The 138417-nt window shown below is 52.8% G+C and overlaps 8 protein-coding genes across 12 annotated transcripts; 4 read left to right on the forward strand and 4 right to left on the reverse strand.

Annotated features, from left to right (window-relative positions):
• Positions 1–10082: 10082 nt before the first annotated feature.
• Positions 10083–30218, reverse strand: FKBP6 (FKBP prolyl isomerase family member 6 (inactive); the record flags this gene model as incomplete). The annotated part of the gene is made up of 8 exons (XM_084299918.1): positions 10083–10490; positions 22342–22430; positions 25097–25206; positions 25514–25708; positions 26750–26869; positions 28179–28381; positions 28939–29028; positions 30038–30218. The coding sequence occupies 7 exons, from the start codon at positions 30216–30218 to the stop codon at positions 22352–22354; spliced, it is 978 nt and encodes a 325-aa protein (XP_084156044.1). The 3' UTR covers positions 10083–10490; positions 22342–22351.
• Positions 30219–32618: 2400 nt separating this feature from the next.
• Positions 32619–36797, forward strand: TRIM50 (tripartite motif containing 50; the record flags this gene model as incomplete). The annotated part of the gene is made up of 6 exons (XM_084299919.1): positions 32619–33023; positions 33914–34009; positions 34873–35103; positions 35422–35444; positions 35737–35861; positions 36190–36797. The coding sequence occupies 6 exons, from the start codon at positions 32619–32621 to the stop codon at positions 36795–36797; spliced, it is 1488 nt and encodes a 495-aa protein (XP_084156045.1).
• Positions 36798–37182: 385 nt separating this feature from the next.
• On the forward strand, positions 37183–42341 carry NSUN5 (NOP2/Sun RNA methyltransferase 5). Of its 2 annotated transcripts, XM_084299583.1 has the most exons (11): positions 37183–37324; positions 37435–37557; positions 37631–37805; positions 37881–37989; positions 38290–38428; positions 38840–38955; positions 39339–39517; positions 39605–39809; positions 39927–40079; positions 40248–40344; positions 41791–42341. In XM_084299583.1, exons 1-11 carry the CDS (start codon positions 37232–37234, stop codon positions 41878–41880), a joined length of 1479 nt encoding a protein of 492 aa, XP_084155709.1. In that variant the 5' UTR covers positions 37183–37231; the 3' UTR covers positions 41881–42341. The 2 variants fall into 2 exon arrangements, with proteins under 2 accessions (XP_084155709.1, XP_084155708.1); XM_084299582.1 differs by having other exon boundaries at positions 37631–37989.
• Positions 41099–55662, reverse strand: POM121 (POM121 transmembrane nucleoporin; the record flags this gene model as incomplete). 2 transcript variants are annotated; one of them, XM_084299580.1, is made up of 13 exons in its annotated part: positions 41099–44050; positions 44279–44407; positions 45829–47508; positions 47813–47998; positions 48268–48370; positions 48770–48894; positions 50057–50127; positions 51038–51129; positions 52185–52356; positions 52692–52772; positions 54679–54840; positions 55121–55324; positions 55400–55662. In XM_084299580.1, the coding sequence occupies 13 exons, from the start codon at positions 55660–55662 to the stop codon at positions 43956–43958; spliced, it is 3363 nt and encodes a 1120-aa protein (XP_084155706.1). In that variant the 3' UTR covers positions 41099–43955. The 2 variants fall into 2 exon arrangements, with proteins under 2 accessions (XP_084155706.1, XP_084155707.1); XM_084299581.1 differs by having other exon boundaries at positions 47813–47995; positions 55400–55509.
• A 330-nt stretch (positions 55663–55992) lies between these two features.
• On the reverse strand, positions 55993–106198 carry HIP1 (huntingtin interacting protein 1). Of its 3 annotated transcripts, none has more exons than XM_084299712.1 (31): positions 106013–106198; positions 77556–77619; positions 76722–76864; positions 75944–76000; positions 74594–74674; positions 72112–72188; positions 71801–71862; positions 69782–69922; positions 69393–69450; positions 67110–67185; positions 66582–66713; positions 65848–65945; positions 65409–65481; positions 64830–65013; positions 64665–64753; positions 64474–64590; positions 64207–64308; positions 62408–62602; positions 61986–62133; positions 61753–61839; positions 61440–61547; positions 61214–61350; positions 60977–61087; positions 60769–60827; positions 60448–60541; positions 59971–60071; positions 59739–59844; positions 59424–59547; positions 59171–59232; positions 58562–58673; positions 55993–58121 (listed from the first exon to the last, which is right to left on the reverse strand). In XM_084299712.1, exons 1-31 carry the CDS (start codon positions 106127–106129, stop codon positions 58111–58113), a joined length of 3126 nt encoding a protein of 1041 aa, XP_084155838.1. In that variant the 5' UTR covers positions 106130–106198; the 3' UTR covers positions 55993–58110. The 3 variants fall into 3 exon arrangements, with proteins under 3 accessions (XP_084155838.1, XP_084155840.1, XP_084155839.1); XM_084299714.1 differs by lacking the exon at positions 106013–106198 and adding an exon at positions 100089–100300; XM_084299713.1 differs by lacking the exon at positions 106013–106198 and adding an exon at positions 85680–85831.
• A 10111-nt stretch (positions 106199–116309) lies between these two features.
• Positions 116310–122506, forward strand: LOC311217512 (E3 ubiquitin-protein ligase TRIM39-like). Its single transcript, XM_084299624.1, has 6 exons — positions 116310–116792; positions 117386–117481; positions 119232–119462; positions 119589–119611; positions 120198–120310; positions 121070–122506. The coding sequence occupies exons 1-6, from the start codon at positions 116367–116369 to the stop codon at positions 121639–121641; spliced, it is 1461 nt and encodes a 486-aa protein (XP_084155750.1). The 5' UTR covers positions 116310–116366; the 3' UTR covers positions 121642–122506.
• Positions 122507–127247: 4741 nt separating this feature from the next.
• On the reverse strand, positions 127248–128534 carry LOC311217552 (C-C motif chemokine 4 homolog). The gene is made up of 3 exons (XM_084299688.1): positions 128235–128534; positions 127781–127895; positions 127248–127445 (listed from the first exon to the last, which is right to left on the reverse strand). Exons 1-3 carry the CDS (start codon positions 128380–128382, stop codon positions 127358–127360), a joined length of 351 nt encoding a protein of 116 aa, XP_084155814.1. The 5' UTR covers positions 128383–128534; the 3' UTR covers positions 127248–127357.
• Positions 128535–136913: 8379 nt separating this feature from the next.
• Positions 136914–138245, forward strand: LOC311217425 (C-C motif chemokine 4-like). The gene is made up of 3 exons (XM_084299474.1): positions 136914–137031; positions 137502–137613; positions 137901–138245. Exons 1-3 carry the CDS (start codon positions 136959–136961, stop codon positions 137986–137988), a joined length of 273 nt encoding a protein of 90 aa, XP_084155600.1. The 5' UTR covers positions 136914–136958; the 3' UTR covers positions 137989–138245.
• The last annotated feature ends 172 nt before the right edge of the window (positions 138246–138417 follow it).

Consider the following 138417-nt stretch of genomic DNA (forward strand, 5'->3'; position numbering starts at 1 on the left):
GCACTGAGAGCTCAAGACAGAAACTTGGAATGGAAACCCTCAGGTATGTTAAACAAAAATATTATTTACCATTCACTTACTAACCCTGTTCTCATCTAGGGAAAAAAACACAGAACTCCAGTATTTATTTAACAGGACTCAGCAGTTTGGGGTTTTGCTGATGGTGCCTAAATATAGTTCATGAGAAACAAATAATCTTTCAAGGGACCCCCCCTCCCTCCACCTCTCAACCACCTTTCTTTAAAGGTCAGACAACAGCAGGGAAGGCTCTGACCCCACTCTGGCAACTACTGGCATCTGGGCATGATTTTTTAAGGGAAGAGAAGGCTGGTGCACCAGCAGCTCCATGAAGGTTAGTTGACACATGGGCACTGTGTGGGGCTCGCCCTACAACACTGATCCAACCCATTCGTGTGCTAGAGGAGGGCTTTGCTCTGTCCCATTCCTATTCTCTGGCTATTCCCTTTGGGCCTCTGCTGCCCTCTAATCAGCACCAGCTTAAGTGAGCTGGGAGCACTTAAGGAGACACAGAAGGGCAAAGGCCCATGTGCAGTACTGGGCAGGGGAATGCCTACAGGTCACGTCACATCCTGCAGTGGAGCCAGAGCAAGGTCCCAGCTCTCAGTGCTGGCAGATCACTCTGAGCCCTGTGAAGTACTCGCTTCTGCCAGACACAGTGGAGGCAGGAGAGCTGCTGCACAGGAAGGGACCACAGCTCCAGGGCAGGGAAGAGATGATAACAGCCATGGAGATAGGAAAAGAGGAAAAGGATTAAAGACAGGGTGAGCCCTCTCTCTGCTGAAAGGTCTTAACGAGAAGAACTCATGGAAGTATTCGCAGAGGATGGGAAGTGACCCAAGTCTTCTTCCCCTGATGTCCCACCTGTGTCTTCCCATCCTTAGCATTTCCTCAGCTACCTCCTTGGTGCTGGGAAAGGCAGGAGCTTTGCCAGCCTCTTCCCGTGCCAGCTCGCCCTTCCAGGCTGGCTTCTCCAGGTGCTCTTACAGACATTAGTAGCAAGAAAAAGGGATTTTACTTAACCTGAGTCATCCTTACCTCTTTATATCTGCCATCATCTTGCCTTGTCTAAAGGGCAAAGAACCAAGAAAAGGAACATGCCCTGAAGCTGACAATGGCAAGCAGAGCTGGACAGGAATGCAAGTGTGCCTCCAGATGTGCAGCTTAGACCAGTGAGCCACACTGTGTGAATGCTTCACTCCACTGCACTGCCGTGGCTGTGGGTGAGCCATGCCCAGTCATGCCAGGGGCTGCCCTCTCAGATGGCTGTTGCCCCAGGGTACGTCTTACTTCTGAGATACCCTTTCTTCCCACCTGAAAGCCCAGAGGATCACAGGAAGCTGCAACAGCACAGCAAACCCAAGCCCAACCCTGTGCTACAAGGCTTGGCTGGTCACTGGCCACCCTCCAAGCATCCCCAGCCTATAAAAGCCTCAAGGGCTCACAGCAAAGAATCATAGGATCTCCTGAGTTGGAAGGGACCCATAAGGATCATCAAGTCCAACTCCTGTCACCACACAGGTCTACCCAAAAGTCTAGACCATGTGACTAAGTGCACAGTCCAATCTCTTCTTGAATTCAGACAGGCTCGGTGCAGTGACTACGTCCCTGGGGAGCCTGTTCCAGTGTGCAACCACCCTCTCTGTGAAGAGCCTCTTCCTGATGTACAGCCTAAACTTCCCCTGCCTCAGCTTAACACCATTCCCGCGGGTCCTACCACTGGTGATCATGGAGAACAGGTCACCTGCCCCTCCACTCCCCCTCATGAGGAAGCTGTAGTCTGCGATGAGGTCTCCTCTCAGCCTCCTCTTTTCCAGGCTGAACAGGCCCAGTGACCTCAGCTGCTCCTCATGTCTTCTTCTCTAGGCCCTTCACCATCTTCGTAGCCCTCCTCTGGACACTCTCCAGCAGTTTAATGTCCTTCTTGTACAGCAGTGCCCAGAACTGCACACAGTGCTTGAGGTGAGGCCACACCAGTAGAGAGCAGAGCAGGATGACAATCACTTCCCTTGACCAACTAGCGATACCATGCTTGATGCATCCCAGGATATGGTTGGCCCTCCCGGCTGCTAGGGCACACTGCTGGCAGTGGGTGGGATGGAAGGGCAGAGCTCTGTCCACTGCTTCCCTCCCCCAAAATCCCAGAAATGAGAGAGGCCACTGGAGGCCCCCCATCCATCATCACGTACCCAGGGGGACAGGGAGCCCCAAGGGTGCTATGCTGCAGGAGGGGGCAGGCAGGGCCAGGAGAGGTCCCCAGAGTACAGCAGCAGGTTCCCATCCCACTGCGCTCCAGGGCAGCAGCCACTCTGCCATGGAACAGCTTCCTGATCACATCTCTTCTGCCAACCCAACCCACATCCCTTGTGGTCCACAACCGCACCCCTGCCCTACAAAGCACAGCTGGACAGGCTGGTCTGTGCCCTGGCAGGCATTTAATGTCGCAAACATCCTGGAAAAGGAAAGCCTTCCTTGCTGTCCCCACTTGTCCCCCCTCCCACCCTCTCCCCCCTTTGGGCCTCCACATTTTCCATCCTGTGAGTGCAGGAAAATGTGAAGGCATGGAAAACCAAACCACTCCCTAGCAGCCATGCCACCTTACTACTACTCATCCCCCATCACCTTGCAGTTCACACATTTCCAGTGCCTGTGTCCAGCTCTCAGGTTCTCCTTTGCCCCTAGGATGCAGGACCTGCCCTATCCCACCCAGCTCATGGCACAGAGGCACTGCCCTGTATCCAGCATCAAGCCCTCAGTGCGTGCTGCTGATGAGAGCAGCTTTCAGCACTCACTAAGGCTGTCTGGAAGGAGCCAGCTCTGCCACAGGGACCTAAGGCAGGGAAGAGAGTGAGAGCTCAGGAACGCCAGCTCAAAGCTGCCTGGAAAACCTCTGCAATTTCCCCTGCTCTCTCTGGCACTCGGTGCTTTCCCATTAGCCTTTCCAAGAATCAGCTACGCTCAGGGTGACTGCAGGCGCCTTGCAACTGCAAGCCCTTCCCTGGTGCTGTACCCAGCCCTGTCCTGCAGATACGTACATGGCTCCAGCCTCTGGTAGCTCTGCAGTCTTGGCTAAAGCCAGCATTGCACAGGAGGACTAGCCCCTCTGCCTGGCACGTGCACGTCCCCCACAGCCTGCCCCAGCTCACACAAGACTTGCTCCATGCCCCCAGGTGTGGGAAGCTCTGGCATTTCTACCCCACCCTGCTGCAGGAAGGCAGAGCTGTAAATTTCACTTTCCCCGCTGCCGGCCAAGTCGGGCAGAGTGTCAAACACTCCCCGTGCCAGGGCAGGGTCCCAGCCACAGCTTTCAGCCCTATTTTAAGTCAAATACGGATCCTCCTTTTTCCCACCCACTTCACAGATTTCTCAACTGCAACCCCAGCCTTTTCCTGGACCCTTCCTTTCTGCCCAACCGGACAAACGTGTGCTTGTGCATGCATGCGTTCACACACACAGCTGCCCGTGTTCAGGGCAGGAGCTCACCAAAAGGGATGCAATCCACCACCCAAAGCGCTCCTCCACGAGAATTTCTGCCCCAAAGTAGTCTCATCATCATCCATTCCTGATGCACAGCTCCTCACACGCCTCCTCACTGAAGAGCTTGTCTTCAGCATCCTGTTGACTCAAAGTAGGATCTTGCATGCCTTTCAACTCCCACATCCCATAACCAAATGGAGGAGAGGTTCCAAGGGTCCAGTGCAGCACAATCCAGGGCCAGCTCCAGAAGCACTTCCGTGGCTTCTCCATAGCCTGACTTGGGCTGAGCAGGGATGCCCCTGGCAGCAGCAGGTCCCCAGGGTCACAGATGTGGGGCCACTGAGTGCAAAGGCCCGGGCACTGCTCACCCGGGGCTAGCAGGGCCTGCGGGCTCACCACACCATAAGAGCATTGCCATCAAGCATCAGGACAGCAGGACCCCTTCAACACACTCATGTCTGTAATATGGATGGCCACAACAACAGATAAACAAGCAGAGCCACCTAAGGAGTTAGGGGATGCTCTATCTCCCAACCTGTGCAGATTAAACCCCTTCCAATGGCACCCTTCATCCATAGCTTGCATCAAACAGATTGACCCATGGAGAAGTTGTTCGCTGAGCTGCAGTCCCACTCAAGAGCATCTCCTGAGGTCCCCCTCAGGAAGAAGGGTGATGCCTGTGTCAGCCATAAGACAGAGCAACAGCAAACAGATGTTCACTGAAACAACTGCTAATTGTTCCCAATTTCAGCCAGGTCTTGAATACTCATCAGCACATGGCATGATCCATAATGCATTTCACAGGATGGTGAGGAATGATGGCAGCTGACCTCAGGGGAAGGAGCACTGCCACAGCTCCAGTGCTGCTGATCAAGGCAGAGGGGGATTTGTCTTCACACTCCTTTGACAGAAAAGGAAAACGTGCTCCAAGAAGGCAGCTGCTCTGTGCCACTCTGTGCTTTCACTGCAGCACCTCAAGCTCTGCCAGAGTTATGTTTTGCATGTGTTTGAGGGAAGGACTGAGGATGCCAGGGGATCTGCAAGGATGCTGCTGCCCCACTGAAAGGCTGTGGCTCAGGGCAGGGTCCTTTCCCAGGACAGGCCCTGGGACACGACAGCCACCTCACCAGGCATTCCTCCTACTTCTCACTGTAGCAAAATCTTATTCCAAGCCCTCCTAATGCTTTGAGATGTACCTAATACAGCAATTGCCTTTCAGACAGGTAGATGAAGACCTGACCTTGCTTCTCACCAAAGCCAGTGAGAAACTTCATTTGGCCAAACAAAAAAACAAAGCAAAAAAAAAAAAAAAAAAAAAAAACAGCAGGCAGACTATCTGGTTTCTTAAGCAAGAAATGCAGGTTAGTAACATCCACACTGAAGAAATGGCCTTTAACACAGGACCCCACACAATCCCAGGATGAAGGTCAACTCACGTACTTTCCTCAACAAGCTGCCTCAGCAGAGGTCCAGTGGCAAAGCAGGTGATCCTATTGCTAAAGGAGTCCCACGGATTTCCTTGGGCAAAGCAACAAGGTGGGATGCTGTTCTCTTGTGGCACTGTGTCCCTGCCCCACGTGCTCCTCCTGTCGTACAGGTTGTTGTTTCCCATCAGGCTGTGAAACAATACCCGTGCACAGCACTTCCAACATGCCCATGGCCACAGCCCCAGGGCCACTGCCCAGACCCTGCTCCAGCTCCAGCTCTCGCTCCACTCCTGATGTCCAGGACAGCTGTATGCTGCCACCCACCTTTGCTCGCTCCTATGGCTCCATCTCCCTCGGCAAGTGCTGGCCAGCCCTGGGCACCCCACAAACCTGGACCCTGGACGCAGGGGCTGTGTAAAGGCCACAAGCACAACAGTAGCACCAGCCTGACCCAGGCACGTGAACTGTCTGTCCATGAGGACACCTGAGGGAGGCCACTAGGGGTTGTATGGCCACTCACTGTTGCCTCATACACCTACATTGCCCAGAGACTGTGGCCTCAAGCTCACACAAAATAACCTAAATGTGTTAAATTCAACAAAAAGAGGAAGTCTGAGATGTGCATGCCATTTGAGGAGTGCTGAAGAGCACACACAAGGAAAGCAGAGCCATTTCATGAAGACCAAGCAAGGCCTCTGCCTGCAGTGCCCATAGGAGGGCTAAGCCAGTGCCTCTGCAGGTGCACAAGGCAGGTTGGGTGCTTGGCTATCATCCCTGAGAGCAGCTTTCTGCTGCTGCAGGTCATAGGGCTCTTCCCTGAGTCACAGAAAAAACTTGCCCCTAAGAAGAGTGGCATTGCAAGACCATGACACAGAAGCCTGGCTGTACGCAATACGTCAAAACACACCTAACAAAGAACAAGCCCCTGAAAACTTGCTTGTGCCAGAAAAGCCTTTGCTACTGAATACAGGAGCAAGGCTGAGGAACCCAGAAATGCATGCAGGATTTCCTGAGGCCAGGCCCTGACTCCACGGCCTGAGCTTGCATCAGTAAATTGCAGCTCCAGGTGCCAGCAGCCCCAGGACACATTCTCATGCCCCTGCCTTGCATAGGAGAAGTTTGATGGAGGTGCAAAGCAAGCAAATCAGTGGATCCCCAGCGGGTCTACCCAGCTCACCCTTCAGGCGAGCTCTCATCCATCACCTGCAGCCCAGTCCATGGTGGTGCCCAGCCAGCAGCAACAATGCCTGGACATCATAGCCAGCCGCCACTCTGGTGCACTGGTGTGCTGTGAAAGAAAGGAATTTCTGTATAAATCCCATTTACCATCGGGTTTCTCACTTCCCTTCCAGCAGACAATCGCAGCCCTCAGAGCACTGCTGTATGAAGGGACTGTTTAATATATTTTTGGAAGAGGAAAAAAAAAAAAAAAATCACTCAAAAGAGCCTCTTTCAGCTAATAATGAAGTGAATATTATATTAAGAATGAAAACATATTCAGGGTAACTTACAGAGGGAGACAGAAAACCTTTTCATAACACCCTGGCCACAAACACAACTGCCAATTAAACCAGCTTCGTTCTCTAGCCTGTGCCAACACAAACGAGGGGGCAGGGAACATGGAAGCACCCTGTGCCCATGCAGCTCAGCCCCGGCCAGGCAGCTGGCGCCACCAAGCAGTTTCCGCTCTGCTGACTTTCAGGCCCAGCTGCTGAAATAAAAAGGCTCAAGGCCCCATCCGGCACAGCTCAGGGCAGCCCCACATGCAGGGGCTCTCAGCCGGGCTGTGGCAATATGCCAGGGGATGCTTGGCCCACAAGCCTGTTTCTGCTTCTCCTTGGGAGTACACCACACTGTAGGGCTGCTTTGGTAAAATTTTGTTTTGCTGCTCTCTTTGCAGAGGGCAGGTTGCAGCACCTGGGTACTGCCACCGTGGGGACAGGAATCCCCATGGCACCAGACCCAAGGGACCACAAGGGCAGCAGTGTGTCCCTACAGCAAGGTGCCGAGCTGGTATAGCCAGCCTCCAATACCTGCCATGGGGTCTCAGGTAGGTGACACCTGCACCTTGATGCTCTCTGCATCTCCCACCCGCCACCCTGCAGGGCTGAGGACAGGTCTGCCACCAGGACCACAAAGCTCAGCTCGGACTGTAATAGAGGTGCCAAAACACGGAGCACCTGCAAACATCCCCTATCACCACCAGTGGCCACAGGTTCTCACATGCCCTCAGTATGTCACCCTGCCTTTGTTTCTGACATTCCATGCATTTTGGGTACCTGCTGGTGATCCCAGCTCACCCTAACCCCAGAGGTGCTGCAAGCACAGCCCACACACTTCTGTGCACAACATGGTAGGGGCACTGACACCTGCCAATGCTCTCCAGGGTCACATCAGCTGCCATCAGAACAGACAAGGGAGGCACGGGCACAGCATCCTCACTGCAGGGCTCACTGGCACAGAGCAGTGGTGCAAGGACAGGGGGGCAACAAGCAGGAGAGCTGGCTGGCAGCTGACACCCAAGAGGCAGGGGTTCTCATTTGCAGTTCATGTGCAAGCCCGAAAACCTAAAGTGATGGTGAAGGAGTGAGGGCACGCATCATGGGTTTTGGTTAAGCTCAAGCACATCCACACCAGGAAAACATCATATGATATCAGATATTTTAATTTCAAGTTCAGAAGCTGCAAGCTGACATTAGATAAACCCACACTGGAAATACAAGACCACTTTTGAGCTGTAAGTGGTAACCAACCTTTGGAACAGTTTCTTCATGGAACACCCTGAAGATGTTTGTCAAGCTATTTAATAGGGGAGAAAAAATTAGCATTTTGGCCAAAAATAAAAATTCCAGTAGTAAACTTCTCAAAAGCCCACATTTTCTGATTAACAATCAGAAACTGTGTTTCTCTGCAGAGATTTTTCTGTTTTGCCCAAGGACTTGCATTTCTGTTTTAATGCCAAGTAAAGATTCAAGCACATTTTTGATCTTGCCCAGAGGCTGAAAATTCACATTTCTTCCTTTAAAAAAATCACAACAGTAATTTTTGGCATTAATTTCATAAAGACTAAAAACAATCACTTCAGCAATCTCTACTTGATCATGCAAAGTCTTCAATATATCAGTAAACTTGTCTTCAAACTAAAGACAGACTCCAGGTCAAATACATGCCCCACACAGCCCTGGCCTTGGGCAGCAGCCTGGAGATGTGTAATTACCATTACTGGAAGTACTGCAGTGTGCACAGCCAGCAGCTGACAACAGAAGCAGATCTTTCCGAGACTTATAGGAGTCCCACCATCCCACCAACATCTACTTACATATATGTGATTTTACACCTTGAATGCCTTCCTTGAGTTTTGTCTCTACAAGTTTAGAGAGCAGCCTTTGCAAGGTTGTCTATGCACAGCTGTGCTGTTCGCACATCCATCCAAAATGGTGGTCACACTCGCTCGACCTATCACCCAAAGGCTCTCAGAAATGCTAAAATGTCCCACAACAGAGCAAAAGGCTGAGAAAGCACTGTAAAAGGCATAGCTATCTCATGCTGGAAAACACTGCCACATTTATGTCTTCAGGTGTTTTATCTGATCCTAACAGTCACAAAACAATTGTCCGCTTCACACAGCAAAAATGCATCAGCTTCCAATCAAAAGAAGCTATTGGAATAGCTTGTACAAAAACAGTATCCAGATATAAAACCCACCAGAAACAAACCCCTTAATTGCATTACCTTTGACATAAGTATTACCAAGGATGCATTGCCATCTAGTGTCGACCCAGCAAAAAAAAAAAAAAAAAAAAAAAATGCATCATGGTACTATGAACCAAACGGGGACTGGAAAAGACCAATGCAAAGCACAGGAGACTGGGCTGCCTGTGCAGTCTGTGGGACAGAACAGCTGGGAAACTCTGGCCACAACAGCTATGGAAATCCAAATACAAAAAGACAGCCACATTAAGCAAATGACAGCCCAGGCTTAAGACCTTTTAACCTGATTTGTGTCACCTGCCAGTTCTTTCAGTCTCACTGAATACCTTCCATGCAACACTTGCTTTTCTGTTGCATACTATTACCACACATCAGGACTCTTGAAGCAGGATAAAACATTACATGGTATAATTAAGACAGGTAGTATTTTATAATTTTCTGGTCATCAGGTTGATGCTTTTGAAGGCTTTTGGAAAAAGCAGGTCTGGCAAAGAGGCATATTGTTTGTCAGGGAAAAGAGGAAGAAACGAACCTCACAATCCCTTTAGACCTGTTTTCTTCAAACTAAGCAGCACAGCAGGTTGGATGTTCTCCTTCTCAGAGCCCAAGATATCCTTTCTCCAGAAGCACAAAGGACAAGAACAAGTAGACAAGCAAAAAGGCCCACAAGAGGGTTTACAAAGTGCTGCCAATCCAAAGCTTTCCTAATTTTCCTTTTTTTTTTTTTCCCCCCTTCTTCAGTATGTCCTAATGAGAGGGAATTTTATTTTAACATACCATCAGTGTGGTGATATGGAGTCCAAAAGCCATAAAGGTGCTGGCATAACTGCGGAAAGCAAGAACACTTCGTACATCTCTCTCCAGGCAAGAGGCCACCTTGGAACACATGTTGACCACAAACAACTCTCCCTGCCCTGCAAGTCAACAATGTGGTACTGAATCATGTTTGGAAGACATTACCCATTCTAGTCAAACAGACTGGACAAGTATCATTAAAACAGCATTTCATGTTACCAGGCTTCTCCTCCACAGAATCTGAGTGGCTTCTTGTCAGTTCTACATTCTCTTGCTGCTCTCTCACTAAGAGGCACTTGGTTTTGCACTTACCAACTCAGCCATGCCACAAAGGCCTATGTTCAGGAAGAATTAGAGCACATAGTGGATTTTACTCAAAAAGGAAACCAACTTGATCAAATCTAGAGAAGTCAGCGGTATTTGAAGGGGAAAAGGAAAAAGCTGGTAGTCTTAAGTCATTAGACATTTAGTATCAACACTCACTGGAATGTTTAGTCAAAAAAAAAAAAAACTGTAACATGTTGCTGCCCCAGACTGGAGCTAGCTACACTAACAAACTGGAGCCTATTTCCAAATTCCAGTTCCTTACACTGGCAGAGACATTAATCACTCTTGCACAATAAATAGGCACAAGTCCTGCCAACATAGTTCTGATTTATTTTTCAGAACAAAAACAGTATGAAATGTAACTTTTAAAGAACAATCTGTATAAACAATACAAAACTTCATGGCATTTGTATTTACAGATTCCATAAAAGCAGCCCAGAACCTGCAAAAGGTAAGGCTTCAAATTTTCTTCAAAGAGTATGCAACAGAGAAGAGAGCAATCCTTCTATACAGCAGTACTTAGTTCTAGAAACTAAGCCCCAGAACATGGGGAACAAGAACCAAATTCAGGAAAACCAGGTTGTGTATATACCAACAGAAACTCCACATTATACTCTAAACAGGACCACACTTTCCCCTTTTCCCAAAGCACAGATCCAATGCTGAAATCTTCATCTGCCCAGAGGTAGGTCATCTTCCCATCCAAGAACTGTTCTTTCATCAGCTGGTGAAGTCCTAGGACAATAAATACCAGTCAACGTTCCCACAGGGATCATTGTGTATTTTATTCCATTGTAGCATCTCCAAGCATTAAGAAGTCAATCATTACTAGCCCATGTGTACAGTAGCCTTAAAAGAATTACCAAAGAGTTCTGTTAATTAGCATAAGTGGAACTGGCATAGTAGAATTCCTATGAAATTCAACTTCCTCACCTGGGACTTGGAAGAAACTGATTATTAAGCAATAAGAATTTAATATTAGCAAGCCCACCTCAGAGTGGCCTGAAATTGCCCTTCAGACCACCTTCCTTCCTACACCAAGTCAATAATATTACACATAATCAGTGTTTTTTCCAACCCTGTTCTGGGAACCCAAGACTGGACATCTACATGTACTCTTTGCCTTTGAAAAGTTAGTCTTCTGTCTTTTAGATTCACCATGCTCCTCCTCTGAGATTCCTGTTGCTTCTCACTGCATTTGTTTGCTCCCATCTTCATCCCCTCCTCACACCCTAGTCCCATGTGGAGGTCATTTCCACCAAGAGGCTTAGCAACATACAACACCTGCAGCGCATCAAGGCACACAGTGCTCCCAGCATCTCATCCTTTGTTATCTCCCCTTGCCCCATCACTCTCACTTGGCATTTTTTTTTTTTTTTTAAAACCAGTCTTGGAGTCCTGACATATACCAAATGACAGATTCTGTACCCAGAGAAGCCTTTCTCTCACTTGCAACTCCTGCCCCATCCCACCAGCTCTTTAAGGTCAGTAGAGCTTCACTGGAAGGAAAATAGTATCTAGATATAAGGCATTTTCTCTGGATGTAATGCAGACCTGTTTCTAAGCTGTGATTTTTTTTCCCCCCCTCTCTGTGGAACCCCTTGGGTCACTGATCAAGACTCAGATCACCTGCCTCACCCTCTACATGGTGACAGTTTCACAACACTGACCTTGCTGTGAACAGCTCACCTGCTCCTCCAGTGCCTCTTCCAGCCATACTTTGCCTCCCCAACTGCAGAGAGGAGCAGCACCTCTTGCTCCTAGTTCCTCACAAGCTGTTTGAGCCCGTATTCTAGTACTGGCTCAACACCACAAGTTCTCTAGTGCAGCTGTGTTGCATGTAAGCAGAACATGGGATTCCCTGTTTTCCTCACAGCCATTAAGCACCTGTGGTAAGACATACGTGCTGCTTTCCTACGTACCTGTTATGTGTTTCAGCATCCTGCTGCTCACGATGCTTCTTCAACTGACAACCCTAAGATCACTCAGAGGAATACAGATATGGAAGGTGTTCCCCTAATTTGTCAGGGCACAAACGATCCTGAAACACTGCTGAGAAGTCAGCCTCATGCCTCCAGCATTTTGAGGCTGAACAGTGGAAGGGAAAGAAGGAAAAGAACCAAAAACCTCGCAAAAAATCCTTAAAAACCTTTCCACAAAGTAACCCGTTATCTGTCTCTTGCTCTCCTGTTCTGGGGGGTCAAAAGAAAAATGCACATTCAAAAGATGCCCTATCTTCTCTCAGCTTAAGAATACCAGGAGCCCAAGTCAATTTTTGCTACTCTTTCAGGAGCTGTAGCCACTTGAGCTTTTTCAGTTAGCTTGGCTGCAGTGATCTCTGCAAATTTAAATCAAATAACTTCACAAAATAGAGAAGCCTGCTCCTTAGAGGATATCAACTTACAGACTGCTATCCGGAAAGTTGAAGAGCAGTAATTCTAAGGAAAACAGACATTTACCAACTAAAGGATGAGAAGACAAAGCATGCTTAAGATACACACCTCATTTATTACATAACCTTGGAAGGCACATACTTTGCTCTGGCACCACAGGATCACAGGACAATTAGGGTTGCAAGGAACTGGTCTCCAGTTCAATACCCTGTTCACAGAGTTAGCTGTGAGGTTGACTGGATTACTCATCTTCCCCCCAATGACTTTGAAGAACCCAGATTTTATTCAGTCAGTACACTCAGAGCCACACAAGACAACTCAGAACCCATGACTCAAATGACACCATGCCAGAAAAAGTAGTCTGAATCAGGACAATCTGCCTCTCTGAAAAGCTGGCCCCAACTACAGTTTGGGATTTAAAAAAAAAAAACACAGAACAGTCAAGTAACTTTCAGGATTACTGGAAATTCACAAGCAGCAGATTTCTAGTCTAGCACAAAATAGGAGTCACTCTATCAAGTCAGCACTTAGTCACTGCCCTGGTTCATCCAGACTCATCTTACAGCTTCATTTATAAGGCTACCTCTTACTGCCAAGCCTTCCAAAACCAGGGGTTCACTGAGTACCTTGTGTTACATTCACGGCTTTGTGCTGACAACCTAGTACATATCCTGACCAAGAAAAAAGGGAGAAGTTTATGGAAAAAAATTACTAGAGGACACTGCAGTTGATCTCTTTTCTTTGAAACTTTGAAAGTTAATCAGAGATAGAAATGCTTAAATGCTCTGGTGTACAGCATAGAATTGTAGCAATCAGGACAAAAAATAAAAGGTTTCTAAAGTGAAAAAAAATCTGCATACTTGATGTTCTGTGCTTTATTAGAGAAAAGCATCTTTGCTCTTGTTAAAATGCAACTGACTTCTACTCTGTTGCTACTTGTCAGTCTACTACTATACCCACGCAGCACTTCCTTTTATGTGTCCCTGATAGGCATACTTAAAAGATAATCACTTTATGTTTCTACTGTTAGTTGCGGTTCGGGGTGTCTAGCTGGATATAAAACCTACAGTTACTGAGATTTCTCATGCACCACAAAAACAGGAGAACAAACAGAGTCTTCTGGTTTCATGGCTGCTATTTGAAGTAATAAAGTCTTTACATAGAGCTAATTAAAAAAAAAATATTCAAACTGAAACCCTAAAGCCATTTCAAGGAGCGTCTGATCAGTTCATCTCTTTCATTTCCACCTAATGGCTACACAATCAAAAGAGAAGTGGAAGGGAAATGAGCAGCCCTGAAGATGTTGAGTTGGAAGGCGTTCAAAGAGTTTGCTGTTCCTACAGGTAGGAGAACGGCATGCTCCAACCAGGACTCCACTCCAATGTTTGTTCCCTTCCCTTAAAAACAGGTTGGCAGCAGCTCAGCCACACAACAGCAACACTTGCTCACTTTGAAGTTCAGACAGAAGTCTGTTGTACCAGCTATTTTAATTCATGCTTCAGAAAGACAAAGCAGTTGAGCACCAATTTACAGTGAACAATAAGCCAGGTCACAGGTCGTTTATAACCACAATCGCCTTTACTCTGCATTAAAGCCATAATTAACTATTAATGTTCAACTAAAGCTTTAAAATTTAAGCTGCTTTTTCTTGCATGAAGAACTGCAGTTGCATCTTCCCTGGTTCCCCCTCTCCTGCCTCAGCCTCCAGAAGGGCTACAGGAAAGAACATGTAGGCACCAAGCATAACAGATGAAATTTTTGCTGAAGCACAAAGAAGCCACGAAGTGTGCACTTAAAGCACTGTTCCTGTCTTTTCAGCCCTCATTAAACTCATGCTTTGAATCAGCTGCTCCCAAGAGCACTGCACTAAGATAACCCACTGTGAGAAGGAACTTCTCAAGAGAAGCAATCAAATCATCAGCTTTGTGGAGAGCAGATAACCTAGGAGGCTAGCCTGGCTGTTAAATCCCAGTGAAGTGCCTTTAAGAGACAACACCTACTTTCAGAGAAATGCAGCCTACAAGTGCTTCTAACAGGAGGCAGAACACCTCATTTTCAGCACTTCAACTCAAACCTTATGGTCACTGACTATAGAGAAGAAAGGAACAGTCTTGATTTGTTAGTCACAAGGATATAGTACATCTTATACCACAGGTCCCCAAGAGCACTCCAAAAGAGCACATTTCATGCACATTTTTTAGAGCACAGATCAGCAAAGGAGCTAAAACCTTCTACAATAGCAATTGCCCGAGAAGTGCTCTTCATTCAAGACCTGACAAGTCCAAAAGAAACTGCCACTCTGAAATAACAGTCTAGAGAAAAAACACTGCCACCAGGACATGAACAAGCTCCTTCTTAAATGCATCATGTGGACTCCCTAAGAGGTTACAGACAGGCTGCAGATCTTTTGAACACAAGAAAAAAGCCCAGCTACAGCTTTATCAGCTAGCTGATAAGATGTGCTGAGTGATCCATCCTGATACAGTGAGAAGAAACAGCTATTTACAAGACCAGAGAATCATGGTTTGTCAGAACATTATTAAAGGGAATGCTACACATCCCCATGACACGTATTCCATCTCGGAGCATGCAACATTCCTTCAGAAGATAACCTAATTAGGATACCATTTATCTGCTATGAAAGCAATTTTGATGTCAGCCATACCTTCGTCTCACCTAGGTGTTTAGGGATGTCCACCTGTTATTGCCTCAAGTGAAATCATATTGCTTCAAGTGAAATTACTTATGGCCAAGATTACTGTGAAGCCTATCTTCAGGTAGTACAAGAGCATGCAGAAGCTGAGAGGCTCTGCAGGTCTGAAGGTTTCAACAGGCTGATCAACAGCTGCCAGGAGTACCCCAACACAGGTTCAAGAGATGTCAAAATTCAAAAAGCGAAGGTGCAAGGAACAGATGCTTTACTCCTTGCTTATATTGAGCTATATCAATTTTCATTGTCTTCTTAATATCTGTGCTTAAAGTGCTTTTTTTCCCCCATGATAGCTTTTCTTGCCAGTGGATCCATAATCCTCAACCCTGCAAAGGATCCACAACGAGTCCAATGCCCGTACACTAGAAAGACAGTTCAGTGGAAGGAAGAATTAAGAATTAACCGGAGATCCTTAATTAGTCTTGACAACAGAGAGCTTGAATGCTGATGACACGTACTACCACCCTTAACCTGAGGTGATGGTGAAAGGGTCTGTCAAGTCTGCTCAGGTCTTTTGTGCAACAGGGATACCTAAGGCAAAGAAGAGAAACACAGGAAGTAGAGCTCTTTCCCAGGCATTTCCAAAGGAAAATCCCTTAAAAGCAGCAACAAACCTTCATCAGAGAGCAAGAGGTCTCATAAAACAGGCAATTATGAGAAGGTGAAAGGAAAAAGATAATCTCTTCAGCACACACTTCTGACTCAGTAAGGACATCATACAGCAAGTGTGGGGTGAAATTGATCCACACAGCAGCTCCCAGTCCTTCAAGAGCTCAGATAGCTTTCATGTCAATAATGCTCCGCATTCTGTCAAATCAACAGTTCCCCAATAAAGCATCATGGGTACTGGGAAAGGCGCATGAAGGTCACGTCTTTCATGTCTTCCCTTATTGCAAATAATCCTGCAGATCTGCAGACTAACTCACAGTAGTGCCAAAACACTTAAGCAAAAACCCTTCCCTAAAGTAGTATCCCCCAAACTGGAAAGCCTTGTTAATATCTCCTGCCTCTTGGTACAGAGTACCACAAAAGTTGTCTTGTTGCTAAGTGCTATCACCAGTGTCACACATAGCAGTGAATGCCCTGGTGCTGTTCAAACAGTGATGAGCCTCAGATCTTACAATAGGCTGCACTGTGCCACTGCTGATGGCTACACCCCATTACGAGGCTGCACATCATGAACAATGCTTGGTAGCTCACAAGCAGGGGAATATTTCCCAAAACCACAGGACCCTCTTATGAGGGTCGTTAGCACTCTTTACTCTCAGCTGTCTCTGTATCATCACAGATATCATGACACCTGCTTAGAACATTTTAAACTACTCTGAAGTTTGTCTGTGTTTCACCATGTACTCCACTAGAATGGAAAGCTCACAAGAGCCCTGACCACTGCCAGCACCCCCTCATGATCAGGAGAGCACCTTGCCAGGAGCCTAGGGTGTCAGGACACTAGAAGTTTAGTTTTACTTGAACAAAGTGGTGTCTGCGAAATAAACCAAAAAAAAACATGGAAAGCCCATAAAAAATAAGCCACCAAGGCATGGTTTGCACCACCGTCATCTGAGGTTTTTCTACTGTGTTGAAATTAACTTATAGTGTGCTGCAGCTCCTCTGCACTGTGAATCCTACCAGAGGCTCTGATGTCTGGTCTCAGTGACAGAGTCCTCAGTGCAGAACCATGCTGAAGCAGTAGAAAACAGGCACACCCACACTCCATGGATCAACTGATCCCACTGGAGGCAGTACACATGGCTAAAACAGACAGGCCACCTCTGACCCAAGTCCAAGCACAGATTTAGATCACTTTGTGTTTCTGCTCAGGATAAGTTGTCACTGAAATAAGCAAGCAGCAAAGAGCATCCTTTACTCTTTGGAGGCAGTAATGTCTTTCAAACCCAAAACAATGCATGTTTCTTTATACAGGCATAGTTACAGTTCTCCACACTCAACACTCCTCCTGTCTGACTAGAAGAACAAGCACACAACAGCATATGGAAAAGGGACCTTTGTTTTGCTGTACAAGGCTGTGTGTGACATTAAAACCCTCAGATTTAAGACTAAAACAGATACAATAAAGACATTTCTTCTGCTAGCCCAGAGAGGAAGTCTGTAGCACCCCAGATCAGGAGGACTGGTGGCCAGTTCTGCCTATCTACTGTATGGGATGGCATATGCACCTGGCAGCCCAGGGAGAGGCTGCTTACCATCTGTAATACTGCAAGAACTAGAAGTACCAGTGGGGGCTTTTGTGCCTCAACAACAGTACAATTAAGCAATAATCTGATCCCAGGCACAGCCACCTGCAGTAGGCTGCCATCCAAAAACTGTTTGGTTACAACTTACTTGAGGTAATGTTTCTCCAATTTTCCCTTTTGCTTGTCAAGCTAAAACATTTCTACTTACACTTCATACAGCCTATCACAGCTGAAACACAAGAGGTAGAGAAAGGAGACTTTAAACTCTTCTATGAAATACCATTTTTAAAATAACCACACATCTCCTTGCTGCTGGAAGTGAAGGCCAGTAACTCTGAAGGCTCTGCAAAACTAAAGCTTTCTTCATAAAGATATTTACATCTTAGACACAGACCACTGCCCTTCAAATTCTACCTGCACAGTAAACCACATATTATCATAGTAATAGAAAGAACCCAGCATATTTTTCACTTTTCACTGGTTTGTAACAGCAGCATTGAAGTTAGCATGTTTTACCTTCCTGCTCCTGGCAGAAGCTCTGAGAAATAAAAGCCCATAAAAGGAATATTCACCAGGGGCTCTGCCTGTCCTTTCCAGGGCAAGAACGCTGTGCAGGCCCAGGCAGAAGCTCGAGGAGAAACACAGCCATGAACACTTTCCTATCTCAACAGGGAGGCTCAGAATTGAGCACACGAAGGGCAACACCAGGTTTTAGATATTCACAAAGTTTCAGAGCAGATGGGCTTGGGCTGGGCCCTGAGGCACCCCTCCAATGAAACTAGAGTACCAGCACTTCACTAATGCCTTGGAGGATGGGCAATGCAGGGCAACCTGAGATACTGCATGGATCTCCCTCCTAGTCTGGGCAACATCACCTCTAGTACCATAAGTGCCCTCACCAAGGATTTCTGTAAACAAGCCTTTGTGATTAAGTGTTAGGAGGATGGAGCCAGGCTCTTCTCGGTGACATCTACTGATAGGACAAGGTGCAATGGGTGCAAGCTGGAACACAGGAGGTTCCACTTAAATTAAGAAAACTTTTTCCACAGTTAGGGTAACGGAGCACTGGAACAGGCTGCCCAGGGGGGTTGTGGAGTCTCCTCCTCTGGAGACATTGAAAACCCACCTGGACATGTTCCTGTGTGACATGATTTAAGTGTTTCTGCTCTGGCATGGGGATTGGATTAAATGATCTTTCAAGGTCCCTTCCAATCCCTAATGTTCTGTGATTCTGGGATCACAAAAGAGTACATTAGAGTTCAAAGAGCCCAGGAGCTCCTGTTGGTCCCTGCCCTCAGTTCCCTCTAAACCATCTTTTAGCCCAACCTGTTGTCACAGCATAACAAACCAGGGACACATGTCCAGTACATCAGAAGGGAAGCAGGGGATCCCTATGTGGAGGCGGAGTCATTTCTCCACTCCTGGTTTCTGGAAGAGACCATGGCCTACCAACCTTCAAGAGAAGTATTACAAATACTAGTAGACATGAATTGCAGAACTCCTGTCAAAGAAAAAAAAAAAAGATGCTACAGGAAGAAATATCTAGAGTGGAAAAAAAAAAAAAAACAACCAACAAAACAACCAAAAATCTTAAAGCTTTTCTCCTTCCTCTGCTTAGTAAGGAGAATGCTTAATTAAGTCATCCTTCAAGACTACCCACTAGCTCTAATGATGCTCAGCATAAAGCAGATGCTTTATTTCCTTTGCAGCACAGGCCATCTCAGTGGTACAATAATTTGCATATTCTAAAGGAAGTGAAATTGCTGGTTCTGTTGTTAAGCTGTACACAGTAGGTAGGGACAGCAACAGCAGGAGGCACATTTTAGATCTTCAGCTTAGCAATAAAGGAGAGCAGTAGGGGAAGGAGGAAGCTGCTGTTTACTTAGAAGTCTGGAGCCTTCCCAATGCAGGCGGTTTTGATTCTACTATTCACATACTACTCAGTTTATTTGCAAGTCTCTCTTAGCTTATTAGGTCAGTTTAACTGGCACTGATACTGATTTTAAGCCTAATTACAGTCACTTCTACCAGGTGACACAACCCCAATTCTGCAGCCAATTCCCACCAATTAATGGCTTTAGAATTGCTAGACCCTGCTATTCATAGCAATCTCAAGTTTGACCTTAGTTTCCTGCCATAATTTCAGCATTACTTGTTTGCACTGGAACATTTCCCTGCATGCTCTCAGCTACCAAGACTACTTCTCCTGTGTACTGAAATTGAGATACACATTAGAGGCAAGCCTTCAGCTTTGGTTCATCTTTAATTAAAAAAAAAGAAAAAAAAAGCATAAAGATTCACCAGTCTGGGATGAAGCTACCACCAAGGACCCTTTAATAGGTTCCATACATTTCCAGACATTTCTAGGGAATTTGTCTGTGCTTCATGACTAAGTTCTCTTTATCGTGAAGGACCACAGCAATACAAAATCTTTCACCAAAACTCTTCACTTTTCAATGGAACAGAAACTCCACTAAGCCAGTGGTCCTCAGTCTACGCATTCTACGGTTAAGGGTCAAATGGGACTTACAGCTATGCATGTACCAAGTAACCTGGCTTGACACATGCTGCACAACACAAGGTGTACAGAGGCAGGCAAATAGCCCAGACTTGAAGAGACGCAAGCAAGAGGCCCCAGGTCACTGTTTGCAATGGACTGCAGCAGGACAGATTTAAAAAAGCATCTGTGCTTCTGTTTCTACCCCTGAGTATTTCTGGATTCCTCAAAGAAGCATCAGGAACAGCCTCACATTTCAACAAATAGAATGTTTACTCTGACATAAAACTCCACTAAAAAGGAAGAAAATATGTTCTGAGCAAGATGATGCTTGCGGCACTTATGGGACCTACACTATACAGTAAGAGAGACGCATACCAGGCAGAATGAGTATACTCAGGTGCATCTGTTTTTTCAGTGTCATTGTGGAAAACACAGAACAGCAGCCCTGGGTTATCCAGTAGAGACAAACTATTTGTCCCATAACAGAGCAACCACTGCACATCTCAAAGCTTACAGCAAAGCCACCTCGGTAGGAGCACCAAACCAGAGGATATGGCAGTGAGTCAGGACAGGGAGAATGCCACAACTACAGCAGAGTCACTCAGCTGGTAAGCTGGACATGGGGTCAGAACTGCCATACTCAGACCTGCCAACTGGTATGCAGAGGTTTTCCTTAACTGTTGCAATTCCACTGGATCATTCAACGTGAGCTACAGGCAGCATTCACAGGCCATCTACTCACTAAATGCTTAAGACAAATGATAAAACAGGCATGCCAGACTGACTGGGTAAGCTTGTGCCCTAAACTGAACTTGTACAAAGTTGTCAGAAAACACTAAAGAATGCTTTGCCTCAATTCTGGCTAGATAGTGGTGCATTTCAGAGAAAGGAGCTCCAGCTGGAACCTGCTGTGCTCCTCTCTGAATATTTCTTTTTTTTTTTTCTCATGCAACACACAGCAGCAAGAGATTTTTCTTACAAGGAATTCACAATGAATTGTTATGTGGGTGATGACGTAAGTTTGTCTGGAAGACTTTAAAAAACAACTTCAAGGAAGGTCAGAATCTTTGACTGACAGCTGACAATCAGCTGTTGAAGCAGGCAGAGCTCCAGGAAAGTGCTGTACACTTGCATCAGTGCAAATATACAGAGCCAGTGGAGAAGATCTTGCTGATGGATAGTTACACCTAATTTTGAAGGTTGCCTCAGACAAAGGCTTCTCCTTTGCACTTCTCAATCTCCATGAACTGAAGACTTTTTTTCCCCACTTGCAACAATAGCTACTTTCCATTGTACTGCGTAGAAATCAGTATCTTCATCAGCCTCTCTTTGGGAAAGAAGAGGTTACATTGCTTTACCACCAGATGACCTGCCTGCAGGCCCAGCAGATGACTCCGTACGCTCAGAGCTCCACTATGACACAGGGCCAGCTGATGCACAGATTGACACAAGAAGTTCCCCAGGTCAGGCACTGCTATGTACTACAGTCAAAAACAAAAGAAGTCATACAGGCTTCCCAATTGCAAGTCTATAAAATTCAGTAAACTGAGACTCAGAGCCTCCTCTGCAAGTCTGCAGCCACAGACTTCCTGCACACAGTGGTAAAACCACAGCCAGTCACAAACCCCTTTTCATAGCGATGTGTCTGGGGGTAGGTACCTGCTAACAGATCTGACCATCTCATCCTGAATCCAGAGAAGAATTTGTGCTTTGAGGCAGCTCAGCAACATGCAGCTATGATCGGGGCACAAGGGAGACAAGATGGGTAAAGACTACAGCAAAGAGGCACATACAGCCAGAAGAGGGATGTGTTGCTTTAGGAAACAGGCATGCAGTCAAACCTCTTCCTCAAATATTGGGTTAGCTTCCTCACAACCACAGGCAAGAGAAAGAGGCAACCTTAAAATACCACAGCTGAATCCTACACTCATACTTTTGATAATGGAAAGGCTGCTAATACTCATTTTCAGCAAGTAGAATGGCAACAGGCAGTATCCCTCTATCTCAACATAACCTCTGACAGACCTGAGCTGGTGATGCTTTGACAGAAGGCTGCTGTCATTTTCCACAACCCCTTCCCTAGGGCTTAGCCTGAGGCAAGAGACCAGTGAAGGTTTTCACTCCCCCTTATACCCTGGTGAAGGTTCTGACCAAAAAAAAAATAAAATAAAATAAAAAATAAATGATCAAAGAGCCGTTGTGCATTTATAAACCTGTCAATTTTGCTAGAAGATTTAAGGCTTTAAAGAGTCCAAAACATCTATTTGAAAATTTATATACAAACAGGTTTTTTAATATTTAAAAAAAGAGAGAAATTAAATATTTAGATTTTTTTCTGAAGTAAGGCATTCCAGCAGCTCCAGACAGGAATGCTGGAGGGGAGGGAGAAATCCAAATCTTAAGTTTGACCGAAACAATTTTTTTGTTTGTTTTGTTTCTTTTAATTGGCAGAGAAACAAGACTACATAGCTATTTCTCTCCCTGGCTCTAACAAGGAATAACTGGGATGAGCAGCACAGGAAACAACAAAACCAAACTTACCCAAGTGTTGCTGGTTTTAAGTTCCTGTCCCACGCCAGCCCTCCTGGCAGGAAAGATTCCCCAAGCACACAGTGCAGTAACATTTCACCCTGCTGTCCTACCCCTTCCCCTCCACACATACCCATTAACTTACCTTTTGTCACCAAAATCCTCCCAGGCAGAAGAGAAGCAGGTTTCCCCACTACCACCAGAAAACCCAACCCAGAGAAGACTTTAGGAGACCTCAGCCATTTCACAACTTGATTACCTTTTTCTGGTCATGCATGAGAAGAATTGAGACTGGCAAGCATTCGGCAGCACATTTCTTTCTCCTTTTCCATGTAGTCTTTATAGCAGCTGGAAAGCAGAGCACAAACATGGGAAGCATGGGCTGTGAACTGCCCACCCAACTGCCAGTGCCACAACCAGAAAAAATATACACACACACACTTTTAAAATAAACTAGCCTAGTATAAGAGTGTGCTGCTAGAAAAGGAGCAGCTGTTCCAGCCCCTTCTTTCTGCCATGTCCAGGAATTAATTCTGCCTCATTCCCAGACCTTGGGTCCCTTCTCTGCTGGTGCCTATTAGCTACTACAATCATTTGATTTCTGGAAGCCTGATGCTTTCTACTCTAGTTTTGCAAGTGTGAGGTGATGCAGAGGAACCCCCAGCTGTATCCTGAGGTCTAGTTTGGTGCCCCCTCATTTTCACCATTCCTCGTGCAAGCCATTACAGTGCCTAGCAGGACACGTGGTCCAGGTGCTCCACTACTTGGCAAACTGCTGCTAATGGCTATCTACCACTGACCCTTTGAATCTGGGCAGAGGATAGGTAAGAGACAGCAATGACACATGCCCAGACTGTGTAGATGCCAGGGCAAATGCTTCCACCTCCAATCTCATCTTCCTGCCAGCATCACATTCACATGTCAAAAGCTATGCAGACCACTCTATTTTAATCACCGCTTCTCCCAGCACCAGCATGGCCAAGAGGAAGCACAGCACCCTCCACTCCACCTCACCAGCAACAAGGACTCACTGATACAGAATCCCTAAGCCAGAGGGTAACTCAGTTTAGGCACTGTCCCAGGGATCAATGGCTGAAAAAAAAAAAAAAAAAAAAAAGCTGCCAAAGGCAGCAGCAGAATTTGCACCAAGACTGCTACAGCTGGTACCAGATATGTTCCACAAGATATGTGCCCAGGGTTCTGCCTGTTTTTCTCAGGTCAAAGTGAATTTTGCCAAGAACCCGGCTTAGCTGTTAAATGTGTCCTTTTTGAAGTTCAGTTTTATGCACCAAAAGGTAGTTATTGATTAACTTTGCAAAAAGGAGTGTTGTAAGCGTATTCAGAAAGGAAGTGAAAAGCTTTTAAGAAAAAGATTTTGATTCATATGCCACTTTTGAAGCCTTTGCCAGATGACATTACGGGTTTTCACAGGCTAGGCAGCTTGTTAACATTACAGAGATCCAGACTGAGGTGTGGCATGACTAACACCACCCAATATCATCATCCTCATCAATTTCATACTAATTCCACTCTTTGTCATTGTAAAGGCAACAAATACACCAGTTTTAACTGGCAGCAAAGCAGAGACTCCAAGACAGATGTTTAACACATACCCAGCTTACTGCAACACACATTAGTAGCACATGTTGCTACCTCCAGACTCAGAGCTGACAAGCCTGCCTGTTGCTTCTCTGAAGACAGAATGCCTTGTTCTTCCTGGCAGAACAAGCTCAAAATTATTAGCAAGATTTTTCTTCTACCAGCCAATATATTCTGAACGAGTTTAAGACAAAGCACAAGGCTTCTAGAATCAGGATATTTAATACTGTATCATGGGTCTTTGATACCACCTGCAAACTGATCCTCCAAGAGCAGCCACCTAGTCATCCAGAGCTATTTGATAACTGCGTTCACCTAGCATTTGGTAACAAGGTACTTAGGCCGATGAGGATGAGTGGAAGTAGCGTACTTCAGATCTCCAGACCACCAGCTATTACTACCTTTGGGTTATCCATAATCCTGAAGTAATAGAAGAAATCTGAAGCCATGTGTTGTTACGTGTGATTTGGACATAGAGGACAGATGTACAAGTACAGTGCTCTAGCAAAATGTCACCCTGGGAAGACCCACACAACTGGCTGCACCAGCCACTTCAACTATTCCTATTACAGATGTGACTGCTCCCTACAAACATTGCTGCAAATGCCTAGCAACAACAGAAAAGAGCCTTCCTATTCAGGGGAAGCTTTGGGATCTCTGAAGTTGGGTCTTCATCACATTATGTTTGAACAGTGCCAGAAGTGCAGCATACATTTTTGGGAACCAGCAACTGCTTTTACCAGTTTCAAACAAAAGAACAGAGTGAGGACAGAGACTAGTGTTAGTCATGTTTTCAGGGGGTGAGGGCATGACTAAGGCTGGCAGGATTGTGCTATACTCAGCCTGTGGGCAAAGGGAAAGTTTGCCTTTGGGATTGCTCATTTATCACCACCAAGGCAGCAAGAAATTCACTTTTAAGATCTTCCCACAGTTGAACATCAGTATTTGTAGTCTTGTACAGTGAAACTCTGAAGCACTTGCAGTGCAAAAAAAAAATTGCTGTAATCAGCCAACACATCTTAAAGAAAGTGACAATCTGTATTAATGCAGAACATTATCATCTTGGGTGCTAGGCTACTGCATTTCATTAGTTGAGGCATTTCAGCAGCTCCCTACTTCCCTGCCATCAGCCCAATCCACCTACTCAGATGGAATGTATCACACATCCCTCTGTGCAAGAAACCCTCTGGAAAGAATGGATGCTCTCAGCTTCTCACATATCACCTGTAACCACTGTGTGCAGAACCTTTGAACCAACCGTCTCCACACTAAAGGAGCTTCTGCATTTTCCCAAGTCACTTACCCAACAGTCTTTGTTTAAAAAAGTTAAATCAAACGAACACCAAAGTATTTTTGAGTGGAGGTTTCCAGCCTGTCTAAAGACTCCTTCCACAGGGATAGAAAGGAGTTCTCACCTTGCCAACTTTTTCAGCTCATTGTTAATATCGTTGTTAAACGGCTCTATTTGCTGAGCTCTGACCAGGAAGTCACGGGCTTTTTTGTATTCTGTCATGCAGAGACAAGCCTGCCATTGAAAGAAGACAGATGCACCAAAAGATAAATATAGACTCACTGCTGCTCTTCAGACAGAAATATGTATGACTACAAGCATTTCTAAGACAGACCTAGGTAGCTCAGAAATCCCTCAAGCAAAGACTTGTGACAGATTTACAGAGCCAGATTTTCTGAAAGGTCAGATGCAGAAAAATCAGACAGCTGCAGGAGCTTAGTCATTAATTTAGTGGCTCTCAGTTTATTCTAGGTACTCTCCACAGGCAGAGACTTCGGGTCATTGCTTGATGCAGTTACCAGAGAAATTTATTTTTGCCCACCTGGCCACACCTGAACAGCGCTTTGGTGTTTCTGTGGTCAATCTCCAACGCCTTTTCCCCATACATCAAAGCTCGGTCAGGATGTTCCAGCTTCAGGTAGGTAACTGAGAGATTCAAGAGCACCAACAACTTGGAAGCATCAATTTGACACTGCTCTGCCACACTGGAAGGGCTGCGACCAAGGATTGAGTATGCCTGAGAAGACAGGAAAAAGGACAAGTGCACAGCAAATCTACTATGGAAAGTGATAAATCCATCCCAATCAGCCAGCTACATCTGTTTGTATTTATCTTGGTTAGTTAAAAGATAATAATAAAAACCCTAAATATACTGCGCAGCATTACCTGCATGACTAGCCAACTCAGACACAAGACTCCAGCAAACTTACTGAGGAACTAGAGAGCAGCAGAAAAATACACCTGTTACCCAAACTACGAATAAAGGTGAAAAAGCAGTATTTTAGGAAGAAAGAATTTGTTGTTGTTGTTAAAAATACCAAGAGAAAACAATCTTAAATGGAGGGAAGAAAAACGTCTCAAAGCCTCACTGCTTCTGAAACAAAGACAAATGCATTCCAGTTTGGGAACTTGAGTATTTTCCTGCCCAGACATGCTGTGACATCCTTGGAGATGGTCAGAACCTGAATGGACACAATCCTGGGCAACCTCCTGCTCTTGACGACCTTGAGAAGGGGGTTGAACTGGATGATTTCCAGAAGTTTCTTACAACCTCAAGTATTCTGTGGTTCCCAAACGGGAGGCTAGAAGTTGAGTGTCCAGGTGCTGGTGATACCTCTATTCCTAGAACATGGAGACTCTAGATGACTTTCAGCATTAAGCAGGATTCTGCTGCAATACAAGGTTGTACTGCCTTATAACATCTCTCAGCAAGAGCTGCCATGAAAGCTGAGAAAGGCTCCACTTTAGCAGTCCATCACAAAAGCCACTCAGGGCTCACACAGACACTGAGATGCACTCTGCCTCAGCTAGGGCCCACAGGGAGCAAGTCTGAAGGAAGAAGGTTCTACGTATTTCTGCCAACCCTCCTCCTCCCTTTATTACTGCTGTTCACACAAAAGCAAGTGTTTCAGATAACTTCTTAAATAACAAACTGAATATATTGAACATGTAATTAAGTTGTGTAATCTTTGAATTGTACTCATTACTGTGAACTAGCACTAAATAATTACCACTTTCACAGCCCATAGACAGAAAACACGTTTTTCCAGTGTCATACCCTTTTGTATCTCTCTTTGGCACCCTCAAAGCACTGCTTACGGTAAAGGTAATTGCCAAACTCTCTCTCCGTATCTGCCACTTTCAACACCTTTTGTAGAGGAAAGGTATCCTGCTGCTCCTGTATAAAGAAACACAGGAATTTCAGCTCAAATAGAAGACAACAAGCAGAGATCACAGGCAGGACGCCCCTGCCCAGTCCCTTTCCCTTCACAAGGCAGGAGTCAGACCATTGCCAAGGTACCCTGCAGTGTCCAGCCAGGCCACCACAATGGTATTTCCCTTCTCCAGGCTGAAACATGCCACTGTTCTGTCAATAACTCCCACTGAGAAGTGCTACAGAACAGGTCAAGAAACTCAACAGGACAAAAAAAAAATCACAGGGTAGGAGGGTCAGAAATTTGTTCTTAAATCCTGCCCATTGCTCTCATCTGCTTAGCACAGAACAGACCATAAATACAAAAACACTATTCCTGGCACAAAAGGTGAAGCTGTTTGACAGGCTGCATTGCTCTAGTGGTGCCACATCACCCTGGGTGGCTGCCTCATGCTAACTCTATGACCAGCCTGATACCACACAGGACACCAAGCCAGCAAAGAAAAAAAAAAAGAACAGCAACAAAACAAACAAACAAAAAAAAAAAAAAAAAAAAAGGGACAGGTTTTCCCCTGGGTTTGCAACTTTGAATCAGCTCAAGGAGAGGAACAAACAAGAAAGGGTGGATAACAGGCAAAACAGGGAGTACACTGTCCCCCATGCAACAGTGGTTTGATCTCAGGGTTGCATCTGGAAGAAGTGGCCTCTGCAAGAGCAGTGAGGGAATAAAGAGGGCCTCTCTCCACCAGCATTGCTGCCTGTGCCCCAATCACTGACCCTCAACCACAGCCCAAAGCCCTTCACATGAAAAGGGGGAATTAACAATAACACCACAGCTCACCAGGGAGGAAAGTGAACAGTGAGGGAGCACTTGGGAAAGCAGCCAAGAAGTAAAGACAAAAGGTGGGGGGTGGGGGACACTTCAACACTGCAGACTTAAAAAGGGTTTTGTTTTTAAAGTGACAGTTAGTTACTATTCCTGCCACTTCAGAAAACTTCCTGGAAGCTGGTGCCCCCTAGTGAAACCATGCGTTTTTTCGTACAGCTAAAAATAAAGATAAGTTGTTCACTGGCTCCAACACAGTGGAGCAAATAAAGGCAGCACCCAGCTTCTCCCTCTACACTTGGCAGTAAGCAGGGCAAGGCATGCCAGGGGAACACTAACGGGCATACGTCTGCATCTGACTGGAGCCAGCAGCCCAGGGCCTGGATAACTTCACCTCCATTGAAGCTTAACAAACATATGTAACACATGATACACAGCAACTGAAGGGAAAGACAGCAAAGGCCGAGTCTCCAGATTTATGCCTCAAGCCTTATTAAGGCAACTCACAGCAGTCAATGCAAAGAATGCATCAGAATCAGCAGAATCTAGGAAGTCCAACATCTCCACTTCAAATAAGACTGTAGCATTTGGGGGAATCAGAGGAGGACAGCCCTGCTGGCCATAGGCATAAACCGGCGTGAAGACAAATCTTGCAACCTCTCCCTTCTTCATCGTGAGCAGGCCGATTTCCAGGCCCCTCAGTGTAATGTCTGTCACAACAAGAAATGGAAGGCCATGAGAATCCCCAACCCAGAATCTACCCTCAGACTCCACATAATTTCTCTTAAGGTCTAGGCAAAAAAGGCCCAGTGTTCACATACCACCACCTACAACAGTCAGTTCCCTACAGTTATGACAGCTCACAGCAAACACTATATCACACATCTCAAAATCACCTTGATATTTGAATAACTGAGGTTATCAAGGCATTCTGTGGAACCGAGCAATGCCTCCTCTCTGGTGATTTAAAAACATCAAAATCTGTATCTGCTATAGTAGGTCTGACAGTAAGCACCTGCACTACTACCAACAGCGTAAGTCCTGCTGCCCACTCCCATTGTGGGGAGAGGTGCATGACTATCAATTCTAGATTAACTACCACCTACCTGAAGGATGCATTTTGACCCCCTTCAGTAGTTTTAAAGGTTCCAAAAAGAAAAACAAACAAAAAAAAACAACCCAAACCTAAAGATACTAAAGTGCATTTAAATTACCATGTCTTAACAGGCAGGTCCTTATGACCCCATGAATCCCAGGACAAGCCTACCTTCTCCAAGTTTCATCAACCTAGGAAGCTTCGTAGTACAGTTTGTGCAGAAGGGCTCATCTGCATGTTCCAGGTACCCAGAGTACTTCACTGCACAGCCCAAAACACGGAGCAGGGAGAAGAGAAAAGCAAGAGTTTGATTTCATGTCCACCACCAAACACCAGCAGCAGCATGCTAGGAGTTAGTTTTGCAACCCCCCCCCCCACACTTCTGCTGAGGGGACAACCAGCCCCACATTTGTACCAAAAAATTGGCCACATACAAGAAGCCAAGTGGTGTTGAATGTGTTTTAACATCAACACCAAATAAAATCGATACTTTGCATTCTCAATTTCTATTGAAGCAGAAAATGCAATTTTGCCTCAAAAACCGGTGAGCTGTGGGCAGGAAGAGAAGGAAACCTCCAGCCGAGAAATTAAAATGCCCCAGTCATCTGGGGAAGGATGTAACAAAGTCATTCCCAAACAGAGCTTGAGCCCTGAAAAGAAAAACAATGGAGAAAGTATACCCCCTCAGAACTCTGCCACTGTCTGGGGAATGGTACGGCTAACTCCAGTTGTAATTCAAATATAGGAAAAATAAAATAAAATAAAGTACTATAATAGGCTTCCTTTGTTGCACAACTAAGCCCTCACACAGGAACCACTTTCAGCTTCAAACTTCTTTGTACTGTGAACGCAGCTGGGACCTGGAAAACCTGCTTTGCTCAAGGTCAGGATGCCCTTTCACTTAAGGTCAGCCACAAGAAGCAAAGCAGACTATCCCAAGCACTACAAAAACTGGCAAGAAAGCCTGGACGGTCTCTGAAACATGAAGCCTTACTGAGGCAAACCAGGAGCACTTTGAAGCTCCTGCCCCGACCACGTGCTACCGCCCTGAGGAGCACCCGGCTGCCGGCCCAGCCGCGCAGGGGGGCGCCGAGCGCGCAGCCGCTCCCCGCGGCGGGGCTCCGGGAGGCCTCCCCAGGGCTCAGCGCCCTGCACGGCCCCAGCCGCGCAGACCAAGGCCGAGCCCCGCACCGCGCTGCGAGCGGCACGGGGCCGCCACGGCTCCCGGGGGCTCCGCTTCGGGCTCCCCCTACGTGGCCGGGAGCGGTACCTGCCACGGTGGCGGCGGGAGGCGCGGGCTGCCCGGTGCCGGGCCGCAGCTCCTCCTTGCGCACCCCCCCGTCACCGCTGAGGTCCTGCAGGCCCCGGGCCCACGGCCCCCAGCGCCGCGGCCTCGCCCCGAGCCCTGCCCAGGCCCCGCCACCGCCGCCGCCGCCGCCGCCGCCCTGCATCGCCGCGGAGCCCCGCCCCAATCACCGCCCGCGCCGCGGCGTCGGCCAATAGCGCTCCGAGGAGCGAGCGAGTCCCAGCACGCCGCCTAAAAGCCACGCGCCGGCGCCTCTTGCCCCTGTGTGGCTGCTGGCCAATGGGGACGTCACGTGGTCTCGCGGTGCACTCTGGGGGATGCAGTCCGGACGGTCCCGCTCCCCCCCGCGTCTCGGCAAGGGGCTCGGCGAGCGGGGCCGTAAGTCAAACACAGCTGTGTAAACGCAAAATTATACTTTGTTTTGTTGTTGTTGTTGTTGTTTTTACAGTCACACACACAAAACTACATTTATTTTTTTTTACAATCACAGAAAAGCACATGCATGCCTTGTCCGAAATCGGAGCAACGACACTCGCTTTGGGTTTTCTCCTGGTCTTTTCCAAAAGAATTAAATGGTTTTAACAAAACCAAAACCAAACCAACCAACTGCCACCATCAAAACGAACAAAGAAACCTATTTTAACCAAAGAAGAGTTTTAGTTGATAAGAAAGTGTTCTGGGGAAAGTGTGTCCCCTGATCCAAGCGATGTGGGTGACCAGAACCGCAGTGGGATGCACATAACCCAGCACCTCTGCGAGGCGAACACCCCCTCCTGTGGCAAACACCCAGTCCCGAGGCCAGCACCACCCCGTCCTGCCTTATCAGAGCTCCAGTAGCTGCCCACGCAGTCACATGATGACCATGCCTGTACCAAACAAAGGGCTGGCGTGTACCAGGAGAGGACAGGGGCCAACAGCGCTGTAGAATCAGGCGGCAGGCGAGCAGCACTTGCTGCCTCGCTGCTGTGTACACTGCTGCTGGCCCTGCAGCTACCTGGCCTCACCCAGGCAAGCAGGTGCACCCCCAGCGGGGCTGATGCCACATCAGTGGAGTAGCGGGTTGGCCAGCGCAGCTCCCTTCCTGCTGAGAAGCTACCACCCCTGCTGCTTGCCAAATCTGCCCCTCCACCGGCGCTGAAATCTTCCACCAGGCCAGGAAAAGGCAAGGGACATCCATCAGGCTCCGTGTGCCAAGAAGAACCAGTGAGGAGAGGACACGGTGCGGGGCACGTGAGTGGTGTGGTGAGTGGGTGGCTGTCAGGGGGGTTCTCCCTGAGCAGAGGTAGCAGCTGAAGCTGCTTTCCCCTGCGGGTTCTTATGGGTATCTGACCATTCCTGGGCTGACATTGGAGCTTTTCTTGATTCCTCACCAAGCTCCCATATGCTATGCTTGATAAAGGCTGAGCTCAAGTCACTGCCTCTCCTTTCCCTGGAGAACTTACCGAGTCTGTCTTTGACTTCAGGTTTGTTTTCACATGAATGGGGAGACCATAAAAGTTCTACCAGCCTATATTCAGAAGCAGACATGCGCAACGCTGTCAGGCTGTCACAGTTAGAGCAGTGTCACCTCCAGGGCCTGGGCCACATATTGCTGTTGCTCGTCCAGGTGGCAATGCCCTCCCTACAGTGGGGGTGTGCTGCTAGCTGTCCTGGCCACAATGTGTAGGCAGTTGAGCCCATCTGGCTCAGGATCTTGGTGTTTACATCCCACCGTGCTGGGGAGCCACTACTGCATGAACCTTACATGAGAACGGCCATGTGTGGCCCCAGAGCCAGCGGGAGATGCAGGGTTTCAGCTTGTGTCTCTCAGGAGTGCTGGCCTGGAGCATGGAGCACTGTGGGGACCATGTTGAGTTTCAAGGGGGTGAGCTGCAGGTACAGCTCTGAAAGCTCTGGCTCAAGCTCCTAACCCTCATATCGGTCGAAATTGGCCTTACAGGTTTTATTGTGTGGCTTCTGTCCCCATCTTGCAGATGAAGATGGTCTTTATGATTTTATTCTGTTTTTGCTTAGACGTATCACTTGAGCTAATGCCAACCCTTGTGAGGACATGCAGGGGCTAAAACAACAAATCCAAAGAGATATGTAGAAATTCATACAAGCCAGGGTCACTACTGGAATTTTTCAGCAAAAAATTCCTCTCAGCTCTGTCTCCAGCTGTGCCAGCCCCTGGCACATAGACAGGTCTCCCCTAAGATGTGATGCACTCTGATACAGCTCCCAAAGGCCCCACAGGGGTCACCTTGGTGGTGACTTCTGACATCATAGGCAGAACCAATAGGGCCTAACCCCTCATGTTGTCAGACCCCAAGCCCATCTTTTATTAAAACATGCATCTTAAAATTTGTGCACAGCCTAATGATGAGTTTGTAACTGTCTGAGCTACTGCTGGGGCATGAAGGTGTTTGAGGTGTCTCTCAAACACCTTACCCAAATGCTCAGCCCTCTTTGTTCTTATGTGCTTACTTTGCTCTTTGCAATAGGAGTGATCTCCCACCTGTTTTTCCCAGGCTAGGTCTGTGCTGCCATGCTAAAAGGTGGCAGCATGGCTCGGAGGATGAGCATCGATGAGCTGGAAGACCAGCTCCTCTGTCCCATCTGCTTGGAGGTCTTCAAGGAGCCCTTGATGCTGCAGTGTGGGCATTCTTACTGCAAGTCGTGTGTGGTGTCACTGTCTGGAGAGCTGGACGGGCAGTTCCTGTGCCCCGTGTGCCGCCAAACCGTGGACTGCAGCGCCTCACCACCCAACGTCACACTGGCCCGTGTCATTGAGGCACTGCAGAGCCGGGGCGAGGCAGAGCCCACCCCAGAGTCCTGCCCAACACACCACAACCCCCTCAGCCTCTTCTGCGAGACTGACCAAGAGGTGATCTGTGGGCTGTGCGGCACCATCGGGAACCACCGCCAGCACAAGATCACCCCCATCTCTACCACGTACTGCCGGATGAAGGTTGGCAGGCAGGGACTCCCCAGGCTGGGGGTTAGGGTGTCTGTAGCAGTCCCAGCCCCAAGCACAGCAGTACTAGCTGGACAAGTGTCCCCTTTCCTTGAAGGGACAGGCTGGAAATGAGGCCAGTGTGGGCAGCATGGTCCCATAGCACAGGCAGATGTGGGGCAGGGGAACCTTGGCTGGGGGTCAGCTGTTTCTCAGGTCAAGCATGTCCCTGGCTGAGGGGGCAACATGGTTTTGGTGGCTAGAGCACCGTGGGGAGAGCTGAGGGTGAGGTAGTGCCAAAGGGACCTTTCAAGATTGCTTTCAAATACTATCAAACGGAGTCTGGAGATAAGGGCTGAGGCGAGGTGCCACAGGAGAGCAAGGAGGCAGGGAAACAGGAGCCCCAGCCAGGCAGAGTAAACAGCTGGCATCCCCTACCCAACATCACATGAAAGCCCAAGGAATGGAAAAGCACGGGGCCACTGTTCCCCTCAGCTCCTGACACTGGGGTGATAAGAGTGGGACGCACCAGAAAAAAACACCCTGCCTGAGTCAGACTCTGGGCACTAGTGCCGACAGGGTGTCACAGGCCTGGCACTGGCTTGCAGCCACTCACCAGTGCAGAGCTGCAACGGGTGCAAGGTATGGAGGGGCAGGAATGGGAGCGGAGATGTGGTGCTCCTGGCAAGAGTACTTGGCATGCTCTGAGTGTTCTCCTGCCTCTGGCAACCCCAAATCCTGTAGATCCAAGTGATCAGCAGGATGTGCAGGACCCCAGAAAGCTTGGAAGAGCATGGCTTCTCAGGGCCACAGCTTCTTGGGGGGCTGGCAAGCACAGGAGGACAGCCTTTGATCAAGTAGGCTGGCAGAGAGGACCATCCTAGAGAGAGTTACTGTCGTTTTAGGAGGAGCTGTCTGTGCTGTTAACCGATGTCCACCAGTACAAGAGGAACCTGGATGAACACTTCAGCAAGCTCATCAACAACAAAAGCCGCATTGCAGTGAGTGCCACATGCCAAGGGAGCCTGCTCTGCGTAGTGCCTTGTGTCCCACACAACTCTTGGAGCAACCTCTACTCCTGGGTCTCCTCAGCTCACCTCCTCTTTTCCTCTCCCTCTCTTCTCCCTTCCCTGGGACAGCAGACAGGGCTTATCATTCACCCCGTTCCCTGAGATTGCTGTTCTCCATGAAACTTGGGGATTAAACATAGCCCTGTTTTGGGAAAGGTGACGTAGCCCTCTCTGGTGGCTTTTGTTTTCCAAAGGGGTGATGTAACCTTCACTGAGTGTCTTGGCAGGACAAAGCTTTTTTGACCGAACGTCCTTGGAGATGATGAGATAACAGTGAAAAACACCCTACTCAGAGCAGGCTTCCCAGTCAGAACGCTGATAATTGCACATTGAGTTTATGTTTGGTTTAGAGGTGTGTCCATTTTCCACACAGTAGACATCTCAAAGAGACCTCTTGGTATCCCTTCTGAGGCTTAAGCTTCCCAGTGGGGATCCTCAGAAAGGCTGAACCCAAATTAAACTGGAGCTGCACTTCCCCCACTTAGCCCAGGACACAGGTTGTTCCCTGGCAGCAGAGGGATCTGAAGACTCTTTTCCAAGGTTCTGACGAAGCCAGCTGGGGCATCAGGAACATAAAATCTGGGCGGGGTGTAAGGGAGGGGTGCCATGGTGCTGAGGCCAGCAAGGTGGAAAGACATTTAGCCTCTGTGAAGAGATGCTCTTGATTTGGAACAGAAGTGGAGGGCAGCTTGCTGGGATGCACAGACTTTTCCGCTGGCGCCTCAGAAACCAGAAAGCAGGTGAAGGGAACATAGTAAGGCAGTCCTGCACAGCCACTTGCTGTCTCCCTGCAGAACGAGGCAGATGTCTTCAAGTGGGTGATCCGGAAGGAGTTCCAGGAGCTGCACAGATACATTGATGAGGAGAAGGCCACCTTCCTGGAGAGCGTTGAGGGGAAAGCAGCCCAGCTCATAACTTCCATCGAGTCCCAGGTCAAGCAGACATCAGATGCCCTGCAGAGGCTGAAGAAGATACATAGCTCTCTGGAGATGCTCAGCAATGAAAGTCAGCTTGATTTCATCCGTGTGAGTATGCTAACTAGTGTGTGCTTCAGGAAGGTGGTAAGGGTCAGACAGGCTCTCCTGCCTTCATCCGACTGCTCACAGCCCTGGGCCTTCCCCTGAGCAGTGAGTACCCCCACCAAGCATAGCTAGAATACCAAGAGAAGTGAGATGTCAGTGCCCTCTGTCCTGCCAGGGCCTCCCCAGATGGCAGAGGCCCAGGAGAGGAGAAGCCTGGCCTTTCTGGTGTGGGGCACGGATATGTGGAGGTGTGACCATGCAGATAAGTGCCATTTTGCGAGCCTCCCACCACTGACTCTTTCTTTCCCTTGTGTTTTCCAGAAATACAGCTCCTCCCAGTTCAGGTGAGTGATGGGATGGAACCAGTGGGGACAGCAGCACCTCTGCACTGGGGCTAAAGAGCCCAAGCCAGTGGGCACCTCAGCATTGCTGGGGTAATCTAGCATGGACACACTGCCCTGCTCACTTCCGTGGTCGTTGCTGTCGTGACGGAGAGCCACGGCCAGAGCCATGCATGCAGCCCCAGAAGAGGTCAAGAGCAGCTGTGGAGATGCCAGTGGCTCCATCATACATAGTAGAAGGTGAGAAGAGGCCACACACACATCAACTCTGTCATGGCTGCCCATGTCTTTCCAGGTCAGAGCTTCCCAGCCTGCTCCCAGGTGATGGCATCTTTAGCCCCATTTCCTTCAAGCCATGTTTCCACCAAGATGACATCAAGATGACAGTTTGGAAGCGGCTGCACCGCCATGTCCTGCCAGGTACCAACCTCCCCATGTGGCATCACACTGGGAGCCCTGGCTTACTGGCACATGCTGCTGGGACAGGCTGCCCAGCTGGCACCATGCTGCCCTGGCCTCTGACTTGCTCTCCAGTTGTGTTCTTCTCACCTCCAGGAGAGCTCCTGGAGCAGTGGCTGACCCAGTATCTCATGCTGGTAGCAGCTTGCTCTTGTGTAACACTTTGTCTGCTTAAAGTTCAGCAGCACCAGCCCCTCTGGCTGTGCCAGCTCTCAGGGCAGAGTCAGCGTCACCTGGAGCCACAGCCCTACCTGCTATTGTGGCTGGAGGCTGACTGCTTTCTTTTCAGCTCCAGAGATGCTGAAACTGGACCCGGTGACCGCGCATCCCCTCCTGGAACTCTTCAAGGGTGACACAGTGGTGCAATGTGGACTCTACCAGCGCCGGGACAGCAACCCCAAGCGTTTTGACTCCAGCAGCTGCATCCTCACCTGCAAGGGCTTCTCCTGTGGCCAACACTACTGGGAGGTGATAGTGGGCACCCGCAGCCACTGGCGCGTGGGCATCATCAAGGGCACAGTCAGCCGCAAAGGGAAGCTCAGCAAGTCTCCTGAGAACGGCGTGTGGCTCATTGGCCTAAAGGAAGGCAAAGTCTACGAGGCCTTCAGCACCCCACGGGCCATCCTTCCACTGACCGCCCGGCCGCAGCGCATCGGGATCTACCTGCACTACGAGCGGGGCGAGCTGACCTTCTACAACGCCGACAGCCCCGACGAGCTCAGCCCCATCTACACCTTCCAGGCGGAGTTCCAGGGCCAGCTCTACCCCATTGTGGACCTGTGCTGGCCCGAGCGGGGGCCCTACTCGCCCCCTATCATCCTGCCCCCCCCCGGCGCCACCCGGCGCCCCCAGGGGCCGTGCCGCCAGCCGGTCCCCGAGGCGCCCGCCGAGCCGTAGCGCGGCCGCTGGGGCGAGCCTCGGCCCCCCGCGGGAGGGCCCCTCCCGGCCCCTCGGGGAGCGCGGCCGCGGCCCCGCTCAATAAACAGCACTGCCCGAGCCGCGCCGCGACCGCTGCGAGCCGCCCGCCGGACGGGGCCTGGGGGGCGGGGCGGGGGGGAGCGGGCGGGGCCTGGGGGCGGGACCTGGGCGAGCGGGCGGGGCCTGGGGCGGGGCGGGGCGGGGCGACTGGGAGGGGGCCCGGTGGTGGGTGGGGCTTGCGGGAGGGGCGGTGCCGAGGGGCGGGGTCCGTAGGGCAGGGGCGGGGCCATGAGGGGCAGGGGCGGGGCGATGCGAGCACTCGGGGCGGGGCCATGAGGGGCAGGGGCGGGGCGAGCCGAGGCGTGCGGCGGAAGTGACGGCGGCGGCGGCGCAGGCAGCGCGCGGTGGCGGCCATGGCGCTGTACGGCGCGGCCGCCGCTGTCCTGAGCGGGCTGGAGCGCGGCGAGGGCGGCCTGAGCGGGCTGGTGTACGGCAGCCGCTTCCCGGTGCGCGGCGGGGCGGGGCGGGGCGGGGTGGAGGGCCCGGGTGGAGGGCCCGGGGGGGCTCGGGGGGGCTGCAGCGCCCGTGACCGCCCGGTGCCGCTGCCGCCCCGCAGCACACCCGGCAGCTGTACGCGCTGGTGGCCGAGACCCTGCGCTACTCCCCGGTGCTGGAGGCGCTGCTGGACGGCGCCGCGCTGCTGCGGGCCGAGAGGAGGCTGCCGCTGCCGCTGGCCAAGGTGAGGGGGGCCGCGGGGCGGGGGGGGGGGGGGTTCGGCCGCGGGGCCTCGCGGCGCTGACTGCTGCCCGCAGGTGCTGGTGTACGACCTGCTGTTCGGCAAGGGCCTCAAGTGCGGGGGCCGCTGGAAGGCGCTGGTCCGGCGGCACCGGGCGCGGCTGGAGGCCGAGCTGGCCCGGCTGAAGGTGCGGCGCGGGGTGAGCCGCAACGAGGAGCTGCTGGCGCCCGGCCCGGGAGCCGGCCCCGGAGGTGAGCGGGGCGGGGGCCGGGCTCTCCCCGCGGCGGCGGGGCCGGGTCTGACTCCCCCCTCCCTGTGCTCCCCAGCCCCGTGTGTCCCCCGCTACGTCCGGGTCAACACCCTGAAGACGCGTGTGGACGATGTGGTGGACTTCTTCAAGCGCCAGGGCTACTCCTTCCTGGGCAAGGCAGGCAGGTGAGCGATCCCCTGCCCCAACCTGTGTCTCGGAGGGGTGCTGGTGGGCAGGCAGCGAGCTCCTGCAGGATGAAGGCTGGTGAGCGATGAAGGGGCGATGGTGCTGCTCACAGTGGCTGGGTCAGGGTCTCTGCTGCCACGTTCCCCGTTCCTACCTTCTGCCTCTCTGGGTGCTGCCTGGAGCTGAAGTGGAGAGAGAGGAGGTGTGGGATGAAGGGGTTTCTGTGCCTGGGCCCTGGAGGGTTCTGATTTTGGGCATGGTGGAGCAGGATTGTGCTCAATCTCTTTCCTTGTGGACAGCATGGAAGAGCTGAGGACCCTCTCTGGGAAGAAATTCTTACTGGATCTTCATCTCCCAGAGCTGCTGGTTTTCCCTCCGCAGACTGACTTCCATGACAACCGTCTCTATACATCAGGACACATCATTCTGCAGGACAAGGTCAGAGAGCTGGGGAGCAGGAAGCTGCAGTGCAGGGGTGGGAAAACCACTGGCAGGAGTGGAGGCTGTCTTTTCCCCCCAATGTCTGGACTTGGGGCTGCTTTGCTGCAGCACTTGAACGAAACAGAAACTCTGAGCACAGCCTGAGTCTGCGGGGTTCCCCCCCAGCTTTGCTTGTTTGCTTGACAAGCAGCTGGGAGGAACATGGCACTCTGGGTTGTGCAGTGCTGTTCCCATGCTGCAGGAAGAGTTTTCTAGCAGCAGAGGTAGGTGCTGTGCAGACTTGGCCCCATGTTCCAGTGGTCACCTGTGAACCCACAGCATCTGACGTGACCTCAGGAGGGGCCAAGGGTAGCTCGTGTACAAGGTGCATGCAGCCTGAACCTTTCAGGGTGACTTGTTCTCCTGCAGGCCAGCTGCCTCCCTGCCTTCCTGCTCAGCCCTGTTGCCAGCTCCCATGTGATTGATGCCTGTGCTGCCCCTGGGAACAAGACCAGCCACCTGGCTGCCATACTGAAGAACAAGGGGTGAGTGCAGGCTGGTGTGTGGCAGGGCCCAGAGGGACTGAGAGTGGTCACAGTTGTGAGAATGTGGCAGGGCTGAGGTGGGAAGAGCTACAGCCTGTAACCTTACCTGCTGACTCAGGCTGACACTCCCTTCTCCCGAGGCAGGCTGGGGATCTGATGATGTTGGGTCATTGGGAATGCCTGAGGGGAGGTGGAATCAGAGGGTCATGCCCCAGCTGCTGACTTGGCACTCTGCCCTGTATACCTATGTGGGAAAGAAGCTTCTCAGCTCTGGCTGCCCTGCAGATAGGTGTTTAGGGCTGCTGGTGGCAGCTGTGGTGAGCATGGCCCTGGGACTGGGCAGGGTGTTCATGCTTCTCTTGGGTGTTGGGTTCTGCTTTCAGACAGATTTTTGCCTTTGATCTGGATGCTAAACGCCTGGCCACCATGAACACCATGCTGACGCGAGCCGGTGTCACCAGCTTCAAGCTGGCCCAGCAGGACTTCCTGACAGTTGATCCCCATGACCCTAAGTACAGCAAAGTGACCTATATCCTCCTGGACCCATCATGCAGTGGCTCAGGTAATGTGGGGGCTCGAGCCATCCCATCTGCCAAAGGTAGCAGGCTTAAGCTGGGCTTTTGGTGGGTGACTGCAGCACTCTCTGCAGGGATGGTGAACCGGCTGCCGGTGGAGGAAGCTGCCCCAAGTGCAGAGCGGCTGCAGGCACTGGCTGGCTTCCAGCGCAGAGTCTTGAGCCATGCACTGAGCTTCCCAGCGGTCCAGCGCCTGGCCTACTCCACCTGCTCAGTGCACCGGGAAGAGAATGAGGATGTGGTGCAGGCGGTGCTCCAGGAACAGGGCTCAGCCTTCAGGTGTGCTTGTTTTGGGAAGCGATGGGGAAGGACAGAACACAGGAAGCTGGGAGGTTGTTGCCTCAGCAGCTGTTCTGCTGCTTTGGGGTCAGCGCTGTCCCTTGTGCCATGCTGTAGGCTAGTGAACGTGTTCCCATCCTGGCCCTGCCGAGGACTTCCTACCTTCCCTGGGGCAGAGTGTTGCCTTCGTGCCTCCCCTGAAGCCACACTCACTCAGGGCTTCTTTGTGGCTGTCCTGGAGCGCTGCAGGGACCAGGCTGCTGTCCCCAGGTAGGTGGTGGAAGGGGTGTAACTGGGCCCAGGGCTGCCTAGGTACCTTGGTGATGCCTTCCTGGTGTAAGGAGGAAGGAAGGAAGGAAGGAAGGAAGGCGGAAGGGCTAGCTGCCCTGAGTGCTGGAGAAGGCAGGAACCACACGTCTATCTTTGTTCCTGTCACAGCTCCTTGCCTGCATCAGCTGAGGAAAGTCTGCAGCAAGGAGAGGAAATGGAGCCAGGAGCAGCTCCTCCCAAGAAGAGGAGACGGAAAAAGCAGCGGGTAAAGACATGAAATAATTTCTTAGGAGCATGCAGTGGCTGGTTTTAGCTGGTGGATGCTGTTCCTCCCGTGCCCTGCTGCACTGCAGCCCTTGTACTGCCTAGACAACAGAAATAAAAGCTTTCCACCAGCTGATGGTGTGGTTAACTTCTGTAATTCACTGCTTCTCCCCAGGACCAAATGGTCTGGGTATTGCACATGCCATTGCACAGGAGGAAACTGCTCCTCCGGGTATGTATAGGGGCCTTTGAAGCCAGCGCACAGCACAAAGCTTGCCCTCAATGATAGACCTGGACTAGGGTAGCCTTAGGAAGTGAAGTCAAACAACACCAGTGTTTCTGTATCCTGGGGGCCTGGATTGCCTCTGCTGGATTAGTGACATACCTTATTTTTCCCTAAAAAGCTTTAACCCAGCCTAATCTGTAGTTTTGGAAAAGGCTTTTGACTGGTGGTAATGAAGCAAATAACATAATCCCTTGCTGGAGAAGACCACAATTCCTGCAGTATGCTGTCTTGCCCAGGAACAGCCACTGCTTGTGGTCTTACAGCTGAATAACAGGCACGCTAACAGACAGGCAAAGGTGGGAGAACAAACATGTTGGTGAAATAATAGTCTGCCATCCCCCAACTCATCACCCTGTGTTTGAATGGGGAGAGCAACACAAATGCAAGCTGGAAGGAACTAGAAAGCAGTACCATATACTGCACTAGCAATGTAGAACCCTGCTTGAGCCCAAGACTCAAAGGCAAGCAAGACAGGAACAGTCTTTTTATTTTAAATCAGTGACATAAGAAGCGAGAGGAAAAAAAAAAATTGCACATTCACACTAAAATCCTCCTCAGCCACACCAGGAATGATCCAAGTCTTGAGTAAAACCCCAGCTTCCCTCTGTCCCCCTACTGCAGCCCAGGCACAGGGGTATCTCCCAGCAGGGGTCTGAAGGGGCCTGTACAGCACAGAGGGGAAACAGCTTGGACTTCACCTGCCTAGGGACTTGGCACAGTTCTGGTTTTGTTCAGGGCAGCCCAGAAACAGCAGAGCCAACAGCCAATGCTCCACAGGGTGCCCTCACCTCCTTGTTCAGCACCTGCCACCCTCTGCCCACTGGCCCTTGGTGGAGCTGGAATGATTTGAGGAAGGCTGAGAGACAGATCAGGTCCTGCCCTTGTGAGGCTAAGCAACAGCAGTCTGCACACCCTAGCCGTATGCTCCCTCACCTTTGGAGCCCCATGACTGTTCTCCAGGCACAGCAACACCTGGGGAGAGGGATGAATCACCAGAATGAGCTTGCACATGCGTGTAGCCCATGATTAGCTACTTTCTCAACCTCCAAGGGCATGTTTGCTCAACTTGGCTTCTTCACAGCACCTATCTGCCATGCTCCAATCAGCCCCGCAACAGACTACTACATCCCCCCAGCCGCTTTTTTTTTTTGTTTTTTACAGATGCTAGCAACCCCCCCCACCAGCTCCGGCAGCTGTGACCCTTTAAGGGAGAAGGTGCCAGCCTGCATCACCTCCACCCTTCTGCACTAAAGGGGGGCAACCCTGCTGTGCCACATAGACCCTGGTCACCTACTCTCCTTCTGCCTGCTGGGAGAGGCACCTTGTTCCTGGCAGACAAGAGGAACACGCAAGAGCTCCTGCTCCTCATCCTCAGGGGAATTAAAAAAAAAAAAAAAAAGTTACGTCACATCCACATACATCACATTTTAAAAATAATGACTTGTTACAGCCTGGGAGGAGCACACAGTCACAGAGTACACAGCTGGGCTGCTCCAGCCAGCCCCTGGGACACAGCTGCCTTTCCCCAGCACAGCCAGTCCCCTGGGGCAGAGGTGGGGTGGGCCCACACCTCCTCACCAGGCTGTAACGTAACAGCACAGGTAAACTACCAACAGCGCTGCAGGGTCTAGCAACCTCACTGAACCAAGCTTGAAGGAATTCAAAGGCAATTTAGCTTAAATATAAAAATAAATTCTTATTTTGTTATAAAATGTTTAAATATTTTTTTTGTTTTGTTTTTAAATTTAGACTTCAGCAGACACACACACTCACACGGCTCGGAGAGTAAAAAAAACCCGGCAGCAAAGCACTCCTGGAAGCAGAGGGGAGCCTGCGGGCAGGGGTGCCCGTCCCTCTCCCTGGGCAGGGTAGCTGTTGGACACGGACCTGAGCTCTGGCAGCCTCTTCCTGTAAGACCTCCCCAAGATGGAACAGCCCCATTCCCAGATGGGTGGGGACAGGGGAGAGCACCATAGCTCCTAGGAGCCGGTAAACAGAAAAGGATGGGGGATGAGCTAAAAGTGGGAATCAATTCAGGTCTAGGGAGGTGCAAACCCACCTCCTCTGGGCTCCTTCCTTTGGCAGTGCCAGAGGACCCCAAGGTGGCAAAACGGTTCCAGCTCCTAGCCCAGGAGAGTAGGGCATGGGAGGGGAAGTTGGGAGAGGAGAGGTTGCCAGGGCCCAAGCCCCCATGCTGGGGAGCCAGGGCCAGATCCCCCCACCCCAGCTGCCTTTCTTTCAGTCACAATGACAGACGGACAGAACTCACCCAGCAAGAGTAGCCACGCAGTGATGCTACTGTCAACATCCAATTAGCTAGGGCACATCCCCTGCAAAGGAACAGGTGCCCCCCAAAAAAAACTCCAAACAGCAAATCCGGCATAACCAACATGCCGCCACACACACGGTTCAGTTTTTCCTCCAAACTCGATTCAATGAGAGCATTAAAACAGGAGCACAAACAAAGCAAAACAAACAAGGCTGTACACAAGCAGGGAGGGGAGGGAAGGGGAAAAGCCCAGCACCCAACAAACAGCAGCGAGGGTCAAGGGCTGCCCATGCCCACTGTGCTCTTCCAGCTGAACTTCAGTGCTGTGGCACAGAGCTGCCTGCCCAGCGCATGCTGCACGAGGTCTGAGGTTCGACAGCAGATGCGAAGTTGTGACAATGGGCTTGTCATCTAGCTGCAGCTGGGTCAGCCATTTATGGCACCAAAATGCCCAAACTTGCAAGGCCAGGCTGGTGCTAACCCAGGATCTCTGCAGAGATGACAATAACCAGCTCAAAGCAGAGTCCTCCAGAGGAATCGTGTTCACCAGGCTCCAAGATTAAATGGCAGGGAAAGGTTTCTGGGCCTGGTGAAAACCACGTCCCTCAGCAGCCCAGAGCAGAGAACTGTGACCAGCAAGGCTGCAGCATGGCTATGGCTGGGCTCCAACCACTGATGTGCCAGCTGCTGTACTGGGGACGGGGGGGCTGATAGCCAGGGGGCTCAGGAGGGGACAGGAACAGCCATAGGAAGCAACGGGGAAAAATTACACATTATGAAACATGGCAAAACAGTGAGGGAGGAAACACTGTGGGTATGTACAGAGGTTCATCCAGCCTTGGCTGTGGAACTGTTCAAGTAAGAAGTTTGGTTTATCCTGTTGTCCCACCCCAGTCAGCGCCACCCAGCACTGCCTCCAGCTGGCATCCGTCAGGGGCCTGGCCCCGTCACCACTGCTCCCACCACGGGGACTGCTCCAGACCAGAGGCCCTCACGTGTATGCTGGCGCAGGTGCTCCTTGCACAGGCCAGCAACAGGGACCTGATAGCCCCAGAGGTTACTTTTTGCGGGTGTGCTGCCTCCGTGCCTGCAGCCGCTGACGAGCACCAGTCTTGGATCCTGCTCCAATGGAAAACGATGGGGTTGATGGACCTGGAAGCAAAAAGATTGCATAGGTCTCTCTGGCCTGGCAGAGGAGGAATTCTGGGGAAATGATTTTGCCTCCCCTGGAGCCCAGCAGATACCACCTCAACCTGTTGCAGGGAATTGCATCAAACCTGGCTCCCACAACACAGCCTGGTCCTGCTGCTGTCCCAAATCCAAAGAGTAACATGGCCAACCAGCCCCCAACAGCTCCCTGGCCTGGTGAGGAACCCTTACCAAAGGAAGTGCCAACTCCTCCAAATGCTGAGGCAGGAGTGCTGGGCGTCCCAAAGGAAAGGCTGCTGCTTCCACTCCCCACTGCTCCTGGGACAGGCGTGCTTTGCCCGAAGGTGGGAGCAGGAGTTCCTGGAAAGCAACATAACCACCATGAGCCCGGTTCAGCAAAGAGGAAGAACCTGGCCTTTGGGGGACAGGAGGCACAGATCTCCCCCTATAGACTGAAGTGAAGCAGGCCCCCAGGTCCTGCTTCTTCACCCAAGAACCATTTTTCATGCAAGACGTTGCATTCTTGCTTTCTCATCATAATTCCTGGACCCTCTTGCCCTGAGGGAAGCATGGGTAAATTTGCAGCTCAGGGAAGCACAAAGGTTTGCATCTGTCTAGACCAGAAGTTTCTCAGCATGTAGGTTGCAACTCCATGGTAGGCAAGGTAGTTTAGCAAGGGTTCCAAGTGGTAGTACTTTGGTCATGACAGCCCTATAGGCTTGGGGCAGAGTAGCTGGAAAGCTGTGCAGAGGAAAGGGATCTGGGCGTATTGATTGATACTCAACTGAACATGAGCCTGCAGTGTGCCCAGGTGGCCAAGAAGGCCAAGGGCACCCTGGCTTGTACCAGCAGCCAGCAGGACCAGGAAGGTACTCTGCTCTGGTGAGGCTGCACCTCGAGTGCTGCTTTGGGCCCCTCACTACAAGAAGGACATCGAGACCCTGGAGTGTGTCCAGAGAAGGGCTGCGACACTGGTGAAAGGCCTGGAACAAAAGTCCTGTGAGGAGCAGCTGAGGGAGCTGGGGTTGTTTAGTCTGGGGAAGAGGAGGCTCAGGGGAGACCTTATTGCTCTCTACAATTACCCGAAAGGAAGTTGTGGGAAGCTGGGGGTCAGCTTCTTCTTGCAAATAACTAGCAATAGGACTAGAGGGAATGGCCTCAAGTTGTATCAGAGGAGGTTTGGGTTGGAAATTAGCAGACATTTCTTTCTTCTGCTGAAAGGTCAGGCATTGGAATGGGTTGCCCAGGGAGTCTGTGGCATCACCAGCCCTGGGGGTGTTTAAGGAAAGGTTGGATGTGGTGCTTCAGGACATGGCTTTGTGGTGATATTAGTGGTAGGGGGATAGTTGGACCAGATGATCTTGGAGGTCTTTTCCAACCCTAATGATTCTGTGATTCTAGAACGCTTCAGAGACAACAGAGAAGACTGTATTCACTGGCTGGAAGTGTTTCCACTCACCAAGAAATTCCAATTTGTTTCTAACTACCAGCAAGACCTCGGCTTCTCAGGGGCAGGAGAGCACCTGGCTGGGCTCAGTGCTCATGTGGAACTAGAAAGCTGGCATGCTTAGAGGGGCCAAGGAGCAGTGAAGAGCTACAGACTAATCTGCCCCTCTACCACCAAGGGCTGGGGACCTGTGCAGAGTGCACTGCACTACTGTTAACCCATTGAGGGCTGCAGAGCCTGGGGGAGGATCTCAGCAAGGTCTGGAAGGAAAGCAGCTGCCTAGATCCTGCCCTGCCCTCCACCCTGCCAGAAGGCCCCAACCACTGCCACTCACCTCCAAACACAGGCTTGGTATCAGGGGTGCTGGGCACAGTGAAGGCAAACGGCGTGTTCTGGTTCTGTGCACCCAGCGTGCTCTGTGTCAGGGAAGAGCCGAATGGCGTTGCTGCCGCTGCTGCTCCGCTCTGCCCAGCCCCGAAGTTGAATGCAACGGCAGGGGAGCCGCTGTTCAGGGTGGGCACACTGAGCCCAAAGGCACTGGCAGAGGGGCCTGGCTGGGCAGCTGCCCCGAAGGTGAAAGGAGAAGGGGTGGTGCCAAAGACGGCTGTGCCAGTGCTGCTGCTTGTGGTCTGGGTGCTGGAACCAAAGCTGACTGTAGTGGAGGTGGCTGTCCCGAAAGAGAAGACCGATGTGGTGGTCCCAAACACTGCCTGGGTGCTGCTGGTGCCAAAGGCACTCTGGGTGCCACCTGTGCCAAAGGCTGGCTGTGCACTGCTACCAAACGCTGGCTGAGTGGTGGACTGTGCTGTGGGGGCTCCAAAACTGAACGTGGGGCCAAAGCTGATGGGGCCTGCAGCAGGCTTGCTGGTGGGCAGCTGGCTCTCTGCAGCACCAGTGCTGAACGCTGGCTGGCTTGCTGCCCCAGGATATGGCGGTGGTGGCTTCGCGCTTGTGCTGAAAGAACTGCCAAAAGCTGAAATGGAGGAGCCAAATGTTAACGCCGACTGACCTGTGGTGGCCGGGGTAGATGACGATAGCGTGGTGCTCCCAAATATGCTGAAGCCCACAGTGGTGGTAGGTGCCATTGAGTTTGAAGCTGCTTGGCCAAACGTGGGGCCTCCAGGGACACTGGTGGTGGCAGTGACAGTGGCTGGAGTTGGCTTTCCAAACTGGAACACTGGCCCTGGGGCAGCAAAGCTGGAATCTGTACTGGTAGCTGAGCTGGCCAGGCCACCGAACAGGAACGGCTGCGACGTACTTGTGGATGTGGCAGTGGTCACAGTCAGGCTGGCAGTAGGGCCGGTGGAGGCAGGTGGGTTGAGTCCAAAGCTGAAAACTGGTTTAATGGTGGCATCTGTGGAGGAACTCAGAGTGGTGGCAGTTGTAGCTGCGGTGGTAAAGATGACGTTAGGGAGACCTGTGAATCCTGCTGTGGTGGTAGTGGAAGCTGCTGGTAAATCTGCAGCCGAGGCTGTCTGTGACAGTGGTTTGAACGTGAAAGGAGAGGCCTTTGCTGGAGACAAAGCTGCTGTCACGCTGCCAAAGATAGGCTTGAACATGGTGGCGGTGGAAGATGTTGAGGAAGGGCCTGAGCTTGCAGACACAGTGACTGCAGAGGAGATGACAGCTGTACAGGGTGCTGTGCTCTCATTTTTTGGCAAAGCACCGAAGATGGGTTTGAAGACGGGGGCTGTAGTGGGGACAGCAGTGGCTGTGGTCGTTGCTGGCTGGCTGGCAGGTGGGGTGCTCAGCATCCCAAATAAGATGTTTGGCTTTGGTAAGGAGAGAGGCTTAACAGGGGTCTGGCCCAGCTCTGTGAACGCAGGTGCCACACTGCTGGGAGGCTGTGCCCCCGAGGCAGGAGGTGCAGAAAGCACAGGTGTGCTTAACACAGGCACAGGCTTGGTGTCAGCAGAGGTCACAGGCAGAGAACTCAACTCCAGTGACACAGCAGCAGCAGGTGGCTGTGATGCTGATGAAGAAGGCTGGGACCCTATTACAGCTCCAGTGGAGTCTGGAAAGGCGAAGAGAGCTTTTTTTTAGGGACATGGGCCTAACATACAGACAGCTTTTCTCCCAGACAGCCATCCTAGTTCTGCAAAGGTTCCTGGAGACCCAGTCCTCCATGCTTAACACAGCTCACAACAGGACCATGGCCTGTGTCCCCCAACTTGTCCTCCAAGTTCTGCCTGCCAGGGCATGCAGAACATTTAAACAGGAATTTTTCCAGCCTGCCTTCAACAGAAGGAATGCAGGGCTCCTGCTGAGCCTGGACTGCTCTGCCACCATCCCACCCTGCTGACCTTACTTCTCCTCACCTGCTGTCATAGGTGCAGCCTGGCTGCTCTGCATCTTCTTCAGGCTGTCCAGGAGCGAGTTGCTGCTGGGTAGGACAGGAGCTATTGATGCAGGCGCAGGCCCTGGGGACGTCACCATGGTTACTGTGAATGCCAGCGGCCTGGACACAGGTGTAGTCTCTGCAGTGGTGCTGGGAACTGGATCTACTGGAAAGGAGACAAAAAATCAGTATCCGTAACTTGCTGTAGGGGACTAGCCATTAGTAAAACTGCAGGCTCTGGGGCATGACCTCTTTGAGTCTCAAGGCACTGAGAACATCCCTAGATCCAAGGACCAGGCAGAGACTTGCCTGGGAGCTTCCCTAGCCTGTGCTACAGACACCCCACTGCCTGCCAGCCCCAGTCCTGGGTTTCTACTCCACTGCTCCCTGCCAACCCCATCAGGAGCCCAGCCTGCCCAGAGGTGCAGCCCTTACCAGCCTTATCCTCCAAGACTTTGTTGAACCACTGCAACGCTGCTTTCTTCTCCGCATCCAGGTCCTCTGATGTGATGGAGTAGCCCAGCTGAGGTGGTGGGGGCTGCCAAGAGAGAGCAGCAGCTTAGCTCCTTCTCAGGGAAGCCGGCAGAGCTTCTCTGAATGTGTGGTGAAGGCAGGCAGTCGCAAGACCCGTGAAGCAGGTGGTTCTGCCACAGCACGCTACCGCGGAGCTCCAATCCCCACTCATCGTGACCCCGGCTTGGCGCTGAGGGCACGGCAGGCCTTCCCCAGGCCATTACCTGGTCCGGCAGCAGGCAGCACAATCACGCACAGCCCACCAGACACTGGGGCTGGGGATAGCGTCACTTCCCACTCCGCCAAGGACGGGGCCTCCTTCCTGAGGGCAGGCAGGTCAGTCTCCCCCCAGCCCTGCAGAAATTGCAGTGAGCACATTCTATTGCCAGAGGAGGGCAAAAGGGGCTGCGAGACAGTGACGTACCAGCGCCAGCTGGTCCCCCCGGCGAGATGACAGCAACTGGATCTTCCTCTTCCGCTTCCCGCTGCTCCCTGACACAGATGGTGGGCTCAGGGAATTTCGCTTCTTTCTCATTGGTGTCTCCACCACTGCAGAAGAAGGTAAGTCAGACCCAGCTCTGGGCAGAGGAGTTGGAATTGTATCAGCAGATACAACTCCTCTCTCACAGAATCATCTAGGTTGGAAAAGACCACCAAGATCACCTAGTCCAACCTCTGACCTAACACTAACAAGTCCTTCACTAAACTGTATCACTGAGCTCTACATGTAAACTTCTTTTAAAGACCTCCAGGGATGGTGACTCCACCACTCACGTGGGCAGCCCATTCCAATGCCTCACAACCCTCTCAGTAAAGAGGTTCTTCCTAATATCCAACCTAAAACACCCCTGGCACAACTTTAGCCCATTCCCCCTCGTCCTGTCACCAGGCACACGGGAGAACAGACCAACCCCCACCTCGCTACAGCCTCCTTTAAGGTACTTATAGAGAGCGATAAGGTCACCCCTGAGCCTCCTCTTCTCCAGGCTGAACAACCCCAGCTCCCTCAGCCACTCCTCATAAGACTTGTTCTCCAGACCCCTCACCTATCTGACCCAAACTCAAAGAGCAGAGCTAAAGATATGGCTTTTAGCTGAGAACAAGGCTACAAGACTCTGGAAAAGCAGCTGGCCACAGCACATCCTGGGACAGTTTGGTACAAGAGCCTGTTGGCATTCAGCAGAGAAGCAACTCCTTTTACCACTTCCAAACAGTCCTTGCAATCTGCCTACTTGAATCACACACTAGGAAAGCTACACGAGCCACATCTAGCGCTGCACCATGGCAGACAGGTGGCTATTTATGATGGACACGGGATATCCTGTCCATTTTAGATGAGGAAGCATTGGAAGAGGCTCAGCCTGGAATCTGATTGGGATGCTGCTTGTAGCATGGCACATCTTGGTGCAAGGTTGACACCTGGACCCGTGCCAATCAAGGTTCTGGGGCTCCCTCTTGCAAGCCAGCTCCCACACATCTGCTAGCATGCAGACATCATCAGTATCCCTTGCTCATCGCCTGGAAATTCATTTAGGGCAGTTGCTGAGGCCAGAAGAAGTACCACTGCCTCAGCACCAGCACATTCCTAGTTGCCAGGTAGCACTTCAACCCAATCCCACCTGTAGACATAAAGTCACATCACGTCCCCACTGCTTGTGTGTATTGACAGCCTATCCAACCCTGCACAGAACTGCTGCCAGCCCATGCTCACCTTTCTCTGTCTGCAGCTCCTTGTCTGATTTCACTGGAGTGGAAGTGTTGGAGCGATGTGACTCCTCCTCCCTGTGCCAGTGGGAGAAAGCTAGTTAGGGTCAAGCCCCAGGCATGGCGCCATCCCTTGAGAGCAGGACAGGCCAAACACACTAAGGATTCCTATTAGTAACACTGGCCTGTGGCCTCAGCCAAACAATGTGCCTTGAGACATCTTGAGCACAGCCCTGCACCACCCTGAAAGCAGCTCAAGGCTCAGGAGCTGCTTCCCTCTCCAGACCACAGCTTGATGCAAGTCTGCAGAAGCCCCAATTCTCTGTAGGACAAATCAACCCAAGGGCAGCACCCAGCAGCCCTGGATGGGAAACACAAAGGTGTCTGTCTGTCATGCACAGGTCTCCGTCTGTCACCCACCCTTTCAGGGCAAGGGTGGCGTCAGTTTTAGTTCCGACAAATCCTTACTGCGGAGTCAGGTCCTTCTCTCAGCTGGGAGAGAGGAGCACATGGGCCTACGCTACAAGGCAGGCACCAAAAGGCAACTGTATATTATGTATTTTACATAGCTCTGGTGAATTGCTTTAGAGGAGACAGCAAGAATCAGGACCTGCCTCTTCCCAGGTTTTGGTGGCTCAAGTAACCCAGGCTATCACAATGCCACAACACAACGCTGCCTCTGTGGCAATATCTGAACGTCTGCATCTCTAACCCAGTCCCAGAATGCGGCGGGGATTAGGATGGTGCAGCTCTGCTGCTCCAGAACTCCTGCTGGGACAGCAGCATGACAAGGTGGCAGGGACAAGTGGACAAAAGCAACAGGGCTGCCACACAGGTGCGTCGTACAACAGTCACTTTTCAGAAACAGGCCTGGACTACCCGGCCTCATGGAGAGCAGGATTTGGTCACCAGGCTAGCGGAGACATTGCCTGCCCTTCCCCTAGCTGGCATCAATGAACAGGCGCTCCCCAGGCGAGTGGCTAGTTACCTGGCTTTCCTGAGAGGCCATTCAGGTGTCTGGGGGCGGGAGGATGCGGGGCTGGACAGCGGGGAAATGCTCACACCACTCCTCTTCCACAGCTGGAATCCAGAGAGAGACCAGCAGTAACTTAGTGCACAAGCTGGGAGAGAGGAAACTGTCCCATCCTCCTGCTCACTTGCACGGTAAGTGCCATCTCTTCCCAGGACCATGGCTAACAAGCCCAGAGCCTCACTCTCTCCACCACTTTGCTCCCCTCCATGTTCAGTAGAGCACAGCAGCATCTGGCCACCCCCAACTCAATCTGCACTGAGAGCAAGCAGCCTCCAGGCTCTTAACAGCCAGTCCTGCCAAGAGGACAGGAGGAAGGATGCTGTTTGTCAGGTGCAGCTCTCTTGCCATCACACAGCAGAGGCTGCTCAGCTGCCCCAGACACCCTTGCACGTCTACAGCGGCTCTGGCTGAAGCAGGGCACCTCCTTGCCAGAGCTCAGAGAGGATGAATCCCACTTCAAGGATTTCATACTCCCATCAGGGGAAACCTGTCCTTACTAATAGCATGGAGGAAGCCTTTCTCTACAAGGACAGCACAGATTCATTAACCATGACTATGTTCCTCCATCAGATCTGCAGCCTGACCCAAGAGCCATTTGAGCAATGTTTTATTTTATAGCTCAGCAGCTGCCAAGGGGGCCTGGGTCAAAGTGGGAACACATGGTTCCAATACACGCTGACTGCAGCTGAAAAGGTGCCAGTGCAGCAACGGGATTTACTTTTCCTTCTTTCCTTTCACCTGGATCCAGCCACCCTAGCATGCTGGCCAAGTCTAAGCAGGGAGGGGTGGGAGTGTCCTCCTGGTTTCAGGAGGACGGCTCAGCCTGGGGACACCCCTGGCAACGTGCACTGAAGGATGAGGAACATCACTGCCTGCTGCTGCTGACACAGCAGCCAGTCTAATGTGCAAGGAGCTGGATCTGCCTGCCTAAGCTGTGCTGGAGACTCACTGCAGTGCTCACCACCAGGCACCTCACAACACTGCTCTCATCTTACAAGCCCTGGGTTCGAGTTACGCAGGTGATCCCAAAGGAGGGTTGAGCTACTCTGCACCATGCTTGGCTGTGGGCTCCAGTGGTGCCTTTGGCAGGGGTGTTTCCTACCTGAGAGAGGCCCCGGCTGGAGCTGTAGGAGCTGGCAATGGCATTGCGGATAGAGCTGGGTATCCCACCAGCATATGTGTTGTTGAGGGAGCTCATGGAGGAGGTGCGTGACCTCTTGTTCGAGCAGTCATCTGGGCAGTGTGAAACAAGGCCTCTCTTCAGAGAGCCAGGCCTGCAGAAAGTTAAAGACGATTTTAGGAGCTCCCCACCATTCTACCCAGAGGCCCTTTAAATGCAGGACAGGTGGAGGAAAGCAACCCTGCTTTCACACAGCACGGAGCTTGGGAAGAGGCCTCTGCAGCAGCACAGCCCTACAGCCACTGGCCTGCACTCACAAAGCACAGCTCTAATACTGAGTGACAGCCAGGAGGCACGGTCACGGCCTCTCTTCCTCTTCACAGAAGCTAGGCTCCACAAACAAAACCCAAGCACCTTTTCCAGAGCACACAAACTTTCAGACTCACCTCCCAGCCAACAGCAGTTGTTTTTGGCCCAGTGGGCACTTACTTGGGTATGAGAGAGGCAGGGACACCGTTGGCTACCAGAGGCTCAAATGCTGACTGCCCACTTCCACTGCTATCATGGCGCCTGCAGGAAAGAGGGCAGAAACCTGTGAGAGCGAGGAGGCAAAAGTGACGAGGGCTGCCCTCTCAGCCTGGCAACAGGACCTCTTCCAGGGGCCTAGGCACTGTGAAGGCACAAACCTTGCTTTTTTCTTGCCAACACCTGGGATAAGGGTTTTCCCCATCCACAGCCCACTGCAGATTCTCTTTCCACCCAATCCTTACCTCATCAATTCTCATCCCCAGCTGCTTCCTCCCAAGCACCAGCAGCTCCATCAGCTGCCTGCTGGGCAGAGCAGTTTTCACTTAACAAAATATTTGCTCAAATACGTTATTTGAAGCTAAAATATTTCAGAGAGATTTTGCAGCTCATTTTTGGAATGGACCTAAGCTCCAGAGGTCTAGTCTTCTACCTCTTCCTAGCCAGCACCTTGGATGATTTGAGTCAGAAATGGGATCCCTCTTTCCCCCAACGATTCAGTAGAGAATTTAAGCCTGAAAGTCTTAAAACAAACCCTACTATGAAGCAGAGCTGGAGGCGTCAGATCCATCCTGTCACTTAGCCGAAATCCTTCCTTCAAGCTCTGAATGTGTTGGTCACATTGCGCAGGCAATCCAGCGCTCTCCAGCTGATGCATACCCCTTTCTGTCCTCAAAGGTCACAGTATTTTCTGCCTACAAGTATTCTTCATGCTTGTCAGATATCAATCCCTTCAAAATTGGCTTTTTTTGGCAGAGATTGGTATTGGCATGTTGAAACAAAAAAAAAAAAAGGCAGATCCTGTTCACGTAACCAGCCTGTTATCCTTCCCAGCTCTGGTAGGGCTCAGATTCACCAAGCTGTGGCAAGTGTTCAAAAGGAGAGGAAACTCCCATGATGGAGGAAGAATCCACACGTCCTGCTGCAGCTCCCACCACCAGCCTGCTCCTGCAGCAGCAGGACAGCAGCCAGCAGCTCTCTGCAAACTCCACTCATCCTGTTGTGCTCAGGACCACCTCCAGCAGCAGCCCCAGAGCAGCACTCAGGGCAATGCACCCATGCACTGCCTTTCTCTGCTCAAACCACTCCTCCTTAGTCTCTCCATTAATGTGCCTCAGCCCAGGAAGGCTGTCCTGGAACATGATGGGCAGAAGGGTACAATGCAAACAGCCCCCACGTATGTGGGAAGGAGAAACAAGAAACAGAAGCAAAGAGAAAAACAAGGCAGTGCTGTGTCCCAGCAGTGACAAAGGCTCCAGCAGACCTTGGTATCCAGGATTTACGCCTTGTCCTTCACCGGCAAAGCCACTGCACCCTCACTTCTTGTAGCTCAGAGCTAGAGATCACTGACCTTGACTAATGAAAGCAGAAGATAGTCTCTTCTGTTTCCCCTTTTGTCTTTACCTCCTTTTGGTACTTACAGCGCGTGAAGGAACCATGCAGAGCTTTTAAAGCATAATGCTTCCACCTGGAGACCTAAGACGTGTGGATTGCATCTCTCCTTGACAACTAGGGCCAACTGAAGGATAGACATTTCAGCCTATGGCTGATACCAAGTTTTCCCTGCCAGTTTCCCCAGCCTACAAACCCCTGTGATGACAGAAATCACTCCCCTTCCCAGGAGCCTTGACAGACTTCCCTGATCCACATTCAGGCCTCTCCGAGCCCTAGCAACGCAGGGGAACATGCCTGACCTGCGAGCTTGCCCAGGCAAAACCTAAACCATATCCCTTTGATCTCAAGGGCAAAAAGGAGTCTTGGAAGAATTTCGGACACAGCTGAGAGGGCTGGGTGATGGGACATGCTTCCTCTTTGCATTCCTCTGGTTCAGTTTCCAGTGCTCTTTTCTATCCCAGGCTCTGTGTCACATCACATTTGTCACCACTGAAGTGCCAGGCCCATTCTGACCATCCCAATACATAGTCAGCAACCTGCACCACAAGGTTATTACCTTCTCTTACTCTCTTGATCGTTCCCCAGAACCTGGTCCTCCTCCTCCTCCTCCACAGCCCTCTTCCTGCTCTCCTTGATGGCATTCAGCACAGTCTCTTTTGCACATGGGTCTGGGCTGCTGTTGGCCAGGAAGGCCACAGGTGAGGTCAGCTGCTCCAGCCTGGTGAAGAAAGCAAGGAGTTAGAGATAGGGGAACCCCAGGGCCAGCCCCACAACCTCTCGCACTGGCTGCCCGGCGGCTCCGTGTGAGCGGTGAGGGCCGTCCCACGCGGTCTGAATCCCAGCATTCTTCCCAGGGCACAAAAGCAACGCCGCGGGCAGGGGTTAGGCCAGCGCAGGGCCGCGCTCTCCCACCGCGGTGCTCCGGGCAGCGGGTGCAGCAGCCGAGGGCCGGCGGCCGGCCCTCCCGGGGCAGCTCCCGGGGCCCCTCCCGTACTCACGCGGGGCTGCGGGCCAGGCCTCCGGGCCGGGCGATCCTCACGGTGACGGGGCTGCGGGCCGGGCCGGCGCGGCGCGCCCAGGCCGCGCTCCTCCGCGGGCAGGCGTCCCAGCAGGCGGCAGGCAGGGCGCCGGGCACGGCGCTGCGGGCCTGCGGCAGCGGGTACCGGCGGCGCGGCGCCTGTGGCCGGCAGCGCGGCGGGGTCCTGCGGAGACACGGCGGTCAGACACACCGCGCCCCGCCGCGGCGGCCCGCTCCCCCCCCGCCCCGCCCCGCTTACCCCAGGCCCGGGCCGAGGCGCCGCGCCGGGGTTCGCTGGGGCCGGCCCGAGGCGGCGGCCGGGCCCCCGTTGGCGGCGGCTTTGGCGGGCGGGCCGGGCCGCATGGCGCACCAGGCCCCCGCCGCGCCCAGCGCCGCCGCGCCCACCAGGGCGCCCCGCAGCACCAGGCAGGCCAGCGCCAGCGCCAGGCCCACGGCCGCCAGCGCCGCCGCCGCCGCGCCCCGCCGCCCCCAGGGCCCCGCGCCCGGCCCGGCCCCCGCCATCCCGCGCCGCGCCGCGCCGAGCCGCCCGCCAGCCGCGGCTCCCGGCATGCACTGCGCGGCGGGGCGGGCGCCGGGGCCGGGGCCGCCCCCTCCCGGCTCGAGCCCGGCGGCCGCGGCCCCGCCCCGGCCTCGCCCCCGCCCGCCCCGCCCCGCCCCTCCCCCGCCCGCCCGCAGCGCCGCGTGCCGGGCCCCTGCCCCGCCGGCCCCGGCAACGGGCACGAGTCCGGGCCCGGGGCCCCGGGTGCCCGGAGCCCTGCCCGCCCCCGTTCCCCTCCCGGGAAGCACGCCGAGCTGGCAGCAGGGCCGAAGGCTTTATTTAAAAACCGGGAGCACGCCGTGCCGCGCCATGCCGGAACCCGCGGGGCAGCCGCGCCGGGCCCGGGCGGTCCTGGGCCCGGAGCCGGAGGAGGGAGAAGCGCTGGGACTGGGAGCAGCGCCGCGGCCCCCTCCCCGCGCCCCTCCCGCCACCCCGGGGCCCAGCCGGGCCCAGCCTGGAAACCTGAGGTAGCAGCTGGTGGTCGCCCGCGCCGGCCAGACCTCCGAGAAGCCGGCGGGGGCTCAGGGGCACCCCGGTCTCCCCGCGTCCCCGCCGCAGAGGGGCGGCGCGTATTGCTTCCAGAGGGACCGGGAGGCCGGGGGCTGTCGGGGTCCTGGCAGGCTGGGGCTGCGGAGGGGGCGGTTTGGCAGCAGCTCGCTGTGGCAGGACCCTTAGGGCCGCGGGGTCCCTGCAGGCGGCACGGTGGTGGTCACCATCTCCTGTGTCTGGGGAAGCCCCAGGGCCGTGGTGCTGGCTGGGGTGGCTGGGCAGGGGGACATGGGCAGATCCCACTGGTCCAAGTGGCTGGCACAGCCGATGTGTGTCACCAGGAAAGCATGTGGTGACAGTCCAGCCATCCTGGGCAATGGGTGCCAAGGCCACCCACTCCCCTCTGTGGCCAGGCAGTGCCAACCAGTCACCACATCCTAAAGGGAGAGTGACCAAATGCTGCCCCACAGCACCCTGCCGCAGTCCGCTCCTGCTGGGAAGGGCTCCCCAGTCCCACGAGGGAGACAAGTGTCCACCCGGCTTGGCTGTGGGCACATCCCAGCAAACCTGGGGATGGCAAGGAGGGGCGGCCAGGCAGGGTGAGGATATGGCTGTGCGCTGCTGTGCGCTGGTCTGATCCCACCATCCCTGCCACGGTGAGACAAGCTGGGGGCCTGATGGGCCGGGGGCTGGAGGTCACCCCCTGCCCTGCAAGTCCCCTGCTCCAAGGCACAAAGGTTCCCTGGCTGGGGCTGGATGTTCAGCACCAGCCCCACAGCCGCCCCTGCCCCTAGGGACAGTGGCACGCCAGGGCCGCTTGCTGCAGCTTTGGGGCACCCCGACTGCACCCCAACCCCTCCGTGCTGCTGCCCTTGAGCCACTCCATGCCTCTGGGAGCTGCTGGCCTGGGAGCAGATGTTGCCCAAATGTGAGCCAAGCACCTTGTAGAGTGGTTTATTGCTGGCATTGACACAGTGATCTCTCAGGGCAGCATAGCGCTGCACAGGGCCAGCCAGCCCAGCTCCTCTGCTCCAAGCACTGCTCCAGACAGGGCACTTTGGGAACACGGGGACAGGAACTCGTCACAACCTTCCTCTCACTGCCAGCCCAAGCCCTGCTCATTGCTGACTGCTCCCAGAACTGCTGCTGGGACCTGCCTGGGCTGCCAATGCGCCCAGTGAGCTCTGCAGGGCTTGGAGGAAGCAATGGCTCTTACCGCCAGGGTTCAGCAACCCAGGCTGCCTCGTGTGAACGAGCCCCTGACCTGGCAGCAGCACGGGACCCTGGCCTTACGGTGGCCAAAGGCACTCTGCTTCCACACAGACTCACCCACCACCCTGGCTGCTGCTAGCAGCTGAGCAGGCCAGGGGGCTGGGGCTGGGGGAGCATGCCTAGCACCAAGCCCCGAGCTAGCCCAGCAGCACCAGCAGAGCCAGTTCCTGACCCCACCGCATCCCTGCGGCCCTTTGCACCAGGCAGGCTCCTTCCCTTGAGGTGTTTGCGCTGAGCCAGTTAACGCATTAAGGCTGGAGAAGCAGCAAGAGGTGAAGGAAACCCGAATGCTCCTGGTCCACCAGAGCTGGGTCAAACAGTTCAGAGAATCTGTGCAAAAATGAAACTAAAGGGTTAGAGACCACCCCAGAGACCCCCCCCCAAGCAGCTCTAATAAATACACGTGCAGTTTGCAGCTGGCGTGAGGTTGGGTGGCTGGGGAGCCCTCGCTCCTGGCCCCAGGGTCTCCCTTGGCAGCGACGTGGCTCTCGGTCCTCCAGCACTGCAGGCGGCTCTTGGGGAACGCAGAGGACGTGTGCTTCGGGGTGGATTTTGCACCAGTTTATTGTGTATCTTCTGAAAGGGCTGCACCAAGCTGGGTCCCAGCCGACCGAAGGGGTGTCTGCTGCTGGCTGCTTCTGCTGCAGCATCTAGTCGGTGGCTGGAAAGGGGAGAGACAGTAAGGGGATGTAGAGCAATGTGCTCTTCTTGGGACCCCAGGGTTTCACATGCTGTGGCTCCAGGGCAGCAGCACCCCAGTGGCATGCGGGCCAGCTGGCTGCAGAGCCCAGGGCTGAACAATGGGACCAGCAGGGATGGTGGGGCTCTAGGGAGAGCCGGTCCTGGGTACTTGATAACTTCCACAGCCTTTTGCACAGGCCAGAGTCTCCATGGCTTTGGCCACACGTGCTAATTGCTGTCAGGCTCTGCTTTATTCCAGCTGCAGTGAAATCCCTGCCCTGCCTTCGCTCACTGCCTGGGCTGTGGGCAGGGCTGCCCTCCTGCCTGCTTCCCAGAGCTGCTTCCCAGCCAGAGCAGCAGATACAGCCTGAAGGGCTGCTGCCCTCCTGCAGTGCACAACCCCTGCCGGTGGGTACTCACCATCCTCCTCCCAGCCCTCTGCCACTCCTGCCAGCTCGTAATGCTTCTTGCGCAGCTCCCCCAGCTTCTGCCGCTCCTTCTGCAGCTGGTTTTCCAGCTCCAACACTCGCACCTGAAGGACAAAGCACACACTGCTATCGCTACTCTGTGTCCCTGCAGCACAGCCAGCTCTGCCACCTGCATGCTCCACACCAGCTGTGCCGGGCTTCCTGACACCAAGCCCACCATCACCAAGGTACATCCCATTAATGTTCCAACAGCAAAAGTTCCTGGAGAGGGGACTTAGCTCAGACGCATCTGAGGATGGGGAAAGCTCAAGGAACAAATGCATGCTGCTCCTGGGCAAGCTCAGCCTTCACTTTCGTCCACTGGGCTTCACCCACAAGCTCCTGGTGCCCAGGTGCTGGTCATGCTCTGTGCTTGCATGGCCTGCTTGGGCAGCAGTTGGGAATGGTGCTTGAGGAAAAGAGCCTCTTTACCAGGAGCAAGAAAATGGCTCAGCTCTCCCCTGCTCCCACTCCTTGGGACAGCCTGGGCACCCTCTCATCAGCCCAAACATGCCAGATGCAATGTTGGCTGTGTTTCTGAAAGTGCAGAGGAAGCTCCTACCTGAGAGTCCATTTCTTGACGCTTGATCTGGGTTAGTGTCATGCTAGAGAAGTCCATGCTGTCTGCAGAGACAAAAACACCGTGTCCCCTTGGGGGCTGCTCCCCAGTGTGACCTGCCCTCCTCAGCAGCTCCCATGCTGCAGGCAGAAACCACTGTGCACGTGGGTATGGCCAACCGAACACCGAGGGCGCAAAGAGTGGAGATCTGGGGGCAGGTCTGTGCTGCTGGCCAGGCCTGCAGCCCCGTGCTCACCTTTCTCCTCAATCTGTGACTTGCCAGACTTGGTGGAGGCCACCACACCGGCTGTGGCCTGGTTGACACCCCGAGAAGCTTGCTGGAGCTTGGCCAGGTTGGCGCTATCTTTGTCTGCCTTCACCTGCCGGGGCCGAGAGGGTGTACGTGCTCATGTCCCACCAGGTCCCACAATCCAAGCCAAGGACCTGGCATGCCAGCTCCAGCCTCACTCTGCCACCAGGTAACCCTGGTCCCAAGCAACCCTGCTGGGAGCCCCAGAACACAGCTAGGGGAGCAGTGGTGTTTCTGCCACACAGGGCACAGTGTTCCTACCTTGGAAGCTGCCACCAGCTGTGCGGTGCTGGCTGCAATCTCATGGGAACAGACCATCAGCTCCTCGAATTTCCCTTTCCCTTGAACCACCAGGTCAGCAGCATCGCTGCAAGAGGACAGAGAAGGGCTAGAGCATCCCTCGGGCCAGCTCTCTCATACCCTCTCACCCTTCTCACCTCCTGCCCCTTGGGGACGGCAAAGACCCTGCTACCCTCCACAGGGTGCCACTTACACCATGACAGTTGCTCCCCAGCCCACAGCCTTGGAGGCAGAGATGAGACCTTCCGTCCAGCGGGAATTCTTGGCATAAAACTCCTTGGGTGATGCTGCGCCCTGCAGAGGAGAAGGGAACAGTCACATGCTGGAGCAAGGGGATGCGCCCTCACCCCAGGGTGACAGGGTCTGGGGTCCCCAAACCTCTGCTCTTAGGAGACGAGAGTAAATCAGGATTTCATCTGAGATACATGTGGAAGTGGAGCAGACACCTAACCCTAGGTGTCATGGGCTCCCCTGTGCAGCATGAGAGCTTTGCTGATGGCATTTGCAACCTCTGGGTGCAAAACAGAGACCTAGGACCGGGGCAGACAGCCTCAATGCTGGCAGCTGTCCTGGCTGTCAGCACACAGCTCTGCACCGCTCCCGTGGCAATCCCGTGCTGGCCAAGTCCTTGCCCGCCCACACTGCCCTCACTCCCTGCCCGCCTGCTCACCCGTCCGCTCTCCACAATCTCTCGCTGCAGGTCCTTGGACGCCAGGACCAGCACCTGTATTGCCTGCATAAGGCCTGTGCAGGAGCCCAGGATCCTGTGAGATAAATCCCAGTGAGCTGTGGGAAGGCTGGCACGGGTGCAAACCACGCAGCTGGTGAGGTGCAGAGACCCCAGAGCCTTGAGGAAGATGCCCACCCTGCAACACTGTGTCTCATTGTGGCTCCCCAACTCACTCTTGCATCCCCAAACCCTTCTTCCTCTTCTCTTAGCACCTGGATTTAAACCAGTACCTTAATCTGTGATGCCCTGGCCACTGCTCACCTCTCATTCACTTCCAGTTTGACCCCAGTGTCACCAGCCCGAGCCTTGCTCAGCATCTCCTGGCAGAGGGGAGAAGCTACGCTGAGCCACCTGCACTGCCTGGCTGCCATACCCAGCCTTGTGCAGGTGGCCCCACAAGGCACGGTGCCCAAGGGTGCCTCAAGGCATGCAGTGACCCTGTGGGGCAGCCCTTGCAGTGCCGGTTCACCTCAATCCGTGCGGCCGCAGTCTCAATGGCCGCGGATGTAGCTGCCATCTCCTTGTCCACCAGATCACCCAGCTCTTCCTGCTCCACGTCCAGTCCTCTGGGTCGCAGCTCCTGGGGACAGGACGGAGAAAAATGCCTAAGGGAGGCACAGCCCCTCCACAGGTGCCACCACCCTGCTTTGCCCCAAGTTGCTCCCCATGCCCCAATCCCACTTGGTGGTGATGCCCATGCACCCACCTCCCCAATGGCACTGATCCGGCCCAGGCAGCTGGTCACCGCGGCGCAGTCAGCGCCTTCCACACTATCCAGGTCTTGCAGGGAGCTGAGGTAGCTCATGGCCTCGCTGCCACACTGCTTGCACATCTCCAGCAGACCTGTGAGCGCCACAGAAGAGGCTGAGGGTGCTGCTGCCCATGAGGCCAGAGACCCCCGGCCCCTGCCCACCGCAGCTGGAAGCACTCACGGTCAGCAGGCTCCACTGGGGCCATGTGGGAGGTAGCGCTGCCTTGCAGGATGGTGTCGCTGATGAGGTGGGCAAAGAGGGCCACACAGGGCAGCAGGCTGCTCACATCTGCAGACAGAGAAAAGGTGCACGGCTCAGCTGAAGCGGCCTAGGAACCCATTTAGCTCTCACTTTTGCTTCCCCTGTTCCCACTTGGGCTCTGCAGAGCCTAAGCCTTGGTTGTGGCTCTCAGCCCAGGCCTCTCATCCTGCTGCTTCCTGGAGATGCCACCTCTTGCCCACCTGAGCCCTTCCCCAGTGCTGCCGTGTCTCACCTGTATGATTGGAAAGGTATTTTGTGTGTGCATCCTGCAGCCTCTCTGTGCACTCAGAGGCTGCCAATGTCCTGGACAGGAGGTAATCTGCAGGCACACAAGAGACAAGACTTGAACAAAGTACAGCACAGCATCTCTCTATGGCTGGGCTGTCCCAGAAGAAATTGGGGAGGGTGGCTTTGCAAGGCCACTGTTTGGGACGTGCTGGCTTTGGTGGGCACTGGGGAGCTCACCTGCTGAGCCAGTGCAGCTGATGTGAGCAGGGTCCTCGAGGCGACTGAGGGCATCCTGCACCATCCTCTCTGCCTCCCGTGCACTGCCCTGCAGCAGAGCAAACTGTTCCTTGGCGAGGCGCTGCTGCAGCATCTGCTCCATGCTCTCCTGCCAAGGCAGTGTGTCAGGCTCCCTCCCCACTGCACCAGCTGGCAAACCCTGACACCCCTCCACTGCCTCCAGCTCTGGCGAACACCCACAGCCAGGGCTTGGCACGGGGGCTTTGCTCTTGTCCCTGGGGACCAGCAGTGCGGCAGTGGGCAGCCAAGTGCCATGGAACACTGCTCCCCATGTGGCTCCTCACTGTAGTGGAGTGGCCCTTGGCTCCGGGTGCACTGCCGGTGATGCTGGGATGCCTGCAACAGTGGTGCCCCTGGGGTACCTTGTCTTGCAGCTGTGTCTGCAGTGTCTCCAGCTCCTTCTTGCTGCTCTCCTTTTCGCTGCTGAGTGTGTCCTGAAGCTGCTGCAGCTCAGCCTGCAGGGCTGCTATCTCCTCACCATACCGCTCTGCTGCCCGGCTCAGGCTGTCTCTCTCCTGCTCCAGGTCTGCTATCCGGGTGCTCTGCTCTGCTCCCACCTGGCCGGGCACAAAACACCCATCAAGACTGTGCTGAGGACGTGGCATTGAAGAGATGAACCCTTGCATTTGGAGAATTGCTTGTGGCTTGTGGTCCATGCCCAGGCCATCTCAACCACTGCTGCTTGATGCATTGCAACCCACACAGCTGCGGGCAGAGTGCAGCCCTGCATCACCCATGCCAGGCAGCCCAGCAGTACCTTTGAAGCAGCGGACAACCTTGTGTGGGGCCAGCTGAAGCTCCCTTGGATGCCATTCCACTTTTATCAGCTGATGACTGTCGTCATCCTGATGCATGAGCAGATGAAGGGCTCTTTGACCCACTGCAGCTTGTCTGCCCACCCTGGGGAAGGGCAGGTCCATTTCCCTGACAGCTCCCTGCCTCTACAACAAGCCTGGAGACCTCCAGAGCCCTGTGCAGCGAATGGCCATGTCTTCACAGGCACAACAGACCCTCTGGCACAGCAGTGAGTCCAAAGCAAAGGCCTCTGACAGGAGGGCATGCTGCCTGCCAGCGTTTTGCAGCAGGCAGTCACCCTGTGTCCTGGTTTCAGTTAGAACAGAGTTAATTTTCTTCCTAGTAGCTGGTAGAATGCTGTGTTTTGGCTTAGGATGAGAAGAGTGCTGATAACACCCCAATGTTTTAATTGTTGCACAGCAGTGCTTATACCAAGCCAAGGACATCTCAGCCTTTTGCTCTGTCCTGCCAACAGGCAGGCTGGGGGTGCAGCAAGAGCTGGGAGGGGACAGACCCAGGACAGGTGACCCAAACTGGCCAAAGGGGTATTCCATACCATCTGACGTCATGCTAAAAATATAGGGGTGGCTAAATATATAGGGGTGGCTAGCCGGGGTGAGGGGGCCGGACTGCTCGGGGTTAGGCTGGGCATCAGTCAGCGGGTGGTGAGCAATTGCATTGTGCATCACTTGTTTGTACACATTATTATTATTATTATTATTATTATTATTATTATTATCGTTATTATTATATTCCTGTCTTATTAAACTGTCTTTATCTCAACTCACGGGCTTCACTTTCCATTTCTCTCCCCCGTCCCAGAGAGGGAGGGGGGAGGGTGAGCAAACCGCTGTGTGGTGTTTAGCTGCCGGCCGGGTTAAACCACGACACCCTGTCTGACTGCTTTTTCACCTGTGAGGATTTATTCCAGCAATTTCTTCCTCACTCACACAGGAGTGGACTGTTCAGCTTCTCCATCAGAGGCTATGGAGATAGGACATGGGGGTCAAGGCTGCCTGCTGGCTCTAGGGCAATCAGCTCCTGAGTCTGTCCCTTCTGAACTGGGAGTCCCTGCTGCTGGAAACCACTGCTTGGTGCAGCCTCACACATGAGTGCTAAACCCCATGGTACGATCACTGAACCCATCCAGATCTGGGAAGGACAAGGACAGAAAGCTGGTTATTGGCCCAATGGCACCTTGGTGGGTAATGCCTTGCCAAGGCACTGTGACAATGGGCAGACCTGCCTTTCTCCTGGGCACAGATAAATGCTGCAAGCCCATCTGAGACTTAGTGGAGAGGAAATGGGGCTGGGCTCAGAAACCTGAGCAGGGTGGCAGCGGCATGGCCGCGGCAGGGGCTCTCACCTGTGTGCTGGACTCCAGTGTGCCCTGTAGGACCTGCAGCTCCTGCTTGCTGGCCGCCAGCTCCTGCTTCAGCATTTCCAGCACCTCGGCTTGCTCCTGAGACTGTGGGCAGGAGAGAGGTCGCCCCGAGCCGGCCCCTGTGGGGCACTCACCCGCTTCCCTCCGAGTGCAACCAGGAAGGTCCCTTGGGGTGTGAGACCCCATCCCTGTCCCCACCACCTGTCCCCATCCCCAGGACAACCCCACTGTGCCATGCGCCCTACTCACCTTCCTCTGAGCCTGCTCGCTCACCCGCTGGAAGGAGTCCTCCAGCTCCTTCTTCTCCCTCTCCACATCACCCTGGGCCTGTCTTGCCACTGTCACCTGCTTGGTCACGTCCGCGTTCTGGGGATAGCAGTGGGAGCTCAGGGGCCAGCCCAGCCCAGGATGCATGCTCCTTGGGTGGCTGTGGGGCCCACCTTCCGCAGCAGGTCAGCGTGGTTCTGCACCAGCTCGCTGTACTTCTCCTTGAGCTTGCTGTATCGCTGCTCATTCGCCTGTGCCCTCCCTGCCACACACAGGGTGAGGTGAGCACTGGGGGCGCCCTGTGGTCCCCCGCCAACCTCCCCGGGCCCTCTACTCACGTTCGATCTCTGTCAGGCTCCTCTGCGCTTTCTCTGTGTCCTCCCGCTGCTTCTTCAGCTCCTCCAGCTCAGTGCGCAGGAACTCGCTCTCATCCAGCGCCTGCTGCTTCAGGTGCCGCTGCTCGGCCAGCTCAGCCTCCAGCTCACTGATGCGCCCGCGCAGCTGCAGGGTGCGACGCTCGTTCTGCAGATACAGCAGGTGGGCAGCTCCTGGCACCGTCCAGCGCCCGGCAGCCCCAAATGCACCAGATGGACCTTATGCAGTGGGGTAAGCCACACTGTGCAGCCGTGGGAGCCCTTCCCCATGCACAGCGGCTGCCCCACACGGCTGCTCTGTACAGACAGATTGCTGCAGAGGAGCTGGAACCATCAGGTGTGGGGCAGGACACGGACAGGGTCAGGGCCTCACATCCCTGGGGCAGCAGTGTCACAGCTCCCACCCTTCACCACCCTGCTGGCCCCTTCACAGTGTGAGCTGCCCCGGTATCGCCATGCGGTCCATGGGCCTACAGCTGCAGGGTGCTGGAGATGATGTGGCCAGCATGCACCATGTGCCACCAACCAGCTATTGTCACCCACCTCAGCCTTGAAGCTCTCCAGCTCCTCCTTCAGGGTCCTGATCTCCCCGTAGAGCTGCTCTATTAATCGGTCCCTGGGAAGGAGACACCAGGCACCACCTCAGTACTCCTGGCACTGACACAGGGATGTGGAGACAAGGAGAGAAGGTCCTCATGGAGGCCACTGTGTCCTCAGGGACAGCTGAGCTCAGCTCTGCCTCCTGCTCCACACCGAAACCCATGGACAGGAGTGCTTGGGGCTCCTGGGATTGTGCTGGGTTTGGCCATGGCCCTGAGATGGCCCAAGTGGGGACACGTCCCTGGAAGGGGTTGGGTGTGGGCAGCCACAGCACTTGCTGGCAGATGCGGTGCTGTGTTCTGGGGAGCTCCCGCTCTGCTTCATCCTCCCTCTGCCACCCAGTGTCGGGAGGAGCCACAGACCCACTGATCGGAGGACTCACTTGTCGTCCTTGTTCATCCCATTCTGACTGTTGAAATTGAAGGGGTCGCTGCTGAGTGAGCTGCCAAAAATGTCATCAAACTTGTTGTCAAACAGACTCTGCAGGAAGAGAAGCACAGGGACCCAGGTGAGCACTGCTGCTCCCCTGCTTGTGCAACAGGAGCCTGCATCCCCTGCTGTCCCTGGATGGACTGCACAGCCATCCCACCGGCCAGCAGGACTGCTGCCTGCAAATGCTGCCCATCTGGATTTCCCAGAGCCCCCATAGCCTTGTGCACAGGCAGATCCCAGCACTTCCTATGGGGCAGCTGTGGTCCTGGAGGGCAAATCCCCAAAGTCATTTCACATTAATTCACATTAAAATGCTGAGTGCACAAGAAGAACTCTTAATGGAGAGGTGCAAAGAACTCCTCTCCCAGCAGAAACATCCATGCAAGCACAGAAAGCTGTAGGGTAATGCTAGGAAGGAAAACATCCCCAGCCAGCCATCACTGGAGGGCACCAAACTATTAAGAGAAGCACCGTGGGATGCATTCAGCCTGACTCAAACACAGGCAGGGAGCCCACGCTCCCCACTGGGCACCCTGCAGCACCCACCAGTGACACACAGCACCCTGTGCTGACGCTCAGTGCTGCCTGAGACCCTGCGACAGCACAGTTCAGAGAGAAAGTGATGGGTGCGGAGTCAGAGGGCAGCACCATAGGCACAGCCATGGGCCATGCCTCAGTGTTTACCTGTGACGCTGTTTCCATTTCCACCAGGTCTGTGATGGGCTCACTGTCAGGCGAGGATGCCTCAGCGGGGATGACCACCACAGGGCTGATGTGCTCTGACAGTGCTGAGGCTCTCAGGAAATTGGGAGGGTTCTGGGAAGGGAGGAGAGCACAGCTGGAAGGTGTAAGACCAGTTCCACAGTAGGGCTACCAATATGGCTGGCCCTGTGTCACACCTGAAAAATCATTTCACTCCTCATCCCTCCCAGCTATGCTGCCGTGAGGAGGGATCCTGGACCCCAGCCCTCTAGGGACAGCGTGCAGCCAGAAAGCAGCTCCATCCCACAGGAACATTAAAAGAACCTGACCCAAGGAAGATGCAGGGATGAGCCCTGGGCCCCACAAGCCCTGAGTTGCCACCATGCCCACGAAGCAAAGCAGGTGGCACACGATGCTTTCTGGACAATGATTGCTCATTGCCATCAGCCCTCCCTGCTGCTCCCAGCCATGGGGATGGCGAGGGCTGCACCAACACCGTGGTGCTCTCACCTCTGGGAGCTGTGGGATCTGAATTAGCCGTTTGAAGTACTGCAGGTTACTGGAGCGATAGAAGAGGTCCTTCAGCCTGGAAGGGGACAGAGGCTGGTTAAGGAAGGCTCTCCGTGTACCCCAGTTTCTCACTGCTCTCATACATCCCCATCAGGCAGCTCCTCTGCACACCCCATACAAACCCTTGCCAGGCTCCAGAGCAGTGTCACCGCATTGTGCTGGAAGGAACGGGAGCATATGCCACCACCAAACCCATGGCAGGTTGTCAGAAGACCCTGGCCCCCAGACTCCCACCGCTGGTAAACACTGATTGCTAGAGGCTTTCTCGCATAAACCCAGGATTTGACGAGCAGAGAGAAGGACCTAAGACCACAAACCGTGGGAGAGCCACTGCACTGGGTTGTACCAGAGGCCCTGCCACCTCTCTGCACTGTCCTGACAGTAGCCAAAATAGTAGTTTTGAGTGAACAGCTGTGAATCAGCCCCACTGCTCCCATTATATCTCCAGCCACTGGCTGGTCAGGGCTTCCTGCATAGAGGCTACATCTGCACCATCATCTTCAATTCTCCCCATGAGCAGCCCTGCCTCCCTTCTAACCTGATTTCCAGTTCTGGCACCAAGAGCAGCCTGTGATAAATGCTCTCCACCCCTGGTTTTACACCTGGTATTATGCAAGAAGAAAAGCTGCAGCCAACTTGGCATTCAGCCTGGTGCTGCCACCACCATGAGCTGCCATTCCCTTGGCATGGTTGATATTTGCCCCTGGGTCTGTCCTGGGCATTCAGAACCCGCTTACAGCCTAGCCATCTACTGATGGTCGTGCCTGGTGTTTTTCCCACAGGCACTGGTTTGCAGTTTTTGACCTTGAATCGAGATGTCCTATATTGTGCAGTCTCAGTGCTGTGATGTGCCCCTGCTGCTCTTTGTTGCCAGTTTTCATTTTGACTACCCTAAATAACTGTGTACCACAGGCCATAGCACTTCACTGCCTGCTCGCTCTTGATCTCATTTAAAATACAATGAACAGCACTGCTTCCAGCACAGTCACTGGGAATTACCCTGAAAACCCCACTGGTACAAAACTTTATCAATTGTCACCTGCCTTTCGAGCAGTTGCTAATCCAGGGGAGACCTGTCCTTCCATCTCAAGGCAGCTTTTTTTTCCAGAGCTTTCGGAAATAAACATGCTCACTAGTGTTTGCACATTGCATGTGTGAGTTCCCAGGTAACTGGGTACATGTGATTTGGCTCCGGCCATTTGCTCCTATACTCCTATCTGTTGCTATTAAAATCTCTGCTATTGATATTTTAATTTGGGACAGTGCCTCAGACAACAGGACACATGCCATAAGCAATTTTACCTTTTCCTGTTCTGAGCTGTACCCCAAAAAGACAGTTTTTCCCTCTCAAAAGCCACCTCTGCTTGGCTGAATGACCTGAATTTGCCTGCAAAGTCAGGTCTTCAGAGGACAACACCCTGAGCTCTGCAACACCTGAAGATTTTCTCTTTCTGCTGCTTCTTTTAACAAGCTGTCTTGGTTTGCCTTTTTTTTTTTTTTTTTTTTTGAAATTAAGCACTACTCAGGGAAATCTCTTTTTCACGGGCTTAAAGACTACAAAATTGACTACCCAGGGGCACACCAGACACTGTTGCCTGCAACAGTACCTCAAGCTGTGCCTATCACAGCTTGAAGGATGGCAACTGGGGAAAATTAGGACCTCCCCACGAGCACCCCACCACATTCAGCTTCTCAGTCCTTGCTAAGCAGGTGCTTTCAGTGGCAGCAGTGCAGTGGTGCTGTGTAGTTCAAACTCCTCCAGTGAAGCCAGGAAGGGCAGGGTTGGGTCCTCAGCAGCGACGGAGAGACATTCATCTCAGCACGTCAACTGCAAATTGCAGTTAAAACTGCAATTAAAGGGTTTGAGGGTTTTAAATCATCAACTGGCGCTTTGCACAAAATGGCATTAGCAGCTGAATGCCTCTTTAGAATTAATAATGCAGTTATCTGGTAATTCAATAGCATTGGATTAGCCAAACGGAGTGGGTGTCCTGGTGAAAGCATCCCTACTCCAGCAAAGCAGCTTCAAAGCAGAGGCAGTGAATTTGAAGCAGGCTGATTTTGGAGCCCTGCACTAGACAAATTCATGCATTTCCTCTGCTTCCATTGCTCAGCTGCTGAGCCTGAGTGCAGAGGGCTCCAGCACCCCAGGGCTCCCTGATCAGATCTCGGTAGCCAGAGCACCACCTGGGGTGGCAGCTGGCACCCCAGGTCTCCACTTACTTTCTGAACTGCTCCAAGAAGCGGTCCCGGTGGCCCTGCAGTGTGTCAGCAGGCAGACCTGGGAGAAGCAGCAGATATAAACCTCACTCCGTGTCCCCACCTCAGGAAGAAGCAGGGCTCCAGGGGCAGCCTGTCAGCAGGGACAAGCATTTTGCAGGGACACTTGTCCTCCTCCCGGTGTCCAAATGGGGAGCCCCAGCCACACACTGGCAAAGAGTGCAGACACCCGGGTGTTGCTAAGTGGCCAGCCAGGCTGCTTCCATGTAGGATGCCCCAGCAAGCTGGGCTGGGGGCATGTGGGTTCCCGGAGTCGCCCCATGCATAGCCTGCTGGCTCGCCACATCCCCTCCACCCCTCTGAGCTCCCTCTGAGGCATGGGGGGTACTCACAGGAGTGGAGCTTGAAGAGCAGCTTGACTGTGTAGTCGTAGAGGTGGCTGCAGTCCAGGATCACCTGGATGAGCGGAGCAAGGCGGCACTGCCCCGCAGCCGTGACCGACACAGACCGTGACATGTCCAGGGAGCTGAACACTGGTGGGGAGGAGCAAGGACATGGTTCAGAGGGGTAGAGGGAATGTCAGGCTGTCAGAGCTAGGATTTGTGTAAACCAAACAGACAACTGCCTTGGAGCTAATGGTCTGTACTCCTTTACAGCCAGAGAATAGTGACAGCCCTCTGTGGCTGGCTCATTTCTTCCCAAACCGGGTGTTTGACACAGGTCAGCTTGCTGGGGCAGCCACGGAAATGCCACCCAGAGCAAGAGACCTGATGGCCTGTCATGCAGCCTCCGTCATGTAGCTGCCTCCGTCCCAGTTTGTGCCATGAAACTTCAGCAAGAGCAGAAGCTCCCACCTGTGACTCTCCGGCACCACACTGGTGTGGGAACTCCTTGGCACCATACAGTGAGGGTGCCTGGTCCGGAGCCAGCCTTCAGCAGGGAGCAACAGGACAAAACCCACCCAAGCACGTGCAGGGACCCTGAGACTCCTGTCAGCTCCCAGCTGAGCTCCCAAGGGATGAGACCAGATACAAATACTAGAAAAAGGCAGAGGTGGAAAGGAGCTTGGCGCATGCTCCAGCCCTGGGGTGGCTGCCAACCACCTGTTTTGGGAGATGACTCTGGGAGCAGGAGGAACATCACCGGCATCCGAGGTGAGTGTGCACAAAGCCAGATGCAGCCCCAGGGCAGGAGCGTGCTGCGGTGGCAGACAAAGCAGGTCACCCTGTGCTAATCCCAGTTGGCTGTGCTGCTCAGCCTCTCCTGCACACAGATCTGTCAAGCCTCTGTGCTGGGAAGCACCAAGCAGCCTCGGGGTAAATAACAGACAGCACAAATATTCTCCAACTTAGAGGCAGGCGGGAGCAGGGGCTGCACTCCTGGTGTGTGTGGAGCATCCTGCTGCACCGTGTGTGCTGCTGGGGAGATGCTCCAGAAATACCCAGGAGCAGATGGCAGGGATCCTCTGCAGGGAGCAGAGTACAAGACACACTGGAGCATCCCACATAACTGCAGGGGACATGCATCCCACTGCACTCCTTGACTGTTAGAGGCACGTTTTATGGATCAGGGTCATGTGTAGGGTGCCTAACCAAGAGAATCTTCATGTGCATTTACACAAAGCACTAACACAGCTGAGTTACTGAAGCACTTACCAAGGTACATGACAGTACAAAGGGGGGAGCTGGAGGCCAGCGAAGTGAGGTCTTGAGCACCACAGCCTCTGGTTTCCACAGTACATCTAATTATATCTAATGTGTTCCCATGCAAGTCCTAGGAAAGGGATGCCTGGCAGCTGGGAAGGAAGGGCTGCTGCCGTATGTGTCTGGGGACCATCTTCAGAGTCTGGTGTTATGCATCCTAAGGTGGCCTTGCTCTGGTACTTCTTTAATTTGTCCCAAACCCAACCTTGCTAGTGTGCAGAAGCACATTACGGTCCTAAGACTTTAGATTGACTTGTTTTTACCTCCATGCCTGATTACAGCCTCTGAGAGCATGAGGAAGAGAGGGTACTCCCACACCTCTTCCAGCTCCAGCACTACTGCAAGTACCTGGGGGAACTTGTGTTCTCCACTAATAAAAGCCAGAAACTGTCACAAGCTCACAAGTAAGATGAGAAGAAACTCAGCTGAGGAAGGCTGTGGAGTGGGAGCCTGAAGCTGGGGAGTTAAAACCAGAGGCATGTGGGGGAGAGTGGAGCTGTGCATTGCAGCTGACCCCACACAGAGCTGCAGGAGGGCTGTGATGAGGCTAGAATGGCTCTGACATGGAATAAGTTCATCTAAGAACAACCGTGGTGAAGTGCACGGAAAACAGATAAGACCTGATGCCCTCAGACAACTCCCTTCCCAGAGCCGGTGCTGCCGCATGGCACACACCAGGCCCACACACTAGGGTGATGAGGGGCTTACCTGTCTGGAATAGGTTCAGCTCACACTCCAGGTAGTCAAACATCTCCACCGTCAGCTGGAAGCTAGGGAAGAGGGGCCAGGAAGGTTGGGCAGTGTCCCTGCACAACCTTACCCCGTGCCGAGGTGACACACTGCCTGCCTGAGAGGTACGTGACAGCCCTGGCAGGTGGCTTTGTCTGCTCACAGTGCCCATGGCAGGTGGTGGGGACAAGGTGCCAGACAGGGACACGTCCCTGGCTTGGAGGGGCAGCCGGCGAGGGTGCGCAGAGCTCCCCATCCTCCCCCTTGCCACCTGCCTGTCCCGCACTCACAAGTTATTGACGTCGCTCTCCCCTGCCTCATCGAGCTGCCGGTCGGACATCTGGAGATTGCCGGGAAACCGTGGGTTCTGTGGGGGGAAGAAGCAGTCAGGAACATGGAGGGGCTCCCGTGCCCACCGTGGCTCCACACCAGGACACCTGGCCTGGTGTCCCTGCTGAACCAAAGGATCCCGAGCTGGGCTCCTCAGTGCTGAGCAGGGGCTGCTGCCCCCAGGTCTGCCGGTGGGTTAAAGTCTCGATGTCCATCACCAGATCCCTCCATCCTGGCAAAGCAATGCTGAGAGCCCCAAAGGGGCTTCACCTCATCCCTGCAGACTCCAGACTGAGGACAAAGGCAAGTGATCACCCTGAAAGCCCCATCCCTTGCCAGAAGGAAAAGTGACGCTCAGCAAAGTCCCTCATCCTCAGGGCAGGGGCTGCAGCAGTGGGGAGCGGCTGGTACCTGCTGCTGCAGGGGGTAAGTCCTGCTGAAAAAAGGCTAACAAGAGGCCTGCTGAGCCCTGGGTGAGCAGGAGCCAGAGCCTCCATGGTCCATACAGCCTGTACTTCTAGCAAGAAAAGTCAGTTCCCTCTGGGCTTAGAAACCTGCCCAGCTGCGAAGAGATGGGGCAGCAGCTCCTGCAAGGCTGAAAAGGAAAGTGCTGCAGGGCAGAAAGGAGCTGCCATTTACCTCGGAGGGCAAAGCCTCTTATTACTGCCCCTACTAGTCAAGGTACGCCATACTATGGCTCCAAACAGAGCTGAATAGGGATTACAGGTACAGGCCTAGCTTCTGAAAATATCTTTTCAGCAGAGCTCAAAAAGAAAGAAAACACTGCAGGTACCAAACCTGCCACAGCCAACTACTTTAAGCATTAGAGCACTTGAACCCACACAAGGCAGTGTTTGTGTACAAGCCCACAATGACTTTTCATTCTGTTCTTGGAGGAACGCCTTTATTTTAATGCCACAAGCATAAGAGAACGTCTGCCTAAATAATAAACTCCATCAACGGGCGCACTGCTTCCCAACACCCCACAGGGCACATCACATTCCTTTCTATAAATATATTCCCCATCACCTTTGGCAGCCAGCACTGGCCGAGCTGTGTGCAGGCATGCTGCAGCAACAGACCTGGAGCCAGCCAACTCTGACCACATCCTCTCCAAAACTCAGCCTAGACAAGGGACCTGCACAGCAACTCTGCTCTGGAGGCTCAAAACAAGCTCCCGAGGCAGGCACACAAGAGAGGGGGGAAAAAAATCTAAGCTGTTCCCCTGCTCCGAGTGGCCAGAAGCACCCAGAGTCCAAGAGCCAGAAAGCATGGATTTTAGTGAGTGAGAATGATTATTTGAGCTACCAGACCACAAGCTGGAGACATCACTGTGTGGAACAGGATGGGACACCATGCTGCTGCTCTGCTGACTCTGGCTGGGACCCAGCCCTCCCACACCACCCCATGTTCAGCGATGTTTAACAAGTAATTTACAAGAGATGGGGGCAGACCCTCTGGCAGCTGTAGAAGAGCTTTGTGCTTCATCCATTGCTGACCATGGCCAATAATCCTCAATGCTGGTATGCAGGTTGGAGCAGGTGCTGCTGCTCATCCTCTTCCATGCACAAACCAGGACACCCCACTGGCCTGAAGCCCCGGCTTCCCTCCCTGTGTTCCTGGTGATACATGAGAGCTGGGCTCCATGCAGGATTTTCAGGACATTTACACTCCAGCACCGGCTCCTGCCCTGCCTGTGCTTCCCCTACCTGGCCCTGCTGTCAGGCAGGAGACCTTCCTGCTGTGCACTACAGCTGCTCTACCTCAGCCTGCCCTGCTCAGCCCGGCACACTGCGGCTCTGCCCCCTCTGCCTGCCCAGGTGCCTGGGCTCCTGCAGAGCTCAGGAGGGGATGTGCACTCCAAGGCTGGGGGTCTCTCCGTACTTTGCATAGCCCCCTGCATTCAGCACAAGGAAGACCATGCCAGGTGACACCGTGAGAACAGCTGTCCCTGAGGCTGTGGTCCTTGGGACACTTCTGATCCAGACACTAGCAGTCTGGGGCATGTTTCACGATGGTCACAATACAGAAGAGGACATGCTGGGGTCACAGCCAGGATGACACTCCTGCAACAGTTCTGCCTGTTGCTGTCCTGCATTGCCACCAACTTCTGCCCCTGCAGCTCCCTGTAGCATGAACTCCCACAGCCCAGCTGTGCTTTGGGAGCAGGGCTGAGCCCCAGGCTCCCCAGTACCCATCCCTCAATGCAGCAGTGGCTCAGCAAGTCCTACCTCTGGTGCCTAGTGCGACAGCCAGGCTCCACCAAGCCAGACGGCATGGCTTAGTGCCCTTGACATGCTTCAACTACCCTTTGCGAGGCAGCTCATCACTAAGGTCCAAGTGACAAGCAGGCTGGGGACACGTGGTGGTGAGGATGGGATGGGATGGGATGGGATGGGATGGGATGGGATGGGACGGGACGGGACGGGACGGGACGCTCACCTTTGTGTGAAACTCCATCTTGGTTCTCAGCAGTTTGAGGTAGATGCTGCACAGCTGTCCATAGCCCTCGCTCAGGTGGCCCTGGGGATACCAAGAAGATGTTCAGACCTTGGGCGGGCTGTGCCTTCAAAAAAGCCTTCTTGCCTTGCTGCGGGCAGTGACAGATCTGACCCCTGCCTACCTGGACTCCTGCCCCATCCTACTGACCTATGCCTCTGCCCTACGCTGCCTGGGTCAGCAGCAGTCAAAGGCCCAGCACCTTCTTCATCTTCCTACTCCTCTTCCTCAATATACCACTGCCATACAAGCTGGCCAAGTGTGCTGTGCCCTCTGGGATACTAAGGGGAGTTCTGTGCACTTCCACCACCTGCATGTGGTTTAGGCCCTCTATATGGGCCTGGGGAGGGTCATGGCAGGGGATTTGGCCACCATCTTCTCATCTCAGTCTCTCATATTGCAGATTTCAGTTCTGCTTTTGACTGTCAGAACACTTTTACTGGGTTTTGCCATAAAACAGAAAGCACATCACAGAATCATAGAATAACAGAATTGCAGTCAGTTGAAAGGTACCCACAAGGATCAGAGTCCAATTCCTGACTCCACACAAGACTACCTAAAAATTAAGCTATATTTTTGAGAGAGTGAATGCTTCTGGTATTCCAGTAGGCTTGGTGCTATGACCACTTTCCCTGGGGAGCCTGTTCCAGTATCTGAATATGTTTAGTTTTGCCCAACGTGTTTGATTTTGATGGAAGTGGATACTGAATGCGACCTGCACACCAAGTCTGGTGTGCTCAAGCCACCCACCCATCGCATTGAGCTCAGTTTCAAGCTGCATCTCTTCAACCCTCCTTGGGGGTCCTGCTTGCCTTTCAGCTGCCCTGCGCCCCTCTCCTGTGCTGTCTCAGTGATGTTCTTCTCCACCAGCATCATCCTCCTGCTTCACACATCCCCACAACTCCCAGCGCATCTCCTGCAGCCTGCCTTGCCCTGCTCTCCTGAACTTCTGGTGCCTGATTTAACCTACTGTATCTGGAAAAAAAGTCACTTAAGCTATTGTGAGTATTTCTTGCTATAAATACTCTGTCTCATTCACCCCTCTCTGCAGCATGATGAAGCGAACTGAGCAGATACAGCACTTCCAGGCTAGGAGGCTCTGGGGAGGTGTTGAGACTGTGCTGACGGGCAGAGTGAGCCCCGAGGGATTTTGTGCGTCCCTGGTGCTCAGAACCCAGCATCTAGCTCCTTGCAGGTGAGATGACCACACAGTCCCTGCTGAGGAGCTGGCCCCAATTCACCCTCCGTTTGGGCAGCCCCAGTGTCCCACAGCTGGCAGGGTCAACCACTTACCCACATCCTGCTCATGTCACTCAGCTCATTCTTGTACCTCACAGAATCCTTCAGGACCTGGACAGATGAAGAAGACAATAATCAGCAAATGAGGGTGGCATGCCCGGGCACTGACGGCAAAGTGTGTGTTATCGTGACCCAGCAATTAGTCTAAGGAATGGGTGCCCTGGACATGTTCCTGACTCTGCAGCCAGCCTGCTGCCCTGTTACTTCCCAGCCCCAGAGTGCCTCCATCTCCCTGTCCATGCATAGGGCAGGATCCTGTTTGGCAGCTCCTGCATGCATGCCAATACCCCAGGAACAGTGGTTCCTCCAGCACCATCACTGCAGCCATGGTAGGCACCAGGGTGAGTTATTCTTCATGACTTAGTGCGGGCTATTGTGGGCAGACTGGCACCATGAAGGCTCCTGCAAAGCACATGGGGAGGGATGCCCTGTCCAGTCCCTGCTGAGGACTCCCTGCTGCCTTTCACTACTCACAGCTGCGGGAGGGTAACGTCTGGCTGACACCCCTACTGTCCCTTGCGGACCCCCAGGAAGAGCTTTGGTCCCAGGTTGGCTGCTGAGCCAAGCTTGCTGCACTGATAAGCGTTGGGACACTGGTACCAGAGCTCTGCAGGACACAGCTGGGGTCAAGTCAGGGAGTGGAGGGACTCCAGTGTTTTGGGGACAGACATCAGTTCCAGCACACAAAATTCAAGGAAAGGGTCAGGAGTCTGAAGGGTGCTGATGAATATGAGGTCTCCTCATGCAGTTGGGAGCGTGGGACAGCACTCACGTTCGAATGGCCATCGCGGAGGAGCTTGTGGAAGACGTGGCAGAACTTCCAGCAGAGCACGGCGTTGCCTGAGAGCGGCAGCCTGTTCACCACTGACCAGAAGGTCTGTGCCCCCTTTTCGTGGTGCGTGCCCAGGATGCATGGTGGAGGCTGGTCAAGGAAATGGGGGTGGAAGTTGCCCCACAGCTTGGCTGGCTGCTTCGAAACCACTCCCAACCCTGCAACCCCATCGGCATAAAACATGGGGTCCTGCAGAGCATCTGTGCCCATCCCTGTGAATTTGAGGGGACAGGAGAATGAACCCCACAAAGCTGGGCAGCAGAGTGTTGATGCCAAGTGTGGGGCAAGCAGGGCTGCTGTGCACGAGGGACATGCTGTCCTCTCCCAACCAGCACCCGCAGAGCTGAGGGAAGCCTAGCCACCAATGATAGGCTGCCAAGCACAGGCAACGCTGCCCAGGCACCCTGCACACCGCTTCCCCAGGAATGCCACTGCATGCTCAGAGTCAGGTGGGCAGGTCCCTCCGCTGACCCTGCTGCGATGCCAGAGGTCAGCTTTTAGTGACAGTGCTTTGACCCAGCATCATCTGCCCCTCCATCCCTCCCATCACCGCTCCCATGAGATGGCCTGGACTAAATGGACGGATTGTTGGTGCCATGCCAGGAAGCCCTAGCCAGCAGGGAGAGCCCCTGGGGGTCTCATCCAGCCCCCCCAAGCACCCCAGCAGCCTGCCCGGCACCCCCACCACGTGCTGCCTTGCTGCGGGCCCTTTTCCAAGCAGCCCCAGCCAGCTCCCACGCTTGCTTGTCCTGTGGCCAACTCTCGGAAGGATATTTCTGGCGTGTTTCTCCTTGACAGCCACTTCCTGTGTATTAATAGCCTTATTGATGCTGACAGTCTGAAAAACAGAAGGGGGGGGGATGAGATGGGAAGGATTTGGGTTCCCCCAGTACCCCCGCTCTGCCAGCACCTGTTGGGGCCTGGGTCCCATCCAGGTCCCCGGCCCACGAAGCAGCTGCTGGCCTGTGCCAGCTGGACACTGCCCATTCCTGGATGCCTTTCTGGGATGTGCCTGGCATCTGCCAGGTTCAGCTGCTGCCAGAACTCATTTACTCAGCATAATAATGATGCAATTAAAGCAGCGACCACAAAAGGACCCTCTCCTGCCCTAGAGGTGGTGGCTCAGGCAGGGGAAGACAAATTTCTCCCCTGATCTTGGATCACGGGTAGCAGCCAGCAGCTCCAGCTCTGCTTTCTGCTGGGTGCTGAGCAGAGAGGGTGTTTCAGGGAGGATGGGGAAATCCAGTACTGGAACGGTGAGACCACCATGAGCAGTACAGAGCAGAACAGGACCTGGGATGGCCGTGTCATTTGGCAACAAACAACAGGTCCCAGCTTAATCACTGCCAAAGTGGAGTGACGGGTGTGCACTGGACAGAGGAAATTGAGCAGCTTTGTGAGTACCTTCAGCCATGGGATAGTTTTACCATGTGCATGGTGGAGGAGGGCAGGAGATGCACCCCCAACAGCTCTCCCCATTTCCTGCTGCAGCTTTCCCTCCTCCAGCCAGAACCCATTGACCTCCACGTCGCAGCCCAGCTACACTCCTGCTCCTGCTCCGTCTGTGCCCCCTCCCAGCCCCACCATATGCTCCTCCCTGCAGCCAGGGACTCCCCAGCTGCTCCCACCCCACTTGGAGCTGGCACAACCCTCCCCAGTGCAGCCAAGCCCACCATACCCTCAGGCTGCTCTCAGCTCTCTGCCAGGAAAGGCATGGTTTGCAATGCAAATGTTGTGGACTTTGTGAAGCCCACATTGAGAAGCATAGGCACAGAGTGAGAAGCCAGTGCGCTCTGTAGCCTACAGAGAGGCAGCTGCTGGAGGTGTTTTCTTTACAGGATTTTGAGTGTTTTTTTAGCCTTATCCTCCTTCTGCATCTGCTTTCTCAAGTATGCAGCAGGGCTGGGAACTGGACTGGGCCTAGAAGGTGTTTTGGCTCTCACAGGCACACAAACCTTGTGGGACTAAGCCTGTTCCAAGCCCAGCCACAGGCAGTGGTCAAAACCAAGCGGATCAAGGAAGCTGCTTGGTGTGAGTGCTATGGTTCTGGCATGGAGCCACCCGCTCCGCAGGCTCATGCTCTGCTCACAGCAACATCCAGCACCTGCTGGACACCAGAACACTCGCGTTCCCAGTGCTCTGTGAGGATCCATGCTATTGATGGAAGAAATAGGCTGGCTCAGCTCTGTCAGAAGTAGTTAATTACTGATGCAAGCCAATTAAAGCAGTGGGACTGATTCCAGTGCCTTACTCATTGACAGTCCGTCCTGCATCCCCGCAGCACTCCACATCTCCAAAATGTTCTCATAAGGGAAGCAGGACCATAGGGCAACCAAGGGCACAGCCATACACACCCCATGTGCAGCTGGGCATGGCCCAACCCCCCAGCAAACAAGGTGAAGCACAACCCACCTTCCCCCCAAAACATCTCTGCCCCCAGGCACCCGCCAGCTGGAGTGGGGACAATATGCTTATGGGCTGAGATGGCTTCTGCTTGAACTCACAACTGCAGCCTCAAGAGGAACCGCCTAGGGCCAAGCACCCCTCTTTAGACAAAACGGTGTGTCCTGGTTGTGCTGTGGGGACACTGCTGCTCATTCCAGCAGTGGACAACAGCATGGGGGCTTTAGAGCACGGCTAATCCATTTATCCCTTTGCTTTTTTTCACTACCACCCATATGGCACAGGCTCTGCTGAGGATACACATCAGTCGCCGGTCATGCTGCGCTGCTGCTTGCCGTGCTCCCTGCCTGCTGTGAGCATCCTGCACCAGGCCAACCTGGCTGAGGTGTGGGCACAGGGCAGAGCCTGCTGCTCGGCCTTGCTTAATGGAAGCTGAAAGAGACCCTGCAGGGATGGTGGAGGGAACCCAGATGGTTCCTTCTACAGGAGGCTGCAGGCCAACAGTCCTGGCTCACGCCCTCCTCACAGCTGGGCTGGGCTGGCTCCAGAGGGAAGTGGAGCCGGGGGGGTCCTGCATGGCCTCTGTTCCCCCGGAAAAGCTGGAAGTGGAGCTCCAAGCTTAAACTGCCGCTTCCTGTTGGCTTTTCCTGATGAGTCAAGGACAAGGCTTTGGTGCAGGCCTGGCAGGCTCCTGGCACTAGGAACCCAAGTGGAGCGGGACAGCAGGGGCAGCAGCCATGACACCATGCCTGGTCTGCTCTGCGTGGTGGCCTCTGGGAGTCCCGTCCCCAAGCCCTGCTGTCCCTTTGAGGCCCAGTACAGATGATGGGGAGGTTTTGGGCTCGATGGCCCAATGATGCTCCAGTGCTGCCTGCCACCACTGGCTCAGGCAGAGCCGCCACAGGCATTGGGCTGGAGCAGTACCCATGAAAGCAAACAGAGACGTGGAGCAGCAGCAAGAATGTTTTGGCTGCAAAAATGGGTCAAAAAGGCTGAGGTGTCTCACGAGAGATGCTGGGCTGTCTTGAAAGGAGATTATATGCCTTTTATGCCAGCTGACAGGTAGGGAGAAGCATGGGCGAGGCACCGCTCCCAGCCACTATGGTGTTTTAATTGTGAGTTTCTCCATCGCAGTAGCTGTTTCTGACCTCCAGGCCATGAATGTTTCCTTGGTGGTGCCACAGCCCTGCTCTGGTTTCTCTGAGCTGATGGAGGGATGCCAGAGCTGGCACTGGGGCCAACATGGGGAGACTGCTTGGGGAGACAGGCATGCAGTGGAGATGATGCCTCTGCAAATGCACCCTCCCTGTACCCCCTCATTTCCTCTTTTGTGCAATCCTTTGGTGCAATGCCGCAAATTTGGGCTGGAGAGGAAGTGAGAGGAGAAGCTGGTGGAGCGTCAGTGGGCCCCATGCACACAGCAAGAGCTGCTGGGGTTGCACCACTGCATCAGCATCCCCACAGCAGGGCCATGGGGCTGGAGCACGGGGCACAGCTCAGGTGAGCACTGACGGGAGCAGATCAACCAAAACATGGCTCCGGGTGTGTGACCGCAGGCACCACCCAGAGGGACAAAGGGGCACAAAAACACATGTGGGATCTGAGACAGAGCTACAGAGGGCTCTCTGAGTGCAGTGAGACCAGTCCCTCTCTTTCACATGCACATGTAGATATGCACATCCTCATCCCCCTTCCAGATTTCCCCAAATTACAAGCTTAGCATCCTTTGAATTGCAAATCTCCTATTATGCAGAGAACAGTTCAGCTCTGCACAGTAGCTGCATGGCGCCTTCCCACATCTCCTTTCATTTCCAAAAGGAAATGAGTGTTGATTAAAGAATCCAGAGCTATTTCAAATTATTTGGAGAAACTGAGTAAGTTGCAGTGCAAATCCTCTTAGTAATGCTCCTCATTTCTCCTTAATTCCTTTCTATAAATGGATAGCTGGGATTGAGCATACCTCCGGAAAACTGCTCTCAACCAAGCCCTGCAGACACAGGGGCTCCAGGGGAAGCAAATGAGAAGATCTGACCAGCACAGAGCTGCCTGGAAAAATTTGTGAAATTAATTAAAATGCAAATCCCAGCTCAGCAAAGCTCCACTGTGGTCGCTGGGCAGCAGGGCCGGGGAGCAGTACATGACAATCCCCCTGGGAAGTGAGGGAGCCTTCCAGAGGTGTAAATCACAGCTGCTCAAAGGGCACATGTCTCTTTTTAAACATCACTCAACTGCAGCAGCCAAAAGCAAAACACAGGCTCTCCAAGCTCAGGAAAGGCTTTCCGCTGCGACGTCCCGAAGCAAAGTGGGCTGGATAACGCCTGCAGTGATTCATGACCCGCTCAGGACTGGGAGCTCCTGAGAGCTGCAGTAAAGCACAGGCATGCCCAAGGAGGCAGCTACCACGCAGCTCAGCCTCATGGCCTTATACAGTAGCACCCAGGCAGGGAACAGCCCTGGTTTTGTACACAACCGCAGTGGAAGGGAAGTGAAGAAACAGAGGCTGTGGAGGCAGCATGGCAGGCCAGGTGGCATGCCTCATACACACACATGTATACACATGTGTATACATTTCGTTGTACAAAATAAGAGAATGCCCAGCAAAAACTGAGTGGCTCGCAGCCTTCCATCATAGTCCTAAATGCTCTCTTTGACCTGGGAGTGAAAGGAGACATAAAAAATATTTTCCAACCTTTAATCTGGGCAATTTGGCTGCATCAGGGGCTTCCATTCCTGGACCCATGAACTTAGAAACAAAGTGCTCTTCTGCCTCCCACTGAGGAGCTGAAGCCACTCCAGGGATCACACACCCTGAGCTGCTCCAATCAACCACAGACTAATACCCAGAAAGGCACAAGTCTCATCATTTGCCTTCACTTGGGCTGTAAGAAACAACCACATTTTTCCCAAAGCAATGCTTGCCTCTGGCTTTAGACACCCTGAAACCTCACCACACCCACGAGGGTTTGCACACTGCATCCAGGGCTGGAGATTTACTTAATGTTCACTTGGGAAAAGAAAACCTCAGCTCCCAAAGTAACCTGCTCTCTGAAAGGCCATGCATGGTCTGGCACAAGCCAATGGCTTGGGGCAGCGCAGGGCACTTTGCTACAGGGAGCGAGCACTGCATGTGAGGTTCTTCTTGGTACAGACATGGCCAGACCAGAGGTGACGCTGCACCATGTAACACCACTGCCTTTGGTTCTACTCTCCTGAGGCTGGGAAGACAATGACTTCAGACCTATATGATGCTTGGCCTCCCAACCATTAATGCTCACCTGCACAAGTCAAAGCATGACATGAGTGTTATAGAACAGCACATCCAGCATGTGTGGTGTTTTGAGGAGAAAAACCTACTGCTCTGGGACAGGAAGGGGTGGTGCAATATTTAGAGGTCTCCATCTTATTCTGCACACCACAAGGCAACACAAGAGGGCTGAGCAGCTGTCGGACTCCTCAGCAAGATCTGTGGCATCTGCCTCATGAGCCACAGCACTGTTATCACAATAGAAAACATAAAATAATTCAAGGGATGCACATTTTGAGTGCATCTGAACATAAGAACAGAGGAGACCATCCCACTAGCTCCCAGCTACTCCTGAGGGCAGCAGAGTTGCATCAAACTTGTGGAAAGCATCTGCAAGTCGTGCTTCTATGAACAGTATGTGCAAGAAATTGCTCCTAGAAGGTGGCTTTGTGGATCTTCCAACTCAAATAGTAGGCTCAACAGTATCATGAGAGGCAGGGTGGGAAGAGACAGAGAAATTTGATCGCTCCCACTGCCTTTGAGCCAATCAAAGAGAAAGAATGAAGAAAAGCACTCAGTTGACTTGTGATGGGTGTCAGAGACTTGAGTGAGAAGTCTGATGTGGATAGTGGAGATCTGGCTGATGCCAGGAAGGGAGAGCCGAGCTGTTAGCATAGGTCTGAAGGCTGTGGTTATACCGACCCTGGAAACAAGAGCTTGCTGCGTTAAACACCACCTCACACAGCACTTCATACCATCCTGGTATCAAAACCCAAACAGTTGGGACACTTGATTTCTCAAATACCATAAACAGCTTATGCAGATTAATTACTTGGACACACTCCAAGCTCTGAATTTTATTCCTTTTTTTTTTTTTTTTTTTTAATCCAACTTAAGGAACATGGACTCTTTCAACACACAGAAAAGCTTTGGGAAAGAAAGGACAGAAGGAAAATCAATTTTGGGGAGAATTGCTGGCAAAAACTAAGGCTACGGAATAGGCCAAACCTCACTAATGACCATCCAGGGAGTTTACGCAGTAAAGCCTGGGATCCATTTGAAACCTCCAGGTGAAACAAGTAGTCAAATGAAAAGTCAGCTGAGACTGCAGCAGAACCTGGGGAGTGCTCCAGCTGCCTCAGGAGCCAGCATGGATCCTGCTCAGCCTCACTCCTTCCTGCAGCCCCTCTGGGAAAAGAGCTGTCAGCACCAGGAGGCAGGCCATGAGGTTGGCCAGAAACCACCTCCTTCCACCAGATGCAGTAGCTGAGAACAGAGCCAGTTCACTGGTTGGGTAAGAGAGCTCCCCATCAGACATCATCCCCCTGGGGCACAATCAGACCTGCAGTGACCAGAAGCCCCAGTGCAAGCAGACACTGGAATGACCTGCCAGATCCAGAAGCAGTGAGAAAACCACATGGCAGTGAGCCCTTACACACGTTGACATGGGCACCATGAGCACCTGAGCCCTGCTCCCACTGGGCAGCATGGATTCCACCAGCAGAGCTTCCCCAGCTCCTCTGTAGCCACTCCCCCTGACAACCACTCATTACTCTTCTTACTTAATTATTGATAAGGGCATGATATCATCATCAGCCAATTGCACTTGTGCCCCACATTGCCCAGCCTGCTCTGTCATGGCCAGAAGCCCTTTCCGCACACTGTCCCATTAGCCAGGCTTTTAATTTTAAGTGGGGATTTTATGCAAAGATAATCTCTTCCACCAGTGGTGATTTGCATCAGTGGAGGGAGGATCACTATGTTTTCTGGGGTCAGTGTTCCAGGAAGGTCCTCCACAGTCTTCAAATACTCCTGATACTTTCCCAGTGGCCCCAACTGGAGTCTTCTGCTTGCTGACAAATACCAACATTCAGGCACTTTTATAATAGGGGAGGAATCACGGGAGAGATACAGGATGCCTGAGGATGCAGGGAGAAGAACCAGAATGCCACATGCTCATCTCCAGCTGAGCTTTGTAGTGACCAGCAGCCATCCCAGGACCAAACTTGCTTGGGAAATGTTAAATCTTATGGAGATGTCTTCAGGACGAAACTAGTCCCTTCAACAGCGAGACAGCCTGCAAAGCACATCTCAGAGTACAGCAATCTCTGCTATCTCCCATGTGACAGGCACCCTGAAGTGCTCCGGGATGAGGTGACAGCCCCATGCACTATGCCACGGATTGTTTAAGCACCAGACGCAGAGCTGTGGGTCACCCTGCCTGGCAGGAATGCCCGCGGCGCGGTAGCACCAGCAGAATGGTCCCTGGCTGGGCGAACCCCAGGCTGTAAAGGCAGCAACAGGCACTCTTGTGGAAATCCTTCCTTGCAGCTCCTCCTGCAAAGCAGCAGCTCTTCTGAACAGAATGAAGAGTCCCTTGCCACTGTGGGCAGATGTGAGAAAATTAAGGGAGCATTCCTCTTCCCTACGTCAGTTTGTTAAACGAACAGCCACCACCCAGACAGATGGCTGCAAGCTGGTTACTCCAGAAACGTCCAGGTGTTCCTTGGGGACACCTGGATCCTGTGCAGGAGCCAAGAACAGCCTGGACCCTGATGGCTCCCTGCTGCTACACCCCTGCCACCTCATCCTGTCCCCAGCCCTGCTCTGCCAGAGCACCTGTGCCCCCATCCTCGCTGCTCCCAACCTGGGGGTAGTGAAAAGCAAAATCTCCCTCTCAAGGTGACCAGCGCAGGGGATGGCCGTGCCTCCATGCGAGGATGGCTCCTCATGCCCTGCTTCCCTCAACCCATCTCCATCCCTTGTGACCAAGCAGGGGCTGGCCTTATGCATCCCGGCTAGCCATGCGTGGCAGCTTGAGCAGACAGGGCACGGCCTGTACCCTGCTAACCCAAATGCGGGGTGCATGGCAACGTGCGGGTAGGAGTGCACCCCAACACAGGGGAGCTGCCTTGCAGCGGGGATCAGCTTAACCCCAACGACGCCTCCCGCCGGGGATGAATCCCCGACAGCTGGAGTACGGTTCCCGTTGCAACACGTCCAGTAACACCGGGCTGTTTCTTCCTGCTTTCACAGCAAAAAACACCAAAATTCGGGTTGGTGGGGGTTTCGCAAACAGATGAAACTTGCCAAGCGCCCGCCTCGGGAGGGAGCAAGCCCTCAATCCCAGCTCCAGCAGCTCCCCCCGGAGCACTGACCCTCTCCCCCGGGGCCGCTGGTCCCCCCCTCCGCAGCCCTCGGAGCGCCGCACCGCTGCTGGGGGCCCCGGAGGAGGAGGAGGATGCACTCACCATTTTGCCCGCCTCCATGGCCTCTCCAGCCGGGCTGAGGCCGGCTCGCCGGAGCCCGATCGGCGGGGACGGGCCCCGCTCCCCGCTCCCCGCTCCCGGCCGCAGCGGCTCCGCGGCTCCCACGGCGGCGGCGCGGGGCGGGAGCGGGGCGGGGGCGCGGGAGGCTCCGCGGAGGAGCGGGGGGGGGGGGGGGAGTTGGAAGCGCGCACCCGCACGCGGCGCGCTCCCGCGAGCCACGGCGCAGCCCCGCGGGGTGGGGGCGGGGGATGGGAGGGCCGGCGGGGGCGCGCTCGCCCCCGCGCTGGACAACAAAGGCGGCCCCGGGCTGGTGGCCGGGGGGGAGCTTCGTGGGTGCCCGGCTGCACCCTGGAGCTGCGGGCTTTGGGGCAGCCAGGAGCGCCTGGGGAGGGCACCGCCCCATCCCTGTGCCCCTTCTCCGTGCCCCCCGGGCGCTGCTGGGGATCCTACACCCGGTGGTCCTGCAGGTGACCTGTCCGTGCTCTCTCTGAGACAAGAGCTCATGGGCCGTGATCTCTCCTGCAACAAAAAAGCAATCAGGCTGGTACAGTGCGCGTGCTCCCCGTCCTCGGGGAGGCACAGTGTGCCGGCTGGCATCACCTGGCCGTGGACCAGAGAATCCCCCTTCGTTGTGGGACAGGAGGGAACACAACAGCAGGTCAGTATCTTTGCTGTTCCCAGCTGCTACCAGTGTTTGAGAAGCTCTTTAGCATCTTCAGATGGGGGGTATAAAAGAAACCCAAACAATTCTATAATCATTCTTTAAATTCCCAAAAGCAAATCCAAAGCAGGTAGGAGGAAAAGCATCATGGCACTGAAACACAGCTAACCCTCTGCAGAAGGCAGAGAAGAAGCTTCATGGCCTCAAGCGAAAAAATGTTCTGTGATGCTAGCCCTAGACTAACTCAATAAGCCTTCCAGATTACTACTTTAGTCTAGTCATGGCACAGCCCCTTGTTAATGGATGGTGACTTGGCTGCTCTTAACAAGATCACAGAATCCGACATCCCATGCACTCTGCAGGGACCTGTGGGGACTGAGAGCCACCCCTTGGGCCCAGGAGCACCCAGATCACGCTGACCCAAGTCACCAAGCAAGTCCCAGCCATGGGGGATGCTTTTGGAGCCAAGACCAGGTAGTGTTTTCCCTCTGGTGGCTCTCAAAGTCTCCACCGAGATTCCCATGTGGGACAGACACACAGACACACTGCTTCACTGCAGCTATGAACCTCCTCCTTTTGCTGGACTGACTGATTCTAACCTATAGCCAAATTTTACACCTTATCCATTTGCAGCTTTCACCCACTGCCCTCACCTTTTAGAACCCTGGCAATGTGACAAAAAGGCCAAAAGAGGAATTTCCCACTTTAAATGAACTGTGACGCCCGGTTCCTATGGGAGCAGGTGGTCTGGTCCCTGCTCCTCGTCCCAGCCCGTGGGTATGCACAAGGCAGCACGCTGGGTGTGGGCACCAGTCCCCATCGTGGGCACTTGTCCCCATCACGCCAGGCATGACGGGGCTCCGAGCACATATGCACAGTAGGCCTGTGGCAGGAAGGGTGCATCAGGCCCCTGTGGTGCTGGCGGTGGAAGACGCAGTACCTACTGCAGCAAGGGAGGCAAAACCAGAATTGAGTGCTGTGACTTGAGAAAGGGAGCTGGGTTTGCTCCCTCCTTGCTGCAAAGCCCTTTGGTCAGCGACATCCAGCTGGTTATGGGATATGGGAAAAAGCTCATTATCTGCCCCAAGAAAATCTTGGTAACTTGAGTACAGACATTACAACCGAAAACCGACTGGCATCTTTCCCTAACGCTGTGACACATCTGGCTGCTTTGCTGCACTTCATGCACAGTCCTATTTTAGAGCAAGCTCTCCCTACCTGGAGGTATGTGTCATCAGCGATCTGCTGGGAACCAGTCCAGGCCCATGCGGAGGAAGACCTAAAGATATCCACCAGCCTGCAAGGTGATCCCAGCCACTGGGGACAACCTCAGACTATGCTCGCACTGCAGCCTGCTCTGCAAAATAGGAATGGACACCCACTGGATGCAAGAAACCTGCTCTACCCACTGCAGCCCCCCTCCTAGAAATGCCTCCAGCACAGAAGATGAGAGCATTGGTCCTCACTACACAGCCCTGCTCTGTGGCATCCCCAGCCTGATCTTCCCCTGGTCAGTGGGATCCAGGAATTAATTAATCCAGCATCAGCTGGATTTACCATTGCTCTGAACTGGACGGCACCAGCACTGCATGGCTTGCTGTCCTAGGTCCATCACACAGCCCCCTGTGGATGCAGAGCACCAAGAGGTTCCAGCCCTGCAATTAGCACTTGCATGGGGATTTAATATCTCATTTGAACAAATGGAGACCTTAAGGCATGTGTGCAAGAGCAAACCCAAAGGTAAAGTGGAAAACAAAGAGAACCACTCACATCCTTGGGAGTAAAACTCAGTCCTGACCCCCACCAAAACATGCATAGGACAGATGTGAATTTTCCCCCTATGTCACCTGCATCAGAAATGTACAGCTTTTAAAATAGTTTGTAGGATTCCCTCTTTAGCAGATACATTGGTGACACCATGCAATGCCCATGAGCTTCCCATACTGCATACTTGCTGTTTTACCTCCTGTGGCTGGCTTTCGGCTCCAAAACCCCCTTCATGCCACCATGCCCTCCTGCAAGGCAGCATTTTGTAGCAAACCCTGTCAGTTCATCATCCTTAACCTTGGCTTTCAGAATGTTAATCTAGGGCTAGCACAGAGAGAAGGAGGCAGGGAACCAGCATCACAATGTGGGATCAGGCCCTGGGTGAGCATCTGCCTTGGATGCTGCACGGTTATTGCCATTAGAGGAGTTCTTGTACAGAGGCTTGAAGAGCTGCTAGAGCTGATAGAGACAGGTCAGTGTCTCACTCATGTCCCAGTTGTGGGACAGCGCAGAGCAAGGACTGTGTAGCCATCGGGGGACAGGGAGTGCTCCAGGCCTGGAGCTTCCCAGCAAGGAGGGCTCTGACAAAGCTCCTTGGCTAAAGGGCAAACATCAGAGCCAAGGCAGCTATAGAAAAAAAACTCTGAAAAATAATTTAGAGGCAACTTCAGAAGAGTCTCCAGAACAAAGGGAAAATAAAGTTCCCCACTGGCCAAGGAAGCTGCACTCCCAAAGCATGAAGCAGGGAGGGAGATGGCCACACGTGCTGAGCCCTGGCATGATCCGTGAGGACAAATCGCCCTGCCATAGGGCGATTTGTACCCCTGGGATGACCCCTCGCCCTGCCACAGGGGTGACACTTCAGAGAAGTGGCCCAGGGTGCAAGTTTCTTCCTTTCTGGGCTCATCTGAGCCCACACAAGTTCCCTGCTGTGGATCCCCTGCCAAGCAGGAGCCCCAGGGCAAGCTGCTCCTGCCCTACATGGTGCTCGCTGTGACTGGGACAGCTGTTCCCAGTGGCTCACATAAGGATGTCAAAACACTGAATCTGCTACTTTTTGTAGCTGCAAGAGCAGCAGCTCCGCTTTCAGCATGGTTTCCCTGAAGTGCTATACATACAAAGCAGTTTTATACTCAACTTGCCTGAGGGACAACCCAAATCCACCTAGGACTATGCAACGTTAAGTGAGCTTGCTCCAAATCTCTGCCAGTTTGCACACACACATGCAGAGCTCTGGACAGTGTCAGGGGTGCAGTTTTATCAGCCAGGGGGAGCACACAACCTTGAAGCCTCTCCCACTCTGCCAGTAGCACTGGGCACAGCTGAATCAATGTCTGCTCCAGCCCTGGAGAGCAGGGCTCATGCTTTTAGCAACCTCTGTGCTTCGATCTGCAGGTGTATGTGCAGACTAGTCAGCATCCAGCACCTTTCCACTCCAGAACTGCCTCACTTCCCAGCAATTTGGGAAGGGCTGCAGGAAAACCGGCCCTAGACAGCCTCCCCAGCAGCCTTTTTTGGGCCAATGCACTCTGGTCATTAGCAAATGACCATGGCTCTAGAGGGGTACTGGAGACAGGTGCCTGGAGGTCACACGTTGAGGGACAAAAGCCAGCAGGGCATCACAAGCAATAATGCCTGCAGCACAGCCTTATGCACAGCCTTGACCCTGCCTCCCCCAGCTCTGGGAGCTGTGGGTATGGTGTGACATTCCCCCACAGCAGCAGGGGAGGCAAGGCTGTGCTGCTTGGGGGAGCAACCCCTGCTCTGTCCCTGTGTCCTGGTGCCCCCTCTGGGCACAGAGCCCCCTCCTCCCCAGCTGTGTTCAGCCTCCACTGTGCTGAACTTAGAGACCCTCGGCTAGCCCTGGGAATCAGCCCCAGCCTCCAGTGGCTCCTTCAGGGCTCTGCAAAATGCTTGGCTGAGAGGTGCAGCACAGCTGGGAGCGCTGTGGGCAAGGAGGGAGGAGAGGCGTCCATCCTCTGCCCTGAGCTGGAGGGAGGCTTTGGGAGCATCTTTAAAATTTATTTCAGCAGCTGACTCCCACAGAGATGAAGGGAGTTAGGCATAAAATGTCTTGGCAAATGCAGCTTTTTGTCATTACAGACAGTTTAACAAAGGTTAGTCAAGTAATGATCTACAAGTCATTTTATTTTATTGGTTTTACATTTCTTACTTCTATTTGAGCAAATCTCTGTCTGAGCTCATGCTTTGAGGTGAGATGAAGTGGAAGCCAGGTCCTCTCTGTGGCATGAACCATTCATGTCTCCAAAAGTTCTTGTCTCTCCCTTCCCCCCCCCCCCCCCCCCCCCGCCATTGTTCATTTTACCAGGTCTAAAAATAATCTGAAGCCTTTTAAACCATCTTCCGTTGCAGCCTCCTCCCTCCTCGATGACTAATAATATCAGTTGCTCCCTCTTGATCTTTCTCTATTTCCCAAATCTGCCCAGAGAGAAGAGAACCAAGCCAGAGCTGAGCACCCACAGCTTGGAATCACAGTACATTCATGGCAGGATTTTCCACAACATTCTTCCCCACAGTGAATTTGCTGGTGTCCCCTTTGTCTTCCCAGGGGTGCAAGGCTGACCTATGCTGCTGGGGGCTCATCTGCTTCTGCTTGGGAAGCACTGGAGCTGTACTTGCATGGTGGCTGCTCCTGTGTGCCAGGGCAGCACATTTCATCACTGTGCTGGGAGTTGTTTCCTCAATTATTTCTCTTCGGGGGATGCAATCTTTCCCAGCTGCATCAGCCTGCTGGAGCAGTTCAAACCAACCACCCCACAGCAGCTCTCGCAGCTCACAACAAACCAGCCCTGCCCACTTAGGGGGACACCGGGACCCTGCAGGAGCACCAGCAGCATGGGATCTCCAGGAGCTGGGAAGGACTTTCCCAAGTTCTCTGCATAAGGCAGAGCAGCAGGTTCAGCAGAGAGACATCCAGCACGTATGAAACTATTTGCTTTCTGTTTCACAGGCTTTGGCTGGTCTCAGCACATCTCCTCACCTTGCACAGCTCTGCACCACAGCCTGTATCGAAGGGACATGCTGGTTGAGGATCTGCTGTGCTGGGTTTCATTTCTGACCCGTGGAACTGGGTGAGCACCTCTGGCTGTGCCAGGAGCATTGGCTGTGTTGTGTTTTTTCAGAGAAGGATGTGAATGCCAGCCACTGGGTGTATTTGTAATACTTCCACTTGTAGGAAAACCCACCTCACTATTGCTGTTTGTGGCTTTATTTATTTTTTTCTCCCTGAACTGTGAGATCAGATCTTTGTAATGCAGAACAACCTCACACGCTTGTATCAGGCGCAAATCCTCCCACCCTTTCTCGGGTACCAGTGACACTTGTCCTGTAGCCAGCAGCTACCTATATGCATGGCCTCGACCTCTCAACAGTCTCCTGGGTGAGCACTGACTCTCCTGCACAGGACCCCTAGGGGTAGGGGCAGGCTCGGCAATCCGCAGGATCTGCTGCAGCTTGCAGGCATGTATGCTCTCTGACCTCACACCTCTGACTTCCAGATAGGACCCTGCAATGAGCAACCTGCAAAAAAACCCTACACCCATTAACACCCAATTACACGTTATGTAAAAATATGTAAAAACCCTGAAAGGGTTACAATCTGAGGTGAATCAGCTGCTTTTTTTGGTACCAAATCTGCACTTTAGGTTGGATTTCAAAGTTGCTTGGGTGCTCCAATACTCCTGAAAATCTCCCTGGACAATTATTGCCCAAATACCTTTGCAAATCTTGATTTAGGAAAATATCCTATTCAGTGCAGTACTTAAAAGCTCAATGCAATTTAAAAATCTTTCTAATGCTGCAGTTTCCTGTGCATGTGAAAGTGAGGAGGAAAAGCTGATCAGCTGCAGGTGGGCACGGGTCCAGGGCTCGCAGTGCATGGATGCTCATGGGGCAGGGAGCAGGCAGCTGTGGGAGCAGGCAGCCCAGGCTCCAGCAAAAAGCCAGCCCAGCACTGGGCTGTGATAGAGGCTCCAGAGGCACCAAGCCTCCCTGGACAGAAGAGGCACCAAATGCCCCCAGCGTACAGAAATGCTGTGCTGCCAGCCCTGCACCTGGTGCAGGAAGGGGGCCCGACCTCATTACTCTTGCCTTGTGGGAGGCAGCTTTGTTGTGCTGTCGATATACAGATTTTCTTCAAAAATTAAATACAGCCACAGTTTGTGCTACTGTTATTGACTGTTTGTTATTTTTAGCTGTCTGTTCAATCTATACCGGCTCATGTTACAGCCACCACAGGAGCTTCGAGTAACATTGGTCAGACAGCGCCTGCAGATGGGGCCAGCCCAAGACAATGGGATTAAAAATGCACAAGGGAAAGAGACTGGCAGAATAAGCTGCACCTGCCCCATATGCTCCCCCCACTGCCAGTGCTGCAAGGTGATGGCAGATCCTGGCTGCAGGACCGGAGCAGAAGAAAGTCCCATTCCTCAGGTGGGGTGAAGGGTTATGGAGCCTTGCAAAGGGCAGACAGGGCAGGCACCAGCTCAAGTGCTTGATCCAAAAGGACAGCATGTAGTAGCAGCAATAACAGGGTTGTAACTGAATTGTGGAAGAGGGATTTAAAACTTCACGCTTAACCTCAGCAAATACGTGCATGACCACTTGCTTCTCACTTGCAGACGCCTTCTATGTCCCCTGAGTCCCCATTTGTATGTATAGGTTATCTGGAAACCCCTCTTGACTCCAGCAGAGGCTGTCTTCCTTCACACACGTACAGCCTGGTCTGTACAATGCACCGCTTGAGTTGCTTCCTTCTTGTAAGCACAACACCGACACTACCAAGATAAGCACAATGCCCAGAAAAGGAAGCAGGGTTAGCAAAGATCATAAATGTGCTACCAAAACATCAGCACTGTGCTCACTGCTCTCATGCTGCTGCCCCCATCAGGCAGCTCACAATGTGGGCACCACAGCCGGGTGCTCCACCACTGGGTGCTTCTCCATCATCTGCTCCCCTGTGTGCCCCCGGGGTCTGCTCAGATAAATGCTCCCAAGCAGAAATCAAAGGCCCCTACTTTGTTCTCACTTCTTCACTTTGAAACCCCTCCATAATTGGATCATTGCCATAAATTATTCAGGAAACAAGTTGATAAATCCCATCAATTTCCTTTCAAAGCCCTTAAGTTCTGCCTCAGAGGCACTGGCTTCATTTACAGGAGCCACGGGCAGCAAGGCTGCTGCCTGGGGAGCATCCAAGGCTGCAGAGGAAGCAGTGCCAAAATACCTCCATTTTGTGTTTGGGGAGCAGTGCCAGCATCTCTCACATCCCCAGAGGGGAGAGCCATCACCCTGGACAGGCTGTTCATCCCTCTCCAAGCAGTGTCTGTTAGACACCTGTCCCACAGCCAACACCGGGCAACGTCAAACCTGGAGATCCATTTCCCTGCTTTGCTTGTCCTCACTATGTATCTGGAAATATTCACAGGGCCAGACGTTGCATCCTGGCTGAGTTGCTGCCAGCACTGTCCAGCATCTCCTGAATTCCTCAGTGGCTTTGTGGGAGGTGACACGTCCCAGCTGCAAGGCTGCTGCTCGGAGCTCCAGGATGGGGCTGCACTCGGTGCCGTCCTCCCTTTTGCAGAGCAGTGAGCCTCCTCCCTTTTACCTCTCTCAAATCTCTGCCTTGGGTGATCCCTGAGGTGGCCCATGGAAGGAATCATTTGGTTATCTCCTTTTGCTTCTCCCTTGGATGGAGATCTGGCTGTGGTGTCTTGTGCAAGGGGCTTCAGCCGAAGGCCCAACCAGGACCCCATCACTCTCGCCTTACAGTGCAAGAATTTCCTGTCTTCTCCAGAGCTTTATTTCCACACAAACCAAAAGCCTGGTGAAAAGGTGGCTGAGTGGAGGCTCACAGATTTGTGACATGACAGATGCCCACAGCTCTCACAGCTCCTGCAGTCCCCAAATGCTGACAGCTTGGCACAACTGTGTAACAAATGGGGAACGAGCTCTGATACAAAACCTCCTGGTACATGGGGTTGGGAGAAGCTGCAGCAATTGTGCCCACAGCTGCTGGGCCCCTGGGGCTGGATGGTGCCAGGCCACACCAGCAGCCAAGCCAGCTTCTGATGGACAGGCAGTGGTAGAAGTGCTGGTAGGACACAGACAGCGTGTTCTGTTCACAGCCCCAGGGAAGTTTCCAGCTGCGAGTAAATTCCCCTCGATGTGGGCTTGCTGCCCATGTGATGTGCATGGCTGCACTGAGAGGTCTGAATAAAGCATGCGGAGACCGCAGACCCTACCCCACCCAGGTCTAAGACCTAGCACTTGGCCTTGTTGAACTTAACAAGGTTCCCATGGGCCCACTTACTGAGCTTGTCCAGGTCCCTCTGGATGGCATCCCTGCTTGGTGTGCTGACCCACCACAGGAGCCCCCCTGGGGCTGAGCGCTGTGCCCCTGCCCAGCAAGGAAACAACTAATTCCCAGGCTCCAAACCTCTTTTGTTGGAAGGTCTGGTGCTTCCATAGGAGCTATGCCTATGGGCAACAGAGGGCTGCAGGACCAAGCTTTGTGGGCAGTGCAGCTTGACGGGTCCCTGGGGATCTCCCAAGGAGTGTCCAGCTTGGTTAAGGGACCAGTGCAGTGCTTGAAGCCCAGCCCTAGGCACCCCTCTGAGATGGGGAATTGTCCCAAGCCCAAGGTGACACCAAGATCCCCTCCCAGGGTGCAGGGACCATGCTGGCCCGACCTGGCCACACTCTGCATTGTTCCCAACGCTGTTCCAACCACATCCTTTTTAGCATAATTATTCATTTCAGTAACATAACTAAGCTGTGTAGGCTTCTCTCCCAGTGTCCATTCCCCATGCAGTGGAGCAGGCATGCTCAAGGATGGGGCAAGGAAGGAAAAAGTGATGTTTTCTGATGGACTTGTAGCTGGAGAATAAAACAGCAGCCCCATTCTCGTACCTAAGTGCGTGCTTTCCTTGAACTCTTGTAAATGTAACAGTGGGCCACACTCTCCCTGCTTAATCCACCTCTGCCCAGGCTGCAGGAGATTTGCTATGGCTCTGGGGATGCTCAGGTGAGGAGCACAAACATCCTGCAGCAAAGCTGCACCCTGCCTGCCTGCAAGCGCTCGGCGTGGTCTGTGCTGGCTGGCCAGGATGTGCATGTTTGTTTGCTACAAGTTTGGAAAACAGGAATGTGGTGCCAGAGGAGGGATGTCCGCTGGGGATGCAGGGTGGAGCAGGATGAAATCTGAGCAAACACAGAGGTGGAAAAACCCCAGCATATGAAGGAAACTGTGTTTCACATGTGGTCCTGCTGCCTTTCTGAAGCTTAGAAATGGGGGAATCACAGGCACAAAAGGCTGCAAAGTTCCTTCCCGAGATCTAAATATTAGTTTTTACTCATTTTTCATTTTTGAAAACAAACACTGCTGGCCTGGAGCTCATACTAGCAATCCAATTTATTTACCCAGCCCTAGAACAAAGGGTTGCACTGTGGTGCTCCTGCCAGCCTCGCAACCACTGCTGGAGCAACAGCTCCAGCAACAGTGAAGGCAAAACCCTGCTCTGGGTGTGGAAAACATGCCTGTGCCATCCAGTAGGATATGGAAAATGGATTAGAAGCACTTGGACTTTACACAGCCAAGTTACAGGCAGCCACGCAAGGAGCCTCTCCAGCACCAGGAGACATCCCCACACTTGAGCCGTCTGTGCGTGTTCCTGCACTGCACTGGAGAAGCTCGCAGCAACCAGTGCTGGGTGCGGGAGGCCAGGGGCCGCAGCTGCCACTCCGCTCCCTGCCTCCTCCCACTTGCAGAGAGGCAGTGGATGGAGCTGGGGGATGCACTTGTGTGCATCCCCTTGGGTTTCAGCAGATCAGATGTTATAACCTGAGAGTGAGATGTCCACTCTCAAAAGTGAATCACAGCATCCTGAGCGCTGCCAGCAGCGTCCTGCCCACCTGGTGCTGGGTGCATGTTGCTGACGTGCTCTGCCGAAGGGTGACCACTGCGGCCTGCTGACAAGGGCTCCTGTGAAAGCTGGTGGGTGTCAGCCAGCCCATGGGACACAAAAGCAGCAGCAACCACACTGTGCGGGCTTGGGACCATGGGGGAGCAGCACCCAGTGCTGCTGTGGAGAAAAACCTTCCTCCTGCCTTCAGAAAATTGGAACTTTACACATGTTTTTGGATGCTGGCCCCTGCTTGAGGCCAGCCTCAACCATCCCAGAGGTGCAGCCACTGCTTGCAGTACTCATGTGTGAGGAGCTGAGCACCATCCTTATCCTGCAGGACTGGAAAAGATGGAAGTTCCCAGGATAAGAAGAGTAAGCTTTAGCCATAGCTGCACAGGCTGCTTGCAGGATGCTGTAATCACACTGCTTCTCTTCACAGGCTGGAAAGAAACAGGCATTTGGAGGTGCTAAGATCAGATACTCAGAATTCACTCATCAGAAGAAAGGAGCTCGGCAGACTTCATTCCCTCTGAATCTCTTGATAGGAGCAGTTCGTAACATTACCACAGTGTGCAAAATCTCCTTTCCCTTCTGCTGAGGGGAAAAGAAGCTGGAGATATAGGGAATAATTGTTCCTGCAGCAGCAGAAAGGGAGGGAAAAGGGTTAAAACCATGAACGATGTAAAGTACACAAGCTGGCTAATTGCCATTTCCACGTGATGGCTGATGAGAAAGAAAAAATGTCTCAGATTTGACCTTGAATGCATTTTTCTCACAAAAAAAAAAAAAAAAAAAAAAAAAGAGAGATGCCACTGTAGGCACCTGCTCCTCTCCTGTAGCAGCAGGAGCGGAGCAGAGCCCTAGCAGGCTCAGCTCGTAGCTGCCTCTGCTGCCCTTTGGGGGACTTTGTTTCATATTGCACAGCTTCCTGAACATTCACTGAAGCAGAGCCTGAATACTGCTGTCCCACCTCCTGCATCCACCCCATCCCCAGCAGGCAGCAGCGTCGCACCACCCCGTCCCCTCCAACCCACACCTCCAAATGTGTCAACTGCAACCCGTGCATAGCCAAAATCACAAGTAATTTTAAGGGGATGAAAGACCCAGATGTTGTTAAGCAGATGTTGTCTTCTTTCTGCTCAGATTCATTTGCTCGTGTCCCCTTGCAGCCAGTACCAACCTCTGCATCTCCAGGTGACAGCTCAGGTGAGACCAAGGGCCTCAGCTCCCCCACACCCAAGGCTCCAGCAGACCTCGCTGGGCTCAGTGGCTCTGACACTTCTGACATTTCTTTTTCCATGGGCAGGAGACATTCAGTGCTTCAGCAGGGAGAGTTTGGGCAAACTGTTAGTGTATCTGGAGGCTACCAGAAATCAGGGTTTGGGTGAGAGCCCCTCCTTAGACATTTCCAGCTTTTGCTGGATGACTGCAGTCAGTGTAATGTAGGAAAGGAATCTCCTAACACCTTGCAGGAGCTCAGCCCCACGGCTGGTTTGAGTGCACTGGGAATAAGACAAAGAAGAAAGAAGACATGATCTGACTGGAACAAGCACGGGATGTGTTCCTCAGCTTGGCATTTGCAGCAAACTTGGACATCTCCGTTAAAAAAATAAAACTGGAATGCATAAGCGGAGACTATCCCTATTTCTAGCTGTGGCTCCTCCCCTGTGTATTTGGCCTCCCTGACAACTCAGTAATTCAAAGCACTTCTTTTTGAGCTATAAAAAGTGCCTGAGTGGTAATGCAATTTCTGGGAAGACAAATAAGAGGAGAGCACGCATGAAGAGTGCAGGGCGAGCGCATGGGGCTGGTGAGGAGCAAGTCATCCAGCTGAGGCCAAGAGCATCTTACCAGCAGATAAAGGAAGCCAGGAGCACTTTGTACCAGTGTGGGAGAAAACTGGAGCTATCTCCTAAAGGGGTTAATGCTGACCCTGACACCAGATCCACACTTCCAGCTGAGCCGTATGAACCATGAAAGCTCTGGGTAACAGAGTGAGGCCACAGAATTCAGCAAGCCCAGAAGTGCGTACCTCTGCCCTCTCCAGAGAAGTGTTTACCTCCACAAAAGCAGTCAGGCCTTGCTGACAGTAGGAACATTTCATTCCCGTTTGTGAAGTAAACAAAGCATTCCTTGCTGGGAAAACACAGGATCTCCACCAGGTTACGAACTGGGAACAATGCCACCAGAAGAGATTTTCCCAGGCCACGCAGAAGTCAAGAACTTCCTCTGCCTCCACCTCAGCGCTGCCTTAAAACCTCAAAAACCTTTACTCATCACTCAGAGGTGGAACATGACTGTTGTTGGAAGCAATTCTGAAGGCTGTACTGCTGAAGTGAGCGGCCCACGAGCAGTGGCCTAGTGACGGTGTGCTCGGTGTGCTGGTGACCACAGCTGTGGTGCTGAGGGACCCGTGGGGGTGAGCATGGCCGCTGCCCAGCCCTCTCAGCTGTATGAGCGCTACCAGTGCCCAAGCAGGGCGTGATTTGCTGTTCAGTTCTGCGGATCACAGAGGGTGTGCAGAGCCCCACCCTGAATCAGTGGGGAGCCTTGTGGGCAGCAGGCCAGAAACCCAAGGGATGCATCTGGCTTGTACAGAAGGTGCAAAAGGCTCTTTGTGACTCCTTCCTATGGCCACTGCCCTGAGCTACACTCGCCCCAAATGCACAAAGTGCCTTCTGCACCCAGAGGTCAGAGCCAAGTGGAGCTGCCAGCCCCAGACGTGTCTCCAAGGACAGGCAGTGCACAGGGTGGTGCTGTGGGCCCGGCCTCAGCGCTGGTGCCGCGGGGCTCAGAGGGCACTCGGGCACTGCAGCATGTCCCCAGGGAAGTGTGGTCACGGCTGTCGGTGTTCAACAAGTGACTGGACCATGCTCGTAGATATGTGGTTTAACTTTCAGGTTGCCCTGCGTGGAGCCAGGTGTTGGACTTGATCTTCAGGGATCTCTTCCAACTCAGGATATTCCATGGGCTGTCTAGTGGAAGAGGGACAATTCCAGGCTTCCCGCAGCAGCGTGCCCCTGTGTTGTGCCATGAGCACCTTGCAACACTATTTGCGCTTACGAAACCCTGTATTCTTGCTCGCTTCCACGTAAAAATAATGTCTGGAAAACACTGTTTTCCAGCCAGCATCTGCTAATTAAAATAAAAAGCAATGCCATACACTCTCTAGAGAGCCCTGGGCTGCCTGCATAGAATAAAAGAGACAAATGTTAACAATAAATAGCAAGTCTCCAGCCTGGCCCTGATGAGAAAACCCTCTTCTCCCAATGAGTCCCTTTGTTTACTGCAACTTGCCTCTCCTCTGCATGGTAAATATTTAATGTGCCATCTTCAGCAGCCCAGCTGCTGGAAGAATAGCGCTGTTGGGGGTGCAGGGGTCTGTGCCTGTACAGGAGGAGCTGGGTCACTTGGCAAAGCAAGAGCCAGGGGATAAAAACTGCAGGACCTCAAGGAACAGACTCCCCCAGGCCCATGGCATCTGGTGCTGTGGGACCGATAACCACACAAGTCTGGTCCATCTGGGAAGAGTACAGAGCAATGCTGTTAAATTGGGATTAACTGTAATTACATAAAGCTGGATACCAGTCATACTATGCCAAAGGCAGCAAAATTATGAAAGTCCTGGAATAAAGTAATCACAGCTTTGGTAATCTGTTTTGTTAGTTTGGTAACAGCAAAGAAATAGTCTTCTCACTGCAAGACTAAGGATGGAAGACCTGGGCAACTCGAGTCAACCTGGCAGCCTGAGTTTCATGACCAAGCTACGAAAAAAGGCTGGTAACCTCACTATGAGCTGCATAAAGCTTACTGAGTGCTGGAGCTACATGATTTCACAGTAGCTGCTGAGAAAAAAAAGAGTGTTTTTGCAGTTACCATGCTGATGCTTTTTGCTTTGATGGGAACAGAGAATGCAATGATGCCTGCCTGTCCCAGCACCAAAGCAGCATGCCTGGCTCAAGGCACAGCAGGAAAGGGTTCAGCAAGCATGTACTGAGCCCCACGGATGGCACAGACACAGCTGATGGACATACTCACCTTGAAGCCCATGGTGGGGGCAGGGAACACCTGGGATCTCCCCTCTGCTGGCCTGAAGGTGATGCCGGAAGCCGTGAGCTGGGTGTGCAGCCTGGCATGAGGCTCAGCCCATACCTGATGGTACAGCCATGGCCACGGCTGCCCCACAGCCTTCGTGCTGCAGAAGTTACACAAGGAAGCTGCGCATGCTAGTAAGTAAAATATTAGATGTCCGCATGCAGCTTTGAGCCAGTAACTTCACCTTCTGCATGCAGACCAGGGGTAATTTACCTCCCACCCTGATTAGCCGCGAACAGCAAACAATGTACAATGCATCCAGCAGCAGCTGGGGACTCGCACATCCGGACTAAAATACCGTCTGTGCTGCTCATTGCATGTCCCCTTTGAACAGTCTGTCCCCAGGAAGATTTCCTCTTTGGTGAGTGCAGAATAAATCAGGTGAGCCTGTGGCAGTGATCAGGACCAGAATCCAGCCTTTCTTCCACTTCTCCCACTGTTGCATTGCTCTCGTTGCCATCTTGGCAGCAGCAGAATCCTGACTGCTTGGTTGAATTCTCTGCACCCAGTAAATGCTGGGTACTTAGGCACGGCCCTGCACACCTGCAGGCTGCTGGCAAAGCACCTGCCAGCAGAGCCTGGGGCACCTGGCGCTGTGCTCACCTCTCCTCCAAATGTTGCTCACTGTATGCTGGTATCTGTAACTATCAACGGTCTTAAATAAATAAATAAATAAATAATATAAAAAATATATATTTTAAGGTAAACTGTCAGATTTGCGTAAGAATAAGCTTGCAAAGATGCATCAACATCTGGCTTAAGCCCTATTCTTGCTTTCTCTGAATCACAGATCCAGACAGGTTCTGGCTCAAATACATCTGCGTTTCAGAAGCCAGAGTCTCTGGAGCCTCAGCCTCATGCAAAGGCTGGTGCTGGTTTTAGCACGCAGTTTTCTTCCTCTTTGAAGCATCTGAAGCCAGATGATTACAAATATAAGAACTCAAACTATTTTGTCCTGGATACCTTTTAAAATGTTTCTTTCCAGCTGCCAACCAAGCAGAGAAGACAGTGAGCTGCAAAACTGTGGATGAGCGATGAACATGGCAAGACAAGAGCAGCAGCTTCAGCCCTGTGCCCCTGCTCTGCCCTGAGGTGTTTCCCCAAGCACCTGCAGCCCTGAGCAGCAGGAACCCAGCCCTGTGCCGCAGACCTGGCACCTCCTCGTGCCTGGCACCCACTGCCTCGCCGTTACCCACTGTCCCCATCCTCCCCTTGGTTTTCTGGGCTCAGGGTTGCTGCCACTGCCAGCCAAGGGGACAGCAGGTGCTGAGCTGGGGATCAGGCTTGTCATGGCTGTGATGTCCCCCAGCCCCGTCCTCCTGTGCAGTCCTAGGTGCGTTCTGGGGCAAGCCCCCATGCTAGTTGCCAGCTGGCCCATAAATGTCACATTCCCACCTGAAGCAACCTGGCAGCAGGTGTCCCCACCTTCTATGCCACACCTATTTATTGTCCTGGAGCTCAGCCACTTTTTGAGTCCAGGATCACAGAAAAACCTCAGTTATTTCTCCCCCTGCCCCTTCCCCCACCCCCCCTTTTTTTTGTTTAAATCCCAGCTTTCATTAAAGAGAAAGACAGACCTCATACAGCTAATCTGGTAAAAGACAAGCTATTTTCTTTCACACAGATGAAGCTGTGGGGATGGAAATAAGTTTCTAAGTGAGACTGAAAAGAGCCGAGATGACTCATTTCTTTGCTGCTGAAACTGTATTCACTCCCAAGCACCTCTAATTCCTATTAAAATAAAATACACCAAGAGCATTGGGGAACACTTGGGACAAAGCACAAGAGCTCGTTTTTTCCTGGAGATGAAAGAGCAGAGAATTAATCCCCTGTATCACCAACTCCCCCAGGATGGGCTCAGCTGGCTTCATCCCTCACTCTCCACAGACAGAAGCTATTTTTTCCTGTTCTTGCCAGTGTCAATATGTTTCTTTAAATATCTGTTCAGAGAGGCTATATATATAGGAACACTCTGGTGCTTTTGAAAGGAGCCTCATTTCCTGTGCAAGAACTTAAGTTCTTGGCAAAACTGCTGGCGGCTGCAGCATCTGAACCACAAAAATTGTTTTCTAAAAGTGAAGATGTCAGAAGCAAAATGGCATTTCCTCTGCGATGGCAAGCTGCACTGAGCCACGTCCCAGTTGCCGTGGGTGGGGAAGGGACACAGTGTTCCCCCCACAGTGGCACGGCCAAAAGCGGGGATGCTGCAGGAACTGCCTCCCACCTGCACTGGGCCACGAGCCTCCAGCAGCTCCCATGCCAGCGGGATGAAATAACCCTACTACCCTCGACCCAAAACGAAACTGGCCCTTGCAGCCTGCAGTGCTGTGTTTTGGGCTTTTCAGCAGCAGAATGGTGGAAGCCACCGCAGAATAACGAGCTGGTTTTGGTGCTGATTTGGGACAGTGGGGTGGCGTCATGCTGCAGAAGGCAACAGCAGTGGTGCTTGTACCCACAGGAACCAGCACCAGGGCAGAGCTCTCAGGATGGAACCGAAGCTCTTGGGTCATGCAAAGGAGGAATATGAGGATCCACAAGCAGGCAATTGCCTGAACCCACAGAGACCCCAGGGACCATGAGCTTACAGTTTTGCACCATGCTAGTTACCTTGGAGGGTACAAGCAGCAGTGAAGACAGCTCAATGATCACCTGCAACTGCACATATGACTTCCCAGGGGAATTACTTAGTTGTAAATTGCTATTTTTGGTGGTCCTGCACCAACATGTGGTTCTAAGGACCCAGCTATAGCTGCAAACAAGGAAGAGAAGGTGGATGCAGTGGGCAATCAACAATCCATGTTTCTCTTTGCTACTGGGTGCCCTGCTTAGAAAAAAAAACTTGCAGAGAAGATGAAGTGAAAGCTTTTTAGATTTCCTGGAAGAGTTTTAAACAAGAAGTGTCTTCTCCCGGCACTTGGCCACTATCAGGACAAACCACAGTGGACGAATGCCCAAAGACACCTGATGGGTAGTGGATGTGGCACACAGCTATGACACATCTCCTGACACAAACCTCAGGGGATCTGTCTCTGGGGATGAACACAAAACTTCTGCATCTCTGCTCAAGCCTTAAGGAGCAACGGAAACCACCAGCCCTGTCCCAACCTGGCTGTAACCCAGAGGGAGAGCTTTATAACAGGACAGGAACATCATCAAAGCCCAGCAAGCCGCTTCTCACTGTTGCTCTGGGCACTTACGCCCACAAAGGAAACTTCCCCCATTACTCCTTTCTGAGCACATTTGCCCCTCTCCAGCATTTGGTTTCCCAAAAGCGGAAAGGGACTTGTGCAGGACCCTAAAAGGCAGTGAGCCAGAATTGTTCTGGATGAGGAAGGAAACTTTCCCATACATTCAGGTTTCTGGATGGTGATCGTCCCTACCAGCAGTGCCAGGGATGCTCCTGGAGCTCAGAGCACTGCCAGCATGGAGGGGCTCCCGGGTCCCCCTGCTGTCATCAGAAGACCCCACAGGCAAGCTGTGAAGCTACAGTGGACAACAGCAGTGCACCAGCCAGCATATGGCACAGCACAGGTGACAGCACCGTGCTGGCATCTCAGCGGCCATCCTTTGGAAGGGATTGGGGCAGAGGTGGCTCGGCACATCTACACAAAGCCAATGGCTCTGGGAAGTGCCAAGGCAGATGGTGCGCAGCAGCAGCACCAGGAGGTTTTTGTGTCCTGCTGTGATGCTCTGCACTTAGTGTCATCTGTGTGCATCCTCCCTACCTCACAGAAATCCTTCTTCCTTCTGACACCATTTCTGCTCTCAAGATCTTGTCTCATCTAAGTGCTGAACATCTTGTCTCCGCCAAACCAGCACATTGTGTCCACGCAGAGTGAGCCAGCCCCATCAAGGCACAGAAATGTCCACAGGGGACAGGTGCAGGGAGAAGCGAAAGGAAGCCCAAGCAGGGAAGGGCACCCACCTAAGCGAGCAGGTCTTAGCTTCAGAAGCTCAGTACAGAAAGAAGAATTTGCAGAGAATGCAAACTTCACAGTAGGTTAGCAGCCACGTGAAATAAAAGCATCTATCTCAACATATGGTAGAATTTTCACTTTTGGTGGTTTTTCTCCTTGCTCAGACAGCTTTGCTCTGTCCGAAGATTTATTCTACTGAGGTTGAAGCAGTGAGCAGCACTGAATCCCAGGGAGCAAGGGAAACACTGACAAAAGGGAGAAAGCTGTTGCAACAGCCATGGCAGCAGTGCACCCCATATGGCCATGCACTGGCAGGACAGCACAAGTGAAGGATCTGGCATCCCTGTTACTCAGCTTTCCATTAAAACAACCAGCAATGACAGTAAAAGAAAAGGGGAGCAGTCAGGCAGGTGCCAAAGCCAGGGAGCCACGTCTCTGGGGCTCGTGGAGCAGCTACCACCCAGCAGGGAGCCAGCCAGGGCCAGCACATGGCAGCAGCGTATCAGAGACATCATGTTTTGCTGTGGCCTCACGTTTTCCACATTTGCATCACTGGCAAAACTAAGACACAAGCACACATGAAGAAAAGAGACCACCAGGAAAGTTATTTTGACATATCCCTAAGCCAATGGACATCAACAGGGCAGACCATTGTGCAATGTGATGACAACCACAAGAGCATCCCACCATGAGAGCTTCATATGGCGCTCTTTTTACCAACCTGACTCTTTGACCACAGAAAATGGGTGCTACCAAACCCAATTAGGTGTCATCCAGGCTCACTGGAAGCCTATTTTGACATGCCTTCTATCTGTAGGGGCTCTTTTAGCCCAAGATATTGCTACTGCTGCTATGGGACCTGCAGGTTTTGGAGGCAAGGATGGAATGAGCCTGTGTGCATGTGGAAACCTGGTAAAATCTTCATTTTCAAAGCCATTTGAGAAAATGTATGAACCTTTGTAAAGAAAAGTCACTTTCAAAAAAAAACAAACACCAAAACCCAAAAAACAAAACTCAAAAAGCCACCCAGCATGAGGTTTCTATAATAAAACCTCAAAAAGAAGAAGTTTGACAAACACTGTGGATGACCAATGTGTGGAAGATCTGAGCAGTGCCTGTGAAGTTCCCCATACTAGAGAGAAAGCAAGAATTACGCAAAAAGTAGAAAGGAGTAAGCCAGGAAATTGCAGAGCAGAACACTCACAAGAACCAAAAGTCACACAGGGAACGAGCCAACCCTTCGAAGAGCACCTCCGAGAAACACATGCCGTGTTGTTTCTCATCAGGAGCCTTCCTCTGCATAGTGCCACATTCCACGTTAAACCCTTAGTTGCATAAGAAACAGTGTGGCCAGCAGGTCGAGGGAAGTGATTGTCCCCCATGTGAGGCCACACCTTGAGTACTGTGTTCAGTTTTGGGCCCCTCGCTACAAGGACATGGAGGTGCTTGAGCAGATCCAGAGAAGGGCGACGAAGCTGGTGAGGGGCCTGGAGAACAAGTCCTACGAGGAGCGGCTGAGGGAGCTGGGCTTGTTCAGCCTGGAGAAGAGGAGGCTCAGGGGCGACCTTATCGCTCTCTATAGGTACCTCAAGGGAGGCTGTAGCGAGGTGGGGGTTGGCCTGTTCTCCCACGTGCCTGGTGACAGGACGAGGGGGAATGGGCTTAAGTTGCGCCAGGGGAGGTTTAGGTTGGATGTTAGGAAGAGTTTCTTTACTGAGAGGGTTACGAGGCATTGGGATGGGCTGCCCACGTGAGTGGTGGAGTCACCATCCCTGGAGGTCTTTACCAGACGTTGCGATGCAGCGCTCAGTGACACGGCGCCCCCGGGCACCACAGCGGTGCCGAGCGCCGGCGCGAGCCCCGCCGAACATGGCGGCCGCCGACCCCGGCAGGAGGCTGGCCCCGCCCCCCCGCCCGGCCCCGCCCCGCCCCGCCCCGCCCCGCCCGTACCTGGGCGCGCTCGAAGCTCTCCCGCTCCGCCTCCAGGCCGCCGCCGGCCGCCCGCCGGCCGAGCACCTTGGGCAGCGGGTTGCCCGCCTGCTTCATGGAGCTGCTCACGCGGTCCATGCCCCGCCGCGCCCGCCGCCGCTCCGGCCCCGCCGCGCCCTCGCAACCGCTCCGCTCCGACTCGCCGCTGTCCGTGCCACGCGCCATTGGCCCACCTACCTGCCACTCACGAACGGGCCCGCCCCACCCACACCGCCCACTCCCCGCCCCTTCGTTCTCATTGGCCGCTCCCAACGCCAGTCAGAAGGAGCCTCCTCCCCCCCGAGGGCCGTCCCCGGGCCGGCGCATGCGGCCAGCTCTCGCACCCCCCCCCCCCGTCACTGGTCGGACTCCACGCCACTCAACGTCAGCTCCCGCCCCTCCGCGGGAGCCACGCCCCTTGTCCCGCCTCTACGGACAACAATAACTGCGCGCGCCCCGCCCCCTGCTGGTGCCCTGCGGTGATTGGTTCTCGCACCTGCCGCTCACGGCCTCTGCCCCTCCCTCCCCTCCCGCCTGGCGCCACCTGGCGGCCGGGGTCCCGCTGCGCAGCGCCCGGCCCGGGCCCGCGGGGGGCGGTGTCCGTGGGTCGCGGTGTCTCCGAGGCTGGATTATCTCTGGATGATCTCTGACCTTGGCAAAGGGCAGCAGCGGGGCTGCGCTGGGTTTGTGCCAGACGGGTTCCTGGGTCTCAAAAACCAGCCGCATAAAAGCAGTGTCTCTTTCTGGTGGGATGTAGCTGGGCACAGCTGTCTCGTCAGCTGCTGCCTGTTGGAGGTAACAGGACGATCTGGGAGAAGCTGCTTAGGATGTGGGTTGGGTTGTTGTGAGCTGTTCTGCAAGCAGTAATACCCTGGGTAGCTCACTTTTGTAGCTTTTCAGCTGAAACAATTGCACAAGTGCCCTCCTGCAGGTGCCCTGTGGGACGTGTGAGCAGGCTGTGCAGTACACCTCACAGATGTCCACACTTGTGCCTTGGATATCAGATTCTCAGCTGCTGGAAACGGCATGCACTGTGTGTCCAGCAAGGCCACCTCCTCCCACCCCAGCTCATCTTGACTCCCTGTCTGCATTCTCTCTAATGCACTTTCTGGAAACCTGCCTCCTTTCTTGGGGCTGGTCCCAGAGGAAGTTTAATGTGTTTAAGTCAGCCACTGTTAGAGCAAGATGATTAATAATTGAAGAAATGAAGTCATTACCGAATAGAGATGAAGAAAAGAAAGGACAGAGGGACACAAAAGGAAAAGGAAAGAAAGGTCACACCCCTCTGCGTGGCTAAAGCCATCCTGTTCCCACATGGCCCCCCAGCATGCAGGACTGGATGCTGGAGGGCTAGATGCACCTCAGCCCTGGGCTAGTTACCCCATGGCTGTGAGCTGTGCTCACTTCTTCCTCTTACTGAAGAGCAGAGTCAATTCCTCTCCTTCCACAGCCAGGGCTTGGTGCTCATGCTGGGACCTGGGCTGCTCCGTTCTCTTGCCCAGCTCCAAGAGGTTGGGCTGCAGCCTGGAAGCAAAGGGCAGTGGGGCAGTCTGTCATGGGGATGGACAGCAACTTCCCCACTGTCACCCAGCCCAGTGCAGTGGATTTTGCAGATCTGGGGCAGGAGGCCTTGATGTGTGTCTGGGGCTGTGGAGCATGATGACCTGCCTTTCAGTAGCTACCAGAGATGCCTGCCACCTGTGCGTCTTCTGTGGCATGAAGACCATGGGTCTGGTGTCTGCTGGGACATGGGCAGGACCATGTGTCCCCTCTCTCCCTTCCTTAGGGCACTGCAGTGCTCAGCAGCAGGTGACCCCTGGTGAGCGCTGGCTCAGGCTGGGCAGAGGGGACAGGGCTGGTCTGTGTCTAACTGCAGGGCTCTGCAGGGTGGCCTCCCCTTGCTGCTCAAGCGCTTTGAGGCTCCGTCCATCCATAATGGCCCTGGAGGATGCTGCTCCCTCTTTGCTGGGACAAGGCTTCTCAGCTTGATCTCAGCCCTAAGGATCTCCAAGCCACAGGGAACAAGAAATGACAGGAGAGAGGCCAGAAGGATCAGAAGGGATGGAAGGGGCTGCGGGCCCTGACCGGGGTGGAGGAACGCTATGTTCCCAAGGGTTTCCAACTGCCCTCCCCAGCCAGAGCTGGGAGACTCCCAGGGTCCCACTGCCACACTCCCCCCCATCCCCCCCGTGGCCTGGCCCAGGCTCAGCGAGAGCACAGATATCCCTTGTTTCAGCAAGAAAATAGAGGCACAGAGAGCTCCACAGTCCTTCCTCTGTTATCCAGCTGGCTGTATTGGAGCAGGCGGGCACAGAGCTCTGTGCAAAGATCCTGCCGCTCTCTTTCCCCCTGGAGGTGAGATCCCAAACAGGCCTCCATGCTTCAGTCACCCTTGTAGACACCCCAAGGCATAAGCCCTTGAGCCCACCAGAGCGGATGAGCTGTCCCTGGTGGGCATATCTCCTGGAGGGCAGTGGCTGAAACAAGCCTTCCACAAATGCAATCATGTAACCAGAAATACAACTCTGGTGATAGGGTTATTTGCTCAGACCCTGGGACAAAAATGTTTTACAAGCCAAAGTGCCCCCCTGGAGCAGGGTGAGGACAAAGTCTTGGGTGCAGGGCGGTGGTCCAGATCCAGCAGGAGTGTCCCTGGCGGAGCAAAAGGCATGTGGCGTCTTCCCCTGGGGCAAGTAGAGCCTACACATGCAGGCTTTATAATCTTTTGATTCCATTTTTTTAATGCTTTGGGCAAAAGAGATGCTGCTGCTGAATCCTTGTCAGCTAGTGCCATCAAAGTGCCTTTGTGGCAAGCAGCCCTGGCCAGCTGTGCAAGGTGGTGAGTGGGGAAAGGAAGACAAGAATCTCATGCAGGACTGCCAGCTCCCACCTGGGAGCAGCCAAGACAGAGCAGCCAGTTGCAAGGGTCTTGGAGAGCTTAGCTATGGAGTGTGAGGGCACCATGTGGTCCTTACCTCCATCTTGGGTAAGCTCTGCTATTTGCCCAGGTTTTTCAAGGAGGGATGCAAACCCAAGCATCACCAAGCCTCAGCAGCTGTATCTGCTTATCCAAGAATCCAAAAGCAGAGCTGAGCATGGTTTGTAGATGGACCTAAGGAGAAGACCCGAATTCAACAGGAACCTTGGGCTGCAGTGCTGCTGGGGTGGCTGCCTAGGTGAAGAACTTGCTGAGGAACGGGGCCTGGAGGTGGGAAGTGCTTGCCATCTGCTGGAGAGCTTCCTCACTGCAGGGCAGCAGCTCGGCAGGAGCTCAGCAGGAGCACTGAGACAGGCACCCAGCCCTTGGTTGACCATCTCACGCGTGCCACTTGTGCCGGGGGTGGGAAAGGCTATTCTCCCCCCAGGGTAGGACATTAAAAGCTTGCTTTGCTTCTGTATTAGGAGTCAACCTTTGACTGCCAGAACGTGATCACTGAGAAAAGGTTTTCTGTGTATGACTTGGGGTGCGCAGGTTTGTGCGGAGGACCTTGTGCTTGTTGCAGAAGAGCATGGGCAGTGAAGGAGACAGTGGCTGCAGGACAGCACGGGCTGTAGATCCAGAGAGCCAGAAGTTATCCCTGTCTTCTCTTTATGATACTGTCACCAGAGCTCATGTGGAGCACTGTCCTTGATTTTCTGCATTTGTGAAATCCTACAGTCTGATCTGCAGATATCACATGTACCTCAGCATCAGTGAAGACAACAGGAGGACAAAATACCATGTAATGTCGGGTGTTCAGAAATATCAGGTGCTGAGTATCTCAAAGGTGACACACATATGATTTCCTCTTAGTTTCTCTGAGCTGCAGCTGCTGTACCTAAAACAGTCACTCAGTGCTACAGCTGCTGGGCAAACCCATCTCATCTCCGGCCAGGTTGGTGCTCAGTGCTGAGGGCATCCTCAGGTAAACCAGGATACACATGCATGGCTGTAATTTGGCAAAGGCAGCCTGTCCTTGGAAGTGCTACCAATGTCTGTGGGGGCCAGATCCTGACAAAGCAGCTGGCTACCTCCCAGTCTTCAGTGGGGCTTGTCTAGGCACCCTGAATTTATCTTGGCAAATTGCACAAACTGCAAGAATATATTTTTTCCTTGAAGTGTGCTTAGAAACTGTTGGTGTCTTTCTGCTGACATTTACCAGAATTACTCATCCTGATATATAAATTTTCATCCAAGAATTTCAATGCAATTTCACAAGAAGCACTGTAGATCATACAGTCCTGTAGGACTGGCTGGAATCAAACATGAACAGTCCCAAACGATGCAGACCAAGGATCCATCTAGCCCAACACTAATGTCTCCAGATGTGGGCAGACTCTTTGAAGAGAAAGGAAAATGTTTGTGCTGACTCCCTTGAATGCACATGCAGCCTCCAACCATTCTCATTTTACAAATCTTCTTGAGCTTATCACTTTGAAATTCATGCCCTGGCTCAGACACATGGATATTTCCTTGTGTTCTCCATGTCCCTTGGCAAGATCTCATCTGAGATCTTGCTTGTCTTTCTCAGAATTGCAGCACCCTGCAGTCTGACTTCCCACATGCTCCGTCATGTTCCTTCTGTTTCTTACTGATTTGTTCCCAGTTTAAGCCCAATTTCCCCACAGTAGTGATGTAGCAGCTTCTGGGGCACTGGGATAATGCGACCCTCAGGTGAAACTCCAAAACTGAGAGACAGTGTGGTGTGGCAGTCTACCTTGAGGGCTAAGAAAAGACTTTCTCCTGTATCCCAAATCTGTTCTGGTAATGAATCCAAAGATACCATGTGTGGTTTCTATTGAAAGCTGAAACACACCATACGGCAGAGGTTTTATAGATTCCATAAATAGCTACTATTTAGGATGTATGATATAGAGGAGGTTTTAGAAATCAAAATATTTAGAGATTTGCGTTATTTGTCTTGGCAGGAAGGAGCAGCCAAGACTGAAATTCAAAATTGTCCTTCAAGGAAGGAATGGAGTTGAAGAAAACAGTGAAATGGGGAAATAGCAGAGGTGTCAAAAGCTCCAAGAATTCCCTTTGCAATGAATGAAATCAGGAGACACATTCTGGTATATCTGAAAGGATCACAAATTCATTCAAAAAGTCTAGGCACATATATATTCCTGATAGAAAATATTGATTTTCAAAATGAATCATGACATTTCCATCAAAACCATATTTGAATATTGCAAGAACATCCAGAACAGTCAGCTAAAAGCAGCTCTAAGGGGGCTGTGTCAGTGTGAGCTGCATCAGCAAGGACGTCTCCAACTCATTCCCCAGCCTTTTCTCCTCCTCACAGTTTTATTCTAGTCCCCGCGTGGAGATGTGCAACAGGTGTGTTAATATTGGTCAAGATATGAAATGTGTGTGAATGCTGGATGTGAAAGCACTGGTAGAAGTGGCAGGAGCAGGAATATGAGAGCAGCAAGTATTAGTAGCACTTAGGGTAGCAGGTCATCATGACTCCAGTGCATCACAGTCTCCATCTCTCCTCTCCTCTCCTCTCCTCTCCTCTCCTCTCCTCTCCTCTCCTCTCCTCTCCTCTCCTCTCCTCTCCTCTCCTCTCCTCTCCTCTCCTCTCCTCTCCTCTCCTCTCCTCTCCTCTCCTCTCCTCTCCTCTCCTCTCCTCTCCTCTCCTCTCCTCTCCTCTCCTCTCCACTTGCAAGCTCCAGGCCCAGAATCAGCTCTTCAGCTGGTCCAGGGAATCTACTTAATAGAGTAACAGAATGGTTTGGGCTGGAAGGGACCTTAAGGATCATCTAATTCCAACCCTCCTGCCATGGGCAGGATCACCTCCCACTACATCAGATTGCCCAAAGCCCCATCCAATCTGGCCTTGAACACTCCCAGAGATGGGGCATCCACAGCTTCTTTGGGCAGCTTGTGCCTCACTACCCTCTGATTGAAAATTTTCCTCCTAAAATACCTAATCTAAATCTACCTTTCCTTAGTTTAAAACCATTATCCTATCACTACTCTCCCTAACAAAGAGTACCTCTCAGCTTTCCTGTAGCCCCCGGTAGGTACTGGAAGGCCACTGTAGGGTCTCCCTGGAGCCTCCTCCTCTCCAGACTGAACAACCCCAACTCCCTCATCCTGTCTTCACAGGAGAGGTGATCCAGCCCTCCAATCATCCTCATGGCCTCCTCTGGACTCGCTCTGACAGGTCCATGTCCTTCTCGTGCTGGGGGCCCCAGAGCTGAACACAGGGCTCCAGGTAGGGTCTCATGAGAGCAGAGCAGAGGGGGAGAATCACCTCCCTTTCCCTGCTGGCTGCACTGGTTTTGATGCAGACCAGGGTGGAGTTGGCTTTCTGGGCTGCAAGTATACATTGCCAGCTCATGTCAACCTTCTCATCAACCAGCACCCCCAGGTCCTTCCCCTCAGGGCTGCTCTCAATCTATTCTACGCCCAGCCTGTATTTGTGCTTGGGAGCACCCTGGCCCAGATGCAGACCTTGCACTTGGCCTTGTTGAACTTCACGAGGTTCACACAGGCCCATCTCTCAGGCCTGTCCAGGTGCCTCTGGATGGCATTCCCTTTGTCGTGTTGACAGCACCACACAGCTTGGTGTCATCCTCAAACCTGTTGAGGGTGCACTCAATTTCACTGTCTATGTCACCAACAAAGATGTTAAACAGTGCCGGTCCCAATACCAATCCCTCAGGAACACCACTCATTACTGATTTCCACTTGGACATTGAGTCATTGACTGCAACTCTTTGAGTGACACCATGCAGCCAATCTGGACCACTTCCCCCCCTGGGAGTTCCTCCTCTACATTCCTACAAGGCCACCACTCTGGGCAGTGGTTTCTCTTTTCTTAACCATCCTTTCCAATAAAGGAGATAAGTCACTTTCTTCACGGACCATTACAAAAAGCAGCCTGCTCATATGGCTGTGGCCGTGGTTGTCCAGTGCCCAAATACATGTGCTAGCACCACGGGTAGTAAACTCTTCCTCTGCTTGCCTGAAACTTCATCCGCAAGCCTAGGGGTCATTAGAGTCCTTCTGTGGGGATGTGACATTTCCAAGATGAGTTTCCCTGCCAGTGCAGTGACACCATTCCTGTCCCAAACAGTATCAGCTGAGCGAGCAAATATCTTCTGTATGTGTGTATGGCTGCTGTGACAATGGCAAAGCAATACCAGGAGGGTGTTAATTCTATGTTGCTGGGCCATATAATCATCTAAGCCAAACTGCCAAGCCAACACAGTCATGTGCTTCTAAAGCTCTTTGTGATAGTTAATGGCCAATTATCATGTCCATGGATAACATAGCAGTATTTTAGCTGTCACTGGTATTTCACAGAATCACAGAATCATCTAGGTTGGAAGAGACGTCAAGATCATTGAGCCCAACCTCTGACCTAACACTAGCAAGTCCTCCACTAAACCATATCACTAAGTTCAACATCTAAACATCTTTTAAAGACTTCCAGGGATGGTGACTCTACCACTTCCCTGGGCAGCCCATTCCAATGCCTCACAACCCTTTTGGTAAAGAAGTTCTTCCTAATATCCAACCTAAAACACCCCTGGTGCAACTTTAGCCCATTCCCCCTTGTCCTATCACTGGGCACATGGGAGAACAGACCAACCCCCACCTCGCTACAGCCTCCTTTAAGGTACTTATAAAGAGTGATAAGGTCGCCCCTGAGCCTCCTTTTCTCCAGGCTGAACAACCCCAGCTCCCTCAGCCGCTCCTCATAAGACTTGTTCTCCAGATCTCTCACCAGCTTTGTTGCCCTTCTCTGGACTCACTCGAGCACCTCGATGTCCTTCTTGTAGCAAGGGGCTCAAAACTGAACACATTACTTGAGGTGTAGCCTCACCAGAGCTGAGTAGAGGGGGACAATCACTTCCCTCGACTTGCTGGCCACACTGCTTCTTATGCAAGCCAGGATGCTGTCGGCCTTCTTGGCCACCTGCATCATAGTTACAGAACCAGTTACCGAATAACTTCCTGCAAATGATGGGAAGGACAAGAAAGGAGCCTCATCTTAGGATACATGCTGTACCCTCAGCTCTACATGGCTGCATTCTGGTGGTGTCCTTGTCCCACAGACAAAGCCCCATCGTGGCAGGGCAGCGCTGTGAGCAGGCAGGGCATGGTTGCTGTGTGCCTTGCTGACCCGCTGAGCAGGCAGCTGGGGAGGCTGGCCTGACTTGTAGGCTCTCCCTGCTGCCATGGCTGCAGGGAAGTGGATTGGCCCCAGTTTTTCCATGATGCAGGTGTTCTAGGAAATACAAGTGTGTGGTAGTCATGCTTATTCTCCATCCATTGCCATCATGTGACTTCTAGGCAAGAGGGCCAGCTACCAAGCTCCTGAAACATTACTTCTAGGTATTCTAGGTGCCCGTTTGGTCTGGGGAAATGAAAGGAGAGTTGGTCATATCCTGTTCTTTATCATATCAGTGTCTTTTCATCATATTCTACTTGCCACATCAGGGCATTACTGCTCATCAGGGCTCCAGGTACTACTTCCCTCCACTGTATGGTAGTGGACTCCACACTCCTGACACAGCGTTTCTTGATACAGCACTTCTTCCATTGTGTCATGTTTTCCTTCAGCAACAATTCCGACACATTTCCGGCCTTGGTTCCCTTTATAAAGTGGGTTGAACCCAGGGATCCTGCATCAGGCACAGCAACAGGCCCATTGCAACATTCTAGCCTGACTCCTACAGTCTATCTCCATCAAAGGGCATGAAGTCCTCCACAGCTGCCCTTGCTGTTCTTGTGGCTGCCCTCTGCTGCCAGGTCCTCTCTTCTCCAGGTGAGTCCAAGCTCTATTCTCCAAGGAACTCTCTACTCTTTCTTTCTGCCATATTAGGTCCAGTAATGCTTGGCAACTCTCTCTTCTGAGCATCTGCTGCAGGAAAAGAGAGGCACATCTTTGGCTTACTGGGGAAAGGATGACTGTGGTGGGAGACGGTGGTGGGAGCATCATCTCCTCCAGCAGGGCCATTCTGGTCCTGTCACCCTGCTTCTCCCTGATGGCACTTTTCCTGGTCTGGTTTAATCATGAAACTTCTCTTCCAGCTGCTATCAACTTCTCCGGTCCCTGCTGTGTCAAATACTTGAGCAAAAATTTTCCCTCAAGACATGTGACAATGTATCAGAACACGAGTAGCCACTGTCCCCAGCCAGGCGTGATGTAAGTAGATCTGCCCAGATGCCAGGAGCTGCCTCCCAGATGGGTGACAGTGCCATGAAATCCCACAGCACACCCTATCCCGGCCAGGGGAACCACCACATTAGGAGAACAGCCTGGAAACAACTGAGGGACCAGCTCAGTTGGCTGTCCCAAACAGCCAGCTGTGGTCTTCATTAGATTTTGAGTTGAAAGAACTTCTGCTGGTTGCCCCCACAAAGATAGCGGGTCCCAGACAGGACATCTGGGGGATGAAGTGGCTTTTTCCTCTAAACGAAGAAGGCAGGATACCTGTAATGACATTAAACCCACCCCCTGTGTTTCCCTGGGGCTGCTCTGCAGTGATAGAGGTGTGTGGTTTGGTGGGGTTCCCTGGTGGCAAGGAGCAGGCGGTCCCCCTGCCCTATCCTCCCTTCTCTCCCAACTCCTTTAACTGGATTTCATTCTGCAGATTCACCACATTCAAGGGCAAGTCATTCTGTGGCAACCCCCAAGACAAGTGGGTCCAGAATATCCTGAAACAGCACAAGGACCAGGCTGACAGTGTATGAGCAATGCCCTGCTCCCTTCAAGCATCACCTCTGCCGAAGAACTTCTTGTGGTCAACTCTGAGACATGTCCCTGTCCTCTTGTCACCTGTGAATTTTGTAGACTGGTACTGTGTTTATTTAAGTGCATGAAAAAGCATCTTAATTTATTTGTTATTTTCAGGCAAACTTTTTGTTTCAATTTGTACTGATTGTATTTCAGTTATTTTTGGATAATAAAAATGATCAAAACCTGCACCTTCTTCCACTGCTTCAGGATGCTGTGTATAGGCAGCAGCAGAGTTAGTGGTCCCAGGGCTCTGTGCTCCAACCCTCCTGGCAGCCCCACAGAGAGGATGGTGTAGGCTCACCACCCTCAGCAGCTGCACAAACATCCTGGTGGATGCTACCAGACCATGTGCCGCCATTCTCCATAGCCTGTGGGAGCCCAGGCCGTGGAGCCTGGGTTATTCCTGGTGCTTTGTGATTCTCTGTGCTGTCCCTGCAGGGCTTCCCTTACACTTTCAGCCCTGAGGGCCCCGAGGAAGCCACAGCCCCAGGCTGTGCTGCTGGGTGCCACGCTCCGCCCCTGCCTGCTGCCGCCTGCTTGCCAGTGTCTTCGCCCCGGGCTGCAGCAGGCCGGGCTGCCCGGGTGAGGAGACTGCCATGGCCCTCTCCGGAGCCCTGGAGCGTCTGCAGGAGGAGGCCATCTGCTCTATCTGCCTGGAGTACATGACTGAGCCCGTCAGTGTCGACTGCGGACACAACTTCTGCCATGGCTGCATCACCAAGCACTGCCAGGAGAAGTGTCTCTGGAATGACGCGCCCTTCTCCTGCCCGCAGTGCCGGGCCCCCTGCCGCCGCAGCAGCCTGCGCCCCAACAGGCAGCTGGCCAACATCGTGGAGAGCATCCGGCAGCTGAGGCTGGGGGGCGGCGTGGCGCCAGGGACCCCACTCTGTACCCAGCACGACGAGCGCCTCAAGCTCTTCTGTGAGGTGGATGAAGAGGCCATATGCGTGGTGTGCCGGGAGTCCCAGCACCACCGCTCCCACGCTGTCTACCCCATTGAGGAGGCTGCACAGGTGTACAAGGTATGAGAGGCTGGGGTGCCGGGAGCACCCCTCTGCAACCTCTGGGCACTGCCTCAGGCAGGCAGGGGAGGGGTGGTACAGCTACCCAGCTGCTCATTCTGGGGATGAGGCTGGACCCGCTGCCTCCTGAGCTGGGAAGGGAGACACCCAGCCTTGCCCCTGTCTGTGTGGGTACAGTGGGCAGCTGAGGTCCCTGCCCCTGGAGGAGGACGGGGCTCTGGGTGCTGCTGTGGGGATGTTTTGCCTCGGCAGTGGGGTACAGAGCTGCTGGCACCCAAGTGCCATGTCCAGGAGTCGCTCCCGGCACCACACTGCTGGCTGGCAAGTGCCCCAGCAAGGTGGGTGCAGTCAGTTCGCTCTCGGAAGCTAAATAGTGAAGAAAGCAGTGGGAAATCCATACAGCGTGGAGGGGGTTAACAAGGCTAGCAGAGCAAAGAGCACAGCTGCTGTGTTCGGGTGCCAGGGTTGGTACCGCCTGGCACTGGGTCACATTCCCCTCGCTGCCTGCTGGCACTGGCAGCCGCAGGCCCAGGGATGGGGCAGAGCAGGATGGGTGCTGCTGGGGTGAGCTGATCTGTTTCTGTTCTTTTCAGGTGAAACTCCAGAAAGTGTTGGAACATCTTTCCAAGGAAGTAGAGGATATGAAGAAATGTGAGTCAGTGACAAAGATGAAAATCCAGGAGTGCAAGGCAGGTGCCTGGTTTAATTCTTCATGAATTAGCTTAGATGACATTAGGAATTAAAAAAAAAAAAATAATAATCCTGAATGATCTTATCTGGTGCTATGAGTTTTCTGGGGCTGTGACATGTCCCAAGTCCTGCTGTCATGGGGAGGACCCACATCCACCGATGATCCTGGCTGCAGCATGAGAAGCAGTGAAAGTGCCATAAGACCTTTTCCATGGAGTGAATGACCCACACACGATGAAAGTGCTTAGTTTCCAGTGTGCTGGGCCCACTTGGCTCTGTGTGCCAAGCAGGGGTGAGGTACCCACTGCAGTGGGCAATGCCACTGGGATAGAAACCAGGATCAGTAAATTTGGATGGCTCAGAAAATATTGAAAGGTCTATAAATGCTTTGAAAAAAGCAGCACACCATCTCTGATGAAATCATGGGGGCTTGTGCACCGGTTAAACAGTAATTTATTATTTATTTTTTTTTCTTGAGTTAAATCCGGGAGTGAACTACATGGTGAACTCTGCCCCACAGCAATAAGAACTGGAATTGGTTTTATTACAAAAACAAAATAGCTGAATTACTGCACCTCTGCCTGCCTCCAGGCAGTCCTGGGGAAGTAGGACACCAGCAAAAGAGAGTCATTTTAGCCTGGAAAGTAAAAGTAACTGCAGAAAAGGAAAAGAAACTGCTGGATGGAGAGTTCCTCAGCTGAGTTGATGATTAATCAGCTTTGGCAGGGAAAACAGGTTTCTCTGGGCTCTCCCAGTTAGAGCTGCCCAGTTAGAGCTCCCTGTGAGAGCTGCCACTGTCTGCTGCTTGTGGGTGCTGGGTGTTTGGGGTGCTGCTGCGTGCCTGCTGTGCCCCTCAAGCACTGGCATGGGCTGGGATAGGACTTGTGACAGAGCCGGGTCCTCACCCCGCCTGCCTGAGTCAGGGCTGTGCGGTCACAGCCTGGCTGCCCCCAGCTTCCTCTGACCCAGTGGCTGATTGGACTGCTTTAGTAAAAAGGAAAAAATGTCCCTTGTGAGTGCTGGGGAGGAAGTGTCTGAGAGTCCTGGCTTATCAAGCATACATGAGTCAGGTTCTGAAAAATCATGTGCTTGGACAGAAGAATAAATGCATTGCAGTTTCCTTTCATTTACCTCCTGGACTTTGAGATTTCCTGGTCCTAGTTAACCCCAGCGTGTTTTTCAGGAGTCACTTATCTTTCATGCTCCAGGTTTTGGGCCAAGTGACAACTTTCAGGGCTCAGGAAAAAACAAAAAACAAAAAACAAACAAACAAAAAAAAACCACCACAGCCCCTGCCTGTTGTTGCTCCTCAGCTCTGGGATTAGTGAGAGCTCTTAGCAATCCAGAGAGCCCTGCCCAGCTCCCTTCCAGCCCTCCCATTCCTAGGTGCTGGTGCGTTTCCCTGGGGCTTCCCATGGTAGGAAGATGGCACCACTCCTAACAAAACCCTGCCTGACACCTCATGGCAACTCCTTGCAGCCCCCACAACCCCCTGTGCTGCACCGAGACATCGGTGGGCATTGGAGGTCCACCCAACCAGAACTGCTGTGGTCAAAGCCCTACTGCTGGTAAACTCAAGATGTCCAGTGGGAACTCTGCCTAAATAAAAGCACAATGATTTTTTTTTGGATCTTCATTTAAATAAACACACACAAAAATGCAGCGGTTTCCTGGATGTCGGGCATAGTTCTGACTTAGTTGTCTGGATAACATTTCCTCTCTTCACCCCTGCATCTTTCCTATCACAAGGAGACAGTGAAGAAAAAGCGGGAGAGGATTGTGAGCGAGTTTGGGAAGCTGCATCGGCTGCTGGCTGCTGAGGAGAAGCTGCTTCTTCAGAAGCTGGAGGAGGAGGAGAAGCAGATTCTAGTGATGATCTCTGAAAGCATGTTTAGGCTGGTGGAGCAGAAGTCCTTGCTGGATGAGCTGATCCTGGAGATAAAGGAGAAAATGCACCTGCCGGACGAGGGGCTTCTCAAGGTCAGGCTGTGCCTCCAGCCCTCTAACTCATCCCCGACCTCAGTCCCAAGACCTCTGTTGTCTGGATGGGTTGCTGAGGCCAGGCTGGAGTGAAAAACCCAGAATGACTTTCTCTTCTCCTTCTAGGACATGAAATGCATCCTGAGCAGGTAGGCACCCGTGCTCGTTCCTCCTACAGTACCAGCTCCCTGCAGGCTCTCAGGGATGTCCATGTCAGTGTGATGTCCATGTGCCATCCACCCTCTGTCCTCCCTGCCCACTGTCTCATTTGTCCTCCAGAGATGGAGTGAACTGGGGCTAACAAGAGAGGGGACTGGAACCAGAGTGGGCTGCAGAGCACTCCATCCATCCTCTTCTCCTGGGGCCCGAGAGCCCTGGAAGTCTCGCCTTGTGCCATGGGCTGTGAGGTGAGAGATGTGTCTGCACCTGAGGGGCATGCTGCCAGGCTGGCCTGGGTTTCTTCCTACTCTGGGCATTCCTGCATGGCAGTGGCACTGCAGCTCCATGGGAGCCTTTTCTGGTGCACCACTTAGCTCTAGAGCAAAGGTCCCATCATGCTTGCTGCCAAGAGCAGTACTCTGGGATGACAGAGGAGATTGAGGGAGGAGATGCGTCTGTGCAGCCAGAAGAAAGGCATTAGAAAGCTCCCAAAATGCAGGAGGAGCTGTGCTGTAGGCATTGGATGTTGCCCCCCCCCCCCCCCCCCCCCCCCCCCCCCCATTGCTGTCCTTTCAGGTGTGAAGCGGTGAAGTTCCAGACCCCTAAAGCTGTGTCTGTGACCCTGAAGGAGGACTACAGCATTCCGGAGCGCTGTCTGGGCATGAGGGAAATGCTGAAGAAGTTCAAAGGTGAGGGGACTGCTTCCAGTTCCTGGTGCAGGTGGTCCTGATCCCCCTATAACCTGGAACACAAGGAGGTGTTGCATACCCCTGACATGTGGGTGAGACACTGGTTTGGGAGTGATCCTGGCTGAAGCCTTTGGTCCTGTCGGGTTCTGGAGAAGGTTACATTTGCATGAGGGAAGCCATGTCTTCTGTGCTGCTCAAATGCTGTTGGAGATGTTGGCTGTGTCAGAGTCCGTCCATGATTGGGCTCCTCTTTAATGACATGATTTCAGACCATGCCCCAGTTCAGATCAGGCTTTCTTGTTAGCACCGGCGCTAACTGTGGGTTTTTCCAACAAGTTTGGTCCAGATGGTCCCGTTTTGCATATCAGTGGGTTCAGGCTGATTTCATGGTGATGACACCTTCCTCCTTCTAGTGTCAGATGGTTGGGAGGTGACCCTGGTGCCTACGAGAGCATTGCCCACAAACTCTTATTTTCGGTATTGCTTCTGAAGCTGTATCCAATCTGCTGGGCTGCCTTGGTTGTTCTTGCTCTGCAGTCCCATGCCAAATAATTTGATGTGGTTTACAGTTGAAATGATTTTATGAATTGCATTTCTGCATGCTGGGGCTGGCAGCACGAGGCACTGTGCAGTCAAAGGCACAAGCAATTAAACACAGCCAGCAGCAAGGGCTGCAGCTGGAGCACTCCAGCGTGTTGGTGGCAGACACCCAGCCTGCCCACGAAGTCCGCTTGTCCTTTCTCCCTTCTCTCACACCAGTGGACGTGACTCTAGACCCTGAGACAGCGCACCCTGATCTTATCCTATCCGAAGACCACAAGAGCGTGCGGCGTGGGGGCAGGAAACTGCTCCTGTCCTTCTTCGACAACACCAGGAGGTTTAACTCCGCTCCGGTGGTGCTGGGAGTGCAGCTCTTCTTCTCAGGCCGCCACTACTGGGAGGTGCATGTGGGAGACAAGCCGGAGTGGGGCTTAGGGCTGTGCAAGGAGGCTGCCAGCCGGAAAGGCAACATCCTCTTCTCTCCAAACAATGGCTACTGGGTGCTACGGCTGCAGAATGGCAGCAACTATGAGGCCCTGACCTGTCCCATCTCCCATCTGACCCTGAGCATCAGACCCCGGTGCATCGGCATCTTCCTGGACTACGAGGCTGGAGAAATCTCCTTCTACAATGTGACCGACCGCTCCCACCTTTACACTTTCACTGACAAGTTCTCAGGGAAGCTCCGTCCTCTTTTCTACCTGGGTTCCTTCTTGGGGGGCAAAAATGCAGAGCCCTTGGTGATCTCCTGGATGAGGGACATGCAGGGGACTGGCTGCATCGTCCTGTAATGGGAGGCAAGCAGAGACTTGGGGGCCCGATAGGCTGCTCGGGTCAGCATGGGGACAATGGCTGGGCAGCAGCTGTGTGCGTGGGGGGCACATAGCGATGACCCCACCAGCCCCTGCTCCTGCCAGGACTCTGCTGAAACTGGGGCACCCGTTGGCCACCACCGTCTTGCCACTCACCCACAGGCTCCTGGTAGTGGGTGTCTGCACACCATGCTGCTTTGTCATGTGTTTGGTATGAGCTGTACTGACACAAGGCAATAAACGGATGATGTGGGGAGCCCTGAGCAGTCTGCAGTGCAATTTTTGTGGTGCATCCATCCCTGCTGGTAAACCCCGAGCCCTGGCTGACACCCAGCATCTCAGCACTGAATTTTGTAGCTTGGAGAGAAGGTGCTGCTATGTGCTTGTTGCTGGATTATGGACCACGTGTGGTGTCCAAAGGGTGCTGTTGGCCATGGCTCTTTGCAGTCCAGGGGGGGCCACCAGGGCAGCGGTCTCCCAAGTGGGGTTCACAAGATGATTGATTCGGATGTGGAAGAAAATATTATAACTTCAGTAGTATATGTATACAATTTATACATAAATAAATACACATATACTGGGGGCTTTGATTAAAAAAAAATTAACAAGAAGGATTTGTAATCAGGCAAGTTTGGAGGCCACTGCTCTGGAGATCCTGCTGTGGCAACAGTGGGACACCATGTTGGCAGAGTTCGATAGCAGCAGCTGCCTGTGCAGCTGACCACACCTCAGCTCTGTGTCACTGGGACCAGGGGTGAAGGCAAGGGGATGCGTGTGTGGGGGTTGCACTGTGTGTTGGACAGTTCTTGTTTTAGTGACCAATTCAATTAGAATAAAACATGATTTGATAAGGAATGATCTAAAATGCCTGGTACAGTTTCTCTGGGGATGTCCTCGATGTTGATTAGGAAGCTCCTAGTAAAAAATGGTGTTGGACCCAACTCAGCAGTTCCTCTTGGCTTGTTTTTGTCACTTTTTGGTGAACCTCACCCACCTCCCCTCGTCTGCTTGCTCTCTCTTCTGTAGGCTGCACAGAAGAGAAGAGAGCCTGGCTGGGAGAGCGTGGTCCCAGCTCTGCCACGTGCCCAGGAAGGGCAATGGGCCTTGGTTGGCCTCACACCTTTTTTTGACCTCCATGGAGGTTTCACAAAGGGAGTTTATGTGGCCTGGGAATCTATAGAAAGAACACGAACGTTGAGGGCTTGGCAGAGGGCTGGAAGCAGAGGCAGCTGGGGGCTGCCAGGGAAACCTGCTGTGCAGAGCAGCATTTGGGAAGGGGCCAGGCTAAATGTCACCAGGGCAGGAGGAGATGGTGGGATGGAAGCTGTCCAGAAAGCAAGAGCAATATCACTGCAGCAAGGTGCCAGATGAAGAGCACTGCCACAGATCAGGAGCGACAAAGAGCTTTTTCAGAAGAGGCAGGAGGAAATGCAACAATCTAGAGGTCTTCCAGATAGGCAGGGATGACAGTGAAAAAGTGAACGGCTGAGCAGAAAGGATGTGAGGTCACCCCACCGCAACACCCAGTGCGTCCTTAGAAGTCATGCATCTGCTTCTCCAAAGAAGGAGAATAAAGGTCCACGGTATGAGATAACTCTGAATGTGCTATACAATTTTCCACTTGATGGAATCTGTGCATCATCTGCAGCTAAGAAACTGCTCTGTGCTGACACCAGTCTGCCCTGAGGTGTCCGGACTGGATGGCAAGTGTGGTTTAAGGCTAGAGCTGTTCCTAAAACTGCTTACAAGCTGTTGCTCTAAGTCATGGCAAGTTGAGCTTGCCCACTTCCTCTATGGAAGTGTTTGTGTGTTTAAAGAACCATAGAATCATCTGGGTTGCAAAAAGACTTCAAGATCAGGTCCAGCCACCAACCTGACCAACTCAGTCCCATCACTAAGCCATGTCCCTTAGTGCCACTTCTACACGTGTTTTAGAAACCTCCATGGATGAGGACTGCATCACTTTCCTGGGCAGGCTGTTCCAATGCTTAACTATACTTTCCATGAACAAATTCTTCCTAATGTCCAATATAACCCCCCCCCCCTCCTGAAGACACCCCCCGGTGCAACTTGAGACCACTTCCCTGTGTTTCCTTCTGTATTGCCTCGCTCTGGCCTCCATAGAGTTCCTGCCCATGAAGGACCAGGTCCCGCTTAGACCACTTGCCCTGACCATGTGGAGTAGTTACACGGCACAGTGTGGTCTGGCCTGAGCATCTGGGTTTTCCCATGGCGGTTGTGCTCCTGATCCCCTGCAGGCCAGCACCAAGCAAGCTGGTGACCTTCACACTCAGACATAGATTATTTAGTCCCAAAGAGGTTGGCCTGTATGCACCGGGGTGATCACAGTCACACAGTTTCCCCTTGATTTCCATATCCCAAAGGAAGATGGGTGTATACGTATGTATGTATGTAAGTTCTGCGGGTACATTTTGGGTTGAGACTGCCTCTTGCTGAGGCAGGTCCCAGGGCTGATCTCCTGTTCAAGGTGTCTGTTTTTTTCTGAAGGCATCCTCAGGATGCCACTTCTGGTGAATGGCACAGCTTGGAGATGGGTGATCAGTGAGCTATTCTTTCTGAGTCATCTGTGGATTTGTCACTTTTTGAGGGTTTGACTCCTGTTTGGTCACCCAGAGGGGCTGATTGTCCCAGCTGGGAATCTCAGCAGTAAAATTTACAGACCTGCAATTCTAGCAATGTGTTTTCTCAACAAATTTTAACATCCTTCTTTCTCTTCTAGTATACTGGAAATTGTTTCATCATCAGAATGTGAGTGCTCGTCTGCTTCTTTCTAAGAACAGAGCAGAAATGTTCTTTCAGGTCCTAATTGCCATTTCTGCTTTCTGTTGGCCATGGCTGACAGTGTGATAGTCAGACACCATTTCTAGTATTACATTTCATCATCTTACTAAATACTTCTGTGTATTCAGCCCAGGCTGTCAGGGATATATCGTTACTTAAGGAAAGTGTTATATTGCAGCATGCAAAACCATCCACCATTACTTCCCTAATGTTTAAAAGTTGTGAGTCATCTGGCTTAAAATTTACAGTTAATAAGCCCAGATAATACCTGCAGAAATTTTAGTCTTTTCTTTCCAGTATCTCAGCTTATTGGGATCAGCCAGGATGTTCCAAGGTGGGTTTTCTAACGCCGAGGGCTTTGATATTCCCTTTTGTCCTCCTCTCGCTATCTGTGAAGAGCCTCCTGCCAACACTTGAGTTCAGGAGCAACATTCTCTAGCAAAACTCCAGGTATGGCAATGTAAGTGGCCACAGCAGCTCGGGTGATTCTGAGTTTGGGTTGTGCCTTTGCCTCCAAACCCTGCACCCATGCCTACTCCTGTGCTTGCCCTTGTCCTCACTGGCTTGGGCCACTGCCTCCCTTCCTCCACCCCTGTCCCGGTGCTGCCACGGGGGAGGCTTGCAGCTTTGGGTGGAAGACGGAGTCTCCCCACCCGTCGTGAACCAGGGCCCCCTTCCCTGGGGTGGTGGGGACAGCATGGAGCCAGTGCTCGTGAACCTAAATAGCAGAGATGGAAAAGCATCAGGCCATGAACCACCAGTGCAGTCAATGGTGCCTCAATTAGCACAGCACAGCTCCTCCTGCTGTGCAGTGCTGGGATCTGATGTGCAGCTCCCTCAAAATGCCTGTGTCCACAGTGGGGTGATGTAAAAAACAAACGTGTAGAGATATTATAGTAATGTTGTTATTTTTATGATACCTTTCATTTGGTTCACATTTAGGCTTTCACATGGCTTTCATAAAAAATATTTATTTTTAAAAAAATTAGACTTTCCTTTAAATAATATGGTTCAATACTACTGGAAGACATGATACTCTGTTGCATTCCAAAATGTATTAAAAGCCTGCTCCACAACAGAACACAAAAAGCATTGACTCTAAAGACCTGAACTACATGTTACACAAAACATGCAGTAAATGCCACACTGCTTTCAGGATGAGTCTCTCCTTTGGCAGTTCACAAACTCTGAAACAGCTGAGGCTATTGTTCTTGTCTCAGTCTGTTTGAGTCCAGACAGACCCGTGACCCACATGAGTCCCCTCCCATGGGGCCACATCCTCCCCTGTCTCCAAACCAGCTCAGTGCCCTCTGGTATGCCACCTCCTCTTCTGCCAGACATGGTGGCCCTGAAGAGGGCCTGGAATACTTCCTCCATGCGCCCGGTGCTGCTTGTGGGCCCTGGGGGCTGCCTCCAACTTGCTGCATGCTGACAACTGCCTTTGCCTTGCTGGCGTGGGCTTGGCTCACACCTCTGTGCCCGTGGGTGTGGATTAACGGGAGCACAGCGTTCCTCGCACGCTCAGCGAGGGCTCTTCTGAGCTGTCACGCGTGAGTGGCTGTAAGATCAAGAAAGACGTGAGCAATCCAGGACTCCCTGCGGGTTCCCAGAACGGTGGTGAGGGGTTAGCTGAGGTACCCGGGGTAGGTGTCAGCTGTGGGTGGCTCCAACACGACCCAGGCTGATAAGGACATCAGTGCTTGGTGTGGTTTGCAACGGGCTCAAACCGTGTGTGGGCTGGGTGGTGCTCGTGGCTGACCTTGTGCGGTGTGTCCTTTGACAAGACACCCCACAGCTGTGGGACTGCTCCCACTGCCACAGGACCAGGTGGAGCTGTGTCCACAGGGGACTGTTGGGGGTCAAGCCAATTGTGTGATGCCCCCGTTGTGGGTCTCCATGCCCCTAGACAGGAGCTCCTGTCCCCTGTTCCTGCTGGTCCCTGGAGTGAGGGCAGCTGTGGGTGCCCAGCTTTGTGCCAACCTCAGTTCTTGGGTGAAGCTACCAGGCTCCGGCATGCAGGTATGGGGCTGGCTGCTACTCAGTGGCCAAAGTGTCCTCATGTCCTTGAGGGTGACGAAACACTGGCACAGGATGCCCAGAGAGTCTGGTCCTGGAGTCAGGTGCTGGAGTCTCCTCCTTGGAGATGGTCCAAAGACACCTGGAGATGGTCTTGGGCACCCTGTTCTGCGTGGCCCAATGGAGCAGATCACACAGACCCAGAGACTGCTGCTGACCTCAGCCATTCTGTCTATCACAGTCACAATAAATGGAGCTGGCCTGGGGGCGTGCAGTGCCTTTGGAGTCAAGGCTGTGACCAAGGCCACCCCCTGACTCACAGTCTCTATGTCGTGTCCCCGGCTCCATGTCGTGTTTTACACAGCTGCCTATGTGGCGATGCCTGTCCCAACCACATGGCCATGCAGCTCCCTCCCAGAAGCACATGGGCTCTGGTCCCACTTATGGGCACAGCTTTTGGTCTTCCCCCCCCCCCAGCTGCTATTTTAAGCAGAGTACAGTCAGCACTGTCGCAGGATGAATGATGGGGTGCAGGATGTCCTGTGGGCTGAAGAGCTGGGAGCTGAGTTCCTGAAGTGACGAGGCTCCTGATGGCACCAATATATGCCGTCCTCCTGAAAACACACACAGGTCCTCCCAGGTCTTCCAGCCCCACAGGAGGTTCTCATTAAAATATATATATATTAAGTAATTCTCTTGTTATTTTACCTCCTCCCTTTCCTTATAAAAAATAAATGCATAAATAAAAAAAGAAACGCACACTGAAGTCAGGTTCTGGGACATTTTCAGTTTCTCAGCTAGTTCTAAATGACACGGAACATTTCTGATGGAGTCCATGGCTTGCTTGTCCTGGCACAGTGCATCCTGTTCCAAAGCTTCAGTTCAGTTCCAGCTCAGTCACGTACTTCTTGACCCAGTCATGTTCAGGGTTGGCGCAGATTTCACGTCCCTTCCTTGTGATGAACCTGTGGGGAGCAGCGAGATGAGTTTTCCATGTGAGAGCTCCATGTGGGGGAGACCCCACCATCCCTGTTCCACACCCAGCCTCTCCTGAGGGTCAGTAGGATTTGGGCAGCACCACCTGGTGCTGACCATGTTGGCAGCCACCAGCCTGCAAAACCCTGGAGCAGGACCAGTGTAAGCCCCAAGTACACTGAGCCCATGGAGCATCCCCATGCATCTCTTGGCTCCACATCCTTCCTGTCCCCCCTGAAAATGAGTCTTTCTCATTGCAGGTCCAAAACGTGGAGGAATCCTCATCCCAAAGTGAGAACCCCCAGTCCTGGAGGAGAACACTTACACGACACCTGGCTGGGAGCACAGGCTGTTGGTCTCATAGTAGTCGGTCACAAAGCTACGGGGCAGCTCCCGTTGGATGTAGGTGAAACAGCAGGAGGTTGGTGGGTCAGAGTCAACTGTAAAGGCAAAGACAGGTGTGAGCAGTTGCAAGTGACAGGCGAACAGGGGCAGGGAGCTGGGACTGGAGTCCCCATGGGTCTGGGAGGACGTGGAGGGGGAATACAAAAAGCAAGGTCTTTTTCCTTCTTCCTTAAATTCTTTCTCATTTAGGTTCACCCTGAGCTGTTGCTGACACCACACACGTGTTGTGCTTTGCGCTGTGCCTGCCCACGGCTGAATAGCACCCATTGAGCACCCGCTAGAAGGAGATCTGACATGAGGAGGGACCCGGGGTGGAAGGGCTGGCAGAAAGGACCCTGTCCCCATTTAGAGAGATTCATAGAGTCCAGACTTACTTGGTGCAGCAGAGGTCTGGTAGCAGAAGGCGGCGATGAGAACAGCCAGGGCAACCACAGAGACCTTCATGTCAACGCAGAAGTTGTGGCCGGAGCTGAAGCAGGCAAGTGAGCTTGAAAGCTTCTTTTCTCTTTGGTGCTGAGACATTCAGATACCCTCCAATTTATAGGGCAAGCAGGTCTGGGCAGTTGCTTGCGTAGGTGTGGTGGAATTTCCCCCAGAGAAGCGGCTCGCAGCACAGTCTCGTGATGGAACGAAGTGGTAGCCCCAGCCCTGGAAACGTGAAGCTGTCCACTTGATTCAGTGCCTCCCCAGTGACACAGGATATGAAACTATCACAATATCTATTTCTGTTTCTTTCATGCATGTCCTTTAGTAAGAAGTTCCCCTGTGGAGGTTCCTGCATTTGTCAACAGGCCTGTATTACCCAACCTGTAACAGCAACTTAGAGGCAAGCATGCATCCTGCCTCTGCACTGCACAAATGGGACGAAGAGTATAGATGGGATGAGGCCATCTTAGGAACAACGGGGAGAGAGATGTCTTCTACCCTGAACTGTTTCCCTCCTACAGCAGCACAAGATAGGGGCTGTCACCTGTGGGCTCCCTCTTCATATTGTCTGAGGGGACTCAGTAGCTGCCCTGCTGCTGTGACAGCACTGCAGGCACCAGCGCAGGTAGTGGTGAGCATAAGGGTGGAAAAAAGAGTTCCAGAAGCTGAAGTGCTTGAGTTTTTTCCTCAGTTTTAAGGGAGCTGAGATGGGGTGTTATCTCCTGGAGGGGCCTGCCTCACTCCGGGTCCTACAAGAAGACCTTAAATGACCAATTTAGGTTAGACACTTAAGTTTCTTTGGCTACTGATAGGTGAGGTGAGGCCTATTGTTGATGGGCCTGGAGATGCAGAGATCCAGAAAAGTATGGAGATGTTGACTGTGACCCTGCAGATGAAGCAGAAGGAGCTCCAGGAGCTGGGTGAGGAAGAAGTCACCAGTTCTAAAGACCAGGAACTCTCAAGATGGGGGTGAAGGCACAAGCATAAACTGGGATGTCAGTCAGGAAAAGAGAATTTGGCCTCTTCTCAACAGCAAGGTAGCTGCATTTCAGGGAAATGTCTCCATTTCATTATTTTCATCTACTCAGTGATGTTTCAACAGATGCTTCCTCAAGGTCTGTTGAAAGAATATGACAAAAAGTAGAGCAAGCCAACCAAACAACCCCTGCCGCAGCGCTGGGCTCTGACTCACCATGTTTCTGTAAAAGGCAACTTTTAGGCTGTCGACTTGGATGAGTTCTGTAGATAACCCAGTGTTTTCCAACCCTCACTCCAATGTCGCATGGTGTGCACAGTCCTTCTACCGTCTGCAGTTGGTGGGAAGGGAGGCAGTGCAGCCCTGTGAAGGGGGCTTGACCTCCAAGCAGACTGGGGTTTCTGGGAGACAATGTGGTCCAAGGCCTTAGTGGGAGAGGTCCCAGAGGTGACCCACCCTCCAGGTGGTCTCCAGAGCCTGCAGAGAGCCACGGTGGTGGGATGCCTGCCCCTTGCCCTGGCATGGCTGCAGCGCTTTTTCTGCATGGAAGGCAGATGGAGCAAATGTGGCACTTGCCAAATGGAGCATCAGCTCTTCCCTGGCAACACCATGCCAAGCTGGTCCCCTCCCTAGCCTTCTTTTTGCCATCTGGCCAGGGTGGTGAAGCACCTTGCAGGCTCCCCCACCAGCACAGCCCCCCCTGCTTGTTCATGTGCTGAGCCCTCAAAGTCCTGGGAGAGCCTTGGGGCACCTGGCCAGGAAGGGGGAGGGAAGCTGACATTCAGCCAGAAGCCAGCTGGACCAGAAGTCAGCTCTGAGCCAGCCTCAGCTTTCTTGGCTCTTCTGTCTGGTTGCTTGGGGAATGTAACTTGTAGATACGTAAGAGCGTGGTTTGCCTCTGAGCTATTCCCTGTGATTGTACCTTCAGGCATTCATAGGTCATGTCTTGAGATTTGCCACCTACAGCCATCTGGTCCTGTCCTGCTCCCAAGACAGATGACGTGGGTAGGGCAGGCAGGCAAAATGCCATTTATGGTGCAGAGATGTTCTGATAAAAACAGGTTTCATTAGAATAGAAGAATTATTTGTAAGTACGCATCGGTTATTTGAATGCTTTCAGTGAGATATTTTTTCAGTTTCAGGTAGCTGAAATTCTCCATGCATTTGTACCTCTGTTGGCAAGCAGATACAAAAATGTTTTGAATTTTCAGGGACAATTTTTAAATTAAAACAAACAAACAAACAAGAAAACCACCCAACAACAAACAAAGAAAGAAAACACCTTTTCAGTTTAGTTGGGTCAGTTTAGGATCAGATTAGCCTAGATAATGTGTGTTACAGGGGCCAGGCAAGTGCTGGAACTTTTCCACTACTGAAAGCCAATAAAATAACCTCAAAATCGGAGTGTTTGCTTCCTATGAGTCTGTTTTTTCCCTAGAAATCTGACAAAAGCCCTGACTCTGCCAGCTCTTCCCAGGCTGGGTGGAAGTGGGAGGCTGTAGTCAATGCCCTGAGATGTGGTAATGTGTCTAAAACGGTGTGCTTACCCATACCCCTGCAGCCCTATCATGATGAAATGAGAAAGTAATTTCTTCTCACCTTTCCCTTTTGGAAAGAGGGTAGCTGTGGGGCTGGGTGTCTGGGATGAAGGACGTTTGTCTGGGAGGTGCTCTGGAATGGGCAGATGGCCATGGAAGAGTGGCCAAAGTAGGCTGGAGCTCCTTAAGGGAAATTAGGTTCATGCAAAAGATGCTGTGCAGGAAAATAAACATTTTCCCACTCTGGCTCCGGCTGGTTTCAGGGCCTGTGACACAGCACATGGTCTGCCCTTCTCCCCCCCCCACGGGCAGGCAATGTTTGGAGTCAGAAGGAAGGCTGGTTGAAGCAGTCTGTCTGATGTTGCACTGATTTGCCTGGAAGGTTATGTTAGAGCTTGTCTGCAGGCCAACGGAAATCCCAGAAGAAAATGCTAAATAAAGCAAATGCCCCAAATAAGTTTGGTCAGAGGCAGAAATAGAGAAATTCTAGATCTGCCTTATGAAAGGGGAACACTGCAAAAAATGGTGAGACTGGATGATGTAACTTGCTATTTATAGCAGTTTTAAATGCTGAGCTGGCAGGATTCGCTTGGAAAAGGAAGTGTTAAAAATGGCCTAAGTTCAGTAACTGCCTCCAGCACAACCTGCAGCAGTCTTTGTCTTGCCCTGCTCAGAGCTTGGGTGCTGAAAACGTCCCTGAAGGAACCAGAAATTCTTTTCCTCCCTACTCTTGACATTTCTGGAGAAACAACGGAACTTTCAAGATGATGTTATGTCCTGGAACTGGCTCCAGGGGGAACCTGTGCGTGTGGGAGTGACTGGGAACCAGTGCCTCAGCTGCACTGGGGTGAGGGCAGTGCAGCCATCCAGGCCACACAGCATGGGCGAGTGTGGCTGCATTGCACAAGAGAGCGGCTTCGTGTTTCCTTGAAACCGTGTCATGCAAGGAATCCTGGACAGTGACGGCCATTGAGAAGCAGGGTACAGCAAGCTGTTAGTGTTGATAAGAGATGGTATCTCATCAAAGGCTGAACCTTCTTCCAGCAAGGATATTTTCTGAGAAAATGCTTTGGAGAAAAATATTGCTTTCCTATGTGTGCCTCACATTTTTCCTGGCCTTTGTTTTGAAATAAAACAAACAAAAGAGGATTAAATGTAGGGTATTTCAAACCAAATAAAAGTATAATAATAAAAAAAAAAACAAAACAAAACACACACAACAACACAACTCTCCTTGCTCCAGCCCCCTCCCCATCCATGTCATGAAAGCCAATGAAAGAAACAGGGAAAAGTGAGTTTCAGTGATTTTGGAGCCCTAGGGCAGTGTTTGCAGCTGTCAGGGTACTCCTGGCTGGAGTGGTGGGGGCTCGCCCCCACCCCCACCCCTCAGCATCCCCTCGGTGGCCCTCAAACCCCACGAATGCATGGAAATGACAACGTGTCTCTGCCTGGTCTGTGTCCTTTGTCCAGAAGGATGGGCCATATCAGTCAGATCTTTGGTGAGTGCCCCAGGAAAAGCAAAGAAGACCAGGCTGAAAATTCAGAGCTCTGCTAGGGTGAAAAATAAAGCCAGTTTGTAAGTGAACCCACTAGGCTTTGTGTGTATGACATCATCAAGCAGAGAGGAGATGAAAGCCATATATTGATCATCTTCTCTGTAAGCTGTCCTGATGCCCAGCTCTCCAGGAAGCTGGGGAGGGTTTTGGGAGCTCTGAGGATGGCTGAGCACCATGACCTGGCTCAGGAGCCTTTCGATTGTGCCCTGCCTCCTGAGGACCCCATGCTCACAAGCACCACCTTGACCACCCTCCTAGCAGCATGTGGCAGGGGTATGTCTGGCACTGGCCCCCCAGAGCTGGGGGCAGCAAAACCCTGTGGGAGGTGTGAGCCCCTGCTCTCACAGCAAGGGGCGAGGCCACACACAGAGTCCAACAGTGATGCTCGGATGTTTATTAGCCTCAACATTTATTTTGGTTTGGGCTCTCTGCAAGGCTGCAAACCACTTCCCATGCATGGAGACTGCTTGCAGGTTGGGGTACTCTGCAGCACCTCTCTGAAGCACAGTTCCCATGTGAGCCTCTTGCGCCCCTGGATGGGTTTGCGCCCTTCAAAAGAGCCATGAGCACTGTCTGGTGCTGGCAGACACAGGGCAGGGGTTGGTGTTGGGGAACGCTGCATGCAGCTTTGCAGCCTCCCCCTGTGGTCTCCTGGGCCAGGGACAGTTTGGGAACAGGTGCTGAGGGGTCTCCTTTAGCCCCAGCTGTGCACAGAGTCCCGGACACTGCCCTCTGCCCAGGGCGAGACCCCCAGCATCCCCCAAACACAGCAGCCTGCACGCTGGAGCTCACAGCCACTTGTAGGCTTATGGACAACAGGAGTGAACATCGAGCAGTGGCTTAGCTGTGGACAGGCTAATATCCCTTTGTGTACTGCATCTGACTGTGCTGCAGAGCTGGGTTGGGGATGTTGCAGTGCCTGCAGGTGAGCTGTGCTTTGGTGCAGCAGATGTGGCTTTCTCCAGTCCGGGAGACCTCAGCATCACCTCAAGCGAAGCACTCAGGGTCCCTTCCCCTTGGGGCACATGCTTTGCGTCTGGTACCTCTTGGCAAGGGCAGGATCTGGGGGGACTGGAGGGAGTCCCAGGGCCCCTGGGACCGCTATCCCAGTGGAAGAAGTCTTGGCAGCCACTATAGCATCCTTCTCTATAATCTTCTTTTTTGAATAATTTTAGCTTTCTTTTGCTACTCAAACAAACCTCATGCCCAAGGCTGGGTGAGGCTAAAGCTATAAAAGGCAGCTCCATGCCAGGAATAATAAGGGAAGCAAGCTTGAGAGAGATTGAATTATAACTACTTAAACTGCAGGAGCTTTCTGACAGCAGAGGGCTCTAGGATTTAACAGACAGACAGAAAACAGTGCAGAGAAACAGAAAGCTGGAAACAGACGCAGGCCTCAGAGGCCAACAGGGTCATCTTGCTCCAGGAACAGCCAGGCAGGAGCGTGTGGCTGTGGTTGCAGCTGGAAGCTCAAAGGTGGAGACCTGCAGCAGGGGTCAGTGCCACGCAGGCGTGGCTGGAGAGGTGCCCACCCTGGCAGAAGGCATCACGGCTCTCAAAGGGCATTTTTGTAAGTGCTTATCAGTCTGGGCCAATGACACAAGCAAACAACTGTGGCTGCAGCAGCTCCTTCCAGACCCTCCTCTGCCGCCCAGCCTTGTCAAATTCAGTAGCAGTGAACAACAGCTCCTTTCATTCCACTGAGCATCTCAGAGCTTCTGGATGGAGGGCAGAGCTTCCTGATGTGGAACGTTTCCATCACACCTCCTCACTGCCCCGGGTGCTATGGGCGCTGAGCAAGACGGCACAGTGCGAGCCTCTAGCTCTTGGGCTCGTTCACTGCAGGTGGGGGACGCTGGGGAGAAGAAAGTGCAAAGTTCCCATGAGCAAAGCTCTTTCTGGCTGGTGTTAGCCACAAAACTGCCTTTCTGTAGCCGCAGTCTCTCTGTCATGGAAATGCAGCAAGAATTGCAGAACCAGCAGCGAGTATTTGTCATTTCCCGGTGTACATGCTACCCTATGAGCTGCAAGAAGAGGGGAACAGATAGCTCCCACTGTTGGTTTCTGCACACTTTATTTCCGTGGCAAAAAGCCAGGATTTAGTTTTACTCTACAGCAATTCATCTGAAAGCTGGAGCCACTTCTTGTTCTGCCATGCACCTCTGTCCAGAACTTCTCTGCTAAGCCATGGAAAGCAGAGCCCCGCCTGTCCTGCCAGGCCTTGCTCTGAATCTAGCAAAACTCCACTTTCCTGATGCCTGTGTCAAATCCTACAGAGGCTTTGGAACCAACAAAAGTGGTTGTGAGCTTCTGTGATGATGCATCTGCCCAGCTGCAAGGTGAGCTGCAGCCCGCTGCATCTGACAGCACCAGTATCCTGAATCGCACTGCAGGGGAAGAGCAAGCAGGAAGCAGGAGTGTGACAGGGATCCTCCCTGGAGGGGTCAGGGTGTGGTGGAGCAGACCATCACCTGTGCCAGGAGCCGTCAGCCTTCTCTCTAAGCATCTCATACCTGTTCCTGATGGAGAACAGAGTTAAATCAGTGACTCCACTGCTCCCGTTTGCAGCTCCAGGAGAGACAAGCAGGGGTTTGCACTCCTGGGGATGAAGATCCAGGCCCAGGGGCCCACGCACAGCCCCAAGTCTCCTCTTTGCCGTGGAGGAGGCTCCCACCCATGCACCCCCAGGCTGGGGCAGGAGGTCAGATATTACAGGCTCGCCCGTTCCCCTACAGAGCTGCAGCTGTGCCCAGCTGCCCCGTGCTGCACTGTGGCACTGCCCTGTTACAGCTCCAGTGCTGGGCACCTGCGGGGCTGGAGAGTGTCTCCCATGCCAGGCAGGTTTTCTGCTACCTGTTTCTCACCTTTTCAGCCAGACCAATCCATCTTGGAGCCAGAGGAGCAGTTCAGACTGGAAAACATCTCAGGTTGGCAAAACTCCTCTTCCATAATCCTCCTGGCAGAGCAGGGATGTTATTTATGTTGACCTTAACGAGGCTTTCAACTGGCTCCCATAGAATCCTCATAGACAAACCGATGAGGGCGATGATATTGGGCATTAATGTGGGCTGACAGCTGGCTGAATATCCGGGCTCACAAGATTGTGATCCATGGCACAAAGTCCAGCTAGCGTCACCACTGGGACACTCCAGGTGTCAGTACTGGGGCCGGTCCTGTTTAATATCTTAATTACCTGGATAGTGGGACAGAGTGCACCCTCTGCAAGCCTGCAGACAGCACAAACTGCAAGAGCTGGCTAAGATGCCAGTGGGTTGTGCTCTCAGCCAGAAGGACCTGGAGAGGCTGGAGAGATGAGAGGACAAGAACCTCATCAAGTTCAGCAAATGGACACGCAAACCCCTTCCCCCGGGGAAGAATAGCCCCGTGCACCAGGGCATGCTCGGAGCTGACTGGCTTGAAAGCAGCCTGGGAGGGAAGGACTTAGGGGTCCTGGTGGGCACCGAACTGGACGTGAGCCAGCAGTGTGTCCCTGTGGCAAAGAAAGCCAGCAGCATCCTGGGCTGCCTGAGTGCTGCCAGCAAGGAGATTCTTCCCCCCTACTGATGAGACACCGCTGGAGTCCTGCGTCCAGCTCTGGGCTCCCCAGCGAAAGAGAGGTACGGTCATACTGGAGAGTCCAGTGAAGGCCACAGAGATGATTTAGCGGCTGGGGCACCTGTCATGGGAAGAGAGGCTGTGAGACCTGGGACTCGCAGGGGGGCCTTATCCATGCGTGGATGGGAAAAGAAGCAGATGAAATCAGACTCTTCTCAGTGTCTATGACAGGACAAGAAGCAATGCACACACCAAAACACAAGGAATTCTATTTAAAACTCAGGTAAAACTTTATTACTGAACACTGCAACAGGTTGTCCAGAGAGTCTGGGGTGTTCCTCTCCTTGGAGGTTTTCAAAGACCAGCTGAACACGGACAGCCCATGCAGGGCTTCCAGCTGACCCTGCTGCGAGCAGGGGCTGGGCCAGGTGACCTCCAGGGGTGCCTCCAGCCCCAGCTCCTGGCTGGTCCCTGCTAAACCCGGCATGGTGGAACTGGTAGGGGTTGAGCGATTCAGACAGCACAGAGTCTGCAGTGCAGCCACCCCTCAGCTCCTTGCACTGCAGTTTAGCAAACACCTGGCATAAAAACAGCGCGAGCGTGCCTTTTTTTTTTTTTTTTTTTCCAGACTTGCATAATCTTAAGTAAATGTTTTTTTTTTTTTTTTTTTTTTTTTTTTTTTTTTTTTTGTACAGACTCACAGGGAAAATCCCTCCTGTAATTTGGATGAATAGATAACTTCTTTGTGGCCAAGCTACTTGGCACGCTTCAGTTTCCTTTTGATTTGATAAAAACGAAAATGAATGCTGAGTCAAAGCTCAACATTCTTGGCTCCAATGTGAACTATATCCCATTCCTTCTGCCTTATTATTTTTTGGCTATTTCACTTTCGTGACATCCTCTATCATAATTCTGGAATTTCCACTTGGGCTTCTCTGCTGCCTCCAGGACTCCCTATTAAAAGGGAACTGAATCCAGCTGATGCAGTCTGTGTTGCATCTGCCAGAGCTCCTGGTCCTGCTCCGACTGTCCTTGTCTGACGGGAAGATGAAGGTCTCTTCAGTTGTTCTCGCTCTTCTCCTCATTGCAGCTTCTTGCTCCCAAATGTCCTCTGCCCCAGGTGAGTCCTGCTTTCTTATTTGTGAAGGAAAAATGGAGCTGAGCCTTCATTATTATTTCTCCACTGAGATCCCCTGGTAGATAGCTGGGAATTTTTCAGCCACTCTCCACTCTGCACTGCAATCAATTACAATTTCCCTGAACTGGAAAATCATCCCTCCGTCCATCCGTCCGCCCCTCCATCTAACTAGCCATCTGTCCAGCCATCCTGGACCTGGGATACTTATTCCTGGTTATAGTTTAGGGTTCCCAATCACTGCCCAAAAACTGAGTGGGAATCTCTCCTATACTTGCCTTCCCTAGCAATGGTTGTTGACATTGGACCAGACAATCTCCCATGTCCCTTTCAGCCTTAATTATTCCCTGGTTCCTCACTCCCTCCTACCTGCCTAGCTTCCTGCACTTCTGGGCTGGCTGCTCCTGGTGCACAGCTCAGCACATGCTCATGCTGTCTCTCCCTGTCTCTTCCAGTTGGACCTGACCACCCAACCTGCTGCTTCTCTTATACATCCCACAAGCTCCCAAAGAAGCTCATCCTGCATTACTACGTCACCAGCACCAGCTGCTCCCTGCCAGCCCTCGTGTAGGTATCAAGGCTGACGCCTGGGTGCAGCGCAGGCACAGCCATTTTGGCACGTGCGTGCTCATGTGCAGGGACCTGCGGGGGATGCTCCTGCAGGGACTGCCAACAAATCTTTTGTGGGCACTCCCAGGGATATTCCTGTAGTGTGAAAAAGCAGATGGGAATGGGGGAAAATCACTGTCAGCCATGGCACAAGCTTGGGACACAAGGGAGAACCTCCTGCAATACCCCAAACCTGGGATCTTGGTCTGAGCAGAGACCTCACGTGTCTCATCCCTGTTCCACAGGTTCATCACAAAGAAAGGGCGCGAAGTCTGTGCCAATCCAAGTGACACCTGGGTGCAAAGATACCTGCAGAACATGAAGCGGAACTGAGCAAAGCCAGATAGGAAGCACAGCTGCTGTCATGAGTCTTGTCATCCAGAGCCCCTGTGACAGAGCAGGGCTTTGGGATGGCAGGAGCTGCACGATACCACACCGTCTGCATGCAGCTCCCAGGGACTGTGGGAAGGGCACCATGAGACACCCCATGTTGGGGTGTTGCTGCTTGCACTCAGCTTGCACAGACCAGTCTGAAACGTCATCAGTCAGCCTGACACCTCTGCCTGTGGCCCAGAAAGGCCCATGGGACTGCGCCTCTATTGTTCTTTTATTATTTTAATTTATTTAAGAAATGATCATATGAGATAGATGGTATTTTCATCGGTGGATCATAATGCTATTTATAGGAGGGTGGCAGGGAGGGTATTTACAGGAGGGCAGCTCAGAGTCTCAGCATAGGACAACGAGTGGCCCTGGCTTACT

This window comes from Netta rufina (genome assembly GCF_964035555.1).
Source record: "Netta rufina genome assembly, chromosome: 21".
NCBI lineage: Eukaryota > Metazoa > Chordata > Aves > Anseriformes > Anatidae > Netta > Netta rufina.

What these genes read in the sequence shown, in the direction of transcription:
- HIP1 (XM_084299712.1), bottom strand. Translation starts at nt 106,129, where the DNA reads ATGGACCGCGTGAGCAGCTCCATGAAGCAGGCGGGCAACCCGCTGCCC. An exon ending in CAGCTGCACTGGCTCAGCAG is followed by an intron (nt 61,840 to 61,985) that starts GTGAGCTCCCCA and finishes GTGTGCCTGCAG; the next exon opens with ATTACCTCCTGTCCAGGACA. An exon ending in ATACCTTTCCAATCATACAG is followed by an intron (nt 61,548 to 61,752) that starts GTGAGACACGGC and finishes CTCTGTCTGCAG; the next exon opens with ATGTGAGCAGCCTGCTGCCC.
- NSUN5 (XM_084299582.1), top strand. Translation starts at nt 37,232, where the DNA reads ATGGCGCTGTACGGCGCGGCCGCCGCTGTCCTGAGCGGGCTGGAGCGC. An exon ending in TTCCTGGGCAAGGCAGGCAG is followed by an intron (nt 37,990 to 38,289) that starts GTGAGCGATCCC and finishes CCTTGTGGACAG; the next exon opens with CATGGAAGAGCTGAGGACCC. An exon ending in CCCATCATGCAGTGGCTCAG is followed by an intron (nt 39,518 to 39,604) that starts GTAATGTGGGGG and finishes CACTCTCTGCAG; the next exon opens with GGATGGTGAACCGGCTGCCG.
- LOC311217552 (XM_084299688.1), bottom strand. Translation starts at nt 128,382, where the DNA reads ATGTCTCAGCACCAAAGAGAAAAGAAGCTTTCAAGCTCACTTGCCTGC. An exon ending in CCAGACCTCTGCTGCACCAA is followed by an intron (nt 127,896 to 128,234) that starts GTAAGTCTGGAC and finishes TTGCCTTTACAG; the next exon opens with TTGACTCTGACCCACCAACC. An exon ending in TGCTCCCAGCCAGGTGTCGT is followed by an intron (nt 127,446 to 127,780) that starts GTAAGTGTTCTC and finishes TGCTCCCCACAG; the next exon opens with GTTCATCACAAGGAAGGGAC.
- LOC311217425 (XM_084299474.1), top strand. Translation starts at nt 136,959, where the DNA reads ATGAAGGTCTCTTCAGTTGTTCTCGCTCTTCTCCTCATTGCAGCTTCT. An exon ending in CCAAATGTCCTCTGCCCCAG is followed by an intron (nt 137,032 to 137,501) that starts GTGAGTCCTGCT and finishes TGTCTCTTCCAG; the next exon opens with TTGGACCTGACCACCCAACC. An exon ending in TGCTCCCTGCCAGCCCTCGT is followed by an intron (nt 137,614 to 137,900) that starts GTAGGTATCAAG and finishes CCTGTTCCACAG; the next exon opens with GTTCATCACAAAGAAAGGGC.
- LOC311217512 (XM_084299624.1), top strand. Translation starts at nt 116,367, where the DNA reads ATGGCCCTCTCCGGAGCCCTGGAGCGTCTGCAGGAGGAGGCCATCTGC. An exon ending in TGAAAATCCAGGAGTGCAAG is followed by an intron (nt 117,482 to 119,231) that starts GCAGGTGCCTGG and finishes TCCTATCACAAG; the next exon opens with GAGACAGTGAAGAAAAAGCG. An exon ending in ATGAAATGCATCCTGAGCAG is followed by an intron (nt 119,612 to 120,197) that starts GTAGGCACCCGT and finishes CTGTCCTTTCAG; the next exon opens with GTGTGAAGCGGTGAAGTTCC.